The sequence below is a fragment of the Mauremys mutica genome, chromosome 8, assembly GCF_020497125.1.
Source record: "Mauremys mutica isolate MM-2020 ecotype Southern chromosome 8, ASM2049712v1, whole genome shotgun sequence".
NCBI classification, from domain to species: Eukaryota; Metazoa; Chordata; order Testudines; family Geoemydidae; genus Mauremys; species Mauremys mutica.
Window position 1 is genome coordinate 109,492,812 of NC_059079.1, and position 113,088 is coordinate 109,605,899.

The following is a 113,088-nucleotide window of genomic DNA, read 5'->3' on the forward strand; positions in this document are numbered from 1 at the left end:
TCCTGATGACTGGGTTTGCCATTGTCTTCTTGGCTGCTCCACTGATACAGGGTCGGCCTCTTCAATGCCTCACCCTGGCTCAGACAGCCAGCGACATGCCAGCCCATGTCTCTCAGCCTCCCTGAGAGCAAACTGTCCTTTTCCCTCATCCCCGGGGCCATGCACAATATAGGGGAAACTGAGGCACACACAGGCATCATATAAATATTACAGAAAATTCTCACTTCATCACACCCAGCTCTACTCATTGAACTGCCTTAAAAGAAGTGCTCTGGCCACATTCACTGCCAGCTTGGCCCTTTGTGGAGTGACTCTGGAGTGACTCCAGTTCACACACCAATGCTCCAAGTGAGGGGGCTCAGGAAGCTGCCTTGCCAAGCAGCGAACCCAGTGGGTCTGCATCACCTCCCGCTCGCGGCCCAGCTGCCGTCCCGTTGGGGTCAGGGGGGCTATTGCTGGTGTACACCCCTGGGAGAGGAGACACAGTGACCATGCAGTGTCTTAGCAGTACAGGGCGGAGGAACCTGTCGGTCAAGACGACACTTTGGGGCAGTCGCCAGGGCCCAGCATTGACACTGGACCACTGTGGCTATGTCAGTTCAGCCAGAGGTCAGTACGGTGGCTTAGCTAGCCACAAACACCGAGTCCTGGGCCACTTGTGGGGTGCCAGCTCATGGGGAGAGACCCACTCAGCAAGGGGCAAGGCGGCCAGAGCCGACTGATGAGTCCGTGTGAGCCAGTGCTCCCAGGGAGTCTCGTGTGGTGCTTGCCCGGCTGTAGGAGGTGACCCTGGAGAGCCGGGCGGCTGCAGGAGTCGAGGTGGGGGCTTGCCAGGGCTGAGCGTCAGCATTGCTGGGCTCGGCGGTTCAGAGCCCCGGCAGCCTGGCTTGCTGCATCTGTTACGAAAGTAAACCAATGGCTGGAGCCCTGGCCCCTCTCTCCTCACAATTTGGGGGTTGTGAGCTGGAGCAGAGCACAGGCCGTGCCGATGAAGATGGCTGACACGGTAGGAGAAAGAAGCTGTCTGGTTTGATGAGGAAGCTTTGCCACCCTCCCAGCCTGCTGGAGTTAGTTATGGTCCCACAGCCAGTCCATCGTCCATGCTAGACCGAAGGGGCCGTGAAATGACACTGATTCCTGGGAGCAGTGCCACCAGCAGCTCGCTGCCTGCCCACGAGAAGCACGTGCTGACTGTCCCTGGGCTCTGGGAAGGGGAGAGGAGCCGCTGGGCAGCCCAGCTGCAGCACTTCAGCGCAGACACAACCCACACCAATGGGGGGGTTCTCCTGTCGGTGCAGCTAATCCACCTCCCCGAGACTGGCAGAAGAATTCCTCCAGCGACCTAGCCGTGTCTACACCAGGGCTAGGTCGGTGCTTGGGGCCGGGGGGTCACACCTCTGAGCGATGTACCTGGGTCGAGCTAACGTGTTAGTGTAGACCAGGCCTGAGGAGAAGTGGCCTGTTATGCTAACACGGGTACGTATCTCCAGCCCAGAGCTCCCCTGCTTCCCAGCTGGGCCTCCGATATCCCCGGCCCCAAGCCCCCTCTGTCCATTGTCTTCTCTCCCGGTAAACAGGGTGGCCTGGGTCTCCTCTCCTCTCAGCCGTCCTCTGTACCCCTCTGGCTGGAACCGGCTGCTCAGGTCACGGGGTCCTCTCTCCGCAGCCCATTGTCCTCCCACTGGCCAGAACCGGCTGTGACTCCTGAGCTGCGTCTCCAGGTCACCAGGTCACCAGTCGCTGGGATCTCCATTCTCCAGACCATCAGCCGGGGTCTCAAGTTCCCTCTCCGGTCCTGTGTAACAACAAACTCCCTCTCCCCTCACCTCATTAAGCCAGTAACACTCTGGGACACTGAGTCCCACCCCCTCTGCACCTAAACCATTGGAAAAACCAAGACCCTCCCCCCCACACACAGTTTGTCAGACCTGGGCATTAAAAAAATAAAGGAGATGAGCAGCTGCCTCTGCTAACACCTGTGTTCTCCTTTCCCCAGCTGCTTTTGCTTTGCCACAACTCCTCCGGCCCCAGCCCACAGTGATAACTCATCTGTGACATTGATGATGTCGTCCCTCCATGTGGAAGTGACCAGGCCTGCACTTTGCCCAGTGCTAGGCTGTGATAAATCTGTAACCTGCCAGTTCCCACAGCCTTCACCAGTCAGCGGCTGCCATGGCATCCCCTCTGTGGAGCCAGGCCAGCAAACACCAGGAAACAGGCCGCTGGCCCAGATCAAGGTTCCCACGGGACAAGAGAGGCTGTGGATTGTCACTGGCTGTAACTTGACACTTACGTGATTCCGGGGGGAGTGTAAAGGGAAAGGAGGGGACGGAACAGAAAGACCCTAGAAAAACCTTTGTACCCATTGCTGTGGCCTCTAATTGCCCCCTGGTTGGCAGGCCCATTGGAGGGTCCTCGACCAGCCTGCCAGTGGAAGGCCCTGCAGGTCAGATCCAAGACGCAGCAGATCTGCACTGCGGGAGGGGGAAGCTTTCCCTTCCTGCCGCTGTGCCTGCTCTGTGGATAAACAGACTTCAATTTCCGGGACTGAATTCACTGGCCATCCATCCGCAGGAGCCAGGAACCGGAGCAGGCCGGAGATGATGGATTTGACTTGCCCTGCCATCCCTGGAACAGCCGGCTGGGAGCTGCTCTCCGCCGGCCCCAGTGGCGTACAGAAGCAGTTGGCGTATTTCATTCTGCTCTGGCTCCCGTCAGGTTCTTGCTCAAGTCAGCGCAGGACAAACTCGCAGACAGAAAAGCTCTCCGGGCAGCCTGGCTAAGCAGCCTAAGAGAAGCTTCATGGGAGGTATTTTTCTGTTTCATTCCCCTTTGCCTCGGAAACGAACCCGGCCCAATAAATAATTCCCCTTTTGCAGCCCACGGCCTCCCTCTACCCCTCTCCCGGCTTGGAAGCTAAATGCCCAGCAGTCCCGCCTCCTCTTCCATACAGGTGCCGCGTTTCCAGAAGGAGTGACGGTTTTCCAGGGTCCGATCTCCTCTGTGGGTCACGCCAATGGCTTGTGTTGGCTCCATGCTGCTTTATGTTCATTTTGGGTGAGATCCTATCCCGGGCAGACCCAGGCATCGTTCCTGCCCCCCTTCGGGCCGAATGGCACAGGAACGGGCTCGATACGAGTCCCACGGCCCGAGGCCAGCACAGTGAGCAGCAGTCCAGCTTGCCACCTGCCCAGCCACGCTCCCCTGGTGTGCTGTGACTGCTGCTTCCCAGCCTGGGCCTGACACACTGACCTCTCCTACCCCTGCCCTGCGTCACGAGGAGCCGGTGGCTCTAAAGCCCCCGCAGACCAGGGCCACCCAGAGGATTCAGGGGGTCTGGGGTCTTCGGCGGTGGGGGTCCTTCTGCTCTGGGTCTTCGGGGCACTTCGGCGGCAGGTCCCGGAGTGGAAGGACCCCCGCCGCCAAACTGCCAGCAGCGGGTCCTTCACTCTCGTGGGGGCCCCTGTGGAGCCCGGGGCCTGGGGCAAATTGCCCCACTTGCCGCAGACAGCCCCCGTGCGAGGGGTTTGTGCACTGTGCCGAGGATGGAGCGGGAGGTGACTCGCCTCGGAACAGCAAGCGGGAGAGGAAGGGGTTGATGGGCCCTGTGCCTCTGTGTGATTACAGGGGTAGACAGTGCGCAGTGGGTGTCATTCGCTTATAGCTATCGCTTCCAGGGCCTGTGTCCTGCTCCTGCGCCCCCCGGGGTAGGGAGGGATCCTTCTAACTCTTGGCTAATGCAGCCCTTTATTAGGGGGCTGGTTTCCCCTCAGTCCCGCCAGCCACTGCCTGTACCGTGTCAATGTCGCTCGCCTTCCCTGAGAGAGCCTGAGCTCCATTTCGTCAGCCAGCACCAAGCCCACACAGCCCCTGGCACGGGGAGCCGAGGCGCGCGTTTGCTCAGCTTGGCTAGCCTGCTTGATGACTAGCTCAGCAGGGCACTGCGGGAAGGAGCAACGCTCTTCCCAGGAGATCAGGCCAAGATGTTTGTTCCCTCTGCCGGGCTGGCTCCCTCCCACCAACCGACACAACAGCGAAGTCGCTCTGGCTGGGCGGGGAGGCGCCGGCGTTTGGTTTCCTCTGTTCCACGTATAAAGCCCGTCACGCGCACACACAAACAGCCTCCGGCTGCACAGACAATACTGAATTACTAATCGTGTATCTCCTTGACCCAGGGTGCTACCCTGGCAAGGCAGAGCCAAGATCCAGCTAGCCCAGTGTCCGGGCTCTGAGACTGGCTACCACCAGGCGAAGGTGCTGGAGCCCCACAGGAGCAGCCATGGAATAATCTGCCCCCTACATTGGACTCTTCCTGCATAGCATAGCCCTGAAGCAGGAGGCTGAATATCCTCGATTCCCTGCCAATAGCCCATCCCCTGGGACACCCAGGCCCCTCACTATGGGGCAATTTGTGCAGCAACTAGGGACAAGCAAATGTGAGATCCCTGGAACCTCGTCCCATCTTCTGCATTGACCCTAAAGCAGAGGGTTCGGCACCCCTGGGGCAGGGTCTCCGGCCTGAGCTGTGCAGGAGGTGGGGCTGGATGCTCAGGCTGGTCCCTTCTGGCCTGGAGTCTATGAATCCGTGCAGCGTTTGGGGGCAGGTTTCCTCCCTGCACTGTGTGAGTTCACACTCGTCTCCACTTCCAGGTTCCAGGTGGAACAGGGTCTGACATGCCTGGGTCTGCCCTTTGGGGGATTCACAGGGCACCAGCACGCCAAGCCAGGGGGAGCGCTCTGCCGGTCACTGCGAGAGTGGCAGGCAGGTTGCCTTTGGCTGCATGCCTGTGGAGGGTCCGCTGGTCCCGCGGCTTCGGCAGACCTCCCGCAGGCATGCTGCCAAATCTGCGGGACCAGGGACCTCCCGCAGGCAAGCCGCCGAAGGCAGCCTGCCTGCTGTGCTTAGGGTGGCAAAATACCTAGAGCCGCCCCTGCAGGGTGCCAGAGGGAGCACGGTGCTCATCCAGTCAGAGCCTCCACCAGGGAACCTCCCGGCCTGCTCAGGATCCCACGGCTGAACGAGAGCATCTCCTGGACAGAGACCTCCAGGTGCCAATGGAGGGAGACGTCACCACAGCCCCGGGTGAGCTGCTCCAAGGGCTAGTTCCCCTCCCTGCACCTTCTTTCCAGTTCGTACTGATCTCTCTTCACCTCCCAGCCACTGGCTCTTGGTCTGCCCTTGCGAGGGATCGTTGTTATTGATCTGTATTCTTGTAGCTCCCTGGGAGCCCAGCCATGGACAGGGCCCCCCGGCGCTAGGCTCTGTACAAACACAGAGCAAAAAGACAGACCCTGCCCCAATGAGCTTCCAATCCAAGCATGTGGGGAGAGGGAACAGATCGGCGCAGCCAGACAGAGCATGCAGGGAACCAGTGCGACGTCACGTGTTGGTTTTCTTCTCGCTTGGCAGATGCGCGTAGCGGGAGAAGGTGTCCGACACTCAGGGTTGTTCAGTCTGGCATGCACATGCACAACCGTTGCCTGACCCTTGTCCATGACTCGGTGGATAGGAAGGATGGCTTGGTGATTAGCCTAGAAGCCGGGTCACCTGGCTTGGAGTCCTGGCTCTGCCACAGACTCCCTTTGTGACTTTGGGTCAGTCACTTAGCCATTGTGTGGCTCAGGTCCCCATCTGTGCCATGGCAGGACCTCTGCCTCCCAGGGGTGCTGTGAGGCCAAACGCATTAGAGAGCGTGTGGTGCTCAGGTACCAGGGTAACGGGAAGCCATGGCCAGACCGCCAGCTAGAACAAGGCTGCTGCTGGGAATGATCTCAGCACTCCAGAAACTGTTTCATCAAAACGTCTCCAACGGTCTCCCCTGGGAAGGGAAGGTTGGAACCGGGGGGACACATTGGTGAGAGGAGGTGTTAATATTGTCCATCTGCAGCAGCCAGCTGAGGGACTAGTGCCCTTCTCCTGAGCTGGAGAAGCGGTGCTCCAGCAACCATGCACAGCAGGGTTCAGGATGGGCCGTGACTGCCCATTCTCGAGGGCAGGACAAACAGAGGGAGGCAGAATGCAACTACCTGAGCTGAAATTTGGCCAGGACACCAAAGTTAAGCCCCTGGTGCTGGCCTGTCTGTGGAGGCTCAGCTTGAACTTACAACAAACATGAGAAGCCTGCTGTCGCTGTGACTCTGCAGGTGTTGCTCCTGAGCTCGCTGAATTCATCACACATCAGATCCCGTTAGCCAGGAAGGGAGCCTGATTTTTCCCCACAACACTCGTGTTCTTTCTGAGCAGCAAAGTTCTTGTGCTGGTTTTTTTCACCTGGCGCTGCAAGCAGCTGCAGCATAGGGCTGGGAAAGGGAAGGAGAGAAGCCACTTGGCCAATCCAAGTGGAAACTCATGGTGTTTCACGGAGGTTTAGCTATGCAACTGGCAGCTGCCTCCTCTCTGAGATGTAGTGGGAAGCCGTCTTGTCCCTGCCAAGAAGGCTGGTTTTCTGGAACGTGGCTCTGAAAAAGCACATTATGTATCTAAGCTGAAATCCAAATCCCTGCTTCTCTCTTGGAACATGTTTATGAGCCTTAAGACATTTAGTGCATCTTTGTTTATGGCAAACCCCCAGCCTGACTGCACCTTCCCTCTAACACTGTGCACAGCCTGGGGGGCTCCCGACCTGCAGTGTTATTCTCCTTGGGAGTCGAAGGGTTCCTGTGTGTGCGAGGGACCTGGCCCTGGGGGAGGCTGTTCAAACAGGCCAGCGAGCAAGCTCAGGAGAAGACTGGACTTAGGAAGGGCTCTGCTCCACGCAGCTGTGAAAACACCGGCACCGAGAGGGATTGTTTTCCTCTCTGAGGAGGGTCTTTTTGATAAAGCAGGTTGAGAAGCTGCTCCTCCACTGCTTCTGCTACCGGTGGGGAACAGACACGCTGGCTCCTTGGGGTCTCGCTCCCATCCCCTGCCCCCTTCCCCTCCCAGCTCCGGCTCCTTCCAGGAAGGAGTTTCCCTTGCTTTTCCTGCCTGTGACTGTAAGTGACTGTTGTGCTGTGGGACAGACAGCCTGCACCCTCTGTTCACAGGGCAAGTGCAGCGTGAGCTCCCCAGGCTGCTCGGGCTAGAAAGGGAGCTCCGGCTCTGCCTCATGCAGAGTCTGGCTCTTTGCTGAGCGAGCCAGCAGAGGGGTCAGTGCCCAGTGTCACAAGGACTTTCTCCGCTAGGAACTCTGCGGAGACCCCACTCACTCCACCGGGCTCCCAAAGGCAACTGGGAGATACTGACTTTCCTTTGCTACCAGCTGGGGCTGGATTCAAACCAGCGTCCTAGAGAAAAAAGCACCCGTAGCCCTGAGCCAGCCAATCCTAGCAACTTTCCCACTGTATTTACCCCATCTCTTCCCTCTGTTCTGCCCCCCAGGCTGGGTGGGCTCAGGAGGGGGCACAAGGTCTGGACAGGTTTGAGGAACGGCTCCATGGGGTTTGTCCTGACCGTGGTTTTCGCTGGAGCCTGCCGAACTGGTCCAGAGGCCTGATGGCATCTTCTAGGAGGCATCCCACCATCCCTGTAAGCCACGGGCTAATGCAGCATCCCAGAGCCAGGCTGCCTCACGCCCTTGGCTGCCCTGGGCACCGACCGGCTGGCTGTAACCTCAAGCAGTGATCCAGCCGAGAGGGATGACGGGGGGACGTTCTCAGTAACAAAGGGCCACAAAGCAGCCAGGCCTCTGTATCGGCGTCAGAAGCCAAGGACGCTCCGGGGCCAATGGGCTGGAGCTGCCCTCAAGCTCCATGATCCGCTCTGTCAGCCCCTCTCGCCAGGCCTCCTGCTGCTGCGAGCAGAGACCCGAGCCCGTTGCTGGCAGGCTGAGAAGCCAGCCGGTGCGACCTTCCCGCCAGCTCCGGCCTGTCCCTGCCTGACAGCAGAGTGAGTTCCCCCTGGACACTCAGCTCCTGCCAGCTGTTCGGCCTAGACCCAGCGATGGCAGCCCAGGCACCTGCTCTGAAGTGTACGTCTGCATTCACGCTGGGCATGGCGAAGAGCTCTAGCAAGGTGGCTTTTGCCTGCCAGCGTCACAGCCAGGCTACGGCACTGGCGGCCAAGCTTTCTCCTTGGCTGACAAGGACCTTTCTGCTGCCACTTCGATTGGCTTTGTGTTTCCTTGTGGGCCACTTTCCTCGCTGGCATCAGTCAATGAAGCTCCATCTACATTACTGGCTGCAGCGGAGCTGAACGAATTGGCTGCCAGTCCAGCCCTACGTAGCAGCCTCCACCCCAGTGCTTGCAAAGTCCTGATTCTGAGCCCAGCTCCGGAGTGCATGGGTCCAGTGCTCTGCATGGCGCAGACGGACAGCTGGGCGGGAGGGAGCAGCGCACGGGCCCCCTTTCATTCTCACTTGACTGCAAGTCTCAGTAAGGCAGGAGCAGTGCTGCTGCCTGGAGGGGTGCAGTCCTGGGCGGCGGGGCCATCATGGCCCGGTTCCCAAAGGGAAAGCAAAGTCCAAGTCTAGCTGCGCTAGCTCCGAAGTGGGACTGGCTCCCTGCAGCTGTGCTTAATGTATAGAGCTGCGACAGCCGCCAGCAAAGCACCCGGCAACCAGCTTGTAGAGAAAGAGAACCACCAGCCCTCCTGATTTCCCCTTTCCCGTCCAGAACCCAGAAATAGTGCGATTCCCCCACGCTCCTGCTGCAACTGCCGCCCTCGTGCTCCCGCTTTGCCGCCTGCCGATTAGCCAGAGCTTGATGCCTACTTTCCATTAGGATGATGATTATGATTATCCTTGGGACTGTTTGCACAGCAGCATTGGGTGCCTGCGGAAGGAGCATGGTTAGAACGTGAGTGCGGCATTCCTCCCCCCCCCCCAATCCAGTATATTTTGCATTCCAAACATGCCGTCCGAGCACTCCCTGGAGCTTGCCCCATCCGGGAGGAGGGGAGGGGGAGATTTGCATTTTAAATAACACAGCTCCAAATGTCACCCGGTTTGATCCCCTAAGCTGGATAAATGGAATTGATCCGGATCACTGGAAAGGGAAAAATCACGGATAAACACCTGCTTGGGTGTGTTTAATCTGGGATTAGCCAGGATGTGAGTAAATATTCCAGTGACCTTCTGCCTGGCCCACCCTGAGCCATGTGGGGTGCAGGGGAATAGGTGTCTGGGGCTCAAACATGAGGGATTAGGGCTTTAATGAATTTCATGTGTCAAGATTTTGTTTACGCTGTAAGACTGGAAGCTGTTGCTGTCCAAAATGTCGGTGATTCCTGCAGCTTGCGGAGGGATTAGTCCCTCGACAGCAGCTAGAAGGAGCTCAAATTGAAGAGATCCAAGTGCAGTGTGGGGGAATCCTGTGTTATTAATGAGGCAAAAGGAGAGGAACTCTGAGGATCAAACACCCTAAAGGTCTCAATGGGTGGCCCTGCCAGACCCCACAGGAGCGCATGCAAAAGGGCTATTCACACTTGCAGTCTGCCAAGAGGTGGGGTTCCCTCGCACACCTGGAATGCATGTGAGCATGCAGAAAACACCTTCACCTACCTGGGCCTTACTGTGTGTGTCTCTGGAGACCAGTGAAACGAGTATCTAGGCTCATTGGGGCTGTGCAAAAATTACTCACCCTTGGCCAGAAATTCCCATTCTGGCAGAATATTTTTGTCAGTTCCTCCACTGTGGGGTTTTTGTTTGTTGGAGGTTTTTTTGCTACTTTTCACACAAATTAACCACAGGCTCTGCAGATGAAAACAGCTTCCATTACACTGTGACAAATGCTGTTTTGCTGTGAGCCAGGCAAAATTGTGCCGTTGAGGATTTTTCCCCCTTCGGTAGAATTTTACCAGAGGAATGGATTGAATTCTCATGAGTGCTTCCAAAACCCATGCCCAGAAGTGAGACATTATAACCCCTCTCCTTCCCCTTCCCCACCTGTTCACACTACGGCAGCGACATCTTGCCTGTCAGCTGCATGGCAAGGACATACTGCAGCACCACGACTAGAAAGTTTGCTAAGGAAGAGTCCTTACTTGTTAATAACTCCAGATTAGCTCATTGTCTTCCAGGGACTTTGAGGGCATTTCACTTGGTGGTAGAGCAGTTTCCTCCAGGGAGCGAGTGACCCCAATCCTAGTTAATGGATGCCTTTTTGATATCTCTACAGCGCAAGTGAGCTGTATGAATCACCCCCTTTGTTCTAGCTGGAGGTGTGTGCGTTCCGGGAACGCATGCCCCCAGGCGCCCGTCAGCGAAGAGTTTCAGCTGTCACACAGATGACGCTTGCAGTGTCAAGCCAGACAAAGTGGCAGGTGACTTTGCTAGTCATGGGATGGGGTGAGTCTGCAAAGCTCCGGTGCAGGGACAGACCCACCCTAGGCTCTGCAGGGCCTGGGCTAGACCTGTCGCCTGCTCCAGTCAAACCCTCTTGTCTACAAATGGGTTTACCGGTGGTGAAAGCAAATCAGCATTTTCCTCTCGACCTCAATAGAGCCCCCGTCAGGCTGCCAGGAGCTGATTGGCCTGAAAACGGGGAGCAAAAGGGAAGAGGAGTCTTTAAAGCATTGCGTCTCCTCGCCCTGCTGCAGAACGTTAACTGCTTCCCTGCCTTTCTGTACACAAGACAGCACGTCCCGCTGGGCTCCGTCCCCACACCCTGCCCGGCACCCATCCTCCCTGCGTACCGGCCACTCAACCAGCACGGGTACGGCGAGGGAGGCAAAGGTACCAGACGCCTTTGAGAAGGTTCCCACAACACCGAGCCAGGCTCAGCCAGACAGAGTTCCTTGGAGCTGGCGCATTCAGAGCCACAGACTTGCTCTGTTTGCCAGGGATCACTTACAGTCCACTGCCAAGGCCAGTAACATTGCTACACGCGATTAATAATCATTCCCACCTGAGGAGCCAAATTTGCAAACTTGGCTTCCCCGGTCCGGGCCCCTAAATCTGCAGGTGGGTCTGTTAAAGCAGGGAGAGCTGCTGGCCTCCGTGGGCCGATGGGAGCCAGAGAACGCTGAGGTGGGCGGTCTCAGCTTGGCATCCAAGATTGAAAGCTGGGCCCACTGTCGAAGGCAGGAGTTTTAAGAGCGTGAGAAACAAGACTTGACAGTACAGCTGTACATCTGTGCAAGAGGAATGAGTTGCCATGGAAATCTTAACTTTTGAGCCCCCAACTTTCAGAGTGTATAATTTGCAGGCACGATTACCAGGAGGGCATGAGAAAACACTGGGACTGCACGCGCACATAACCAGCTGGACACCCAACGGCCCGTTTGCACGTGCAGTTGCCATGACTGCGCACATGACGTTGGGCAGACTAGTCAGACGTGTACATTTCTGCATGCACAGCTCTGAGGATCGGGCCCCGCTTTTTTGTGGTGTTGCTTTCTGAGCCTTAACTCTGCGTGAATAACACCAATGTGTGCGTGTTAACAGATCTACAGCGAAACGGCGCTATAGGGACACATGCAAAAAGTGGTTACACGTGCAGTGTCCTGATTTCTCCAGCATCCACGTCTTCCTGCTCTAAGGTGGGTTTTCTGGGAGCAAGATGCACACACACCCCCACATTTCACAGGTGCACCTGATCTCTGGCCTGGAGCATTGCTCCTTTCCAAGCACTGCATGGGCGGGGGCTGTCCCGGGGGCAGAGAAACCCCCGCTTTGCAATCTGAGCACATTGCCTTCAGTGCGAATGGGTTTGAAATCTTTTGGAGAAGGAATAATTCCCCCTTTTAATGCATGGAAGCCTCCATACCAAATCTATACCGACACAATTAGCATTATTCATATTCCATATGCTCAGCTCTCTTGTTATGAATATTAATCTGTGTCTTGCTCCCAGGCACTTTAGATAAGAATGTTGCTCAGCGCTGAGCGGCAATGGCAGGGATTGTCTGAAAGCAGCATTGCTGCAGCCTGCTGGATCATCTCCCCCCATACTCTGGTTTCTCAGTGTGGCCCCAGAGAGGCCTCTCCACCTGGGCTGGATTAAGGTGATACAATGCCCTACCCACACCTCAGAGGAGGCTCCCGATGGCTCCTGCCGCCCCTCTGGACGGCAGCAGGTTTCAGAGTTACAAAGAAGGAGGCTGACCTCACCTCCCAGAGCTATTGTTTCAGGCTGTCTGCTGACTCAGGCAGGCATCAGGCACTCTCGGTTCACGTTTTCGAGTGCTTCTTTGAGCTTGTCTTTACATACAGCCCTGCAGCAGCCCAGCTGCACCACTGAAGTGAAGACACTACTACGCTGATGCAAGAGCTTCTCCCACCTCCCCGAGAGGCAGTAGCTCTGTCGGCGGGAGAAGCTCTCCTGTCGGCACAGCTGAGTCAACCTGTGCCATCTCCTCCCTTGCAGGCCTGGCTGGGAAGCTGTGGGTTTCATTGCACAGTGGAGCGGAACATGCTTTTTAGAACAATCTAATGGCACCTGCTGATGCTGCAAAACGAGAACAAAAGGGAGAGAAGCCGGGCCAGTGTCATGCAGTGTTTGTGTGGCTGCCAGTCGCTCACAGGAGCACGGGGCAGAGTGCAGCTTACAGAGACAGGGGAGATGTTACTGGGAGCTGTGGAGAGAGGAGGCAGCTGAAGGGGACCTGACCCGATTCTGGGCTTGATTCGCTGTGTGGCGAGGGCGAGTCGAGGGAGCTGGTTGTGGGTCCCTAAGTCAGAGCCACCTGGGCACGGGGGCAGCCCTGGCTCACACCCCGGAGAGTGGCTCCTCACGGGCATTGCACCATAGGAGGCTGCTCTAACAGGCCCCTCGCCATCCAGCCCACACTGCCGCCTGGGACACACCCTTCCTTCCCCTGCCATCAGGGTGGGAACATGCGGTGCCACCTCACCAGCTGTCCAGCACTGACTCTCTTTGCTTACACACGGCCAAGTGGTCAGCAGAATCCAGCCCACGAGCCCTTTCCCCCATGCCCATAGTACACCCAGCGCCTCTCCAGCCGCCGCTGAAAAAATAGCGCCAGGAACATCAAGGGAGGCACATGGCCAAGTATTTCAGGCAGGGGGCAGGGGCTCTGCCTGAACCCTGGTGAGCAAGGGGTTAACCACAGCGTAGGGTCCCCCTTGCCTTCCGCGGGGAAGGGTATCAGAGTAGGGGTGAGGGGGAGCCGTCTTCAGGAGGGCAGGGGTCTGTGTCCAGGCTCGCAGGCCGAGGGCCGGGGAGTCTCTTTCTCTGGCTTGTGTTAACTCTTGGGATTTCAGGCTCACAGTGTGATCTGTTTAGGCAGAGAACCCTGCGGACTCTGCCCGCTGAGCCAGTCCACCCCTCCTGGGCTCAGAGCTAGGCTTTCTTGTTATTTAATCTTGATGTTCAACTCCTGCCCAGTCAGGGTTGGGGCCCCATTGTGCTGGCTGTTGACAAATTCCCTGCCCCGAAGAGCCTGCAGCCTCAGACCTCCATCCTGCAAGCCGCTTTGCAAGGGCAAAGCCCTGCCCTGGCAATGACCAGTGCTCGGCGCAGGCACCGGGGCTGCATGCAAGGAGCAGCTTGCAGGTTTGGGGGTTCAGAAATGAAGTGACATACGAAGGGCGGGGGTGGGAGGATACAAGTTGTACATACATTTATTTGCATTTTTAATATATGACTTGTGAGTAAAGCGTCAGTTCCCCCATCTGCTCCGCAGCCTAGCATCATTAGCTGGCTGGTTTCCTGTAAGCGTCTCAGCAGAGGTGGGTGTGGAGCGGAGGAAGAGAGGTGGGCGCCAACCAGTGCAGGGACGCTGGTCTCTGCGGCGTGGAAGAAGATGCAGGCGCATTTTTAGCGGCGTGGAGGTTTTCGTGGCGGATCACCACCTGGTGGACCTGGCAGGGATTGAACAGGAAGCGGGCTAGGGAAAGACCTGGGGACTGACAGAGTTTAGTGTCTCCCTGAGTCCAGCACGAAACGTGGCTTCGTTCAGCATATCGTTGCTGTCACTGTTCAATAAAAGCTTTTCATGGGTCCCCGAGATCCCTGCTTCCTTGGGAACGCTACCAGCTTAGTAGCTGGGACAGGAGGGAGATCACAGGAGCGGGAGGGTTATAATTGCAGTGAAGACAGCGGGGTGCAAAGGGACTGGACCGGGACACCGAAGAGCTGGGTTGGATTGCTGCCTCTGCCACAGATGCCCTGTGCTCCGGCCTTGGGCACTTCACTCCACTAACTTTGCCTTCCTTCCCCGGCTACTCCCGGCTTCACACCGGCCCGGCAGCCACTGGTGGGTGGAACTCAGCTCCGGCAGGGCCATAGGATGTGGTGCGGCTGGCCTAGCCTCTCTGTCCAGCTTGCAAAGACCAGCTCGGTTAGGTGCCCGGGTAGGCACACAGGAAGGGGCACTCCCCGGCAGGACTGCCTGGCAGTGCCTCAGCAGCCCCCCTTTAGCATCCCTGCGCGCCCAAAACAGGCCCAGACACAGAAATCAAACACCAAGGAAGTGTTTTCTTCCCTTCGAAAGCTTGGCTGCCTGCCCGTTCCTCCCAGCGCGTTCCCAGAACGCCCACAGCGCGCCGGCTTGCGGGGGGGCAGCCCTGGCAGAGGAGGGAGGGGAAGAAAGGGGCACATCCAAAGAGCCCCAAAGCCGCTCCTGCCCCAGGCATCGATCATCTCTGAGCTGCAGCATCCTTGTGGCAGGGGGGTCTTGCCTGGCCCCGCTTAGGGGCAGTGTCATCATTGATCTTAGCGATCTTTGTTTGCTTTTTAGCTACCAAGAAAAGAGTTTGTAGCAAACTCCCCCACTCCCCCCCCACCAGCCAGCCTGGAGCTCTGCTTTTATCTGTAACTGCGCTGCACATTAAACACCCCCGCCCCTGTTAGCAGCTGGTCACCCTGCTGGGAACGGGTTAACTGGGGGCTGGTGACTCACTGTGGTGGGCGGCTCAGGACCCCGCACCCCCGGGATCAGAGGAGCTGGGCACGGCTGTGCGGAGGCGGATCTAGGCCTGGGCTGTGAAATCCGGGGTATGGGTGTTGCGTGTTTTGTTGGTGTCCAGTTCGTTGCTAACAAAGCCAAACCCCTGGAAGAGGGAGTTTTGGTCCTGACATGAGGCGGGGGCTTTGGTTTAGAGCAGATTGAGGAACCCGCCGGCTCCCACGCCCACCGAGTCCTGTCCTGCCCCTTAGCACTGGTGACAAGCACAGAGTCGCCCTTCCTGCCTTCGCTCCCTCTCCACCCCCAGAAGGACCCCAGACACTTACGATGGCAGCAGACACACGTCACACTCTGTCCACTTCGTTCCGGGGAGACTGATGGCTTTATTGATCGGAATGATTTCCTGCCTGCGCGCCGGTCTCCTTCGCAGCGGGAATGGGGGGCGGGAGCTGGCCGTCCCCTCCTGGAACACTAGAGACAGAACTCATTGCTGATCACACCCGGACAGTCCCCAGGCTCGCAGAGGAGAGCATGACGTGTCCGTGCACTGTGTATTCAGCCAGGAGCCCTGGACGTTCAGGGCACTTCTCTGCTCTGGCACAGAACTTACCCTCCTGAGGGCTGAAAGGCCTTAGTCTAAGTAAGTCTTCGAGCTCCATCTAGGGATCTCTGGGTGACAGTAACGGCCTGTGATATCCATGGGGTCAGACCAGGGGATCATTCTAATAATCCCTTCTGGCCTTCACCTCTACGCAACCATGAACACAATGTACACAACTGTGCATGTGATCAGTGTGTGTGTGTGTTCACCCTGGTAGTTAGATCTGGCTGCATAGCAAACAAACCAGACCTGAACATAAGCTCCCAACACAACACAATGGCCAAAAGGGCTGATGCGATCCCTGGATGTATGAAGAGGGGAACTCGCCCACAGGAGCTGCATTTGGCACTGGGGTGACTGCTGCTGAACACTGCAGTGCCCGCAATTCAAGAAGGATGGTGCTAAATTGAAGAGGGTTCAGAGAAGAGGCAGGAGAATGATTTTGGTCAACACACTTTATAGTGCGAGACTCAAGGAGCTCCCTCTATTTAGCTTAAGAAAGAGAAGGCTAATGGGTGATTTGATCACAGTTTGATCACAGTTTATAAGTGAGTTTATAAGTGACTTTGGGGGAGACAGGGCCCTGCACCCCCAGCTTCCTGCAATTCACCGTGACTCTCAGCCAGCCAGTAAAACAGGTGGTTTAGTTAGACGACAGGAACACAGTCCAAGACAGGCCTTGCCGGTACAGACAACAGGACCCCTCAGTTAGGTCCATCTTGGGGGGGCCCAGGGAGGCCACAGCCCTGTTGGTCGGGGCGTCCCTCTTTATTTCCCAGGCAGCTCCAAACTGAAATTTCCTTCAGCCGTCTTCTTTCTCGCCTTCCCCCCCGGCTCCTCCCTCAGCCTTTGTGTCTTTTGTCCAGTTTCGGGGGCAGAGGTGTCACCTGGCCTCCAACCCCCCTCCTGGGATCTCAGGTTACATGCTCAGGTATCCTCCCTTCCCCAAGGCAGACAGTCCCCAGGTTAATACTCCCCACTCAGCATTCAAATAACACATCAAGAACATTCCCACTTCCTCACAGGTGGTCACCTGATCCCTTTGTTCTCCACACCTTCAGCTGGCACCTTTGCAGAGGAGGGGCCCAGGCCATCAGTTGCCAGGAGACAGAGTGTCGGCCATTCTCTGTGCAGACAGCATCACACTGGCCCCCTTAGGGCTCTGCAACAATCCCACCCCCTTGACACTGGAGAAAGGCAGAGGGGAAACTGAGGCACCCACACAGCACTCAGGGAAAACATTAAGAACATTCCCACATCGTCACAATAAGTCTCTGCGTGGGCAAGTTGAAGTTAGATAAATTCAGACTAAAATAAGGCTCCGAGTTTTAACACTGAGGGTGACTAACCACTGGAACCGCTGGTGGAGTCTCCAGCCCTGGCAGGTTTTGAATCAAGACTGGATATTGTTCTAGGAGACCTGCTCTCGATCCACCAGGAATTCAGGCAGGGCAGTCCTATGGCCTGTGCTTTGCAGCAGGTCCCGCCCAGAGGCTCACCGTGGCCTTCTGGCCTTAGAAGCTATAAATCTGTAGGTTTGATTGTAAACCTTAAAAAATAGTTCTCTGCAGATGTGTGTGTCCCAGATTTTCCTTCATTGGTCTAGTGTCTGGGGACGGGAGTCAGGAAATCTGGGTGTTTCCCCTCCCATCCAGTGTTTGTCTTGTCTACACAGACAATAAGCGACTTGGTGCAGGGACTGTCTCTCATTGTGTTGGGCCCGTGTCCGGCACAAGGGCTCTCTGGACACTACTTTAATGCTACTGCTAATACCAGTGAAGCAGGTATAGAATGGACCAACCAGGGAGAGGCTGTTTCCGGCATGTCCTAGAAATGGGGCACTGGGCTGCTCCAGGCACCGAGCGTTTCAGAACTGTGTGGAATTATAACCATCATCAGAATTAAGGCTGTGCAAATAGCAGGGGAATCATGTTCTGACTCAGTGGTTGGATTATTTTTTAAAGGACAAAATATTCCAGAGAATAATCCTCCAGCAACGCTTGGTTCCTAACTCCCAAGGGGTCAATGGGCCATGCGCCTGCTGACACCAGGCCTGAGTTTGGCCCTGTGGGAACCTTCCTGGCCCCCACTGAAACCAACAGCAAAACTCCACAGGGTCAAAACCTCCACTGGTGTCCGCGCAGCTGTGCTGACTTACGCCCGCTGAGGATCTGGCTGTCACTGACAAAAATGGGGAGGAACCGGGTCCTAATCCTCTGTCTATTCTCTACCTGGGTTAAGGCCGATGCACTACCAGCCCGTGCCCAGGGCCCCAGCTCCTGGAGTCATGTGGCTACAGCTGCATCTCAGCTTTCATTTAAAAAAAAAGGTTCTAGTCCTCCTGGTTGTGAAGAGAAGCTTGGCACTCTGAACCGAGTGTAGCTGAGGCAGCAACACCTGCCTGTGTCTGCAGAGAGTCTGTGACAATAGCTCTGAAGGGGGAAATGACCCATGTGTCTCAGTGGGTGGGGTGACCTCTGCAGCCCAGGGCTCTGGGGGGCCCACCAACCCTGCCCCAAGCAGGGCGCACTCTGTGTGGCACAAGGGGCAGAGGGCAGCAGAAACAGCCCCTCACCCTAGCAGCTGGGGCAAGTACTGCAGGCCCCCTGCTCCTGCCTCTGCTCTCCGATAGGGGAGACCCTGCTGCACCTGACAGGAGGTGGGCTCTGCTACCAGTCCTGGGAGGAGTGGGAGGGTCCCAGGCCACTGTCATTACCTCTCCAAGAGGGTGGGGCAGGGTCACCATATGTGGGGGGGATCCATGAAGGGCCCCATGTCATGGTATGCCCAGGGCACTGAATTTCCCTACTCCAGCCCCGGTCAACCCCTCCCTCCCATCTGCCCAAGCCAGCGCCAGGGCTGGGCCTGCTTCCCCGGGGACACAGAGCTGCTGGCATTGGCAGGGGTGTCTGTGTGTCCATCTGCACTGCAGTGACTGCAGCCTGTGGAGATGTGCCTGGCTAGCCGGGAATGGGAGGGTGTGACTGGGCTGCGATTCCCCCTCGGGCATCGGGACCCAGAGAGGAGAGGACTGGTCGCCCCCAGTCCACCACACCCCGTCTGTGGCCAGCTGGGGCCAGAGGGGCAGCTCTTGGTCGGCACTGCAGCCTGGCGCGCTGTCATTTTCCACTTCTCCTTCCCTGGTCCAGCCATGTTGGGTTTCTTAGCCAAGCTGTAAATTGTCTCCTCTGGAGTGCACAATTTGTTCCTAATGTGCGTTGTAACAGCCAGATTTTGTTTTCAGGTGTGTAATTAATTTTTTAACACGATTACTCTCCTAGGAAACCACCAACAAAGAGGGTTTGGGCTTGTTGGGAAAACATCGTCAGTGCAGGCAACAAATGAGTCAGCTGAGTTGGGGGGCGACTGAGAGGCTCAGGGGTTCTGTGCTCTCTGTGTCTCCCCCACATGCCTCCCTCCCTCCGAAGTGGTGTCGTTGTGTGACCGGAGGGAAGTGGGACTGTCCGGCCCAGCAGAGCAGGAATGGGTTACGGAGACTCCACCTTCTGTTTGCCTGTTGAAGCCCAGCCGTTTGCTAGCAGCTTGGTGGGCTTAGGCCTGTCTGCCTCCCTGCTGGTAAATCTGAGCCGATGAGCCCAGGAGCCAATGGGAAATCCACTCCCACGCTGCACTGGCCTTTCCCACCAGTGCTGAGCCACGCTGGCAGGGGCAGCATCACTTCCAGCCTGGCTCGGAGCCGGGCGCAGATCTGTCCTCTCCAGGCTAGGAAGGGAGCTGTTCCAGCCCTGCCTCGGGACGACCCAGCACTGAACCAGCCTCAGCAACAGGGCAGGTCTGTAGCATGGAGGGGGCTAGTTCTGCTCCGTGCGCTCGCTCGTCTGCACAGAGACGACTTCGGTTTCCAGGCCTGTGCGTCCAGTGCTCAGATTCAGCCTGTCAATGACTCATCGGCGATGCCTGGAGGGGGCAGCTTTGGCGTTCCAGCGAAGGCTTTTCCAGGCCAGCCTGAGACACGGTTCTGGGCAGGGGGACGATGACGATGATTTAACCCCAGCGGCCCGGCACAGGCTGGTGTCCTGTCTCACCCAGTGCGCGAGCAGGAAACTCTCCGCAGAGTCAGTGCCCTGCACAGCCCAGGGATCTCACTCCGGATTAGTAACTAAATCCCCTCCCTTCCCTTTCATCCCATTACAGTATCGCAAAGCCGGGGGGATTATCAGGGATTCATCAGCTCCAGGCTGAGTGGCCGTGTTCCATGTCTCCGGAGGCAGGCAGGCTGCGCACTCTCTCCTGCTGGCGACTCGGGACAGACGATGAGCCGCTGCAGCGTCTTGGCTGGGCTGGTGCTCCGACTCCCCGAAGGCCTTTGCACACCCCTTTACATGGGACACACGGGTGTGCCTCTTCCTTCCGAGGGGAAGCAGCCGCTTGCTCCTCCACCCAGCACCCTGTGGCAAGCACGCAGGAAGAGAAGGAACTTCCCCTCCAGATACAAGCCGCAATGTCATTGTGATTCTGATGGGCACGTCCCAGCCGCATGCCAGCGGCAGCCGTGTTGCTGCAACCAGACGTCGTCTGTATCACATCACCATGTGGTGGGAGCCTGCCAAGCCCGCAGCCGGCCAACCTGCAGGCCACTGGCACGGTGAGACGGGCCATTGTCTAGTGGGGGCAGAAAAAGCCAGGGTCTGGGAGCCACAACTCCTGGGTTCCTTCTGTTTCTGCCACTGACTTGCTGTGTGACCTCAGGAGAGTTTATTTAGCCTCTCTGTGCCTCCGTTTAACCACCTAATACCTGCCCCCTCGTGGGGGCTTTACCTAGCCCCCATTTGAGAAGGGCTTTCAGACCCTGGAAGGAAGGTGCAGCAGCGGATAGCAGGACGGTATTTCCGGCTGGAAGATGGTTTTACGTCCCCTTCCTCATCCCAGTAAGCCGGGCAGCATCAGCAAAGGGCTCGGGGGCGCTGACTGATTCACACCTTCCATCCCGGGCGGGTGGGCGCGGTCCAGGCCAGATGGGTTTGCAGAGCGTGTCCCAAGGCAAACCGAGGCAGCTGCTTTGTAAGCTACAGGGGAAGGGGGACCAGAACCTTCGCCCTCAGCCAGACCAAAGCACTTGCCCCAGTGCACACGCATGCAGCTGTCGCACGCTAGCCCCATGTGCGGTGGCGTGGGCTCAGCTGGAGTTACGGGGGTGGACTCAGGTGCAGGCCAGTGCCATGTAGCCAGGGAGGTCAGAGCTGGTGTCTGGGCCCAGACCTAGGAGTTCCCGGGTTCTGGTCCCAGTGCTGATGCCTGCTCCCTTGGGTTAGGAACTACCATTGAATCTGCCTCAGTGTCCTCATTTGTGCAATAGACGCACTACTAGTGACATGACCTGTATCCCCAGCGGAGTCGGGCAGACCCTGGAAATACACGGAGCTTCAAAGCCACCAATTTTCATTTCAAAAGGGACCGACCACTATGCTCCTGTTTGCTGACCGCGACAGCCCCTGCCAGAGAATTCGCTGCCTGGCGCCCTGACCTGCTCTCCAAGCGCTCGGCATTATTACTTCGGCATTGTGCACCCTCAGCTGCCGCCTGCGTCCCCTCAAATTCCTTACCAGGGCCGGCCGGGAGTTTCCTACGTAGATGCCTCTGCTGAGACCTGGCCCTGGCTGCTCCAGTCACTGGCAGTTGTTCAGCCATGCTGGGAGCAGCAGGAGGTTCCCCACGGCACGCGGCTGATGAAATAAAGACATTGACTTTGGGAGGGTTGTTTCTGAAGTGCCCCTGCAAATAAGTGTTTCCGTCCAGTTCCCTTTTATTGTCATATTAGTCTCAGGTGCTCTGACTCCCGGTTGGTCGTGGGGGAGGCTGCAGCCACTCTCATGTTACAGATTCAATCGGCAGGGAACTACCGATTTTATTCAGCCTTAACATCGTCCTGGCTGCAGGGGATTCGATTAGCTCCCGGAATGAGCTGATGGAGGCCAGGCAGCGCTGGCAGCAGCAGCAGCGTAAATATTTTGTTTCTCTCTCTCGACAATGCGAGTCCTGGCGCTACCCACGCTTTCGCCTGACCTGAGCTTCCCCCAGCAGCCCGGCTCCTGCTCCCATGGGAGAGGTTGCTGCCAGTGTCTGTCTCTGGGGAACTCCTGACCTCTGAGCCGAGGGGATGGAGCCCTGCAGCAGGAACAGCCCAGCAGGGAGAGACACGACCGGGAACCTCCCACTGAAAAGGCCTCGTTCCTTAGGCTACGTATCCCTCTCCCCTTTGCCGCCCCCGTGGTACCCCAGCTACAGTAGCACTACGGTGCTCAGGGTATTTCAGCACCTTTCTTCCCCTTCCCTAAATCCCCTCGGCCCCTTTGAGGCTCCAGCCATGGTGGCTAAGAGAGACTCAGGCCCCTGTCAGCAGGCTGGGGGGACGAGGGGGCCTGGCCCCACGTGAAAGGCACCGAGGAATTCTCAGAAGAGATGACCGTGCGCAGTAATCTCCAGGCAGCACGACGTGCCTCTGCCCAGAATCTCTGCCCCTGCACCGCCCGGGCTCCCCACCCGCTGGGGCTGGGGAAGGCAGCAGACTCTTCCTAGATAGTGAAGAGATGGAAAAATGTATCTCTGATGAGCAGGGAAAAGCATCACCCGCCGGGATGGGCAATTCCCGTCCCTGCACCTGTCCTCCCGCCAGCGGAGACAGCCTGGGAGTTTGCTGGTGGTTTTCCAGGGGAAAATCACTTCCATGAGCTGGGCAGAGACAGGCCAGAGAATCTGCTGTGAGAGTTTCATGACTCTGCGGCCTGACCCACCAGCCCTCCCTGCCCAGCTCCAAAGAGCCGTGAGTCGCATCCACAGGGGAGAAGTCGGGGGGAAATGCTGACTGGGAGTCCTGCTTGGCCCCTTCTGAAGGGTCAGGTCTCTGGGGGAGAGGGCATGAGCACCAGGATGTAACCCCCACCCCCCGATTGCTGGGGGTCCTGACCCAAGCCGTGGGAGCTCCCGGGGAAAGTCGCCCCAGCAGAGAGACACCATTTGGCTACCGGGAGCTGATGTTGCTTTTGGGGAGCGCAGGGCGCGGGATCCTTGGTACGGGCGCGCGTATCAGGAATGTGCTGGTGCCCAGAGGCCCTGGCCAGGGTCAGGTGCTGTACAAATACAGCACCCGGCTTGGCTGCCCTTCCCCACACCTCGTGGAAGGTTCCTCCCTGCGCCGTCCCACTGAACTCTGGGGGGCTCCTCGTGGAGTGAGACACTGCTCAGCAAACGTATCTGTCCAGGCCTGACCCCAGTGGAAGGGTGAATTACTGAGGTGCTCCAGGCTCAGCCCTAAGGAGACAAGCAGTGGGGGTGCACTGACACCCACCCTCCGCCCCTTGGGCGCTGGCCAAGCCTTCTTCCCAGGAGCTGGAACCGAGCCAGGTGACCTAACCAACCAGGAGCCATGAGCAACAGCAAGTCCTGGGCCGGCACCTCAGGGGCCTGGAGAGGAGACTTCCTCAGGGCACTGCAAACCCGATGTGGGGAGCTGGGCGAGGGGCTGGATAGTGCTTCAGAAGAACAGCAGGGTTCCCGGCAGCTGTCCCGCTCCAAACATGGCCAAGGGATGCGATGGCACGAACGCTGCAGGCAGGCGGCGCTTCCCAGGCGACACCAGTGACCATCATCTCCCAGCCTCCTGGGTCAGTCCACCTGCCTGCAGCGTCTCAGCCTGCCGCTCCCCATCCACAGCGTCGGCCATTCTCTGAGCGTGCCGGTCGGCTGCAGCCAGGCTTCCCGGGGCTCAGCACCCAGGACCAGGTCCCAGCGTGTGCTGTGAGCTGCTGCAGGGGGGTGCTGAAGGATCCTGGAGCTGTCCCATCCTCCCTTTGCATATTGTCCATTTCATGCCTGGCAAGTCGGATGTTTATTATCTCAACTCACAGAACATTGCAGAGAGTATCTGCAGGGCAGGGGTCAGGCTCCTGACCCAAAGAAGTCAGAAAGCCAGTGGATCCAACCCTCCATGGAGGAACCCTGAGGTGGCATCCCGTAGCTGTAGCAGCACCCACACCACCTCCCTCCTACTGTAGGCTATGTGGTCAAGGCATCTGGATGTCCCAGCAGTCGCCCACGGCCAGACTGGGGGTTAGGGATTTTTGGCAGATGGTGCAGCATAGAGCAGCCCCAAGGCTGCTCCACTTTGTACTGGGGACCAGCCCAGCAGCCAGCCAGTTGCAAGATCGGGAGTGATATAAAGGTAGTTAAACCCCACTTTGTTCCCAGCACCACCACACGCACATGCACCACTGAGTGCAGTCTAGGTGCCGCCCTGCAGCTGGCCATTATGTGCCATCAATAATACAGGGCATGGTGAATTCCACTGAGGCGATGCAGTGACACCAGTGAGAGCACTGCTGACGCAGCTACCGAGAACACACTGCGGGCTTGCTACTGAGATCAGCCTCCCACTCAGGGCAGCCTCCCAGCAGACTTCTCCGTCCCCTCAGCCCATGCACCCTCCATGGCTTTCAAATCCATCCATGGCGTTTGCTCCAGGCTTGCTGGGCCCCCAACCCGGCAGGTGCCAGCTGCACATCTGCTCAGCCTCAGCCACCTCTGCTCCCCAGCCTGCTGATAGACAGAGCGCGCTGCAGGCAATTACAGGCTGGAGACAGGATGTCACACTGCTGCTCTGTTAGTGGCTGCTGCGCCCGGTGCAGCCCCAAAGGGCAGATGCGCTGGAAGAAGCGGAGACTCGGCTCCCAGCCCTGCACCTCGTGCTGTCAAACTTCAAGGAAAGGGCTGCTCCTGATCAGCTTCAGGGCCAAAATGTAGGTTTGGTTCAAAAGACTAAAATCCGGTTTTCAGTCTGGCTGGCAGGGAGAAGCCCCTGGGACAGGCTGGGAGAGCCCAGGGGAAGCTGCTCGCGGGATGGTGGCTGTTTAACTCTCCCCATGGCAAGGCACTGAGCCCAGAGGGACAGAGAAGGAAAGGGACCAGCCTGCTGTCTCTGGACGTACACAGCCAGCCTCAGGAGCCAGCGTGGTTTGTACCCTGCTTTCCGCTGTGATGATCTAACGTGTAATTAGTGACAAATTAAAATGAAAGCGGCCCTGATTGCTCCCCTCCGCTGCCAGGTGTGGGCAGGGGCAGCGTCTCGTCAGCAGGGTAGGAAGGCTCTTGAACGGGCGCCAAGCGGGAGGGAGGTGCCATGGGGTTATGCTGCTAGGCCAGGCTGCCAGCGATCCAGGTTGTGTTCCCTGCTCTGCTGCAGACTTGCTGGGGGATCTCGGACAAGTCACTGAGTCCCCCCTCCGGCTCCGCTCCCAGGTGGTGGGGGGCACGAGACTGAATCCCTAACTGCTGGGAAGTGTGTATGGGAGCTGTGTCTGGGTAGGTCCCACAGGCAGCCTGCCTCAGGACCCTGAAAGCTCCTTCATTCAGCCCCTGGCTAGTGGGGGGATGTGCTCCCACATGAAACGGCAACGTTTCCACCTGCGTTACATGTGCCCTGCTGCCCATTCCCCATGGCGGGGGCAATGAGACGGCTTTGCTGTTAATGCTTCGCAAGCCCAGCCCTGTCTGACCCCGCACAGGAACCTCCCTGACGGCACCGGGCCAGCAGCTGGAGTCACTTCCCCAGGGTGAGATTTGTAATGATCATTCTTGAAGCCCCCAGGCGCCTCCCATCAGCGCTGCTGGAGGAGCCTCCCAAGGACGCGCCTCGAACCAAACCGCCAGACTGGCTCAGGGCCCCTCGGCTTTTCAGCCCAACTGAGAAGGAGCCCCCCAAGCTCTGTCTCCGGCCCAGGGGCATCCCACAGTACTGGGCCAGCAGGGCAGAGGTAGCAGCACTGTCCCTTCTGCTTCTGAACAGGCTTCCCCGGGGCAGCTGAGCTCCAAGGGGGCCAGTTTGCAGGCAGCTGTTCCTGCTCCGCTTGGTGCCTTTGTGACATTCTGGGCTTGCCCCGTCCAGGTGTCCCACTCCGGACGGGCAAACGCTGCCCCTCATGGGCCAGCCGGACATCCTGGGGTCAGGCTGCAGGAGCTCCGCCATTAGCTGAGGATCTGGCCCCTCGTCTAGCAGGCAGCTGCTAGGTTGCTTACACATGGTGAGAGCCATTGTCAGGCAGCGGGAGAAGTGTCTCTTTCCCCCTCCTGCTCTGAGTAACCCTGCCTTCTCCTCCAGCGCCAGCTGCTCGCCGGGGTGGGGATAATTAACCGCAGAGCCTGCCCGAACCCACAGTGCAGAGCCAGCCTTTGGCAAGAGAAATGAGTTCCCAGGCCGGGCAGCATGCCCCCTTCCACTGCCCCACGCCTGCAGGGCCTCGGGCAGACTACACTGCCCGGCTGCATGGCGCTGCCCTGCTCTTTGAAGCACCGCTGGCAGAGGGCACTGCTGAGCACTCTCCTCTCCCACCCCGCCCTCTCCTAGGGCCCACTGCTCAAGTGGTGGGAGCTGTCGCATCATTTGTGATTGGTCAGACTCGTGACAAACACGGTGACCTCACTGGTTCGTTTCTGAGACAGGGCGGAGTCTTGGGCCACCTTCCGGCAGGTGCTCACAGTGGCTCGGTCGTAATAACGTCGCGACTCAGTAATAATCCTAGCAGCTAATGACACTTAGCCCTACTCACGTACTGAGCTCCCCAAAGCACTTTGCAAACATCCATTAACGCAGCCTCACAAACACACCTGTGGCAGCTGGGAAAACAGGTGCACTGAGCGGTGGAGTGACCTGTCTGAGGCTACCTGACAGATCAGGAGAGCCAGGAACAGAACCCAGGAGTCCTGACTGCCAGCCCCCTCCTGGGTGCACTGGGCTCTCTCCCTTCCATCCTGGACAGAGCCGCTTGCACTGCGGGTCCCTGTGCTGCATTAGCCAAGAACTGACCCTGCCGTACTGCCTGTCTCACCGAAGCCACAAATTAAAAACATGAAAATCAAAACCCTCATTGCTTTGATTTGCTTTTTTTCTCCTCCAGAGAAGTTAAACTCCACAGGTGCCGACTGCAGCGCTGGGTGCTAGGCTGCCAAGAATAAATGAGCGTCCGTACGCCGTCCCTTGGCATTTCCTGATTAGCTGGCTGAGGCAGCCGAACTGCAAGGGGCATGATAGCGAGGCAGGGAGCCTGGCTAATGCTGCAGGACCGGTGGCGGTTCTGGCTCCGAGTAGGATAGGATAATGTGAGCTGGCCGAGGAAGGATTGCAGGCTGGGTTTGTAGGACGCAGACAAGGTCTGAGCACAGCAGCTCTGAGAAGCAAAGGGCAAATAAGTAAAAAACATTTTGGTGTTACCCAGATGGGTCTCTTAGGCAGCGTTTGCATGCAGCAGAGTCACATGCATCAGCCTGCATTTTATATGCTGCAGCAGGGTCACGCTCAGTGTTGGCAGGCTAAGTTACTTGCCATGAGGTCAGGCTGTGGTGACCGCAGTGGGATTACATGCAGCTAGGGGAGTAATTCTGCAGGCTGCAAACGCAGGCTGATCTGCTGTGACTCCATGAGCTGGGGATACAGCCAGGGGCTTGGTGTGTCATGCCAGCGTGGAAGGAGGAGGCCAGGCCCCTGCACTAAGGGATGCTCCGATCTCAGGCTTCACCTTAGCCCTGGGGTTAGACTGGCCGCTCTAATTCTCGGCATGTCAGTGCTGGCGAAGGGAGCGTGCTGCAGCCGGGCTGGGAGCGCGGAGCCAGTCTCATCTGTCAGGGGTAATAATGATCTGTAAGTCCCATACAGCGAGGTGACACTTTACTGCAGCCGACCTTTGGCTAATACTATTAGGGGCCTAACTGAAACCGAATACATTACAGCCCTGTTGGGCCCATTGAAATTCCATGCCATGCCCGGCGCCCTTCACTCCGGTATCTGCAGCCAGGACAGATGCTCCGGACCAGACGCTTTAGTGAGCCACAGAGCTCTAAGGGAGACGCCGCCGAGTTCTTCTGGCCCTCCAGCTCCCAACCTTTCAGTCCTCCTCATCCTTCTGCCCTTTCACACCACTGTTCTAGTCATTCTTCACAGTGGCTTGATTAACTGGGTAATAATTAGCACTTATTTAGCACTTTTCACCCAGACATCTCGCCCCAAGTCACAGAAGGGGAAACTGAGGCAGGGGCGGGGGCAGGGCTCAGCTGCGGTCTCACGGTGTGTCGCTGGGACCTTTGAGCACAGAGAAGGCTCTTGGAGCCCCGCCGGCTCTGCGGTGACAGTGCCAGCACACACCTGTCTGCAGCGTGTCGGGTGGCACGCTCCTGCCGTTGCACAGGTGCTCATGCAGCTGCCCGGTGGATGGCAATGCCAGGAGTACCCGGGCAGTGCAGCCGGCAGCGCTTTTACCACCACGTCATCTGGAGCTCTTTGTGGTGGGGGAAGCCCCAGCACCTCCCTGCTCTGGCGCCCTCGCCTCTGCGGCCAGCCCTGGAGCTGCTGTACTGCGAAAAGCAGCGGGAGATTTTAGCCAAAGACCCCTCCAGTGTACACAGGCCCTTGGGCCCCCGTGCGCCGGCTAGAGCCCACCCGCTGGTGCTGTGCTCCCAGTGGCAGGCGGGGCGGGGGCTTCGGCTACCATGGAGCAGCAGGAGGTGAGCTTTGAGCCCTTCCCAGCAGGCCAGCCCTGAGCCCATGCCCCAGCGTGCTGCGGGGGGCGCTGTGCAGGTGCAGTCTAAGAGGAGAGGCGCTGAGCAGCTGTGCTCACTCATGGCCAATCTCCTCCGCGCCGGGCTGCTGGCCACACCATCCACATTCTGCCTCCCTAAAATTCCCCAGTTCCAGCTGGGGACGTGGGCTTTGCTGCCAGATGTTGAGCAGTGCCGGGCTCCGTTCAGCAGCTGCTGCATTTCAGGGTGACTTCAGCGATCCAGACATGTCCCCGGGAGCATGGTGAGGTTTAATTAGCTAATGATATAGCCAGCTTGGAGAGCCTCCAATGAGAGCTGCGAGAGAAAGGCACGGCAGGATTATTGCTAGGAGTGGGGAGCTGCCTGGTTCAGACCTGGTGCATGCTGGAAGGGCATAACGAGTGGGGTCCCGCAGGGATCAGCTCTGGGTCCGGTTCTGTTCAGTGTCTTCATCAATGATTTAGCTAATGGCATAAAGAGCACACGCATAAAGTTTGCAGACGATACCAAGCTGGGAGGGGTTGCAAGTGCTTTGGAGGATAGGATTAAAATTCAAAATGATCTGGACAAACTGGAGAAATGGTCTGAGGTAAATAGGATGAAATTCAATAAGGACAAATGCAAAGTGCTTCACTTAGGAAGGAACAATCAGTTGCACACACACAAAATGGGCAATGAGTGCCTAGGAAGGAGCACTGCGGGAAGAGATCGGGGGGTCATAGTGGACCACAAGCTAAATATGAGTCAGTGTAACACTGTTGTAAAAAAGCGAACATCCTTCTGGGATGTATTAGCAGGAGTGTTGTAAGCAAGACACGAGAAGTAATTCTTCCGCTCTACTCCACGCTGATTAGGCCTCAACTGGAGTATTGTGTCCAGTTCTGGGCGTCACATTTCAGGAAAGATGTGGACAAATTGGAGAAAGTCCAGAGAAGAGCAACAAAAATGATGAAAGGTCTAGAGAACATGACCTCTGGGGGAAGATTGGAAAAACTGGGTTTGTTTAGTCTGGAGAAGAGAAGACTGAGAGGGGACGTGGTAACAGTCTTCAAGTATGTAAAAGGTTGTTACAAGGAGGAGGGAGAAAAAAATTTCTTCTTAACCTCTGAGGAGAGGACAAGCAGCAATGGGCTTAACTTGCAGCAAGGGAGGTTTAGGTTGGACATTAGGAAAAACTTCCTAACTGTCAGGGTGGTTAAGCACTGGAATAAATTGCCCAGGGAGGCTGTGGAATCTCCATCACTGGAGGTTTTTAAGAGCAGGTTGGACAAACACCTGTCAGGGATGGTCTAGATAATACTTAGTCCTGCCAGGAGTGCAGGGGACTGGACTAGATGACCTCTCGCAGTCCCTGCAGGTCCTGTGATTCTATGAAACCCCAGTCCCAAGGGCAGCATGGCCGATTCAGGCTGGGCAGCGCTAGGAGCTTTGCCAAGGCTCCAGGAGGTTAGTGCGACTGGCAAGGAGCCACATGAGGCCGGGACAGCCAAGGGCAGAGACCCCCAGAGAAGCAGTTTGTCATTCGCTGGGGGCTCGGGGTAACGCTTGCATGGAGCGCTCACAGCGCCGCACTGCAGAAGAGCCTGGCACCCCTGCATGGCAAATCTCAGGAAACCCCAGCGGAGCTGTGGGTGGGGCCGGGGGAATTTTCTGCACTGGGGGAGGGCCCCGGGGGGCTTGAGAAGTTGCTGGTTTCCATGGAGCAGCATGGCTGCGAGCGGCGCCGTTTAAGGCACCCGCGTCTCTGGCAGGGAGGCCACATTGTCTTCCCAAGGAGCCAGGCGTTGCAATCGAAGGGATTCAAAGAGTTGCTCCTCCAGTCCCAGTCCGGGGAGGGCGAGGCTGCTGCCCAGCGGCACAGGGAGATTTCGCCAAAGCCTTGGAAGAAGAGGAGTTCAGAGAACTGCTCAGCAGAATCCGCCCTCCCCGGTCCGGATCCCCAGCCCGGAGCCCAGATCCCGCCAGCTTCCCCCACTCACCTCCATTCCCGCAGTGCCCAGAGGGAAGAGCCGGCTCCCCGGGGGCTGAGTGCAGTGCTGGGACGGGGAAGAAATGTCTGTGTCTCTCCCTGCTCTCAACTTAGGTCAGGGCAGCCCTGTTCTAGGGCTCCTGGCCCCCCGGGCCTGCGCCCGGCCCAGCCTGCTGCCCTGAGCCTCGGGGTGGCCGTTCCAATGGCCGGGGTTTTACTGATCGCTGGGATTACTGCCAGGTCTTCCCCCTAAAGCCAGGCTCTTCCTCCCACCCACCCCCTGGGAATAGCCCAGGAGAGCGGACACTGGGACCGGCTTCCTCAGCAGCTCCTGAGCCGAGAACACTCTTCTCCAGCCCCCTCCTGTTTAACCCAGGCGAGCTCCACTGCTGCGCTGTCCCACGAGGAGGCAGGGCTCAGCCGGAGCTGGGTCCCAACCACCCAGAGCTCTCTAGGATAAAGCCAGGCACTTGGCCATGAACCAGAAGCCATTGCCCACGTGATGTTCATGGGTCCAGTTTCTTCGGTACTGTGCAAAGGACTAGAAAACGTCCAAACCATGAAAGCTCCTGGCCTAGGAACAGTCTCCCAAGGCAGGCAGTGGGGGGACGTGGACTGAGGATACATGGTAAGACCCCTGCCTGGGTCCCCTGGGATATGTAGCTGCTTCTCCCCACCCCAAACTCCCATCCGCATGCCGGTATGGACAATATGGCCCAGTCACCTGCATGTCTGCCCAGAAAGGCCCAAGGGGGGTGGAGGGGGGTTGAATTGATTCTGGCAGGGCAGGTTGTGCTAATGGAGAGCTGGCCCATTTCCCTGCAGAGCCAATGTGTGCATGTGACCCTTCCCTCGCTTTTGGCCTTTGATCGCATCCCAAGCCACATTGCATGAACATTTCCTCTCCTCGGCGTGATTGTTTTCTAGCTGGGATCTTGGCTCTGCTCTTCTGCTAGCACTTTACCCAAGCACTGCTGGGCAGGCCAGTCCCCAGACTACCTCACTTGTCTGCAGTGTTGTAGCCACATCGGACCCAGGACATTAGCAAGACAAGGTATATGAGGTAATATCTGTTATTGGATCAAGTTCTGCAGGTCTGGGTTTAGTAGGTTGCAGCTTGTTGTAATAAACCATAAATCCACTGTCTCTGTTAAGCCCGTGCGTGTTATTGTCTAGCAAAAGTTATTACTTTAAACTCCAGCTCGACTTTTGACCACGGTGTGCAGGTTTCCTTTGAGGACGAGGACTGAAAGGTCAGACGTGGAATAATCGCTTTGTGAGAAGTGTTCGCCCACAGGTGATGGGGTGTTTTGTCTTTTATCATTTTTCTGTGAGTTAATTTGAGAGTGTGGTGACTGTCTGGTTTCACACACATGGTTGTGGATGAGTGCATTTAGTGCACTGGATGAGTAAAGCACATGCTGTGATAGGCATGCACAGGACCCGTGTGCGACCCGCTGTGCCTGGAAATGCCAAGGGCAGGGCAGGCTGCAAAAGGGAAAGCAGGGGCTCCCAAGCCTGGTGGGTAACACTGAAGTTAAACTCCCCAGCCAGTCACAAACTGTGCTCCTGATCCCCCACACTGGTTATCAAGAAGCAGAAAAGAAATCACCCAGCCCCCTTGATTGCATTCCAGTCTCTGGCTCCCAATCAGCAAATAGGTCCAGTAAAGTGAGAAGTTATTTAAAACTCTATTCACTATACAAAATGTTCTTCTGATCCCCAGAGGGTTAGCCACATTCCCAGATCAATATTAGTTTGGATCTGACCCAAAATACCACGCTGCCAGCCAATCCCTTAGTGTCTAAAACGAAAGGTTTATTATAAAGAAAAAAGAAAGAAGAAGAGAGATATTAAATGGTAAAGCACTCAGATACATACCAAGATACAAAGTCCATGTATCAGGTTCTTAGCAGTATTAGTGAGTTTGCTGGCTTCAAAGTCCCTCTGCAATCATCCCCAGCTTGGATGGGTCATTAAGTTCTTTGTTCAGAGCGTCGTTTGTGGAGAAGTTGCTCCAAAGTTGAGACTCAGGAATGAAGATAAAATGGAGATGATGCAGTTGCCTTTTATAGTCTTTTGTCATGTGGCTTGTACTTCCTGTGTCCCAAACACAAGCTTCACAGCACATGGTATGTGAAAGCCTTCGAGTTCTGTCCATAGACAGCCCCCACGTGGCTTGCTGACTCATCAGGTGCAGTCCCTGGTCTCTCAATGGGTTCATTGTACCGCTAATGTCCCTTGATGGGCCATCAAGCAGGCTAGGCAGTGCTGATGCCAATCTGTCTGGGGGTGTCACCCAGATGCACAGCACAAGTTTGGAAATATAGACATACCTACATCTCTATAACTCACCATACAAAGATATACAAACATAGAAACAAGATTATCGTACTTGGGAAATTATAACATTTTTGCAGATACCTCACATCTGCAGCATATCTGGCACAACTCTTTGCAATTTTACAATATTTGCATTCATAATATCCTAAAGTGTCCCCCAGATTCCATACAGCATCTCATCCTGTATGTTGCATGTTGCGGAGGGAGAGGGGGGTGTTATTGATATAATAGCAGTAGAGATATGGCTGCAGGTTTTCCATCTGTTGTTGTGGCCGGGTCTGGTGCCATTTTGAGCTGGTGGGTCCTGGTCTGTAGGGAGCTGGCTTCTGATGATGAGTTTGGAGAGGTTTGGGGGTTGTTTGAACCAGAAGAGGGGGTTTGGGAAAGATTTCTTTCAGGATACAGTCCTTGTCAAGCAGGTGTGATGGGGTGTACATACCCCACACTGAGCAACAAGGGCCAAAGGGCTCCTTTGGGGCTCAGCCAGCCCCCCACACACACACACCTGCAGCTGATGCTCCATCTGCTGGAGGAATTAAAAGGCCATGAATTAGCTCAGCTGGGGAGCAGCGCTGAAGGTGAGCAGACCTGCAGCCCACAGCTCCAGCAGAGCAGAGCAAAACCGAAAGGCTCTGACGTGAGGAAAGGGAGGACCCTCCGCAGAGAGACAAGCAGAGAGGGAAGTGTCCTGGGGCCCTGGACAGTGGCGACTCTCTCTTGCTTCCTTGGGATTTGGATTTTCCCATCAGGCGAAGGCCTTGGACTGAGGTGACCCCAGGAAGGCAGACGAGAGGAGGAGGCTCAGGGAGGACAGTCTTAGTTGCCAGGTTACTGGTAGCTAAAAGGGCCCTGGGAACCCAGTGGAGTGGGAGGATCCGGGCTCCCTTCCCCACAATGCTCTTGGCAATCCGGGGTTGTAGCCATGACCAGTAGGTCACGCTTCCCAACCAGACCCTGTGTGGAGACCATTACATATGGGTTTGAGTTGTTTGATGCCCCATATGGGTTCCAGTGGAGGGTGGTAGGTGACAACTCAGGGTGTGTGGTCGGAGGGGCTATTTTTTCTGTGTTGAAGCAGGTTCTCTGGGGCTTCTCTGGTGGTGTGTCCTTGTTTGGTGAAGGCAGTTTTACAGGTGTTAAAGTGTGTATCCTGGTCTTTCAAAGAGCAAAACCTTCAGACATACTGGGATCTGCAACCCACTACACCCCCCTTTTTGTCCTAGGACTTCAGAGGTGTTAATGGGGCACTTTACCTTGAATGGTCCCTTAGAGTAGGTGCTAACTACTTATGTTAAACAATCTGTTCCACCTTGTATCCAGCTGTGACACTGAGCACCATTCCCAGACCTGCAGGAGAACTCTGTGTAGCTTTCTCGCCAGCAGAAGTTAGCCCAGTAAGAGAATATTTGAAAATAAATGATACAAAGTGTTTGAAGCGTCAGTTATTGTGTCATCGGGGGTAACATACAGATTATAGGGAGATATTAGTGTTTTGGTATTGGACAGCATATACATATACACAGTCTGTCATGTCCCCAATGCGGGGTGTACGGTGGGTGAGATCAAGATACAGTCAGGAGGCAGTGGGGGTACATCACTCATACAAACAAGTTATAGACAGTCGTGGGCATAAATAAGCGGGCTGGATAATGGAGATAGGGCGACCCTCAGATGGTAAGTTCGGTTTGGTGGGTTCAGGGCTCAGGGGATAGAGTCCAACGGGGGGGTGGTCCACAAGTCTCCTCCCCCCTGCAGGTGCACAAAGCCATGCCCGCTCACTCCTGGTATTGGCGGTGGCCAGTGATGTGCTCCGTGTACCTCACCCACCTTGTCCCTGGACTACCACAGTTACTTTCCAGTCTAAGGATAGCACTTAGAGCTGTGCTGTGAGTCTGAGCAGCAGCACCAGCCTGGAAATCGGATCAACGCATCCTGTTAACAGCAATTGGATCCTGTTTCTGATCCCAGCCCAGGGCATGAAAAGCAGAGCTGATGGGATCCCAAGGGGGCTTTGCCCACGTATTCCCTGCCACCTCCTCCTTTCTCTTCCTTTTTTCTGCATACCAGTGCATGGAGGGCTGGATACATGGATCCACCCCCTTAATCCACCATGTTATGAATCTTCATGTCCTGCCCAGTACCACTTGCATGGGCAGAGGCTCTCCTGCCCGTTTCTCCAGGGACTGCAATCTGCATGGCAGAGCCAACAGGCCTGAGAAAGGAGCTACTTCAATATTATCACTGCAGCACCCAGCAGACCAGCGATGCCCCCTGGGCTCCTGCTTTGTCTTCGTAGATGTTCCCCCCCACCGTTCTTCCACTCTGAGCAAGTCTTTTTCTCCTGCAAGGTTTTCGTGCCATGTGATTATTATAAGCTCATCTGCCTAAAGGGACTGGCTGGTTTATCTGCCTTCCCTCTTCTGATAAAGGCCCCACTGCACAAGCTCCAGGCTGCAGAGATAACATTTAAATAGCTTCTTTCTTACACTCCACTGGGAGAAGTTTGTTCCTTTGCTTCTTTCTCACTTTTCCCAGCTGCTGCTGCTGCTGCTGGAGAAATCCGGGAGCAGGATCAATCACAAGCCATTTTAACTGACAGGGCAGTCGCACCTCCCTGTGTCCTGGGCCACACCCCACAGCCCGGCCTTGCTGCATTGAGCACATGGGGGAGCTTGTCCTCGGCGAGGTAGCTCTGCTCAGAGGGGCCAGCGAGGCTGGGCCAGGCCTGAGGTCCGTCCCAAGCCCCAGAGCGGAGGTCAGACATGAGAGCTGGCTGCTCTGAGTGTCTAGGTGAATTTATTGCTGCTACTAGCCCAGCTACGGTTGTAGCAACCAAAGTCTGAGCCTTATCCACAACATAGATACGGCACAGGCAACAGCAGAGCAAGCTGCCCCGTGCCGCCCAGCCGTGCCCGGGCAAAGCAGAACTCAGTCTCCATGGCCCACTCCTTCCTCGACTTTCTGCCCAGACTGCCCATGAGGAGCCAGGGGTTTTCAGGGATGTGGGTGCCCGTCCTGGGGCGCTAGGCTGGGACCCACCAGACACTGCTCACACTCACTGTCCACCTGGGCTCGCGTGGATTCAACAGGGCGAAACGCTCCACATCCCGATCCCCTGAGCTGCCCAGCCCGCTCCTGCCCCAGAACCTTCGCCTTGGAATTGGCTCTCAGCGCGAGAGAGCCTGCGTCCAAGTCGCGCGCGCCCTGCCCCCGGAGCATTTAGCCTACAATGAAGAAGCCATTCAAGCCCTCCACAGGCCAGTCTATTGCAGAGGCACTTGGATGGGGAGCATGTCATCTGCAAAGCCACCAGTCATCTCCCAGCCAGTCCCCTGGGGCCCTGCTCTCAGATCCAGTGCTACCAATTCAAAGTTACACAGGGAAACTTTGCCAGAAACAGACACCCTGGGCTTCCCTCTCAGTTCACGTGGGGAAAGCTAAGTTCACATCGTGACACTCAGGTAGGCCAAGCCAGGGTGTCTAGACTTGCAACGAGCTTCTTTGTGCAACTGATTGACAGACGATCAATCGCCCTGTTCTGTTCATTCCCTCTGGGGCACCTGGCACTGGCCACTGTCAGGCGACAGGACCCTGGGCAGCTGATTAACAAATTTCCCATAAGCCACAAACCCCACAACCTTTGCTCCCAGTCCAAGGTATTTCTTTACAAACACCCACAGCTGTTCTAGTCCTGGGCCTCTGCTGAGCGGAGTCTGCCAGCCACCTTGCACTGAGCCAGAGAGTCCCGCTCAGGGTGTTTCCATGCCGGGGGGACTAGAATATGAGCCCCACAGTCCCTTCCACTGCTGCCCGAAACGGGTCAGGAAAAATTCTCCTGCCTTCTGTCCCGCAGGTTGTCAATGTATATCTGGAACCCACCCGCTATTGCAGATAATAACCTTGAGAACGAACAAGAGAGTGAGACGCAGAAACCTCTCCAGACAATGAACCCGACTGACTGTTCCTGCTAATTCCACTCCACAAAGAGAAATGAAAGGGCCAGTGGCTCCCATTAGCAGGGTAAAGACTACGAAGAAAGATGATTATCGATCGCCCTTCACAGGTCATCAGCAATTTGTACACAGCTCACTGCTGAGATTGGTAGCTGCAGGAGAGGCATTTTGTCTTGCTGGATTTCTCTCTGTTGCTGCCGTTTCTACCTGAGCTCCCAGGAGAAACCCCAGCCCCGGGGAGACCAAGCCCCAATTCAGATATTCACTCCAGCACCTGTTTTAGACCCCACAGTTAAAGCTAAGCACATGCTTAAGAGTCTTTGCTGGGTTGGGACCCAAATATGGATGTTTCAGTTGAAGAATCAGCCGGTATTTCTATGGCTTTAAAACGACTGCTGTCAAGGTGACATGACTGCATTTGTTTGTGCCGGGGCAGAGTAGAGGCAAGAGGGGAAGGGGCAGAAATGCATCTGTCCCCACTGAAGGCAAGAGGAGACATTGATTAGTTCATAGAGTGGGGAGTTAGGTTAAGGCCTGAACCTTACCCCCAGCTCTGGCTCCAGCTCCAGCTCCAGCTGGGGCAAATCATCCAGCATGTGTGCCTAAAGCAAAAATACCCTTGAGTTAGTCCAGTCCTCTGCTGTAGTTAGAGAGGCCTGTATGCTTTGTTATGGCCAGTGCAGTGGCTCTGTACCATGCTAGGGAATAGCGATATAGCCTAGGTTAGAACACGGACTTCCTGCAGTGAGGAGACACCCTCAAACTCTCTGTGCCTCAACTGCTTCATCTGTAAAATGGAGCTAAGAAAACTCCCTTCCTTTGTATAGATGAGCTCCTTGGATGAAAGAGGCTCTAGAAATGTGTATTGTTATGCTTCTCATTGCTTTCACACCAGTTACAATGGAGAAGCTTTTGTGATATCCGTGACGTTGCACTCCATATGTTTTATGGAAGTATGCTTATGAGTGAGAATATGATGTAACTGGAATATGGTATCAGAACAAAAGTTATAACCTGCTGAATATATTCCTCCTATTTGTATATATGGATCATTCTTGTATCTGCAGCTAGAAATATAAAGTATAATTCTGAGGTCCTACTGTAATTATGCAAAGTGTGGGCCATTAATGGTGGTTTAAAATCTTGAGGGCTCCCATTGACTAGGACAATTGGTTATAAATGGTTTATTTACCTGCAAGCCTTCCTGTGGACTGTGGCCAGCTCAGGAAGAATGGAGACTAGGGGTCTTACAGTGACATGTGACCATGTCACAGGATATTGGAATCCATCTTAATCCTGGTACTTTTCCATTGATGAGGCGGGGGTGGGGACAAGCGCAGGCAAAAGATTCCAGCCTTGTGCCAAAGCTATAAAAGGGGGTGGAGCAGGACAAAAGGGGCTGCCAGTCATGAGAAACCCCCGCCTACCACCTGAGATGTCTGCTGGCACTAACAAGGACTGTACCAGGGGAAAGGATTGGGCCCAGACTAAGAAGGAGCCTAATCTGTGAAAGACGCTTATTGGAACATCTCAGAGGGTGAAATATTACCTGTAATCAGTTTCTTAATGTATTAGGCTTAGACTTGCATGTTTTGCTTTATTTTGCTTAGTGACTTACTTTGGTCTGTCTGTTATTACTTGAAACCACTTAAATCCTACTTTTTATTCTTAATAAAAATCACTTTTATTTATTAATAAACCCAGAGTAAGTGATTCATACCTGGAGGAGCAAACAGCTGTGCATATCTCTCTAGCAGTGTTAGCGAGGGTGGACAATTTATGAATTCACCCTGTACTAGCTTTATACAGAGTAAAACGGATTTATTTGGGGTTCGGATCCCATTGGGAACTGGATGTCTGGGTGCTGGAGACAGGTAACCTGCTGAGCTGTTTTCAGTTTAATCTGCAGCTTTGGGGGCATGAACCAAACCCTGTGTCTGGGTTGCAGCAGGCTGGTGTGTCTGGCTCAACAAGGCAGGGTTCTGGAAGTCCCAAGCTGGCAGGGGAAATGGACTCAGAGGTAATTTCAGCACATCAGGTGACAGTCCCAAGGGGGACTCTGTGACCAATCCCGTCAAAATATCATAAAGCAAGAGAGCAGAATCTCCCCAAAGGAGCAAAAAGAAAAGAAAAGCTGCCCCATTTTGCCACCCTAGAATATCCTGTCTCCCATTCCTGCACAGGCAGGCAGCAGGGTGTGGTAATTACCTTTACGTTGGGTTCCCTATTTATTTTGTTAGTTGTTTATTCACAGTATGGATGAGTCCATTTAAATTTAAAAAAATCCCCTGAAACGTTTCATTTGCACGCTGGAGTTGATCAGAGACTGGTTAGACCCAACACCAAGGGTCACGGTCATTCTTAGTGGGGCCTGGCCTCTGTTTGCCACATATGCTTAACATCCCACTGATTGGATCAACATTATGGACTGCTCCTGCCAATGGCAACCTGGGGGCGTGGGGGTGAAAGGTCACATGCCCTCTCCAAAACACCTGGGGGGGTAAGGGGGACAGCTGGGGAGATGAACGGGCAGGGCCAGAGCGTCTCCTCTTCCAGCCACACTGTCTGGTGCGGCACACAGCGGCTGCACTCTCCCAGGCAGCCTCCGGCCACGCTACCTGCCTGGGACAGCCCAAAGAGAGCAGCCCCCATGTGCCGCAGCATCCCAGGCAGGCAGCGTGGCCAGAGGGTGTCTGGGATGTGCATTAGTGGCTCCACATGCCAGGGGGACTGGAGCAGAGCCCCCTCCCCCTCGCCAGGTGTGACGTTATGAGTGATATAATATCTCATTGGAAGGTGACAGGGCCAGAAAGAGTTAATCAACTGACAGACCGACCTGAGTCAGGGCCGAACTTTAGAGACTGGTTAAGAAGATCTGTAAATGAACAGAGCTTTGAAATGCAAGTCTGCATTGTTAGAAACAGAAGGGGAGGTGTTTGCTCAGATCTTGTGATGTAAGCAAACAAGTCTTGTCTATTGCTAGAGCTTTAATTCAAAGATCAAAAAGGGAACATTAACATTTAGGAAGATACTTGAGTAAAATAGTATTATTGTCTCTATGTCTCTTTGAAGCTTGTGGTAACCTGTATCTAAACTGTTTAATGGATAAATTACACTGCTAATTGCCAGGATATTTGGGAGAAGGAGAGTTAAGCTTATTGTTTTCTCAGGCCAAAAGGCTGCTGGAAATGTATAAGAACCCTGGGACGCGATCCTGCTTCATCGCAGATCTGCTCTGGGTTTCAAGAGGGGGAAACCTTAAACCACAAGGATTAAGATCCCCAGTCACTGACTGGAGCCACCTGAATATGGACACTGGACTATAACCTGTGGACTATTTCTAAAAGGACTTTTGGCAACTACAAACTGATCTCTGCTATGTACCTGAACCTCGAGAATTGAATGCAAGTCTGTATATATATTGATCTTTTAACCAACACTCTCTCTCTTTTCTTTTTAAATACATTTTAGTTTAGTTAATAAAAATTGGCTATTAGCGTGTATTTTGGGTAAAATCTAAGTTATCATTTGACCTGGGTCTGGCGCTTGGTCCTTTGGAATCAGGAAAACCTTTTCTTTTATATGATGAGATAAGATTTTCAGGAATCATCATCATATCTAACGTGTGTCTGGATGGAGGCCTGAGGCTGGGCACTTTAAGGGAACTGCGGTGTTTGAACTTCTGAGTAACCAGGGAGGTGCTGTAGAAGCTGTTCTGTGCTGGTTGGTAAATCTAAGTATTGGAATAACCACCAGCGTTTGGGGTTTGTCTGCCCCGTTCTGTTTGCAGTTCACCCTGATTGAGTGACCTCAGCTGGCTCCCATGAGCAGCACCGTCACACCGGTAACGTGGAATGGGGCGGGGACGGGGAGAGTGCGGGGCCTGGGCTGGGGGCAGGACAGAGATGAGTCACATGGGGGAGGTCACATGGGGAGCGTGGCGGAGTCACGTGAGGGGGTCACGTGGGGGGTGGGGACAAACCACGTGGGGAGGTCACGTGTCCCCCTTTAGCTGGTGCCCCTTGTGTCCCTCCCACTAGTCACCTGCCGAAGGACCAGGTGCTCCAGTAGCACAGTGGAAGCCCAGTAGAAATACTGAGAGGCGGATTGGTATTGATCAGTGTTAAAAGGGCCAGAATCTGATTCCACAGCTTTCTGTGATGTAACCGTCTTCTTCCACTTCCAGAGAAAAAGGGAAAATAGTCCCTCCAGTATACTCTGCCTTGGCAGGCATAGGGACAGCTGCTAACTCTGGTACATTGAGTGAATACTGTATTAAAAGAGCACCAAAGAGTTCCAAGACAGCATTTCAGCGGAGGTGACGGGCAGTTACCTACACAACCTAAAAGGAAACTAGGCAACACTCTCCGTCCTTCCAGCAAAGCTTCTGTTCCCGTTTCCAGGCTGGTGAGCCCCTAAGAGCAGAGAAAGTCAATCTGCATATTGAATGTCATAAATAAAACATGGCGTTAAAGAAATCAGTGCTGCCCGCTTGGCTCTGCGCTGCTCTCGATGCTCGGGCTGCGCCTGCACTGGGGAAATTTACCAATAACCGTTCCAAGGCCCAGGCCCCTCTTGCACTGATTAGAATGTGCCTCCATTTGCATCCAGGTTTTGCTGCCTCAGCGCTGGTGGGGATTCATTTATTCAGCCGCCCGTCCATCGTGCTTCGTCACTGCAGGGCTCCGAGAGCAGCTGGATGAGATGTTAGCGGGAGATCCGCAGAATGCAGGGGAATCAGACCGGGTGACCCCGCTGCCAGTTGTTTACCTGGCCCCATTAGCTAGGATCCTCTGATGACAGTACAGTTTTGCAAGGCCCTCCCGATGGCTGTGAAATCTGAGTAGTAAATTCTCCCGTTGATAGTGTCTGGCCTCAGTCCCCATCTGGCTCCCAGCACCCCAGTAACGGAGCACCCTCCCCCCCAACATTAATGAATTCATCCTCACCACACCCCAGTGAGGCAGGGGTAGGTTACTAGCCTGGTGTTCCAGAGCGGGAGCTGACACAGAGAGATCAGATGACTTTCCAAGGAGTCTGCAGCAAAGCTAGGAATTCTGAGTCCCAGGGCAGGGCCTTCACCAGAAGCTCAGCATTTCTACATGACTAGTCGTGCAGGAAACCTGCAGCTAAACCCGGGCAGGCAGCAGTGACGCTACATGTGTGATGAGGAAACATCAGCAAATCCCTGTCACCAAAGAGGCACTGGACAGTAGAAAGTCACCTTGCCGGCTGGGGAGTAGTGTTGGGAAGGGAAAATGGCTGGTTTCTGAAAGACCGGCTCCAGGAGGCAGCCTGGCATACACTGTCTATTACGTATCAGAGGGGTAGCCGTGTTAGTCTGGTTCTGCACTGGATGCACTGCTTGCATCCGAAGAAGTGGGGATTCACCCACGAAAGCTCATGCTGCAAAACGTCTGTTAGTCTATAAGGTGCCACAGGATTCTTTGCTACTGTCTGTTACCCGACCAGTGGCCTGATTTGATTAAGGAGCTTCCCCCATTAGGACGAAGGCACCAAATGTGCCTTCATCTATTGGATGAATCTAGAGCATGGTCTCTGGGAGGACCCAGAGCAGGTCTCATGCCAACTGGGTAACAAAGATTAGTTCCATTCGTACCGTTATTGCTTTATAATAGATGGCACAAGCACAGCCGCCTCCTAAACTCTGATGTTGTTGCCATTGAAGAGATGCCAGTTCCGCAGTGTAATAGCCAACAGGTCACAGACATCTCCAGTATGATGAGGCATCATCTTCCTGCAGAGTGAGCGATGCCACCAACCAGCCCTTGGGCTGGAATAACGGAGGCAACCCTGGGGAGACGAAACAAGGCAGCCTCCATGTGTTGGCCTCAAGCTGCTCTGTGCTCCACAGGGCTGTCCTCCTGCTGTGACTCACCTTAGGGATGCCCGATGCCAGGCTGGGCATTTTCAGCGAAGGGCCCTTTCCTGTGGCAGGATTTACGTGCTGCCTAGGCCTGGGACTCACACACTGAATGTTACGGCTGCTGGTTACTTGTTCCCTGCAGCCAGCAGCGTGCCAGGTGCTGGCCAGTCTCAGGTTAGAAGAACGTGTGCATGCCCCAAAGAGTTTATGGTCTAATCACCGATGTGATGAGTGAGCAGCTTCTTTCCCTAAAGCACAGTGCCAGCTCCCTGCTTAGAGCAGGCCCTTCCGCAGAGGGGGAGCCCACAGCGTGTCTGGCACCATTCCCTCTCCCCCCACTGGGATATCTTCCTCTAAAGATCACCTATAGGGAGGAAGGCTGGCCCCATGCTAAGGCACTGGACTGGGGCTCAGGAGACCTGGCCTTCATTCCTAGCTCTGCCACTGATGCCTTGGGTGAGTCACTTAAGCTATGAAAATGCTAGAGGGCTCACAGCAGCGCAGTGACACCAGTGCAGCCGCTCTGAGCTGTCCCATCAACTTCATTAATCCATCCCCAGCGAGCGCTGGCCACACTGGCACCCAGGTCAGTGTAACTTACGTCACTCGGGGTGGGGGGAGCCTATTCACACGCCTGAGCGGCGTACATTATACCGCCATAAGCAGGAGTGTAGACGTAGTCTTCATCACACTAAACTAGATTTTGAATTTCTTCCTCCCAGGGGTGCGCAGTTAACATAAGAACATAAGAACGGCCATGCTGGGTCAGACCAATGGTCCATCTCGCCCAGTCTCCTGTCTGCCGACAGTGGCCAATGCCAGGGGCCCCAGAGGGAATGAACAGAACAGGGAATCATCAAGTGATCCATCCCCTGTCGCCCATTCCCAGCTTCTGGTAAACAGAGGCCAGGGACACCATTCCTGCCCATCCTGGCTAATAGCCATTGATGGACCTAGTCTCCATGAATTTATCTAGTTCTTTTTTGAACCCTGCTGTAGTCTTGGCCTTCACAACATCTCCTGGCAAGGAGTTCCATGGGTTAACTGTGCGTTTTGTGAAGAAATACTTCCTTTTGTTTGTTTTAAATCTCCTGCCTATTAATTTAATTTGATGGCCCCTAGTTCTTGTGTTATGAGAAGAAATAAACACTTCCTTATTTACTTTCTCCACACCACTCATGATTTTATAGACCTCTATCGTATCCCCCCCTTAGCTGTCTCTTTTCCAACCTGAAAAGCCTCAATATTAGTAATCTCTCCTCATATGGAAGCCATTCCATACCTCTAATCATTTTTGTGGCCCTTTTCTGAACCTTTTCCAATTCCAATATATCTTTTTTGAGGTGGGGTGACCACATCTGCACACAGTATTCAAGGGGTGGGCATCCCATGTCTGTGCAGCGTCTAGCCCAAAGGGGCTCTGATTTACTGTAACAGCGATAATAAACGAAATCAGAATTGCAGCCAGTGACAGTGCACAGGTCTAGAGAATAGTCTGACACTGCACAGCAGTGCATTGGTTTTGATTCATTGTCACCAAGGAGCTGCAGCAATAACCTAGAGAAGATCGGGTGGAATCGGACACCATCCCAGGCTGGGACCATTGTCCTTATTTCATGTGTTTATAACATTGGTTCCCAACACCCAACTTTGACCAGTCCTTGGTGTCACACTGGATTCCAGCAGACTAAGTAGCTAATGCAGGTCTTCTTTAAGCATCTACACGCTGCTTTGGCCCTGGGGTGACACGTGCGGGTCATTGTCCTTCCTGCTCTTCCTCGAGTAAAGCGAAAGGCTGTTGAGCTGTATTGTGTTACCTGAAGCCACGCCGGGAGCTTTGCTCCTTCCTCTGATTTAGACATTAGCAAGATCATAACCTGTAGCAAGGGAAAGGCTGACTCCAAACTCCAGCCTTGACAGGTACAGAAAAGAGGATTTTGTTTCTGAATATATTTCTGACTTTTAAATCTCTGCATGTAATCGCATAGAGTCGGATTCTGCCACTCCTACTCACCGTGAGTTGGGCCTTGCTCCATGAGTAGCCCCATCCAGTTCAGTGGGACCACTTGCCTAGTCCAGTGCTACTCTGCATGAGTAAAGGTGGCAGCAGCTGGCTCTTATGCAGTTTTGAAGAAAGAGCCTTTGAGCTCCCTTCTGAAGGAAGCTCAGAACCCATCAATTCTTGAAGTCAGATGCTCTCGCCTCCTCCCTCCCTCCCTGATAGCAGTGGCCCTTTGAAGTCTTGCCAAGGGGATCTCAGCTGTTTGCTGGGGTTGAGAGTTGTATGCACAGCCAGTTCCTCAGATGCCATGGAAGGGAGACCTTAGGCCAGTAGTGAAGTCCGAGTTAACAGGGCCTAGTTTAACTCAAGAGTCACTGTATTGCTAGAGACAGGGTGGGCGAGGTCGTCTCTTTTACTGGCCCAGCTTCTGTTGGTGGAAGGGACACGCTTCCAAGCTACACCGAGCTCTGCTTCCGGTCTGGGGAAGGAAGCAGAGCTAGATACAAGTAGGGACAGATTGTCCACCAGAAGGGGAACTGCATGTTGGAGGTGGTCATTTGAAAGGAAGTGGGCAATGGTGGGTTAGATTGTGATGCATAAAGGGTCTGAAGTGGGCGATTAAGGGTAGCAGGCAGCGAGTTGTGTTACAAATGAGCCAGAAAGCCAGTGTCCCTGTTAAGTCCGTGGTGCCCAGCAGGGTCAGGAATGGAAGTTGGCGAGCCTGCCTTTTGAAGAGGTTTTGCAGGTTTCCAGGACAAGTATTGAAAGATCAGCTAGACAGTGATTGCCTGTGAAAAGTGCTCACTCCTGGTGTGATTTTGTCTTTCATCATTTTCTGTTTGGGTTCATTTGAAAGCGTCGCTATTGTCTGGTTTCACCCACAGAGTTATTGGGCCATCTGATGCACCGGGTGAGGTACAGTGTGTTGTCAGAGGCACGGGTAGGCCCAGGGATCTCGAAAGGTGTGTGGTGGGGGGTGTTGATAACCATAGCAGTGGAGACATGGCTGCAGGTTTTGCATCTGTTGTTCTGGCTGGGTCTAGTGCTGCTTTGAGCTGGTGGGTCCTGCTCTGTGGGGAGCTGGCTTCTGAGGATGAGCTTGGCAAGGCTGATGGCTTGAAGGCCAGAGGAAGGGGGTTCAGGAAACATTTTTTTCAGGCTGTGATCCCCACTGGCAACAGCACTGCAAACAGCTGTACTGCCAGTCAGGCACCCTGGAGAGAGGCCTTTGGACACAGCTATCAACAGGCCAAAAACAACTCACCAGCAACCGATAAAGGTCAGGGGCGGCTCTAGGAATTTTGCCGCCCCAAGCAGGGCGGCACGCCGCAGGGGGCGCTCTGGCAGTCGCCGGTCTCGCGGCTCCGGTGGACCTCCTGCAGACGTGCCTGCGGAGGGTCCGCTGGTCCCGCGGCTCCGGTGGACCTCCCGCAGGCGTGCCTGCAGATGCTCCACTGGAGCCGTGGGACCAGCGGACCCTCCACAGGCACGCCTGCGGGAGGTCCACCGGAGCCGCCTGCCGCCCTCCCAGCGACCAGCAGAGCGCCCCCCGCGGCATGCCGCCCCAAGCACGCGCTTGGCACGCTGGCGTCTGGAGCTGGCCCTGATAAAGGTGCCAGTAATTAACCACTGGAAGGACTTACCCAGGGTCCTGGTGGATTCCCCATCACTGGCCATTTTCAAACGGGGCTGGGCTGGTTTGCTAAAAGCTCTGCTCTAGGGGGGTCTCTGGCCTGTGCTCTGAAGGGGGTCGGACCAGATGATCACCAGGGTCCCTGCTGCCTTGGGGAGCCAGGAACCTCTTCCCAAGCTGCTCCCCCGGCCGTTCCCTTTCAGAGCCTGGACAAACTTCCTGCTTGTCTGTTGAGTAGGGTGCCCGGAACAAGACGGGCTTAGGCGCCCCCCAAAGGGGGCTGTGGAGAGACCGGCAGGGGAAGGTCCCTGCTCCCCGCCCGGGGCGGGACAGTGACACCCCCGCCGGCTCTGGAGGGGGGGGCAGGAGAGACTCTGGGCTGAGCCCCCCCCCGCCCCCGTGCGCTCCGCAGGTCCCAGGGAGGGGGCGGGTCTCCCGGCAGCTCCGCGCTGAACCCGTCGCGGGCCAAACTTCCCCCAGCCCCGCGCCCCGCCCTCGGGGCTCCCGGCGCCGCCGCCCCCGCCGCGTCCAGCCGCCTCCGCTCCGCTCCCGCGCCCGGGCCGCGCTGCCCCGCGGAGGGCGGCGGTTCCCAGCGCCCCCCCTTCGCCGGGCGGGGCGCGGGTGGCACCGACTCCGGCAGCGCGCACTCCGCCCGGCGCCGCCCGCCTCCAGCGCAGCCCCCGCGCCCGGCTTCCAGGTTCGTACCGCTCTTTGTCTGCCGCCTTCCTTCCCCGCCTTCCCCGGCCCGGCCTCCTGCCGCCTAGGCCCGGCTCCGCGCCCCGGCCCCGGCCCCGGCTGCAGCACCGCGGGCGCGGACAGCTCCCTGCGCCCCGGGCGCGCCGGCCAACCCGAGCCCGGCTCCCGGCCTCTTCCGCCGCCGCAGCGGGCGCCGGGAACCGGCCTGGGGGGTCGGGTTTGGGGCCCGGCTCGGGGCTAACCCGGGGCGCAGCGGGGCGGGTTGTTCGGGGGGGGGAGCCTGGCATTCTCCCCAGGGCTCCCGGGGCGGGGGAGCTGAAACAATGGAGACGCGGGGCTCCCTTCCCCCGCCCTCTTATGTAAGCGGGGTGAAGAATAGCAACGGGAGGAGGACGGGCTGCATCCTGGGTGTGGGGGAGGTGATGCGGGATTCCCCCAGGAACCCCCCCTCCAGCCGCAGGGCAGCACCGCTGCTTCGCTCCCTCTGCAGCCAGGGCAGGGCTTGCTGACGGGCCTGCTTCCAGCGGGATGCTGAACGGGGAAAGGAGGGGAAATCCTTCTCTCTCCCTGCAGAGAGGCCTGGGGCACTGCAGAGCTGCCAGGGGACGCTCCCCCCAAAAAACCCTCCTGAAACTGCGTGCGGGCTTTGGAGGGGTGGCTCCTGCTCCCGGCAATCAAGGCAGGTGCCTGCACTGCAAGGGGGAAGGGGCCCTGGGGCTGCCCCATGGCTAAGGAGAGGAAAGTGCCTATTGCAGTTAGAAGGGGTTGCTGGCAAAGACCCTCTGACGAATGGCTCTTGCCAGGCCGAGAACAGGCAGGCCAGGATGCTCATGTCTCGCCAGCGGTGATGAGACTGTGGCCTGATCGAAAGCCGGTTGGGCTGAATGGACAGAGTCCCGCCAAAGTCAGCGTGTTTTGCACTAGGCCCTTGCACACTGGGGAAGTGCGGCTGGGGGCTCTGTACACACCTCCTGCCTTTCTACAAAGCAGGGCCCCAGTGAGCAGAGCAGTCAGTGGGAAGCGAGTCGTCCGTCCCCTGCTCCATCACACTTCTCCCATCGTTGCTTGTGTTCTTGGCACGGGCAGCTACAGCTCCTTGGCCCAGGCAGTCAGTCCTAACCACCCCCGCTGACGGACCTCGCACCTCTTACTGTAAGAGCCATCTCCACTGGCCTCGTTCTTAGGCGGTTCCCTGGTGTGCAGCCTATATTCTCCTTTCCCTCTTAGCGATTTCTCACTGACCCCGTACGCCCCCCATGGAATTCCTCTCCCTCCTTATTCAACATCTCCAGATACTACCAGACACTCCTCCTGCCCCTCTACTGTCTGCCTCCTAGCCAGGCTGCACCTGCACCTCATGAACCAGTCCATCCAAACCCCCAATCATTTCCACTGCACTTCCCCCAGTCCTCTCTGGGGAGTGAGGAGCGGGGTGCAGAGCTGGGGAGCACATTGGGAGCCATCTGCTCTTACAAGCAGGTTGTGTGAACACAAAGTGCTTTATGCAGGGTGAGCTGCCCGCCTAACGCACATGAGCAGGCCCATCGGTATCGGTGGGCTGACTTGCAAGCAGGATTCGGCTCTGGGTTTCAGAATGGGTGGCCTGGCTGGGAAGGGCATCTGAGCCTGGGTTTTTCAGAGCTATCTGCTGGAGCTTACGAGGTAGGGTGCAGGCTGTTAACTCAGGTTAAAAGAAGGAGCCACTTGCCCATCCTCCAGGACAGAGGTGCAAGTTCTCTAGGTTGGTGGGGCATCAGCCCATTCCTGCTTGCAGAACAGTGTGTGTCTGCAGAGACCAGCCCCCGAACGGTACGCCAGCAGCTGTGTCAGTGCTAAGCCCTGGCGGAATTACGTGAAGTAGTGTGTGTTGAAAGCGTGCTCAGAGTGCTGGTGCTCTGTCCATTTCTATCACCAGTAGAGCTGGGTTTGCGATGGAATCCAGGGGCTCATTTTCCTGTGTAGCAGAGGCCGGAGAAAGCTCATTGAAGACAGATTGACGCATAACAACATGTTTCAAAATCGTCGTTGGCTGGGGCTGAGTGTTTGTTTCTTCGATTGCCTTGCGCGGCAGCATTAGTATTGAAATGATCCCAACTAGACACAGCTATTAACACCTCCCAGAGGTGGATGAGAAATGCAGTTTGCACCTTAACTACGCCCCTGGTGTTGATTTGGAGCCCTTGGCAGCCACGCTGATGGAGCAGACCCAATGCTCTTTGTCAAGGATCTCTACACGGGAAAGGAAAAGAAAATGTCATCACAGTTTCAAATCATGAGAAGGCTCCGGGGAGATCAGGGCTCCCGTGTGTTAGGAAGGGTGTGCAGAGTAAGAGACAGTCCAAAGAGCGCACAGTTTAAACAGACAAAGGCAGGAGACAAATAGAGTGAAGGGACCTGACATAGCAGGTCAGTGGCAGGAGTAGAGGCCAAGTCCTCTGATCCCCCGGCCAGTGCCCAGCCAGGAGGCCAGACTGCCTCCAGGGAAGTTTATATTCTTTAGAAAGCAGCAAAAGGTTCAGGAGGAACCAGCCCCTTCAGTTCCTTGTTGCGATGTGTTATGTTGTGTTACCACTGTGAGCGCCTCAAGGCAGGGCGTGTGTCTAGCTTGATGGTTGTACAGCATCTAGCGCAGGGGTTCTCAAACTGGGGGGCGGGACCCCTCAGGGGGTCGCAAGGTTATTACATGGGAGGTTGCGAGCTGTCAGCCTCCACCCCAAATCCTGCTTTGCCGCCAGCATTTATAATGGTGTTAAATATATAAAAAAGTGTTTTTAATTTATAAGGGGGATCGCTATGTGAAAGGGGTCACCAGTACAAACGTTTGAGAACTGCTGATCTAGCGCATCTGGGCCTTTGTCCTCAGCAGGCCTCTTGGGTGCTACCATGTTGTCAGTATGAAATAAGAATGAAGGTAACCAGGAGTCCGCTGGCACCTTAAAGACTAACATCTGAAAAAATGGGTTTTTTACCCACGAAAGCTTATGTCCAAATACATTTGTTAGTCTTTAAGGTGCCCCCAGACTCCTCATTGTTTTTGCGGATTCAGACTAACATGGCTACCCCTCTGATACTTGGTAGGAATGAAGGTGTGACTCGGGATTCTTATCAGCCAGACGGATCACTTGGCTTCCTCCACTCATTTCCTAGTGTATCAGCAACACAAACCTTTTTAGGAAGAAGAAAAAAACCTCTGAGAACTTCAGGTACAAGCTGGTGTTTAAACTCAGAGTTTTCAGCACAGATGAGACGTCAGGCAAACGGAATGACTTCTCCTGGAAGTATCCTTGGGAGCAGGGTGACCAGACAGCAAAAGTGAAAAATCAGGACAAGGGGTGGGGGGTAATAGGAGCCTATATAAGAAAAAGACCCACAAATCAGGACTGTCCCTATAAAATCGGGACATCTGGTCACCCTACTTGGGAGAGACGCAGGGAGCTGAAAGGACATTTGTCCCTGCTGCTTCATGTCTCTTTTATTGGCTTTTCAAAAGTGCCCAGCGTTGGCTAACCTCTGTTCCCATTGAACACAGAGGAGCTGCACCGTTGTAGTGAGTGCCAGCAGCCGGGCCGTTGTTCAGAACATCTGCACAGTTTGGAACTTTCATTAGCCAATGGAAGCTGCCTCTGTGCTGCCCCCTTTCCTTGCTCTGTATATTCCACAACACCCTAGAGAGACTAAATCCTAGCCTGAATACCAGGCAATTCATTGCCTGGGAGTCTCTCAGATGAGACCTTAGCCCGTAGCTTTTGTCTGCTGTATGTGGCCGTTCATGATCCCAGGGCACTTTTGCATAAGACTTGCTGCTTGCCCATTGTCTTTGTCCAAATTTCATCTCCCTGACATCATTGCACCGTGAGTTTTATGGTCACTGCTCGGCCCCAGAGGTGGCTGCATTTAAGTGGTGTTGAATGTACAAAGTTTATAAAGTGCTTTGAGATCCCTCCAGACGAAAGGGGCTAGAGAAATGTGGTAGGTTCATATAAACATGCACCCTATCACAAATGCCTGTGAGAACTATTTGACACTCTCTCTGACACTCTCCATTCCAGTGGTTCTCAAACGTTTGTATTGGTGACCCCTTTCACATAGCAAGCCACTGAGTATGAACCCACTGATAAATTCAAAACACATTTTTATATATTTAACACCATTATAAATGCTGGAGGCAAAGTGGGGTTTGGGGTGGAGGCTGACAGCTCGTGACCCCCCATGTAATAACCTTGTGACCCCCTGAGGGGTCCCAACCCCCAGTTTGAGAACCCCTGCTCCATTCAGTCCCTTGACATCAATGCACGGCTGTAAATGGGGGAAGATTTCAGGCCAAGGATGGGCTGGATACAGGGCGGGCAGATGCCGTGTTTTAATTGGAAGCCGTTTCCCCAGAACTTAGCTGATCTGGGACCCTCTTTCCCACACCCGAACGCTCCAGCTGTTGTGGACCTCACAGCTGATGCCGCCACACTGGAAGAGCTTTGTTCTGCCCCCAGGGGAAGTGTTTTGTGGAGATGACTGGCATGAAAGACCCTGTGCAAAGTTTTCCTCCCTGTGTGGTTCGTTCGCCCCTTTTCCTCGCTCACATCTCCCTGAGCTGAATTTTTTTAAATGCAGAGGTTTTAAAAGACAAACACGCCCTGCTTTAAAGAGCGGTTCCCCGGGGGCGGGAAGAGGCAGCAGCCGGCAGGTCCCTAGGGACAATGAAAGGAACCTGGGAGGTAGGTAGCATCTTCTGTAGCGCTGCTACATGCACAGTAATTTGACCTCCTACAGATGAAAGTGGCGGAAGCTGCAATGGAGTCTTCTTTCCGTAACCAAATCCGTGGCTGTGCCCAGCTCGTTACCGGTGTCTCCTGCCTGTGGGAGCGGAACACCTCTTCCCTGTTCTTTAGTGCCTTTCACAGTGCGGCCGCCTAGCCATTAGAGCCATTGCTCCTCCGAAGTAGCTTTTGAAACATGGTTTCCCTCCGCTCCCTTGGGCCATTTGTTTATCTACAATTTGCTGAATCTCCCCCCTTCCCCCCTTTGGAGAGAAGACTTGGTGGCTGCATTACAGATGAATATTTCACTTCCCGGGGAACCTGGCTAACCCTGTGGAAACATCGGCCTGGCCTCCCACTCTGGGCATTTGCTGTTTCTCTGCCCTCTTTCGGCTGCTTGGAGTTGCTAAAAGCCAGTGTTTTGCCCTGGGAGATTTCTCCATAGCATTCAGGGAACCAGTTGGCGGGTGATGTCACAGTGCGTTGCCGCGGTAATGGCCGTGATGTTGCTAGGACACGGTGATGATGCGCTCTTGCAACAAAGCGATGAAGGAAGAGAGGAGCCAGCTCCGGACTGGTCCTGGAGACCCCCAAACTCCTCCCCTTTCCTTAAAGGTGACTTAAGTCCTGGCTGAAGGTGGCGGATTGCCAACCCTGGAGCCTGAGTCCCTTTGCTTGTCCCCAGTCCAGGCAGCACCAGGGCGAGGTTCACCCCCCCCCCCCATGTCCCCGGAATCTACCTCGGCTCTGCCCCGGAAGGGCCACTTCCGGGGTGAGAGGGGCAATGGGGAGAAGGGGCCAGTCAGTGGCTCCTGCAGTGATACCACTTCCATCTCGGCGTCCCCATCAGCCCCCCTCCCTCGTCCCATTCAGGGCTCCCTTCCCGGCCAAGGCCTCCCCTGTGAATGGACTCCCTGCGCTCCCCCTGTCCACACCCCTCACCATGTACCCTGACAGGCCACAGCCTCTCTTATCATCAGCTGAGGGCGACTCATTTCCATTCGCATCAGCACCTGCTGCCCCTCCCCGTCCTTTCCCCCAACAGCCAGAGTCCCACCTGGATAACCTGAGATGCTGTCTCCTCTTAAGGGACTGAGCACCATAGCTGCGGTGCCTCCAGCCCTGCCACCCCAGGGAGCATGTGAACGCAACAGCCCATAGACACCTTGGGGCTGAAAACTCTGCTCCAGGAACCACAATCCCATTTCCACTTTCCCGGTGCTAAAAAGCCCATCAGCTCTGGCAGGTGTTTCATGTGGCTCTGTCACCGTGCAGAGCAAAGGCTGCTGTGACAGTGCAGGTCCCTGGGGCCATGCAGCCCCGCTGCTCTGACCGCTCGTGGGCTGCCGCTCGGTGCTTGTGCATATTGTCACTCAGCAGAAAAGGTGCCAGTTGCTTCTGGGTCACTTACACTCCAGGGCCTAGTTCCTAGTGATCTAAGGTGCCTCCATTTTGGGGGCCCAGCCTGGGACACCACAAAGGGGCTGAGCATCTGCCCTTGGGAAATCAAGGCCCCCCCGAGGAGTCTCACATTGGGGCTGAACCATGGAGCCACCCAAATCACTGGCCACCTGTGAATGCGTAGGCCGAGGCTCCTCGCTTATCTTCCACGACTGGCTGCTGCAGACGGCCCCTTTGGTGTCTTGAGTCGCTCCACCCCCCACACCAGGGAGCCTCCCTGCAGAGAGCTCGGCCTTGCGTCATGTCACAACAAATGTCACACTGATAGGAGGAGACACAAAATGATTGCTCCAGATACCCGTGCTGAGCTGCAGTGGCTGTGCAAGCAGGAGAAATTGTCAACACCCTGATTTCAGCCTTGTGTCAACACAGCTTCCCCCCCGCACAGCCCCGGCCTATCCTCGGAGCCCCAGCTTTTAAACAGTCCCTTGGAAGAGCCTTGCTGTGTAGCAAGGGGTCCCACTCGTCCTTCGGGGTATGCCCCGTGGCCTCACCAGCTCAGGCTGAGCCGCCTCCGGCTTCACCCCATGAGCTCTGACCGGCAAGCCCAAGTGAGACAGACCCCAGTCAGAGACTGTTACACTCTTCAGGGACCTCAACAAGTATCAGCAGTGACAACAGGCAGTGGCTTCAAAGCAGAGAAGGGTTTATGAGTCAGCTGGAAGGCAGCACTGGGAGTGTAGGTTAGCTCAGAAAAATAAAGGTGAGGACAGAGTCCAGCTGGCCAAATCAGAGCAACCCGCTGCAGTCCACTTGAATGCAGGCTCCATCTTGTTGTCAGACCAAGGTGAGAGCTGCTCAGCCTCTTCCAAAAGCCCACTCTGATCCCGGTGCCCTGACACCTCCCCAGTCTGGCATCCACTCACCTTCCCTCCTGAGAGGTGGGGAAACCTCCTTCCTCTTGGTGGTTGGTTGCTAGGCATCAGCATTTGGCCCCTCATGGGTTTCATTGTCTTCTCAGATTTTCCACTGCTCTGGGTGGGCCTCCGCCAGTCCTGTAATGACCCATTCGGTCCTCCCCAGACCATCAGTGACACCCCCACGTCTCTTGCACTTCCCCACAAACAAACTCAGGCCAGGTCTACACTCAAAAGTTATTGCTCCGGGGTGTGAAAAATCCCCACCACTGAGCGCTGTAGCTGTGGACAGGCCCGTCGCCATAGCTACCGCCTCTCGGGGGGCGGGGGGGTGGCTTAGCTACCCCGACAGGAGAGCTCTCTCCACCTAGCCGCGGCAGTGTTTTAAGTGGAGACTTGCCCCGTAGCACACACAGGATTCATAAAAAGTAGTACCAAAACATTCCCATTTTGTCGCACCTGTCTCCCACTGCTTGTCACAAACTCCTCTTCTTCTTCAGCTGTCCCTCGATGCGAGGGTGATGTCTGCCAAGGGGGTTCCTTGCTGGTTTTTAATTGGCTGAGGAGGCCAATTCGTGCCCTGCAGATTTTCCCACAGAAGTGACAGGTGTGTTCTTGGAGGAGACGTAGTTGTTGGCTGGAGCGTTGTGCCCTTTCTTTCCTCCTTTGTCGCATCTCTGTCTCATGAGCATGTCTGTTGTCAAAGTGAGCTGTGGCTTGGTGTTTGGTGTGGTGCCACCGTGTTCTGTTCCACGCCGAGTCCTCCCAGTTTGTTGGGTTGATATCTCCCTTGGTACGATGTACTTTCAGTACGTCTTTGAAATGCTTCCACTGCCCTCCGCGAGCCCTTCTTCCCTGACTTAACGGAGAGAAGAGCACTTGCTTCGGGAGGCGAGTGTCAGGCCTACGTACACAGTGACCAGCCCAGCGGAGTTGGTGTTTCATGACCAGCGCTTCTACACTGCTGATGTTGGCTGCAGAGAGAATGCTGGTGTTAGTGTGTCACTCTTCCCAGCTGATCCTGAGAATCCTCCCAAGGCAGCGCTGCTGGAACCACTCCAGCCACTTGAGATGGCATCTGTAGGTTACCAGGTCTCACTCCCATAGAGAAGGGTGGGGATGACAACTGCCTTGTAAACCAGGATCTTGGTACCTGTTTGTAGACCCCTATCACTGAAGACTCGTTTGAGTGTCTTCCCATCACAAACACTGAAAGCCCTAAGGCAGTTCCCAGACAAAGAACCTCATGAAGTTGGCATTAGAGTTGGAAGGACCTATCAGGGGGTGTTTTTATTTGTTAAAAAGCAACAACATTCTTGGTATTTTTTTTAAACTAAGAGGAATGTTATTATTTAAAAAATGATGTTTAGAAAGCCAGGAAAGTCAGAGTTAATATTAAATGTCAAAGAAGCCCAAGTATTTAAAAGTCTGCAAATACATGGTTAAAACACCCAAACTGATTTAACTCTGCCCTGGGGGGACTGGGGTGAAACCCAAGGCCATCACTAAAGATTGTTTCTCTTCATCACTGAGAGAAAAGCCAGGCAGCTTTCTGGTTTTACAAATCCCTGCTCAGCCGTGTCGCCTCCTGACAGCCATCATTCCTTACACATCAGTGAGGTCCCAGGTGCCACCAGTTAGACGAGTGTAATTGAACACTGAACTAGTAATAACAGCACCTGCAATTCTCCTAGGTCCAGGCCATTAAATTAGAGCATTTAACCAGAAAAGCGCAAAGTCCATGCAGTGATGCAGCACGATTCCCAGTGCTCGCCGTGGGGGACATTTGGGCCAGGGCAGGGAGATCCCCAGTTGAGATGGGCTGCAGTAGGAGACAGTGGGACTTACAGCCAGGCAACTTAACCTAGCTTGAAACTGGTGAAGCGAACCCAGTGCCAAGCTCCCGTAGTGCAGGCACCCTTCGTAAGCGGAAGGCATGAGTCTGGAGGCGCTCTGAGAGCTGTGCTGGGGGTGCCCCTTCTCAGTGTCCTGCCCACAAGCTGTGCGAGGCGGCATCTCTTGTAACATGCAGGGTGGGGCCCGTTCCCGGAGAAAGCAGAGGGTGGGCAGAGGTGAGGTTGGTGGTGCTCTCGCTGCAAGAGCAGCCACCCTGCCACGCTGAGGACGCGCTGTCCCTTCTTCAAGGCCTCAGAGAAAGACCTTGATCCAAAACTCACCCGTTCTCCCAAGGAGTCTGAAGGGGAGCAGTGCGGGGAGGGGCTGCAGCTGTTACCGCCGGGGCCGAGACGGGAGGGCAGCCATCTGAACACAGCAGCTCCACACGTCAAAGGTTCTGCTTTCCTTTGAATGGAATCTGGACTCCGGCTTTCCCAGCTTCCTTCTATTTTGTAGACCTGCCAGGCTCTTGTCAGGGCCTTTCCCTGGCTGTAAGCTTTAACTCCAGCTTAGCAGAGTGCTCTGGGGCTCGGGACTTTCCCTCTGACAGAGGGAGAGAGAGTGGGGTGGGGGCGGGAGCTCCTGGTAGTAGATCCCTGGCATGGGGAGAGCCCAGTTCTCCATCTCCAGGAAGGCACCAATATTGACCTAGGAGAAGGAGGGGGCTCAGTATAAATGTGGGGGCCCACCCAATGCCGGGGACCTGTGCCTCGTAGCCTGAAGCAGAGAGGCTGTGGGGGGGAGCTTTGGGAAATAATGAGATGCCATCCTGAGAGAGACAGCACAAAGACGTGGGAGCCACATGTGCTCTGCAGCCTGCTGCTGCACCTGGGCTGCTTTGCACACAGGGTGAGTTATGCTCCTGCCATGGTACGGAGCTGACGGATCTGTCTCGGGGATGGGGGGTTGGGAGAAGTTGCCCAGCGCCCCTTACCCTGTCGTCCCCTTCTCTCCTCTCTAGGGCGCAGGCTGCCCCTGACATGCTCTGCCCCAGTCAGGAGGAGCCGTCGTGTTAGTGCCCCGAAGGCAAACGGACGCCTGGCTGGAGAGACAAGGAAAGGTAGGTGCAGCAGCTTCCCCAATCCCCTGTGTGATCCTCTGCGCTGCATGCACCTCTCCGGCCTGTCGCTGGCCCCTCGCTCACCCTCCCTCACCCAGCCAGCTCCTGAGCCATCCTTCTCCCTGCAAACATCTTTCCCAGCAATGAACCAACAAGCACAAATGCCAGGAAGCGAGGTGCAGTCAGCTGCCAGGGTAAGCGCAGTGCCCCGGGGGCTGGCAGGAACCGCAGAAGTGTTGCCTGCATGCAGAGCTCAGCAAGAAAACTACAAAGCGGGTGCCCCGGCTGAAATCAGTGCTGGGCCTCTGGGCTCCTAGGAAACCTGGGCTCCCTTCTCCTTCTCTCCTGGTGATGGGCAGCGGGTCTGGAACTTCACCCCAAGGCTTTACAGCAGAAGAATTAGGGTGTTTTCTATGCACACAGCACAAGGGCTGGGCAGAAACGGGGGGTTCCCCTGGACATTTTTGACTTTTCATTGAAAATCCCCAAACTGAAATATTTGGGGTCCAAAACTGCTGAAAACCAAAAATGAAACAAAAAGAAAGGGGGGAAGGGCAGTTTTCTGATACAGTCAGTGATTTGCAAGGAAAGTGACACTTGGGGGAAAAAAGATTGAATGGGAAATTTCAGGCCAGCCGTAGTGGTGGGCAGCAGTGAGGGACTGAGGGATGGCCGGATTGGATCAGACCCTGGGCTTGTCTAGCCCAGCATCCCAGCTCCCACAATGCCCAGCACTGAGAGCTGCAGAAGGTCTAAGAACCCACCCCAGCAGCGGGAAAACCTGCCCTCATTCAGGTCTCCAAGAGTTGGAGATTGACACCCCCTGAAGCAGGTGATCTAGTCACCCTGCCAGGATGTTTGTCCTGCGTTATGATACCCAAAGAACCAGCCAATCCCTTTTGGGATCTTGTTAAGTTCTTGGCCTCCAGTGAGCTCGACATTTACCTGCCTACCTCCCCCTTCCCTTGTACGTGGGTCTCCCTTTCTCCATCTAGGTATGGTACTGTGCCCATCATTGTAGTATCTGACCATCCCTCCCACGGTCCTGCTACTGCCTTTGCAAACTGTGCCATTCCTCCCGCACCATTCTGCTCCCCCATCCCCCTATACCTGGTACTTACCAGCCCCATTCCCCTGGTATGTGAGAGCACAACCCGTAGGGTATTTCCCCCTGCACCCCCAAGGGCTCTGGCCCTGCTAGCATCCCCATTTCTACAGAAGCTGAGAAGACTAAGGGCCGGGTGTTGTGTAGGCTCCTAACTTCCACTGATTCCCATAGCAGTTAGCTCCGGGCCGAGCATTGGGCCAGCCTTCCTCTCCGTGCAGCTGGCAGCCTGGCGCCAGTCCTCCTGGCAGAATTGCCACGTCTTGGCATGTGGTGGAAGCCATCCTGAGGGGGCTCTGTGCTACCTGCACTGTCCCTGGGGGACAACACTGGCAGGACATGACTTCTGGTGGCATCAAAACCAAAGTGTGTCCCAGCCCAAAGCTCAGCTCCCAGCGTCCAGCTCAGATGGTCACTCAGATTCAGAGACAGTTCTCCGATGGGGCAGGGGGGTTGGCCGGGGTAAGAGAAGCAGGGCCTGGCAGTGACCACTCCTGGCTCTGCTGGCAGTTTGCCATATGGTCCTGGGCAAGGCACTGCCTGACTTTCTGCGCCTCAGTTTCCTCACCTGCAAAAGGGGGATAATTGCAGCAGCCCTGTGAGGTTCCCGTGAGGGTGAGGCGGAAGCTGGCCAGGGCATGTGGTGGCCCCATTCCCATTTGGGTGCCCACTGGCAACCAAAATCGAGCAGGAACTGTGCATCCACCTCCCAGCAGGCAGCTTGGACAATCTCAGCCTGAGTCATTGGTAATGTTTGCAAAGCCCTTGGAGACCCTCTTGTGCAAAGCAAGGTACAGACACAAAAAGGGGTGTCAAGCAACCGAGCTGCAGGCCAGGGTGGGCCAGGTGAACCAGGCGCTTTATCCCCACCCTTCCCGAGGAGCCGTCTGGATTGTTGCTTTTCCACAAAAGCAGATCTCAAAGCCTGGCTGTTGATGTCGGTGGGTGTTTGAAGTGTCTCAGGGCTGTTTGGAGACCAGAGGGGTGGGCCGGGGGGTGGGAGAGGAGCTCTGCAGTGCGAGGTCTCCAGAGAGACCCTTTGTCTTATGCGGAGAAATAAGTAAGTGGCTCCTGGTATTCTGCTCACAGCTCCTTCCCCGACTTCTCTGCAAGGCATTGTGCATGTGTGTATGCGCCTGCCATAAATATTGATGGGCTGGCCGCGGGGCAAGTGTGCATTTCTGTACCGCATTAGGGATGTGAATGCCATAAGAACCTGCTGTGTGGGTAAGGCCAGGAGAAGCCAGGGCACTGGGGCTGAAAGCATTACGGCTCTTTAATGGAAAACGGAATTTATACCATGAGGGGGAGGGATAAGGAAAGAACCTAGAAGAAACCTGTAAAGTCAGAAGCCCATTAAGAGAATCATCTGTACCTGCAGCAATTCCAGATCCACAGCCTGAGCTTTGCAGGGAATTTCAGAGAGAAATATCTGCTCAAAGAACCCACTTCCTGTGCAGCAAAGGCCAGGCAGGAAAAATACAGAGGGGCTGCAGTCTTATCTGTTTAATAATGCATGGCACAGACAGGCAAGGCGCATGCTGCTCTGTAAAAGCCATGAGGACAAGAAGTCTCCCCCCCTCCAATAGATTCCAGCCACGCACATCACAGGGCAATCTAGGTGTGTGTGCCAGTCAAACCGAGGTCACATCCTAGGGTTGGCACCGATATGGCTGATCCCCCTGGAGCAGTGTGCAGAGGTCCCTGGTGACACTCGCCTTTACCCCGCAAGGAAGGAGTTTGCAAAGGGGTGATGCCAGGCAGGCAGAAATCTCCCATTTCTATGGTGTGGGGACAGCCCAGAGCATATGCAGCAAATCCAAGGGAATCAATTACACAGCGATTACAGGTGACGGAGCAATGACAGGGTTTGCTTCACTGATCACCATGGAACCTGCCCATGGGTTTCAAGGAGAAAAAGTATTAATAATACAGAGTATTAATGAGAATAATGATTCTTAATTTCATGTGTATATGACAGCAGCACTCAGCTACTCCAGTCAGGTCAGAGCCGTATTGTGCTGGGTGCTGTGCAAAGGGAGATAGAGACCCGGGCTCTGCCCCAGCGAGTTACAGTGTAAGGATAACACCACTACCTTCCACCTGGGGTCAGTGACAGGTGGTGTTAATGAGCAGCACTATTGTGGTAGGGCCCAGCAGCCCCAGTCAGGGAGCAGGGTCTCACGGTGCCGGGCGCTGCACATCCACAGATCCAGGAGCCCCTGCCCCAAGGAGCTTCCACCTAAGGATCAAAGGAGAGACAACAGGTCGATCTAGGATTGGAGGCGCGTAAGGGAATAGTGAGACGACGAGCAGCAGGCACAGTGCACCAGCTGCCAAACCACTGACCGTGGTTTGCAGGCATCACAACAGAAGAGCGTGTGATAGGGTTGCCAATCCTCCAGGATTGGGCTGGAGTCTCCAGGAATTAATCTAATTAAAGATTATGTCATGTGATTAAATCTCCAGGAATATGTCCAACCAAAATTGGCAACCCTAGTGTGTGATTGCCCATGGCCGGGTATTATTGTATACATGGGGAATCAAAGGCATAGAGGTCATGTGACTCACTCCAGGTCGCAGGCGTGAAAGGGAGAGCTGGGAATAGAACCCAGGAGTCCTGACTTCCACTTCTCTGTTCTAATGGTGTCATGGAACAAAGCCTGATCTAAAAAGCAAACGAGTGTTTGTGTCTGATCAACCCTTCAGGGCCTCACTGCAGATAGATGGTGTCGCTGGTGACCCCAGACACCAAATATCCCAGAGGCCAAAGCAGCTTCCTCCTGCTGCTATCGGTGTCGCAACCCGAGGAGGCATAGTCAGGGGAGCAGAACTGAGTGGCTCTGAAAAGGGGAATGAAATATGGACCCCTCCAAGGGCTGTAAATCTACACCCCGTGCCTGGGCTTCCCAGGAGATGTTTGGTGCTTCCTGCTTCCAGTTGGGCTGTGACTCCCCGAAGGGCAGGCCTGGGTATGTCAGACCTTCTGACGAACCTGAACTCACACAGTGCAGGGAGGAAACCTGCCCCCAAACGCTGCACGGATTCATAGACTCCAGGCCAGAAGGGACCAGCCTGAGCATCCAGCCCCACCTCCTGCACAGCTCAGGCCGGAGACCCTGCCCCAGGGGTGGCGAGCCCTCTGCTTTAGCATCAGTTCAGAAAATGGGCCAGCAGCAGCAGCAGGGTGGCAAGGTTCTCCCGAAAGGAAGGACCTGCATGCCCATTTCGGCTGCGGCAGGATTGTCCGAATCGCCCGTGTTGACCAGTTCTTTTCCCCGCTACCCAGGATGCGCAGGTTCTGGAGCTGAAGAAGTATGTGGTTTAAGGATCAGTTGACTGAAACAGGTGCTCGCCTTAACTACATTGTAACCAAGCTATTCATTGTTTATTGTGTAAACACTTTCCTGCCTAGCACTAAGATTCATTTGCTAACCCAGTTGTTTACCTGGTTGGAGGGTTGACCAGGTTGTTCACCTGATCAGGTCGCTGGCTCAGCTTTTCACCTGGCTGTTCGCTTTCCTTTCCAGGCAAATCAGGCATCTTTTCACGTGTCCCAACACCTGAAATATCCATTCTACACAGTACAGCCCAGGCTGGCCGAGTCTGACAAATGGCCTCTACAGGTGTCTGACATGCCCAGCACCGTGTGCAAACACAACTCGGCTCTGGCTCCGGCTGGGATGTCACTCCACAAAATCTCTATTAGAGTCAATTACGTTGCTGCTGCTGCCACGTCTCTGTCTCTCACTGACAAATCACCGGCTCAGACTGAAACAGAGCAGCTGGGTGATTCTTTATTACCCCTAACCAGGAATTAAGCTGGTGATCTCCCATGCCTGCTCACCCCTCGCAAGGGTGCCCCTCCCTTCCCGCAGCAGCTTCTCCTATGTCTCAGAAACGGAAACACACAGACCCGGAATCAGCCAAACAATCGTCCAGGCTGTTCCGACAACGATTTACAAACAGTGCCTGCGAACAGCATCTCAGGAAACACACACCAATAATGGCACAGGGTGCCATATGGTGCCGCTGCTCTCCCTGTGGCCTGATCTTCTTATGCCATAGCCCAGCAGCAATGAGCCGTGCAGCAGAAAACCCGAGCCGACTGCCAGCACAGGCACCTGGGGCGAGAGAAACATGACTCCAGGGAAGGGGGAGCCCAGCCCAGCGCCCAGGAGCACTTTGGGAAACAGGCACTGGCAGCAAAGCAAAGGCGGAGGGTGGGTTGTGTCTTTCCACGGTGACAGACATTTGCTATTGCTGATAATTGGGGGCAGGTCTCTGGCCGGTGCCGTCCGGGAGGTCAGATGCAGCACAATGCTCCCCTCTGGCCTTGGAATCTATGAAGTGGGCAACGGCCAAGTTAAAAACCAGCAGCCAGTTCCTGCCACCAGCCTGAGCAGCACCCAGCAGAAAGCAGCTAGCGGGGCCGGGCCTGGCTCCGTATATTACACTGCTGTCCCTGCCAAACCCCGGTCCTAAAGTGGGACCTGCAGGAATGCAGGAATCTGCCCAGGTGGCTAGATGGCAGGATGGGGCTCTCTGTACTGAGATCAGTGAGATCTTTGCCTGGGAGGAAGGGCCCTCGGGGTTCGGCCTGGCTGGCAGAGAGACCTGGGTTGAGCCGTTTTAAACAGTGAAGTGAGGTCCCAGTCCAAGCTCTGTGCTCTTGCCGCTGGCACAGCGGGTCTCCCCCAGCAGCACCATTTTGCTTTCACCTCTCATCAACCCTCTCTGCGTACTCACACGCAGGGCCCAGCCAGAGCGTAATTTGTGCCAGAGCTTGGCAGGGCTGAGCTCCGGAGCTTCTAAACTCAGCAGTTCAGAGGCCCAGCACCTCCGAGCCTGGCGGTTCAGAGACCCGGAACCTCCAGGCCTGGCGGTTCAGAGCCCCGGCACCTCCGGGCCTGGCGGTTCAGAGCCTTGGCACCTCCGGGCCTGGCGGTTCAGAGCCCCGGCACCTCCGGGCCTGGCGGTTCAGAGCCCCGGCACCTCCGGGCCTGGCGGTTCAGAGCCCCGGCACCTCCGGGCCTGGCGGTTCAGAGCCCCGTTACCTCCGGGCCTGGCCGTTCAGAGCCCTGGCACCTCCGGGCCTGGCGGTTCAGAGCCCCGGTACCTCTGAGCCTGGCGGTTCAGAGCCCCGTTACCTCCGGGCCTGGCCGTTCAGAGCCCTGGCACCTCCGGGCCTGGCGGTTCAGAGCCCCGTTACCTCCGGGCCTGGCCGTTCAGAGCCCGGCACCTCCGGGCCTGGCGGTTCAGAGCCCCGGCACCTCCGGGCCTGGCGGTTCAGAGCCCCGGCACCTCCGGGCCTGGCCGTTCAGAGCCCCGGCACCTCCGGGCCTGGCCGTTCAGAGCCCCGTTACCTCCGGGCCTGGCCGTTCAGAGCCCTGGCACCTCCGGGCCTGGCGGTTCAGAGCCCCGTTACCTCCGGGCCTGGCCGTTCAGAGCCCCGGCACCTCCGGGCCTGGCGGTTCAGAGCCCCGTTACCTCCGGGCCTGGCCGTTCAGAGCCCGGCACCTCCGGGCCTGGCGGTTCAGAGCCCCGACACCTCCGGGCCTGGCGGTTCAGAGCCCCGGTACCTCTGAGCCTGGCGGTTCAGAGCCCCGTTACCTCCGGGCCTGGCCGTTCAGAGCCCCGGCACCTCCGGGCCTGGCGGTTCAGAGCCCCGTTACCTCCGGGCCTGGCGGTTCAGAGCCCGGCACCTCCGGGCCTGGCGGTTCAGAGCCCCGGCACCTCCAGGCCTGGCCGTTCAGAGCCCCATTACCTCCGGGCCTGGCCATTCAGAGCCCCGTTACCTCCGGGCCTGGCGGTTCAGAGCCCGGCACCTCCGGGCCTGGCGGTTCAGAGCCCCGGCACCTCCGGGCCTGGCGGTTCAGAGCCCCGGCACCTCCGGGCCTGGCCGTTCAGAGCCCGGCACCTCCGGGCCTGGCCGTTCAGAGCCCCGGCACCTCCGGGCCTGGCGGTTCAGAGCCCGGCACCTCCGGGCCTGGCGGTTCAGAGACCCGGCACCTCTGGCCCTGGCCGTTCAGAGTCCCGGCACCTCCAGGCCTGGCGGTTCAGAGCCTCGGCACCTCCGGGCCTGGCGGTTCAGAGCCCCGGCACCTCCGGGCCTGGCGGTTCAGAGCCCCGGCACCTCCGGGCCTGGCGGTTCAGAGCCCCGGTACCTCCGGGCCTGGCGGTTCAGAGCCCCGGTACCTCCGGGCCTGGCCGTTCAGAGCCCTGGCACCTCCGGGCCTGGCGGTTCAGAGCCCCGGCACCTCCGGGCCTGGCGGTTCAGAGCCCCGGTACCTCCGAGCCTGGCGGTTCAGAGCCCCGTTACCTCCGGGCCTGGCCGTTCAGAGCCCCGGCACCTCCGGGCCTGGCCGTTCAGAGCCCCGGCACCTCCGGGCCTGGCCGTTCAGAGCCCCGGCACCTCTGGCCTTGCTGCATCAGTTATGAATGTAAAAACATTGCTTGAGCCCCGGCACGTAAATGTTTGGGCCCCGGCACCTGTTTCATTACAAATGAAGGCCTGGGCCCTGCACTGGCACACCTGCGGGGAAGGGCCGTGCCTGCGTCGAACAGTCTGTTCCCATTCGAAACCGGAGAATAACCAAGCCTGGGGAAACGTTTTCTCTTGGGGACGCGTTAGCGATTCCAGGGATTAGCATCACATGACTAGTGCCCGCTGCATTCTAGGTTGGCTGTGAGCGTTTCCTGTCTACCCAGGCCCAGCAGGAGGGACTGTAGGGAATGGGTTGGGGCGCTCCCTGTCCCATCCTTTCCCAGCAGGAGGTGCTGTGCAGGCAACATGGGACCATGGCCAAGCGGGATGCCCTGAGCCTGCCTGTTGGTTATGCTGATTCACTCTGATCTGACTGGGCACTCAAATGGGTGGAGATCCTGTGGGTCAGGCTCACTGAGGGGTTAAACCTCCTCCACCCCCAAGGCCCCACGCTCCTTCCCAGCTCTTCTGGAGGGAGGAGGTTCTTGCAGCTAGGGGAGGCGGGGAGCTGCCCTTGCTACAAGGGAGCAGGCCAGTGAGAGGCGCCCAGGCTGTGCCCTGCAGCCATTGAGCTGTGTTTATTAAAGCCAAGCTCTGCCCACCCCTTCGAGCCGGGGATGCCTGCTCAGAAAATCACCCTCATGGGAAGGGGCTGCCACCAGGGAGCCTGCTGCTTCCATCACTGAACCCCCAAATCACCCCCCGCCCGCCCAGCTCTGCTTCTGGGACTCGCATCCCACAGCTGCCCTGGGGCTAACTGGGGCACCTTCCTCGTTGCCCAGGCGTCAGGGTCACGAGGGAGTCCTTCTCCTGGGTCATGGAGCAGTCCCGGAACGGGGGGAGCAGCCAGGCACTCCCCAGAGCCATGGGGCATAGGGACCTGGCCTCCTGGAGGTGAGACGCAACCCAGAGGGGCTTGCTTGTAGGATTTCACACTACGTCTGCCCACGGAGTCCCGCACGGAGACCAGGGCCTGCTGCTGCCCCAGGTAACAGGTCAGGCCCATGGGTCTGTCAGGGAAACAGGTCCCTGGTTTACTGGGTCAGTTAGAAAACAAGGAAACTGCTCCTTTGGGCCCAACGGGGACCGGCCCCATGGCGGGCAGGGGGTGGTGGGAGGAGGCAGGGAGCACTTCCCTCAGGGGCTGCCCTCAAGAACACGGGGGCTGGCGGGGCTGGCGGCAGGCGGGGTGCAGCTTGACCCATCGCTCCTGGAACGTCCCTAGCACTGGAACGGGAGTGTGGGTGGCACCTCGTTAAGGTGCAGAGACGTGCTCCCCAGCAGTGCCAGGGCACTAGCTAGCCAGGCTCCCATCACCCCTCTCGCCCCTGGTGATGGCCCCTCTATTCACATGAGCAGGGCCTGCCCTGGCACCGCCCAGGCTGCACCTGCCCAGTGCCGTTCACTCGGCTTGTCAGTCCGGCCCCTCTCCCCAGCACCAGAGTCACCCGAGGAATCTGAAGAACCCCGGTGTCCTGCTGCCTATCCCGCTTTTCTCTTTTCCCCCATGTCCAGGGGCTCTTCTCCCACCTAGTCCACCTTGGGGCTGCCTTGAGGGGAACCTGGGGACCAATGGCCAGCTCCCCCTCCGTTGCCTTTGGCATCACCCCATACCCCTGCCCTGTTCCCCTCAGCAGGATCTGGATCCCGTCAGTGGCACTGCAGAGGTACAGCATTCAGGAAGTAATTTGAACTCATTTGTGTGCAGAGCCAGAGAATGACAGAGGGAGGGGAGGGGAGCTTCTGCACTGGGAAATTGGCCAATCAGTCTTCTGCTGGTAACAATGGTGGAGACAGGGGTGTAGAAAGAGCTCTTGTAACTGGAGCCAACAACAGGGAAGTGAAACTCCCTGCACCCTGTCTACACTACAGCCTCCCCCACCGCTGCCACTGGGAAGCTGTTCACAGTTCAGAGTTACTGGGGAGACCGGTCCATGCAGTGTCTCCTCCAGCAAGCCAAGGAGAGTCAAGCAGCAGGTTGGTATTGGCTAGTGACGCACCTCATTATACAGAGGACTGCAATTCCTGGTGGCCAATGGACAATTTGTGCATAAAATAATTTACACATGTGCCCTAGTGTATTCTGGGTAATAATAGCCACATACTTGGGAAATCTGGTTGCCCTGGTTGCCTGTGTTTACTTTGCAAGCCGGCAAACATCCTTGGGAAGGAAAAGCATGTGCTGGAACAGCTGTGGTTGGCTGGAAGGCAGTTAGGTGCTGACAACTTGTGAATTGCTGTTCCCTCTGCATGGGGAGAGCGCTGCTCCCTGCAGCCAGCTGTCTGTAGGTTTGGGGGCTGTGTGGAGGTGGTGAGTAGCTACAGCAAGTTCTGGATAACAAGATTCTTGGTTTCTGTGCCCAGCTCAGCCCAGGAGTTGTGTGTGAATTGGGATACGCCACTTATACTTTCTGAATTTGTTTCCCTATCTGCAATGTGGGGGACAGAAATCCCTTGGCTGCCTTTGGGAAGCTACTTCATGTCATTACTGCTGCTCTTTTAATTGCTCACACGCTGCAGCTTTGTCGTGCACTCAGCTGCTGTTGTCGGAGCTTCCAGTCCACTAGGTTTGGGTTAATCTCAAGCATTGCAGTGGATTTGGTTTGTGCTAAGAACAGGAGAGTAAAACTTTGAATGGGGACTCGTGGGGCAAAGCAAAGAGGAATAAAACGGGCCCATCTGAGATGAGGTAATGATTGCTGCGAGTGCTGGCCTTCCTGGGGCCGGGTGCACGCTGCAGAGCGGGCTGGAGTGGGAAAGCCGCAGGCATCCGCACAGGTGTGGGCCAGGGGGCAGTCCTAGCACTGGGATGGGGGGAGGCTGCACGTTGGGACCTAGGGGTGTGGGCAGAGTTGGGTTTGGGATGCCCAGTACTGGAATAGCGGGGAGCTGTGGGCCAGGAGGGCATCAGCCGAGCTGTATGTTGGGAACCCAGGGCTGGAACAGCAGGGGGCTGCGGCTTGGGATTGAGAGGCCCCAACCGGGCTGTATGTTGGGAACCCAGGGCTGGAATAGCAGGGGGTCAGGGTCCAGTGGAGGCAGCTTGCATGGGGTGCTAGTTTGTGACTCAGCCACCTCAGTCCTCTGCATGTTCCAGGAACAGTAAAATCCCTTCCCTGCCTCCCATCCCCCTCTTGTAAAGGCTGTGCAGTGTTGCTTTTAGCAGCACTCATGGGCATTGCAAGCCCTGCTGAGCTCCCCCAGACCAAGGCCTTTCCCCCAGTCTTCAGGGTGTGCAGGCCCCCCTCTCCCTGCGGCCTGCGCTGCAAAGGAGTTTGTGTTAGAAGACAGGCTCTTCTGCATGCTAAGTCTGGAGTTTGCTCTCTTTACGGCCCCATGGAGTGCTTTGGTGTTCCAAAACCGATGCTGCTGTCTGATGCGTGTGTGTTTGTGTGTGCGCGCACAAGAGGGTAGCTGTTTGTTTCCCTGAAGATGAGCACGCTCAGATGGGCAGTGCGTGCATGAACACCTGTTCATAGGAGGGTGCTTGTGTGGTCTACGCTTTTGTGCAGTTGGAAGCTTGGGCAGGTGCCCTGGTGGCTGAGTGCCAGGCTGGAGGGGTGGCAGAGGTGCCCTGCGGGTGTTCCCCAGATTCACCCGCTGGGGAATGAAACTCGCCTTTCCCTGTTTGTGCTGGCAGGAGAATGGGCTGCACTGGAGACGGGTGGGGGCCAAGCCTGAGCACCAGCCTCCAGGAGAATAAAAGCAGATCGGCCTCCGGGGAGAGGGGGGGCAGTTAACCTCCAGGGGGCTGCACTGGGTTTGCAGCGTGTGTTCTGGTGCATCGGGGGCATGCTGGGTTTCCTCCCCAGCTGGATGAGGGGACAGTACAACGATGGCTTCTCTAGTGCCTGGGCTCAGAACAGGTGACCAGTTGCTCGCTCCGAGTGCAAGGAAAGGCTCCGACGCCCCATGAAGAGGGCCGGGGGTTGGAGGTCAGGTGGGAGCTCTGGGCGATCCCCTGCACAGCTGCACACCTCACCCAAGGAGCTCGAGAGCCTCCTTGAAGAAGGAACCGGTGTCACACCTAGGTGTCCGCAGCCACAGCTGTGGCGTTCCCTGGTGGCTACCAGAGGCCCAGGCCATACGGGGGGGCGGGGAGGGGAGGCTGAGGTTGATGCAGAGCAGCTGGGGGTGGGCAGGCAGCCTGTCCTAGCAACGCTGTTCCAGTTTGCAGACAGAAGTCACCGCAGTCCCCAGGCCGCCAGCTTGCACCGGCACTCAGACCCAGGCACTGATCAGTGAAGCCCCCACACACCCCCTCACCCAGTGGGGTGCTGGGGCCAGGCTAACACCCAGCAGCTGCTCACCCACCGAGCCTGGCAAATGCTCTGAAAGCTGTCGGGCCAGGCTCTGCTCCCAGCCGCTCCAGCGTCACTCCACTCCCACTCCCCAGACACCAGGGGAGTGACGTGGGGTTTCCAAGACTTGTCCCCTGGCATTTCCCAGGACACGGGTGAGGTGCCTCCAGGCTTGGTGGCAAACCTCCAGGCTTGGTGGCAAAACCCCTGATGCTCTCAATGGCCCAGACCCACCCATCTGCCAAGGGGTCAGCATGGCCCTCGTCACTGGGCTTGCTAGCCACGGCGCTCCCTGCCGCTGCGTGCTGAGGATGCCTGGGCTGCCGCATCTCTCCAGCAGCAGGATGGGGGAATCCTCCTTTGATGGAGCCGGTGTTTGCTCTGCTCAGCAGGTGCTGGCTTGGTTTTGTTTACAAGGCGGGTTACGCATTTTAAACAGCCTCATCCAAAACCCAGTTACCTCCAGAAGACAAGCTGCTAAAAGTGGCGTCAGTGGCTGTGTGGAAATCTCCTTGCACCGCGGCCTGGGGAAAACCGACACAACAAAGCCTCTGTAAATGGAGTTACCCGCTTTTAAGCCTCTTACAGCTGAGGAGGGCTGATCGGTACTTTCTGCAGCGGCTGGCAGGGCGGTGGGGGGATAACTAACTGCCCTGCGCTAATGCTGCGGCAGGCCTGGAGTTCAGCTGCAGCGTAGCCAGGTTGAATTGTTCTCTGTTACATGCTGCCTCCTGCTGCCCCCCCCCCCCAGCACTCCGCTCTCTGGGGAGGGCCGGTTTGGGCAGTTTGTGGCTCTTGCTGGCCTTGGTGATGCCAGACCATTCCCCTGTTCCTCCACCGCAATCCTAGGTCAAGCCGCACCTGCCTGCTCCCTGGACCGTCCTGGGCCGCCTCGCTCTGCGCCGTCTGGACGGCTGGGCCCCCCGGCTCCTCTGTTGCTGTGAGCAAAGCTCGGGGTGCGGGGAGGTGGGGGGCTAGGGGCAGGACAGGGGCTGGCTGCTGACCTCATCCTCGCGGGGCTCCCCAGAGTGCTGCTGGTGCTCAGCTCCTCAGTGCTGCGGTGGGGTGTTTTCCCCAGAGGCTGCTCTGAGACCGTCTCCCGCAGGCCGCTCAGACAAGCGCTGGCTGTTACCACCCTGCACCGGTTCCTGCCGAGGGGACCTGAAGTGCACGTCTGCTGCCCGTGAGCGGGGGGGCAGCCAGGCAGTGAGCGGGGACTCACTGCTGCGTTTGCAGAGGTCTCTTTGGACGCTGCTGACTAGCAACCTCTGAACATGGTGTCCTGGGGCCAGATTCTCCAGGGTCGTTCGGTGCCTAAAAAATCAGGTAGGCGCCTAGCTACATCTTCAGGTGCCTAAAGCTCTTGGGCACTGATCAGTTGAGCTCTCCCAGGCCAAAGGGGGCCAAGCCTGCTCCTGACTTGCAGGGCAATCCAGGGGCTGCAGGAAAGGGCCTTGGCGTCTGGTAGGCTGCGCTCGTCCCTCTTCGGGCGTATTAAACGCAGAAGGCTCTGCACCCCAGCCAGTATTCAAAGAACACCTCAAGAACATTCCCAGTTCGTCACAGGGGGAACTGACGGGGTTGGTCACTGAGGACTTGTCAGGCCGTTACGTTGGGAAGGGGAGTAGCCAGTCAGCTGGATTGTCAGCATCAGGGCAGCCTTCCAGGGCCTGGCCCTGCTCCCTAGTGACCCTGTTTGTCACTGAGCTGGGACCGTGCTCACTCCTAGGGCCGTGACACTGGTTTCCCCCAGCTCCTTCTGCCTGCTGGTGCTGGAGGAGTCGCTGTGCTGGTTGGCCTGAGAGACCATGTCCCTGTGGAAGCCAGGAGCGGGGGGGGGCAGGGCGAGGGGGTGTCTCTCATCCTCCAGAACAGGGCTGAGGAAAATGTAAGAGGAAGCTCATGAATATGCATGAGAAAGTTTACATCCGCTTGCTCTTCTAAGCTGTTCTGGGTCGGGCCCATCCCCTGGGTATCTGAGCCCCCTGGTACAGTCACTTTCCCTGAACTCTCCTGCCATTGAGCTTCACAGGTCGTCTGAGAGCCAGTCTCTAACCACTGGGGGTTGGGAGGAGACCTGCTTGGGGGCAGATCCCCCATCTTCCCCCGCAGGGTCCCTACACCTTCCTCTGGGATACTCAGGCAGGCGGCCCTCGGGTCTGTGATCCCAACACCTAGGAGCCCCCTTCCCCCTCCTGAGCACGGCTTGTCTTTGGATTGTCACACTCGTCTCTGTTCTCTCCCCAGGCTCTGCCGCCCGGCCCCAGCCCCAGCCCCAGCCCCAGGGTGGAGATCAAGGTAAGCACCAAACCTCCCCTTCCGGCTTCACTTCCCAGAGGCTGCGCTGGCCCACTACGGCCCATATCCCCCCTTCCACCCAGGAACTCCCAGGGAAAGCCTCAGGCCCTGGTTATTACCGTATCACCGGGAACAAACTCGGTGTGCTGTGATCGACCGGCCCACCCTGACCCCAGGTATTCTCGTGGGATTGGTTGGACCCCGCGATATTGCCCTGGGCCTCCCCTCGGCCTGAGAGGTCCTGTGAGCTGGTGGTGCTGAGCTGAACTCCTGTGGAGGGCTCTGGCCCGGTGCGTGTTGCGGAGCGTTTCGGGTCTGGACAGAGGGCCCAGGCGGGGTGGCTTTGCTGACGTGTCACTGGGGGTGGGGGGAGCTGGGGCCGGACGCCTGGGGCGCTTTGTCTCACGCTGGCCCCATGTGGATAAAATGGGGCAAGGCAGCTAGACGGTGGTGGTGCATTCGAGCTTCTGTTAGAAGAGCTGTAGTGCCGTGTCCTGCAGGGAGCTGCAAAGAAACTGAAATCAGTCAATAAACCCGACTTTCTCCTGGGCTCTGCCCGCCTAGATCCATTCTGCCGCCAGCGGCTGGGGAGGTTCGGCTCAGCGTGCTTTGACTTCTGACCTCGTTGCTCATTTGATAGCAGCAGCTAAAGCACTGGGGCCTTTTCTAAGCCGTTGCTATATTGACCGGGCATTAATGTGCCTCTTCACTCAGCTCTAGTGCTTTGGGGGCGTTGCTGAAAGGGTGGGGGCAGCACACAGGGGCTCAGTCTGTCCCCTCTTCCCCCGCTCTTGTTCCATGTGCAGAATTTCGTGCGATGAGCCCCCAGGTGTGCAAGGGAGACGCCCCCTTCGGAAGAGGCTCCCCGAGGCGGGTGGTGGAGCGCTGGGGCTGTTGATCTGTCCTCAGAACAACTTCCCCCTCCCCCTTGCAACGTGCTGCAAAGCCCAGATGGAAGATCTGGCTGGGGAAACCCTTTCCTCCCCTGCCGAAGGGTTCCCCACACGCCATCGGCTGCTCTCGGCTGGCCCTGGCTCGCCGCAGGCCGTGATGGGACTTGTGCAGCAGGCGCAGGGTTGGTGTATCAGGGCAGGTTCCTAACACACTCGTCGTCTCCTGGCGTTCGTGAGTGGTGCTTTGGGCAGCGAGTTCTGGAGCCGAGCCTACCGGGCACTGCGGGTACCACGAGCCGAGGGAACTCAGCCTTCCTGCACTGAGTAGGTGGCCGCTGACCCAGCCAGCCAAGAGGTGGCACATGGGGATGGCACTGCCCGGGCCTGAGTCTGGTTCGACGGGCCCCAGCACCTGGCCAGGCTGGGAGGTGCTGTAGTGCCTCGGGGTGTGAAAGCACCTAATGAGCTCAGAGGTTTCTGAGCCGCAAAGGCTTAAGGACCCAGCCCAGGAACAAAGGAGGCGCTTGTCAGGCGCTGATAGATGGGCTCTTTCATCCCCCCGGCTGTCACACTTATCTGTAATGAATTTCCACTCGGCTGGATTATTTTTAATACAATAGGCAGCAATGTCTCTCTCCCGCCCACCGCCCAGCTGCTGGGGGAGCCGGATCGGAGCCTGCAGCAGTGCCGGCAGTGAGGTCACGGAGAGAGGTCCCCGCACGCACCGCAGCGGCACCGTTGAACCGCACAGCCAGGGCGGCTGGGAGAGCTGGGGGCCGGGGATGGTTGGAACGGTTGGTCTCTGAGGCTGTCGGGGAGGGTGGTGACTGTGCCGGGGACCTGGAGAAGCCGTGCCAGGGCCAGCAAGGAGACAGGGGACTAGCTCAGCCTGGGGAGCGAGTGCGCGGGGACCTGGGCTCCAGTCCTCATTTGCTTACCACCATCCCAGGCAGCGGCAGCTGGAACGGGATCAAACCAGAGCTCGTCCCGACAGGGCATCCCCGGCTCCAGCATGCCGGGTGCGAGGCTCTTGTCCGGCAGGGAAAGGAGACAAGGGCCGTGGGCTTCGGCCTGCAGTGACAGAGAACTGGATCTTCGGCAGACAAAGCCTGTTCTGCTGGGGCAGAATAGAGCCATTTCCTGGGGTCCCTGCTAACCCGCAGCCCCTGCAGGGAGTGAGGGGCTTGTTCCTTGCAATGGGGTCACCCTGCATCTCTCCAGGGTGGATTCACTTGTTGCCGGGTTGCCCACACACTCGGAGTTGATGAGTCCATGCGCCTAGTGCTGGCTGCAGCCCCTTCGCCTGGCTGGCGAATAGCTCTGCGGCGCGGGGCTGATCTCCGCTCTGGCAGGACTGGATCGCGCTGCCTTGCCAGGAGACCCCGGGCTCAGCTCCCGCCAGGCCACACGGCCAGTCTCCGTGTTGGCAGGGCCTGGGATTCGCTCTCCCCGGCTGGGGAACGCGCTCCAAGGAGCGAATCCGTCAGGACAGACCCCGGGGAGGCTCCCGCCAGGCCACACGGCCAGTCTCCGTGCCGGGGAGGCTCCCGCCAGGCCACACGGCCAGTCTCCGTATCGGCAGGGCCTGGGATTCGCTCTCCCCGGCTGGGGAACGTGCTCCAAGGAGCGAATCCATCAGGACAGACCCCGGGGAGGCTCCCGCCAGGCCACACGGCTGGTCTCCGTGTTGGCAGGGCCTGGGATTCGCTCTCCCCGGCTGGGGAACGTGCTCCAAGGAGCGAATCCGTCAGGACAGAACCCGGGGAGGTGGCTGCCGGATCTGCCTGGATCCCAGGACAGAGGCTCCACAAGCGCTGTGAGGGAGGGCAGGGAGGGTGTCTCAGCGAACCCGCAAAGCCCTGCACCCGGCCGCCTCCACAGCAAGGAGATGCTCAGCCCCCTGCCCCAGCAGGCTGGGTGATGGCCGGAGAAGGACCTGGCTGGGGAGGTTATTCCCCCATGGCCTGTACCCGGCCGGCACTAAGCAAATGCCCCTCCGGCAGGCAGGTGAGCCCCTGGGTACTAGCCACTCACCACGGCCTTCAGAGGCAGGAGGCCCAGCCACTTCCCCTGGCTGGACCAACCCCTCGACACTCATTACGGACCCTCCGTGCAGGGGGCTGCGTCCCCCCTGCCCTCACCCTAGGCAGGTACCCAGGGCAGGTGAGAGCCTTCTCCCCGTGTCACCCACAGGGTGTCCTGTGACCATCCAGCCGCACCACCGTGCAAAGAGCACGGCCCTGTCCCCTGTGTGTTGAGAACTCCAGAGGGGCCCTGCGGGGTGGCCGCTGGGGATCACCTTCTCCCCTGCAGCGGGCCGCGGGCGAGGGGGTGAAACCCTACCCCTGACAGTGCTCCTCTGGCAGCACGTCCCCTTCACCTCCCGGAGGGCGGGGGGCTGCAGGACGGGATCGAGGGGCAGTTCTGGTCCCTGACATCCCTCTCGGCCCTTTGCCTGCGGGGCAGCTCGGTGATCACGCCCCGCCCTGCCATAGGAACCGCCCTGATCCTGGTACCCTGCCAGGGCTGCCCAGGCTTCTGTGCTTGTCTCCAGCACCCCCACCCCTCCCTCTGCCCGTCTCGGCTCTCCCCACCCTGCCCCCCAGCGCTGGTTACAAGCTGCTGCTAATAGCTCGCGTCTCCTCCGCCGTGTTCGTCTGCTTCCCCTGACACTTCACAATCCGTCATTTGGACACACACACTCCTGTACCTCTCGAGGTCCCGTGGCCCAGGGCCTGCAAGTACGTCAACGCCAGCCACGGTGTAACACGCACGCCCCATCCCTCCTCGTCCCAGGCTCCCCTTCTGCAGGAACCTGCTCCTGGCCAGCTTCCCGAATCGCTGGGCTCCCGGAGGAGGATTACATTTCCCAGCACCTCTCGGCCAGACTCGCAAACAGCCAAATATCTGACTGGGAGTTGGGTCCAAATAACCCTTTATAAGCTAGGCTGCCGGCCGGGGATTGCTGACAGCACTGGGTGGTGGTTCACGCAGCGTACGGCAGCTGAGCGCCAGCCCTTCAACTCGGGGGCTTAAATGGCCCTGAAAGCGGCCTGCCCTTCAGCTGTTGTAGGATTGCTGGTGAGCGCTGGGTTGTCGTCGTCGTGGTGGGGTGGCCGGTGAGCGCTGGCTTGTCGTCGTGGTGGGGTGGCCGGTGAGCGCTGGGTTGTCGACGTGGTGGGGTGGCCGGTGAGCGCTGGGTTGTCGACGTGGTGGGGTGGCCGGTGAGCGCTGGGTTGTCGTCGTCGTGGTGGGGTGGCTGGTGAGCGCTGGGTTGTCGTCGTCGTGGTGGGGTGGCCGGTGAGCGCTGGGTTGTCGTCGTGGTGGTGGGGTGGCCGGTGAGCGCTGGCTTGTCGTCGTGGTGGGGTGGCCGGTGAGCGCTGGGTTGTCGTCGTGGTGGGGTGGCCGGTGAGCGCTGGGTTGTCGACGTGGTGGGGTGGCTGGTGAGCGCTGGCTTGTCGACGTGGTGGGGTGGCCGGTGAGCGCTGGGTTGTCGACGTGGTGGGGTGGCCGGTGAGCGCTGGGTTGTCGACGTGGTGGGGTGGCCGGTGAGCGCTGCACTGCACTGCATGGCTAGTACATCAAATGACTCTGGAAAGCTGAGCCCTCCCCGCTCCCTGAGCAGAGGCTCCCCCCGGCGTGTGCCAGCGCCCGTCTCCAGTGGGCAAGTGAAGCAGATCTGCCCCCTCTCCCTGAGCCCATCCCCATTTCTCCGGGCTGCAGCCCAGGGCTGGCCCTGCTGTGTAAAGCAGCGCGCACCCGGAGCCCCCTGGCCCTGCGTGGTCTCGGCCGTTTCAGCGCCATGTCGCGGGGCGTGTCCCCTGCGGGGCGTGTTCCCCACCGAGCTGGTAAGAGCTTTGCTGGGTGCTAAAGATGCAGCTAAAGCAGGTGAGCTTAGCAAGAGCCCGGCCTTCCTAGTCTGCTCTGCATGGGCATCCCTGATGCTGCCCACCTCCCCTAGGGCCTGATCCACAGCCCCGCGGGACTCTCCTTGATCCTTCTCTGTGGCCTCCAGTGTCTGAGCACCTGGCACCACCCCTGGGAGACAGGGAAGCATCATTTGCCCCACTTTACAAATGGGGAAACTGAGGCACAGAGGGTGAAGTGACTAGTCTAAGGTCACAGAGGGAGTCTGTGGCACCAGCTGGCTCCAGATCTGCTGAGTCCCAGCCCAGTGCCTCAGCCACTCAGGCTGGGGTGTAACCTGCCTGCTGATCAGCAGAAGTCCGCTGGCAGGATCCCCGTCGCTGCCAGCAGAGTGGGGGCCCTTGTTTCCCCCCATGCAGCACAGGGGGGTAGCTGTGCTGCAGGAAGGCGTGTTGGTGGGTTGTGGGACCCTCCTGCCCAGTTTACACCCAAAGGAAGGAGATTTATTTCGCCTTCCGATCTCCAGTGATATTAGCAACGACCCCCACGTGGCTCTGGGACGGGTATCAGCTCCGCACTCGCATGTTCCTGCCGCGGCGCTCTCTGGGCGCCACTCCCTTTGCGACAGGCTTGGAGAATGGGGAAGGGGGGAACAGCCCTTTGATCTGCCGACAGAACCTTTGTTTTTCTTCCTGATGCTTTTGCTGAAATAAAAGGGATCCGGTGTCTGAGCTGCCCACCCCACGCTAATGGTTTGCACTTAGAAACGGGCTCCCTTCAAAGCAACACTGTCAAGATGAAAAACCTACTTGAAAATAACTCCCATGGCTGTGTTATTAATAACCCCTCAGCTCGTCCGCGCCGAGCAGCTCGCAGCCTCCCCTGCTTTTCCCTGCCTCGCTGTGGGTTTGCGTCCTGCAGTTTGATCAGTTTCGTGGGCAAAGCCCGTGAGTCAGTTTCGCTCCCTGGCTCTTGTGCAGGAGGACACGGAGCCGCAGGGGCAGCGCTGGGGCTGGTTCGAAAACAGGCCATTTTCTCATGACTCATGTCTCCAGGCGCAGGGTAGGGCACGGGGCTGGCAGGAGACGTGGCCTAGTCCTGGCTGTCCCACAAACTGGCTGCGTGAGCTGGGGAAATCAGTCCCCTCTGCCTCTGTTTTCCCCCCAGCCTCCGCCTGCCATGTCTGTTTGGGGCAAGGATTGTCTCTCGCTAGCTGTCTGTGCGGCGCCAGGGCCTGAACGCTGATGCTAGCAGGCAGAGGCAGTGGCAGTTGTAATGTAATTGACACTGTCTCTTTCAAGATCCGTTACTCCAGGAAACTGCCGCTGAAGGCAATTGTTGTCCCAAATGAGGAAAGGTTTGGGGTCAAATTCCCTGCTGCTGTGAACTCCAGTGGCACCAATTGACAGCCGGTGGGGATTGGGCCCCTTGTAACCTGTATATTTCTGTCGCGGACGCCCCATCGCACCGGGCACTCTGCAGACAGAGAATCCAAGGAGAGGCCAGAATTCCCTGCCCCACACCCTTACAGTGGAGAGCAGGGAGAGGATCCGCAGGAGGGGGCAGAACGTGGGGCAGCTGAGTGTGCCCCGGGCTCCCCCCACCACATGCAGAGTGGGAACTAGAACTCTGGAGGGATAGACGGACAGCAGGGCTAGGTAGCCAGGAAAGTCCCCCCAAGGTGTTTGGGCTGGTCCCGCTCCTGCCTTTGTCATCAGCAGAAGAGAGTCCCTGCAGGATGCCAGGTCGCCCTGGCTCAGATACTCTGGAGGCGATTCCAGAGGCTTTTAATGATGATCACCCACCCCAGAAGCTGAGCAGCTCCCGAAGGCCCCCTCCCGGGAATGCATTTTCAGCCCCATGAACTCCTCTCCATGCTCTTGAAAGGGTGACTCAGCAGATCCCAGAGATGATTGAATTCCAGGCCAGGCGGGGGCTGGGGGGGGGGGCACATCCATCTTCTCCTGCCATCGCCTCAGCTCAGCACTAGTGTCTGCAGGTATCAGCCCAGCCTTTCTAAACCTCCTCCCTCCTGATCCAGGGCTGAGCTCTGCCCCGTTCCTTGCAGTCCCCAGTAAACAGCAGCTTTTAGAGCTTTCAGCTGGTAAAAGGCAGCCGGATCTCGCCGTCGGCGGGACCTTGGGAGGAGAGCTGTGCTCAGAATCCTGCGTGAAATGGACTCGCGCCAGGCCGAGGCGTGATGTGCATTCCTGCGGCAGGGCTCAGCCGCAGAGCAGAGACCGGGAAATGGCTTTCAAAGGGCCCCTTGTTCTGGGACAATTCTCGCTGTTCCCCAGCGACTCAGCGTGGGGGAGGGGGCAGTTTGATGTCGGGTTTTGTTGTTTGTTTTGTTTTGTTTAGTGCTGTTGGGTTCCCTCCAAAACTCACCAGATTGTTCCCTGGTTTAGCCTGTTCCATGTGCCTTGTCGGCACCACTTGAGTCTATTAAAAAATACCCCTAGGAACCAGCACACTGGAAAACAAATCAGTTGCCAAGGGAGGACGCCAAGGCTAAATCTGGCTTGTCCGGGCCCAGCTGGGCTCTGGAGTAGCTTTGAAATTCACTATTCTACTGTCATGAAATCTGCCTAACACCACAGCGGGGACGAGTGCCAGGCAGAGAGTCTGCGTCTCCCTCCCGCTGCTGACCAGCCCCAGCTGGAGTGAAGGCAGAGCCCATGCTCTGGCTCCGGGACGCCTTCGCTTTATGGCAGCTCTAACAAACCACTGCCCACCAGCATCGAAGTGGCCTGAAGAACCAGGGCGAGTTCAGGGGCTCGGGATTCTCCCTGCGGGGTTTGAGGTGGGGGGAATAGTGAGGTGGCATGGGAGCTTGGGGAAGGCAGAGACCTCCTGGCCATGGAGCTACCTGGAGCGGAACCAGCAAGCTGCTTGTATTTAAGAGTTACAGGGGAGATTTTCCAAAGGTCCTAGGTGAGTTAGGACCACAGGAATTTCCCACTGACTTTCCATGGGGTTTGAGCTCCTAACCTGGGTGCTTTTGAAAATCCCTCCTGCCATCAGCATAAGGGGTGAAACTGAATTCAGCATCTGAGTGGCCCTCCAGCCTGTCTGTCTCTCTCACTGGCTTCGCAGGAGATACCTGCCATGTGGCACAGGGTAAAAATTCAGGTCCTGAGGGCAGGCAAGTCTGTGTGGCTGCTCGGAGCCTGGATTGCTCTCAACCTGCAGCTGGGTCCTAAGCCGCCACCCCCACCCTGGCCAGAGCTGAACAGCCTCCCGGCGGGAGGGGGGATTAGAGTCCAGATGCAGAGTTTGCAAACAGCCCCTGCCCTGTCGTTGGCCCCGTACCCTGGATCTGAACCAGCAAAGCCTCTCATCAGCGTCAGCCCCTCCCCTGGGAAGGCAGGAGCCAGCCTGGAGCAAGGGGCTGCCCAGCTGAGGTGAGAGCAGCGCCGTTGTCCCTGGGCCCAGCTTGGCAAGAACCCAGGAAAGGGCCGACCCCCTTTTGGGGGGGTGCACAGGGACCCTGTTCCTGGGAGCTTGTGCTTGAAGCAGGCCTGGGGATTCTTCAGGGAGCCCTTTGCATCAGCTCTCCTCTGCGTCCTGCCGGGTCTGGGCGTGCTGGGGAAAGCGCCTTCCCCACACCCTCGGGAGAGGCCGTCCCTGGCAGGGACGTTCGTCTTGGGCCCCATAAGAGTGGCCAGACTGGGTCAGACCAAAGGTCCATCCAGCCCAGTGTCCTGTCTACCGACAGTGGCCAATGCCAGGTGCCCCAGAGGGAATGAACAGAACAGAATCACCAGGTGATCCATCCCTGTCGCCCATTCCCAGCGTCTGGCAAACAGAGGCCAGGGACACCATCCCTGCCCAGCCTGGCTAATAGCCATTGCTGGACCGATCCTCCAGGAACTTATCTAGTTCTAGGAGCTGCCCTGGGGCATGATGCCTGGGCCCTGGACAAGTGCACAAGGGCTGGGCACACTCCCCGTGCCCCTCTCCCCCCCATGGCACGCTGGAGCTGGCTAGGCACCCTCTTGCCTGTGGTCACCCAGAGTCAGCGGCAAAGCCAGGGCACTCAGGAGTTCGCAGCCTCTCATGCTCCGCCCTTTAGGCAGCACTGCCCCTTGCTTTCCCTCTCACCTCAGCCCTGCAGTAATTGAACCTCCTCTGAAAGCTCCTCGACATGGCTGCTGTCAGAAGGTGCCACGGTGGAGAGGGGGGAGCAGCTGCTGTTGTCAAAGCCCAGCAGAACCCTAATTGTGTGCGCTGCAAGCAATCACTTTAATACCTTCTGAGACCACTGCTTGAGCCTTAAAACGCTCCGATAAGCTCAGGAAAGGCATAAAAGGCTGCTGAGCACTCCGCAGAGCCTTGAGTTTAATTTGTAGTCAGCAGGACTGTTTGTGTCTCGTGGTTTCTCCCTCCTGCGTCCACACACGCTCATGTGAGGGGAACAAGCGTAACATGAGCCAGGGAGGTCAAGGGCTGTTCTCTCGGCTGGCCCAGCCCAGTCTGTGCTGGGCGATGCTAGCTTTGGGCCCCACCCTGCTGCTCCACCCAGGAGAGGAGCGTCTGGATTTCAGGGCCTGAACGGCACTTGCATTAAAGTCACGGCAGGCTGATCAGGAAGGTCCTCCAAGTTCCATGTTTGAAAAGCCACTCGCCCCTGGCCCAAAAATGTTAAGATGTTTGACCTTAACCTTGAGCCCCAATTTAGTCAATTTAATTTCATTTTGTAGGCCCTATATAAACACATAGGGACAAAGGTATCCCTTGTGTAACGCCATTAGCTTCACTGGAATTGTTACACCAGGCCAAATTTGGCCCAAGATTCCCCCTCTCCACCTGGCTCTGACATAGGAGTGAACTAGCAAGCGCGGCGCTGGCTCCTACTGTATCGCCACGGCCCCCCTCGGCTTTGATGGGTTTGATGCACATTCTCGCCCCTGGGCTTTCTCTGACTCCTCAGCAACGCTGGTGGCAGGGACAAATATTTTGGCAAAACATAAAAGTTAAAGGGACAATATCAAGAGAGAAATCCTCAATCCCCTCAGTTCCTCCTCTGGCTTTCTGACGACCCCTCAGCTCGTTAAATGAGCAAGAAGATTAAAATCCATTCATACTTTTCACCACTGGGCAGTTAGTGCTTTACACTTCACTTGTCTTAGGAAAATGGAACTTGGACTGGTCAGTTTCACATCTTGTCTATAGTCAATTTCACTTCCCATTCCTGGTGCCCTAGTTCAGTGCTGCTGGGTTTGGGTCCCTAGCCATGCAGGTAGGGCTGAATTAAAGCAATCTGGGGCTCCCGTTTGGCCTGACCCACACTGTTTCCCTTCCCCCATTTGGGTGGTGGTTTGTTTCAGAGTTAAGATGAATGTAGCTTTTCCCACGTTCTGGAGCTGTTGGTTCAGGCCATGGTAAGCATCAGTTACCCTTGGGTCACCTTTTCAAGCTTTTCTTTGCATCCATGAGGGCTAGAATCTCTAACATTTTGTGTAAAACATTCAAAAAACTACATTAAAAGACCAAGTTTACAAAGTCAAGCACTCAGAAGTTAGGAAATGCCAGCATTAAAGTTCCCTGTGCAACCTTAACACACACACACACACACACAGAGCCCTGGTGCATCTGCATTGTGAGTCTTTCATTACACAGTCACCTCGTGGTTTTTCCCATGGGACGGGCCCCATTTGAAGCTCTCAGTGTTTGCCAAATGGGAAAAGGGCAAAGCAGCCTGGCGCGCGTTACAGCGAGTGGCTAGAACAGACCTTGAAGCTGTTTCTCTAGCAATAGATTGTGGGAATCATTTCATTCCCATTAGTGAGCTGGTGGGTGATTGCTGCTCGGGGAGCAGTTACTGGGTCACTGGGCGGATTCACACTACTTTGTAGAAGTAGGGTAGAGCGGCTAGTCAATGAATCTGCTTCTTAGTTCTGGGGACCTGATCCAGAGCCCAGTGACGTCAATAGAAAAACCCAGTGGCTGCAATGGCTTTGGATCTGGCCCTGTGTCTCTACGGAGAACACAGTAACGTACGTACGTGCTGACCCCATGTGCACACAGAGTGGAAGATGTACGTATGTCAGTGCTTGACATGTTTCCTAAAGCTGGACGGCCAGGAAAGGTCTCCAGGGACTCTGCGATGTCACACCTGGGATGCACCGATGACCGGAGCTGGAGGCCGACTGTGAGAAAATCACTGTCGCTCCACTTAACGGAACTGCCCGGGTTACGCCGGCTGAGGATCTGGCCCAACGAGTGTTGCGATGGCAGAAAGAAGCTCTTTGCTTCCAAGTGAAAGGCTGAGACCGACGCTGGGAGTGGTTAAGGCAGGGCGCAGCCCAGTTACCAGGCGGGGGACCGGCCGGCCGCCCAGGCAGAGCGCCACGGGACCCCCTGGGCACGGTTTGGCCTCCCATCCAAACGGATGAAGCACTTTGTGGTTTGTGCTGGGGGGACCCGGGGGGGAGGGGGCGTAATGTTCTGAGCAAAAAAGAGGGGGGATCAAAGGCAGGAAAACCCTCCTGGCTCCGTCACCCGGTTTTGAGCCCACCCGTTCCTGTCCTTTGAGCCGTTCAGCTGTGACACCCACTCAGCCCTAGGATGAAATGAGGGGCCTGTGCCCTGGGGGCATCACAGTTCACTCACCAGCCCCTGCCTTCCCCAGAGGGCACCGGGATGAGATATTAGAGACCTGGGGGTTTGTCTCTTCTCTCTTTTCTGATCTGGTGTCCGCAAAGCAAACTAGGCTCTTGCTCCAAATTGGGAGCTCTGATGAGGCCTGGCAAGCTCAGCTTTCTGCCTGGCTGTCACATTGGATGTCTCTCTCCTGGCTCCTGCTCAGACAGGGAAGTGTCTTCACACCAGGGCTCCGCTCCGCTCGCTGGAGGCGGGTTGAGGACGAAGTTCCGGACAGTCGTGCCGCTCTGTGGAGGATCTACAGGGTGTGTGCAATGCCCTGGCCTTTAAACAGCCCCCAGGAGTAACCCCTTGAGTGTGCCAGATCCCAAAGGACCCCCCCAACCCGCTCCAAGACTGGACCCTCAGGCTCCAGCACCTGCGGGGCTGGGGAGCGGAGTCCCCGGCAGAGGCCCAGGAGCAGGGACCTGGGTGCAGAGCCAGCAGCTGGGGCGTGGGTCCGGCCTTTGGGACCCAAGCCAGGGACTGGAGCCCTGGGCGTGGGGCCGGCTGCCCCATATAAAAGCTGGGGGTGCTGCAGCACCCCCCACCCCCTTACTTCCTGCACCTACGCGGAGCGGCTGAGACGCAGCCTCGTGTTCCCAGAGAAGCTGGTACTGAAGAGAGGGAAAACGGGAGGAAGCACATTGCGGGCGACTCTCCAGTGCCCCTGAGCGCCTGCGCGTGGGAGGGTCAGCTGCTCAGCCCAGTAACTGCCCGGCACCGTTAACCAGGCCCTCAGCCCTACGTGCCAGCCGAGGCAGCGGCACCCTGGAGCATGCAGCCTCCTTCATGCCCGTTAGCTCTTTCTCTGGGAAAGGCCAGGCGAGCCGTGCTGGTGAGTCAATGAAGCAGCAGTGCGTGGGGCATGCAGGCCAGAGACTAGGCAGAGGCTGCTGGTGCAGCCAGGGTCTAGGCTGCCAGAGGCATGGTGCATCCGGGCATGCTACAGTGGCACGGGACACAGTCACTGGGCACCAGCAGCAGTGGGGGACTTGGTTCTGAGTCCATTGCAGACACCCCTGGAGCCAGCTCAGCCCCGTTCCCAGCGGTGTCAGGGAAGGCTCTCCAGGGAGGTGTGTGCTGGGTCCGGCGCCAGGAGGAGTGAGCTGTGCTGTGCTGTGCTGTGCAGAGGATGTGGGATTGGCGCGTGCTCCTTGGGGCAGAACAGTCCAGGGGATCCTAAGGGATCCAGTGATCACACCGGCCTGGGCCGTGCTGCTGTTCATCCCGGCTGGGTCCTGAGCCTGGGGTCCGGCCAGGCCTGTCCCAGGGGCACACGTTGCCTTCCTGGGCAAGTTCTGCCCCATGCTGGGCAGGGGTTGTGGGGAGCTGGGACCAGGAGTCATCCCCATGCTGATCTCCTGGTCAGGGCATTTCCCCGAGGCAGCAGGATGCCCTGGGGGGAGGTCCCCCGATGCACTGGGTATCGGAGCTCAGCCTGGTCCTGCAGATCCATGCTCCAAAGCATTGCCCAAAAGAAAGCACATGGAAAACAGTGCATGATGCTGGGAGAGGCCAAAGCAAGGGAGCTGACAGGCAGATGTGTGCCAGGCGGAGGAAGGGGAGCTGGCAGACAGGTATATGCCAGGCAGGGGAAAGGGGGCTGGCAGGCAGGTGTGTGCCAGGAAGGGGCTGGCAGGCAGGTGTGTGCCAGTCAGGGGAAGAGGGGCTGGCAGGCAGGTGTGTACCAGGCAGGGGAAAGGGGGCTGACAGGCAGGTGTATTCCAGGAAGGGGCTGGCAGGCAGGCGTGTGCCAGGCAGGGGAAAGGGGGCTGACAGGCAGGTGTGTGCCAGGCAGGGGCTGGCATTCACGCATATACCAGGGAAAGGGAGGCAGCAGGCAGGTGTATCCCAGGTGAGGGGGGGAATGGAAAAACCAAAATGCTTGACTCTTCCTTCCTCCAGCCACTGCACCTGCCTTGCCGCTCTCCTTACCCAGTGCCAGGACGGGGAGCTCCCGTCCATCCTCCTCAGCCAGCGACGACTCGGAGCTGAGCCCAGGGCGATGAATGGCAAAGCCTCAGCCTCAGCTAGCCGAGGGCCCCTGCCACACCCTGCACCCCCACTCACCCCAGCCACTCCTGGAACACTGCCTGCCGGAGCTCCGCTCCCCCCGGAGCGCTCGCACCTCGGCTCCCTGCCTCTGCAGCCCCATAAGTGCTGGGACAGGATCAGCATCGACCTACCCAGCTGTCCGCTCCCCGTGTCCCAGTGGCTATGGGGCAGGAAGGGCTGGGCAGGGGCCGAGCTCGCGGCAGGAGGGGGAGCCGCTGGGGAGCAGCAGAGCGCAGTGCAAGGGGCGGGGGGTGGCCGGGGTAGGAGGCTCTGAGCAGGGGGCCGGGAGCATGCCGGTGTGTGCACATAGGTGGGAGTGCTCAGGCCATGGGCGAGTGGCCGAGCGTCTGCCTGGAATAACCCAGCTGCTCTTGGGGCAGCTGAAGGCCGGGCCGTGATTCCCCTGGTCTGGCTGGCCCCTGAGGGGTCCACCTGGGGCTCTCTGGGGGCACAGCCGGTCCCTCCTAGGGGGTCATTAGCTCTGCAGCCTGCGCCCCAGCGTAGCTCCCTGGGCACCGCGTGGATGAAACGCCCCAGCAGGCGGCACTGCGGGGGGCCAGGCAGGGCTGGCAAGCGGATACCTCATTCCGCTGCTAATTGTCAGTGCGGTGAATGGTGAGCAGCGGGGGGAGGGGGGAGGGGCCCCCAGGACCAGGGAGGGGGCCGGAGATGGAGCTGTTTGAGATGAAATGTCAGGCAGCGGGTGGGGCTGTGATAATCCAGCCCCAGGGGCTCAGGAAGAGCCGGGCTGTGGAGCCGTGTAGGTTGCCAGGGGCTGGACGCTGGGGGGGGCTCCCACTGTGCAGCCAGGTGAGGGGGAGCCACAGAACACCCCACTGCCCCAGAACTGCCCCATCCTCCGTCTCGCAGGCTGAGTGGCCTTCCCCCACCCCACTACGAAACCTCCCGAATTTCACAGGGCCTGAATTCCAGCTTCCTCCAGCCACCCCATGTTAGTTGGCTGTAGCCTTGTCACACACACACATGCAAGGAGAGGTGTGAGCATTGGTGGGAGAGGCATGTGCACACAAACCCAGGGAGAGGCGTGCACATGTGGGAGAGGCATGCACACACTCAGGAAGAAGCGTGTGCACACATGCATGGGAGAGGCATGTGCACACAAACCCAGGGAGAGGCGTGTGCACACACATGTGGAAGAGGCATGCACACACCCCCAGGGAGAGATGTGCACACACTCATGGTAGAGGTGTGCACACACCCCTAGGGAGAGATGTGCGCACACATGTGGGAGAGATGTGCACACACACCCAGGGAGAGACGTGCGCACACACAAAGCCCTCGACACAGCCGCACAAAGGCAGCCCCTCACACACCTGCCCGGCAAAGGCAGGTGGCTTTCAGGAACAAACTGCCTGCGTTGTGGAGGCCCCTCTCCAGCTGGCGCGCACGCAGCTGCTACATGCCGATTAAATGGCCCCTTCTTTTAAATCCATTCCTCCTGCTGATGAGAATGAAAACAGGAACGGACCATTGGCTGCAGCAGGGACTGGGGATGGCAATCAGTGGCGGCTGCAATCGGAGCCATTGTCTAGGTAACTTGTAGCCAGGCACCGTTCAGCCCCGGACAGGCTCTGTGCCAAGACCAGACTGGACACTTTTCTCCGTCCAGCCCTGAGGAATCAGGAGGGGTCTGAAGCAAACCCCACCTAGACTAACCAGAGCCTGGCCAAATGCTGAGCGTGCTGAGAGGAAGTGGGGGGGCGGGGTCACCTGGAGACAGCGGCGCTCCCCCACCCTGTGCTTCCAAAGGGACTTAGCCGTACCCCCGTCCGACTGCCCAACCCCTTGGGCCATGGAGAGCCACCTCCTGCATTAGGCCCTTCCCCGTGGCAGCACTGGCTCCCTGATCCGCTCTGATCCCATGTGGGTGCACAGGGGTAGGGGGTTCCTTGATCTCTTTTCCTGCCATTCTCCCACTCACAACAGACCTGAATTTCACCCCTCCTCCAGCAGGGCTGCCACTGCTGAGAACAATACATTTGTGTAGGCCCTACACCAAAACAGCGTGTGGCACTCATGAGCTCCCTCTACTGGCAGTGCTGTGTAAAGGACGCACACAAGCTGGTTCCAGGAAGGTGTTGGGGGTGGCTACCGGTGTCTGGCAACCAGAAACAGAGGGAATCGAGGGGAACGCCGGAGAGGGGACCCTGTAGCCATCTTGTCTTGTGGCTTTATGCTGCCGCCCATCACCATGGTATCTGGGGGCCTTCCGTGTACAGTCAGGAACCTAGTGGACTTCCTGGAGTCTCTGGCACGTCTCCCTTGCCAGCTTGGGGTAGGGTGGTTGGGTTTTCAGTTGGCTGGTTGGTGTTTTGTTTGGGGGGGTGAGCGGGGTGCAGGACTCAAAGCGGGGGTCCTAGTGGCCGTGTTATCCATGGTAGAAGCGTTTCCAAAGGGGAAGGGTTTGCAACATTTCCTGAAGCTGGCCAGCTTCTGGGTTCCCCTGACCTGGGCTGGAAGCTTGTCCCCCAGCCGGCTCCCCTGGTAGAGGCAGCTTTGTCCCCGGCTCTCGTGCGCCATCCTGGGTGTGGGCTCTGCCCCCTCTCAGAGGAGCGCAGGGATCCCTGTGGCCACGTGCTCACCCAGGAGGAAGGGACGACCCTCCCTGGCCAGCTAGAGGCGAGCTGATGCTGCCTGGTCACCCAAGCTTAGCGAGGAGGCCAGTGGGCCCCGCGGCTTAGTGGCACCTGATGAATGGGGCCATGAGCCCTGATGGAAGGCAGAGACAAGCATTTCCCCTCTCTGACCAGCACTGCTCTGGGCTGGCCTGGGTTCCGCGGGCGCCAGCTGCTCTCCCTCCCTCCAGGAGCTGCTCTCCTGGCGGCCGCCTGGCCATTTGGTAGTGCCGGCGGTTGTGTCGGGTGAGACTGAGATGGTTGCGTGCCATGGCAGCCAAGCCAGTGGTATCTCCCTCCGGGTAGCTCCTGAAAGGAAGCGAGGAGAGTCTGGATCCCCGCGGGACCCCGCCGGCAAGAGCCTTCGGGGGGGGGAGCCCTCACCCATCACCAGAGAGTGTGGGATCAGGACTCCCCAGCTCTAGGCCTGGCCCTGGAAGGAGGCTCAACCTACTGCTCAGGGCTCCTGGGTCCTGTTCCCTGCCCTACCACTGACTCATTGCATGGCCTTGAGAAAAAATCCCTCTTCCCTCGTGCCTCAGTTTCTTCATTTGTAAAACAGGGATGGTGATATCTGTCCACGTCTGGGGGGAGCGGACAGGGAGGTGCCCGGGCCTGTCTGCCCATCACTGAGATCCCTGCCTGCGTGGAGGGGTGAGGGGGAAGCAGGGGGAGCACAGCGCATTTTGCAGCAGAAAGGCAGGTAGCCGGGAGCGGTGCCAGCACCAGCACCAGCAGCCCTGGCGGGTGGAGGGGACTGTGCTGCACGGGGCTGGCCCTGCACCATTGCACAGCCTGCAAGTTAGGGGGTGCCCCCCCCGCTCTTTGGCCCACAGGAGAAGGGGAAGGCAGCGATTAGTGCGGGTGCGGGCAGGGCGCACCAGACAAGAAGAGGCCTGTAATTTCCCACCCAACAAGCAGCCGAGTGGGGAGAACAACAATAATTATCATAATCAGAAAGCCCGGCCGCCGGCGCAGCCCTTGGCAGCACGGCTGTGACACCGGGGCCCCTGCTGGGGAGACGGGCTGCCTGCCCCGGGGGGTGGGGATGGAGCTGCTGCCCTGGGGGAAGCCACAGGCCCCTCTGCACAGAGGAAGGCGCCAGAATCCCCTGGGGGCCGTTTGGAATCACTGGGCAGAGGGGAGGGCGGCTCCGGCCCTGAAACCAGCGAGTTCAGGTTCCACATGGTACGACCCTGTTAGCCCCAGCCAGGCAAAGCTGCCAGCTTCCCCCTGCCCAGCGGTGCTCCCGTCCCCGCCCGAGCCCTGGCAGGCTGCACCGGCGCGGGCCATGTCGCTCACGCTGGTGCGCAGAAGGGAACCTGGGCACAGAGTGAGGCACGGCCCAGCGTTTAGCACCTTTCTGGACACGTGAACATGCTGTATAGCTCCCATACGCCAAGGGGGAGAGGGAAACCCCCATCTGACTGCAGGGCACAGCCCGGGGGCGGGGCGGGGCAGAGCTGGGGGGTAGGATGTAGAGGCAGAGGGATGGGGGGCAGGGCAGAGGCAGGGCGCATAGGGCAGGGGGCAGAGGCATGGGGGGCTGCTGTTCCGCTGAGCGTGTGTGGGGAGGAGGCTGCAGCCCTGGCACCGGACACTGGAAGCCCTGGGGCATCTCTCCTGCGGAGCTAGTCCATTCTGCCGGCTGCTGCATCCTTCTCTTCTCCTCAGACTCCTCTGGGCGGAAGCAGCCGAACTCCACCCCTGGGGCTGCCCCCCAGGCTCAGGCTGTGTCCTTCCAGCCACAGTCACTGTGGAGCACAGCCGTCCAAGGGGTGCTCTCTGGGCGCCCGTCCCACTAGCATCTCCCTGCCTTTCCTGCGCAGGCAGAGAAATGCCCTACGCCCATTGCCTGTTCCTGCCAGGCAGCGGGACAGCGAGAAGACAGCAGAGCGGGAGGAGGAGATAGACGCGTAGCTGAGTCAGCCTTGGGGCACTGGGGCCCCGGCACCTTGCGATCTCTCTGGGCAGCCTCCTGTGACAGTGAGAAGCTGCTACTGGCTCAGCGGCATGGGCTGTACCTGGCATAGGGCCGACCGGGCTCAGCTGCCTCCCAGGCTGACTCGCACCTTGGATGTTCGGAGCTGGATTATTCATTGTGTGTATCCCAGTCTTGCCTTGGAACCAGCCAGAGCCCACGGTGCCATTGGGCTGGGTGCGCTGCGACGTGGGTGGATAAATGGCATTAACTCTGCGGTGCCAGGCCCTGACATCTCCCTAGGCAGGACAGATCCCGGGTTGGAGGACGGGCGAGGTCACCCAAGCACAGTGGTCGGAGGGCTGGCTTACAAGCATCGGGTTGAGTTGGTTATTGTTGCAGTGGGTCGCTCTTGAGGGGTTTTCCGCCATGTGTTAGGAAAAGATTTTTAACCTTAAACTCCGCGCTCCCTCTGAAACCCCCACATGGGGGGTGCTGGGGGGAGCATCTCTCCTCATTCAATTTCACGCTTTGCTTCCCTGGCTTTGCACCGCCTGCGTCGGAGACACCATGTTACGGCGCCCGGACAGGAATAAAGCGATAGCATTCTCTCTTGGCAGTGCCAGGGTGCCTCACTAAAGCAGGCAGCTGGCACCCTATGGCGTGCCCATGACCCGCTAGTAATGGGGTTAGCCCCAGGAGCACCCCCCAGCTGGGCTTGAGTGCTGTACCGCTGCCTGGCGAGCACCACGCACTGCACGGGGCAGAGTGGATCCACCCTCCGCCAGTGTGCTGCTTTTTAGCAATTAGCCGTTATGCACCTCAGGAGGCCTGGCAGCTGGAATTAATTCAGCACCTGAATTTACTTAATAGTATTTATTCTGTGTGTTTCTAATGAAACTGCTGCCTGTGGCAGGTGCTGCTGGCCCCCAAGGGGCCGTTACCCCAGCACAGGGCACTGAACCCAGAAAAAGCGACAGGCAGCGTCTCTGCTGGCATGCAGCTCTCTGCCCTGCTGCAGCACAGGGCCCGACAAGCTAGGGGCACCGGAGCCCTCGCTGGCTCCATTCTGGGCACCGCAGGGATGAGTGCGGCCCACTAGCTTTGAGTTTAGGGATCCGCGGCAGAGCAGGCAGGCTGTCTGCAGCACAGCTCAGCAAGCGGCCAGGAAACTCACCCTCAAAAGCTGTCCTGGCCTGATGCTCCAGCCCGGAGACCTTCAGACTTTGGGCCTTGCACTAGCCCGAGCCCTAAAGGGCTGGAGCTGGGTGTGAAGGACTCAGACACCGGAATGAAAAACACACTTGGAACCAACCCAGGCCGTTTGCTGAAGAGAGCCCTAGGCATGCCAAGCCCCCCATGCGCATGTACTGGGGGGAGGGGTGTGTGCCAATGCACACAGCTGTCTGTGCACCAGGGCCGGCTCCAGCGTTTTGCTGTCCCAAGCGGAAGGGGAAAAAAAGCCACGATCGGCGGTAGCTCCACCGCGCTGCTTTATTCTTCGGCGGCAATTCGGCGGCGGATCCTTCCCTCCGAGAGGGACTGAGGGACCTGCCGCCAAATTGCCGCCGAAGAGCCGGAAGTGCCGCCCCTTCCCCTTGGCCGCCCCAAGCACCTGCTTGCTGAGCTGGTACCTGGAGCCGGCCCTGCTGTGCACGCACACACACACACAGCCTCTGATACTCGCCAGCACAGTGCACTTCCTCAGCATGGCAGCACCTATCTTACCAGGGCCGGGTGCGCTACCAATCTGCAGCTGGTTTCGATGTCTTAGTGCCTCTCCAGTCATTGCTTCTAGCGAGATGGGTAAATCCACGATTTCGTCACATCTCTCTGTGTGCGTTAGTGGCTCTGGCTGGCTGAGCACCGCTTAGAAATGTTCCCTCCAGTGGGTGCTCTGTCCATCCTCTGGGGTTAAAACTGTACCACCTCGAGCCTTCACAATGGCGCAAGCAGATCAGAGGCAAACTGGCCTTTGTCCAGTCAAGGGCTCTGTTCGCAGCCAGCTGGCAGGAACTACAGGTCCCAGCATGCCGTGCGCTGTCTTGACTTGAACCACCTGGCCATACTGCGTGATGGGGCCTGAAAGTCCCCACCGGCAGCACGGCTCTGTGCACAAGAGGCTGGTGGGTCGGGGCCCATTGTCCTGGGTGCTGGGCAGACAGCCCCTGCCCTGGAGAGCTCCATGGGCTGCACTTCAGCAACAGGCAACGTCATACCCCCTGCCTCTTTCCTCTGAGCACCACCTGCCTTCCCTGCTCCCGCCTGCCCCGGGCAACAGGCCTCCAGCTCGCCCCGGCAAAGCAAATGGGCAGGAGGCGCCCGGGGCTGGGGCAGAGGAGGGAGGGAGAGCAGAAAAAGCCGGGGACCCTCCCTGCATTGAGGGTGCCACTTCTGCCAAGCCCCCAAAGTGCCTGGGAATCTGCACGGAGGTCCTTGTAAAGTCAGCGCCCACGCGGACCAGCGACTAGCACCTGCTCTTGCGATTCCTGGTCCCCTCAGTGTCTGCAGAATGGATGCACCCTCCCCCTCCTCTAGCTCCAAGCGGCTCCCGTTCCCTTTGCGCACTCGCTGTTCTGACCCCGGTTCAGCAGGACCGGAGCCTTCATTAGGCTGACGCGTTCCGACAGGTCAGCTGGGCCGTGCAGGGAGCCCAGGTAGTTAGCCCCGGCTCAGTGACTCTCTGAGACGGCACCTCATGAAGTCCCTCCCCTGCTGTAACGATCCTCTCTTTTCAAATAGCTCCGGAGGGTACAGCTGCAGCCCCCTCCTGGGAAGCCAGGGCTTTCCCGAGTGCCCATTGGGGAGACGCTGCCGCTCGGGTGACTGTGCTGTGTGCATCAGGCACTGAGCAAAAGGCTGGGCAGACTGAACCGCCGGCTCTGGTACAGAACCGAGTAGCGAGCAGGCCTGAGCGTACAACGGCTAACAGGACAGCTTGCCAGCCTCCGGCACCCACTGGGTACTGGGTAACCTCGACAGCCGTTCCTCCCTGCTCTGGGGCAGCGCACCTCTGTTCCTCACGCTGGCTGCTGGCACGTGCATGCTGCCACACCTGGCCCACAGGGCGAAGTAGTGGGCTGTGCGGAGTGTGCCTAGACAAGCATGGCAGCATGTTTTGCAGGGAGGGAGGGGGATTGGCTTGGCTTGGCTTGGCTTGGCTTGCTGGGAGCAATAGGGCCACTGCACCAGAGCAGGTGCAGTTTCGATCCCTACAATGAACTGGGACCTGCTGCACGGACAGATGCACTGCTGCTGCACCAGCCATACCCAATGGCGGGGGTGGGGGTATCCACACATCTGTTTGCCGCCTCCTAAGAAATGAAGGGATGAGTATCAGGTGCCCACTGTCTCATTCAGACGTAAGCTGCCTCAGCCGGCACTCTGAGCTGCAAGGGCCAAGTGCAGCCTGGGAAAAGGGGCAGCAGTCCCAGTGGCGTCTCTGGGCTAAATTTTATCGGTGATGTAACAGGGGGAGGAAACCAGGTGTACATGGCAGTATGGTGTAACTGGCCTCGATCTGGGGGTGCTCTGGGGGTGTCAGCGTGTGACAGGCCACTGAAGGAAGCTCCCCTGGGATGGAATTCTCTCCTTACGGCGTGTATGACAGGACCCTGGTCTGATCATAATTACTAATGGGGGGGCTCTGCGGGTCAGTGAGGCAGGTGGCTCAGAAAGAGGATGTTGGGTGTGGGCTGAGCAGTGCTGAGAGAGGAGCTCCAGCGAGAACCAAGCAGGGGAAGAGTTCCGAGGTGAACTCTGCTCTGTCCTTCACATCTGTGTTATTAAAGCTGAACAAAGACAGGGGTTCGGACTGTGCGTTGTGTGTAGATTCTAGAGCAAGCATGGGCAGGTAACTTACACCCGGGGGGCCAAAGGGAATGTCCCAGAAGTAACACTTCACAAGAGGGTATCAAAGAGGGGACACCTCCGGCCCTTATTTTAATTCCTGCTAGCTCAGTCTTCAGCACTCCTAGGGCCAAATTTGTCCATGGTGTAGGAAACCACAACTCCCAGTGATGTCACCCAATGACACCCTCCTTTACTGTCTCATGTACACTCAAGGCACCACCATCTCTCTGCCACGGAGAAATCCCTGGAAATCTCTGTCTCACACACACACCCCAACATGAGTGTAGTGACACCTACACAGCACACAGATTGATGGGCACACCTAGCACTCAGTACCCGTTAACATTCATCCACCCCTAACACAGACGCATCCACCCCTAACATTCATCCACCCCTAACATTCATCCACCCCTAACACAGACGCATTGCCACACTGTCTGCAAAGGGGCCATATATTATGGCAAAGCAATCAGCTCCACAGTGAAAGCTGCAGCCCGCTCTCCCGTGTAAGCCCTTTGCTAAACCTCCCTTCCCCGGAAAGGTTCCTGCCGCGTTCTATTCACCCACTTGCTGAGTCAAGACATTTTTTCATGGGGGAGTGAAATATCTATTTTTCCCCATTATCCTCAGTCATGACAAAGGGCGGGTGAGTAGATGTGGTGCTTGGGCTGGTACATTTTCATGACAGTTTTGCAAGGCTGGGTTACTGGTGTTTGAAAAAAGCTTGTGAAGTTATGATAGTAGCCGGGAATATACACACACACACACACACAAACGTGCCTTCACACACACATACAGATGCCTGCCAATATGCACAAATGCACACCCAGAGACATGCATTATAAACACGCGCATACGTACACACACAGAGACGTGCCCGCACCCATGAGTACACACGTTCACAGAGGGATGCACCCTCAAGTACAGGCATCTCTGCACAAATGCAGAGCCACACACGCCTGGTGATGGAAATGCAAACACAGATACAGCCTCTGCCAGGCCTTCCACCACCAGTCACCTGGTTTGTGGGTGGGCAAAGGTCGCCCCTTGGCCGCAGTCACGGAGTCTTTGCTCTCTGTCAGTGACAGGGCAGTGAATTGGCCTCTGGTGACACAGCAGGGGGGGGGGCAAGGAAATCCCCACTTGGCAACACATTTGCTGCCTTTGACATGTTAATTCTTTCCAGGTTGGGATGCTGTTTTTTAAGTCCGGGACACAAGCCCCTGTGGTTACTTCACGGCTTAGCCTCAGCCTCAGCAGCAGCCAGGCTCGCTCCAGGCGCTGAAGGCTCCAGCCAGCCCGGTTCCACTGGTCAATAACAGTGCCCGGGGGGGGGTTGGCTATAGATCATTTGTAAGCACAGAGCACTGAGCCGCCACTGCCCTGGCTCTGGTCTGAGGCCGGTTTGCAGTGTGAACTCCCGGGTGTGCAAACGGGGAAAGGCAAAGTGCGGGGCGGGGGGGGGGGGTTAATTCCCGGGCTGGGGGGTGTTTTGTCCGCTTCGCTTTGGAGGGAAGAGAGGGAGTCGGAGCCACGCGCACAGGATGATTATCCAGCGGGTCCGTGTTTCTCTCCAGCGTGTTTGCACGGGGCTGCGCTGGGATCGGAAATAAAACGCGGAGACCGGCTGGTCCCCACCCCGCTGTCACCTCCCCGGTGACTCCCCTGGAGTCACTCCCGATTCCCCCCGTGTCCGTGTGAACTCGAGCAGCCGGAGCCCTCCCCTCCCCCCTGCATCCTGCAAACCCTGCAGCCGCCCCGGCCGGACGCCGCGCGTGATCCAGCCCCGGCGCGGCCGCAGCCCTGGGGCCGGTGACCACGGGCAGGGGGAGGCGGCGGAACAGCCCGGCGGGCGGGGCGCTGGGGCGCAGCCCCGTAGGCTCCATCTCCGCCCCGGGCTGGCGGGGGAGCCGGGAGCTGCCCACTCGCGAGGCGAGGCAGGCGCGTCAGGGGCTGGGGGGAGGCTCCGGCAGGCTGCGGAGCGGAGCGGGGCGGGCTCTGCGCGCAGGGCTGGGGAGCGCTCACTCCCCGCCGGCCACGGGCTGCTGGAGCGTCCCGGTGAGTGGGTCCCGCGGGCAGCCCCGGGGCGGGAGGGGACGGGGCTTGGCGCACCCGCCCCGGGCCATGGGGACGGGCCCCGCCGCAGGGCTCCGGGGCCGGGAGGGAGGGAGGAGCCCGGCGCGTCCCGCAGCGCCTCGCACCCGCCCGCCGCTCGCTGCTGGCCGGGGAAGGAACTTTTGCGCGGAGGAAACGCGGCCCCCGGCGCGGGGGGAGCAAACCTGGGCGCCCCGATCCTCCCTCCCCTCCTGCCCCAGCGCAAAGCCAGAGGCTGCCCGGGGCCCGTCCGTCCGCGCTCGGGCTCAGGCAGGAGCCGAGCGGCCGGTGCGGGGCTCCTCGGCGCGGCGGTGGGGGGCAGGGATCGGGGTCCCCGCGTGTCCCGCTGGGCTGTGCACGGCGCTGGGCGCTGCCTCCGAGCGCCCCGGGCTACTGGCAAAGCGAGCCCCGATCCTACTGATCCCCCCGAGCCGCTCGGCCGCCCGGGGCAGCTCGGGGCCGCGATGCGCCGGTGCAAGTCCCGCTGTGTGTCCCTTCGGCGCTGTCCCGGCGCCGGCCCCTGCCCGCTGCAGCAGGGAAGCGACGCCGGCCCCTCACCGTCTCCTCGCGGCTGCGGCCAGCGGCCGGGACACACGCGAGGCGGGGGCCGAGCCGGGGAACGCCTCTCCTGCGGGTGCGGGGCTGGCACAGGGCACGCGGGGCTCAGCCAGGACTAGGGAGCCGCAGAGCCCCCCGGGGAGCCCCCGTCCTGGGCTGGCGACCTGCTCCCTCTCCAGTGCCGGCCCGCGGGCCCGTGGGGGAGGGAGACAGATCCGGGCACGTTCCCCGGGGGCTCCCCGCTCGGGGGCAGCGGGGCAGAGCCTGTCCTGGGCTGGGCTCGGCTGCGGCCCTCACACACACCCGTGTTTGCCCAGCCCGGGGCTCGGCCCGTCTCCCCGGCGCCGCGACGGGGGCTGGGGCTCCGGCCGCGCTGCAGACCCGCGGCTCGCTGCGCTCAGCCAGTATTTGCCTTGGGCGGCTCGTCTCGCTTGCATGTGCCTGGGGGCTGCCTCAGCCTGCCGGACCCTCTGCCCCCGGGGGCTACAGGCTCCCGCCGCTGCCTGCCGCTTGGCTTCCCCTGGCCATGGCCCGGCTCTGCTCGGATCCCCTGTCAGCACCAGCGCCCCCCGCACCCCACACCCGGACCTTAGCTGGTATCCCCACATGGGATTCACATTCACATTCCCTGCTAGGGACACCCCCGCGGGGTGTATTCACAGACACACCCTGAATCAGCAAATACCCACAGGGCACCTCGCCCGTCTGCCGACACAGCATGTCCACCCCGCGGCACATTGTACACACGGGGCACCTCGCCCGTCTGCCGACACAGCACGTCCACCCCGCGGCACATTGTACACACGGGGCACCTCGCCCGTCTGCCGACACGGCATGTCCACCCCGCGGCACATTGTACACACGGGGCACCTCGCCCGTCCGCCGACACGACACCTACACCCCATGGCACATTGTACACACGGGCACCTCGCCCGTCCGCTGACATGGCACGTCCACCCCGCGGCACATTGTACACACGGGGCACCTCGCCCGTCCGCCGACACGGCATGTCCACCCCGCGGCACATTGTACACACGGGGCACCTCGCCCGTCCGCCGACACGGCACCTACACCCCACGGCACATTGTACACACGGGGCACCTCGCCCGTCCTCTGACACGGCACCTACACCCTGCGGCACATTGTACACACGGGGCACCTCGCCCGTCCGCTGACACGGCACGTCCACCCTGCGGCACATTGTACACATGGGGCACCTCGCCCGTCCGCCGACACGGCACCTACACCCCACGGCATATTGTACACCCCGGGCACCTCGCCCGTCCTCTGACACGGCACGTCCACCCCGCGGCACATTGTACACACGGGGCACCTCACCCGTCCGCCGACACGGCACCTACACCCCACGGCACATTGTACACACGGGCACCTCGCCCGTCCGCTGACACGGCACGTCCACCCTGCGGCACATTGTACACACGGGGCACCTCGCCCGTCCGCCGACACGGCACGTCCACCCTGCGGCACATTGTACACACGGGGCACCTCGCCCGTCCGCCGACACGGCACGTCCACCCCGCGGCACATTGTACACACGGGGCACCTCACCCATCCGCCGACACGGCACATCCACCCCGCGGCATATTGTACACCCCGGGCACCTCGCCCGTCCGCCGACACGGCACGTCCACCCTGCAGCACATTGTACACACGGGCACCTCGCCCGTCCGCCGACACGGCACGTCCACCCCGCGGCACATTGTACACACGGGGCACCTCGCCCATCCGCCAACATGGCACCTACACCCCGCGGCACATTGTACACACGGGGCACCTCGCCCGTCCGCCGACACGGCACGTCCACCCTGCAGCACATTGTACACACGGGCACCTCGCCCGTCCGCCGACACGGCACGTCCACCCCGCAGCACATTGTACACACGGGGCACCTCGCCCATCCGCCAACATGGCACCTACACCCCGCGGCACATTGTACACACGGGGCACCTCGCCCGTCCGCTGACACGGCACCTACACCCCATGGCACATTGTACACACGGGGCACCTCGCCCATCCGTCGACACGGCACGTCCACCCCGCGGTACATTGTACACCCCAGGCACCTCGCCCGTCTGCCGACACGGCACATCCACCCCACGGCACATTGTACACCCCAGGCACCTCGCCTGTCTGCCGACACGGCACGTCCACCCCGCGGCACATTGTACACATGGGGCACCTCGCCCGTCTGCCGACACGGCACGTCCACCCCGCGGCACATTGTACACAGCAGATACCTCGCCCCTCCCTGTGTACAGACCCACACACCCCCTGCAATCACAGCCACACCCCACGTCCTCAGACACCCCCCATCTCACACCCCTATGCAGACATCTGCACACACGAACACTGCACGCACACAAGTGTGTACATACTGACCCACCACTGCGCACACCCTGCAAGCCCCACACATGCCGCCCTTGACACACAGACACCAGCCAGAATCGGAGCGAGACCTTTTCCTGGAGCAGTGCTGGGACGGGGCCCTCAGGGGGCTGGACTCTCCAGCTCTGGCCATCCGGGTGGGCTCACAGCTCCACACCCTCAGCATCTGATAACAAGGGAGTCAGTCTGCCCTGTCACTGGGGACCGGGCGGGGGGGGGAGGCTCTACCAGACCAGCATGAGCCTGTTACACTGGGGCTGTCTGTGGCTCAGGGCTCAGTACCCACCCCTGTGCTCTAAGCCCCAGGCTCTCCTCCCCCACTGCCCCAGGGGAAGTCCCTGTGTCCCACTCCAGCCGGGCACTGGCCATGGGGAGAGCATGGCCATGCCCATCCCCACCATCTCGGGCCTGGTGCAGTGATGCAGAGGCTGGCTAGGCTGAGCAGGCTTCTTCTTTGCTGCAGGAGCAATGGGGGGACAGGGGCTCCCCAAGGGGCCCAGGGCTGGAGGGGGCAGCCCTGAGGCTGTGGGTCCTCCCTGCAATCCAGCTCCTGCCCCGCACCCTGTTCCCCTTGTGATCCACTGGGTCTCCAGGGCCAGGATCCCTCCAAGCCCCAAGGTGCTGCAGCAGCTGGGCCAGGCGCAAGGTGACTCTGTGAGCCCAGGGAGCGGGCAGAGCCGCAGGGCTAGGGGAGGGTCGAGCACACAGACCAGGCTGAGTGCATGGGTGTGCTTGCTGAGACTCATCTGACCCCGGCCTAGGGGGTGCATGCACCAGACTGGAAATCTGGTGTCACTTTGTAACCATGAGGGTGATTAACCAGTGGAAGAACTTCCCCGGGGGTCCTGGTGGATTCTCCATCACTTAACGGAGGTTTTTCTAGGACTTAGCCTGGGGCAGGTCTCTGGCCTGTGTTGCGCAGGAGGTCAGACTAGACAATCACAGTGATCCCTTCTGGCCTTGCAATCGGTGCGGAGCTGCAGCTTGTGTGCAAGAAACCCGTGTTTGTCTAAACCCTCTTCCCTGGCCGGCCCCCTGGCGCGGTGATGACGGGGGGCAGGGGCAGGGCTGGCTGAGCTCACAGCACTGTGTAAATACGGCCACTGTCCTCATCCTCCCCAGCACCGGCGCGGTAACCGACAGCGCTGGGTTAGGCCACAGAACTGTTTCCTGGGGGACGTGGCAGACGTCCGATTGCCTGGGGGTTCTCCACCTAGATTGGACCCTATTCCAGGAACTGGCCAGCTGAGATCAATCCTGCATTGGCAGGGAGACCAGCTGGGTGATGTCATGGGTCTTTCCCCTCTCTAGCAGCTGCGATTCTGTTATTTATGATTATTGCTAAGATTTCTCTTCCTTGTGCCTCTATGGCAATTTGCCAACAGCCTCACTTGTCCAAACCTCGTTCGTTCAGAACCTCCTGCTTCCCCCAGGGAGCTGGCGTCCCCCCAATGGGTGGGCTTTACGGAGAACAGCCCTCCCAGGCACCACGTCCCACCCCCAAATTATGCCACTTAATTTTCTGCTCCCCGATTCCACCCCCCGAAGGCCGGGATCACCAGGGGGGTGGGCTGAGATGTGAGAGGGGAGAGCTACTCTCCCACGTGGTGTTTTAGTAACTGCAGCTCTCGCGAAAGGAATCCGGCTTCCTTAGGAGACTGCTGGATCACAGCATTAAATCAAAGATGAGGGGAGGATGCAAAGTGACTACAAATGCTCCATGAGCAGCGGGGCCTGGCCCAGTGGGGAGGAGAAGGCTGGTGCTATGTACTGAGCACAAAGCCTGCTTGCACCTGCTAACGAGCCATTAGCTGCCACGACCTCGACCCGAGCAGTGTTCTCTGCCTTGCAAAAATGAACTTCATTATCAAGAAACTGCAGTGGCTAATTCATATGAGGCAGGGCTAAAATCAATTGAGTGGGGAGGCTGCCTGCTTCCCCGAGAGCAGCAGGAGAACCCTCATCCCCCCGACATGGGGCTTGCTGCGGTTTGCAGGGGCCGTTCTGTGTTTGCGTTTGAAGCAATGGGGTTGAAGGGGTCTCCCCCTCTGCCCTCGGGCAGCGACAGGCCAGGGACTGGCGCTAGTGAATGATGATACAGGTGAGGGGATCTGCCCAGCAGGTGCCTGGCTTGGGAAGCGAGCGCCAATATAAATCCAGGCTGGTCCCCACGAGCGAGGTGAGCCGTTGGTAATTGAACGGGTTTAAGCCGACCATCTGAATCCATTCCATTCGCACGGCCCTCTGGGTACCAATCCCCACCTGCTCTGCTCGGCTCCCTGGAGCAGGGCAGGGCTGAGATCCCGCCGTAGGAGCGGGAAGGTGGATGGAATTGTTTCTGCTTTCAATCTGCTGCGAGGCCAGCAGGACTAAGCAGGGAATTGGTGTGTGTAGACACCACGCGTTCCCCAAACGTTCCAGGGGCCAGGCCCCAGCGCCCAGGCCAGCCATGCTAAGAGTGCGAACGTGTGACTGCAAACTTAACACCCACTCCCACGGCTGTTGGAAGCACCACTCGAGACAAACCTCCCTGGATGCTCCCCAAAGCTGCAGGCTTCATTCCGGCCTCAGATGTTCCCGTGTAGAATAGATACTGGGTGGAATTGCAGTAAAGCCCCACCCCAGAGCAGCAGGGATAATGGGGCCGTGCAGCCCTCTAGTGTTTACTTCAGTGCCAGCCCTCTGTTCCAGGAGCCAGCGTAGGCCCAGGGTTTGAGAACCGACGGGATCCCCTCTATACCAGGAGCCCTCTGCCAGGTTAGCTAGTCGGGTAATTATACCAGCAAAGCACTCCAGCCTGGTTTGTGCTAGCAGAGCTTATATCAGCCCCCAAGCAAAACACGCTGTGGTGGCAAAAGTGCAGTTTTGTAGCTAGAGCTGTGTCTACACAAGGAGCTTTCGCCAGCTGAGCAGCGTCCATCAGGGATCACAGCTCATCACACATCATCCCTGGCCGACACCGCTGAGCTGGCAAAGGCTATCGTGTAGACTTGCCCTTTGTATCCAGGGGCTCACAGGGTGCACCAGGAAATGGAAAATGCCAAGCTGGCTTCCACATTACAATGGAAACAGCCTTCTGAGAACCCTGCTGAATGCAGTCTCCTCTCCCAGCTGTCTGCTGACCGCAGAGCGGGAGGGATGAGCAGGGCTTCGAGTCACACACTGAGGCAAATAAGAAGCTGGGCATAAGCAGGGGCACTTCACTTGCCACTGACTCTGATAGGAGTGGTCTCCTGAATTCGGCTCATTGTCTGGCCCGGGCATGCCATGCTCCACCCCCTTTCAGCCACCCAGCAGGGTTCCCTGGCAGCTGCTCAGCCCTGGGGACAGCGCGCGTGCAGTCCTGTTGGCATGTAGAAGCTGCGAGGGGATGGAGCATGCTCAGTGCAGACGGACTCTGCAGAGAAGTTAGCTGCTGAACTCCAACAAGGTTTTACCCAGCTCGTGTGAACAGCGATTTCCAGCAGTTCAGAACTTGGCCAACTTTGGGCAGATTTTCCTGGGGAAGACAAAAGGCACGTTCCTGACACCAGGGTGTCAAGCATCAGAGGGGGAGCCGTGTTAGTCTGGATCTGTAAAAGTGACAAAGAGTCCTGTGGCACCTTATGAACTAACAGACGTATTGGAGCATGAGCTTTCGTGGGTGAATACCCACTTCATCAGATGTATGTGGTGGAAATTTCCAGAGGCAGGTATAAATATGCAAGCAAGAATCAGTCTAGAATCTGTAGCATCTGCTACCCCTAATCTCCTTATGAGAAGTGGCTGAACCATTTTTGCTGAAACATTCAGAAAAGCAGATCCCCAGCAAGGAAATATTCAGCCCAAATGGTTAAAGTTTGTCAAATTTATAAGCAGCTGAAAACAGGGTCTTATGATGGAACATATCAGGCAACCTTAAGTCTAGGCATTGCTACGGGAACTGCCCATCATCGCTGAATGGAATGGGCTAGAGCTCTTCCAGGGTCTCCTGCATGGTTCTGGAGATACCGCAAAGAGGAGTTAGGAACACAGAGTCCTTTTGAAAGAGAAAGGAAGGCGCTGATCTGCATGTTAGATCTGTCATGCATGAATCATTGGCATCACTGCCGTGCTGCCTGCGCTCACGTCCAATGGTTCTGGGCACATTCAGCTGTCCCATGAGGTATCAGATCACTGCTTGTTTCCAGTCACTTAACCCCACATCCTAGAACCAGGCGCTCCCGGAGGGCGTCTCTCCAGAAGGGCGGAGTGCAATGAGCAAGTGCTGGAAGGAGCTCTAGTCAAGCTCATGCATTTCCCCGTTGTAAAGCCGCATCTGGAAATGCAGCCACTCCAGGAGGCTGCGGCCTGGTGTGCAGGAGCAGAGCCTCAAGAATTGCAGAACTGATCTGTTGGGTTCCATCAGTTCCATCTCCCAGGGACCAGTGCAGCACCGTAGCTGGGGCTCCAGTCAGCCTCGGGGTAAATGTCCCAAGCGACGGGACTTGCACCCGTTCCCTGGGGAGACGGTGCAGCAGCCTCATGCAGTGCTCAATGTCCCCTTTCTCACTTTGGTCCTGTGACTCCTGGCGTGGGGTTTGCACCCGTCCAGTAGTTGCTGACTGTCAGGAGGATTCCGCAGCAGGGAGGTGTCGGAGGTATAGCAACGTTCTGGGGGCTTTGTTTGGTTCAGACAGAGCAGAGACTCTGCGCTTGTACTAGGGCTCCCAGGTGCTACGGCAGAACCACTAGGTTGTAATGATGCAAAGGGCGGTCGATGGAAGGTTGCTACAAGCCGAGGACGGGGGATTGACAGGAAGTGAGGCTGCTCCAATGGAAACGGCATAAGGAGAGGGGAAGCCACCTTCCAATCTGTCCCCAGCTGGGATTTGAGAGGCAGGACGGCCTAGCGGTCAGGGCACTGGCCTAGGACCCAGGAGACCTGGGTTCACTAACCTGCCCTGCCGCAGACTCCCCAGCTGACCCAGGGCAAGCCACTGAGTGCCTCAGGTCCTCACCCATACAGGGGGCTCCCTCTGGTAATGGGGCCGAGGCAGACAGTGTGAAGCAGGAAGGCTGCAGCTTTGCTCCGGGGTAGCTGGGCCTGTAGCTTCTTTCCTGGCATCTAGAGAATCTCTTTAGCAGCACCAGAGCCAGTTCGCAGAGGTGCACGCACAGTCTGGCCAGCTCAGCGCACCATGAACCCCCAGCAGCCAAACACAGGGTCACTCCCAGAGCCCACGTGGATCCCTGAGGTGAACAAACAGCCACACGTCTCTGTACAGCTGCCAGCTGAAAAGAGCTTAGCTCCAGCCGGGGCTCCACGGCTTTTCGACCAGGGACGGCCAGGAGCTGGCTGGGTGGTGGCTACAGTGTGTCACGCAGCTACTCCAGCCAGGATGGGGCGAGCTGCCAGCTGGCCTCGTCCCCTCTGGCTGTCTGGACAGCAGTTGGCAGACAGGAGCTCTGGATCCTTCCCACAAGCTGGAAGCAGGATGGTTGTAAGTCTGTCTGAAGCTGCTGTGGGGTGTGTGTGTGTGTGTGTGTGTGCGATCACACACTGAGTGTGGGGTGAGTGTGTGAGAGGCAGACTAGGTGTGCGGGGGATGCATGAGAGAGAGAAAGAGCCGGCTTGTATTTATCAGGCTAATTATTTCCCTGAGTGGATCCATGTCTAATCCTGCGAAGGCAGCTGGTGAGCGCGGGCCAGGAACACAGCCCTGGGCACCTACTTTTGGTTCTGGATGCCAGGGATTCTGCATGTGTTGGCCTGTATCCATCTGGGTCAAACTGGAACGTCCCGGCGCAATCCCACGCGGCCTGCTGCACCTCATCCCGACAGCCATCTCCCGTTGGCCCCGGAGACAAGCTCACCCCGTCATCATATGCACCACGGGCTTCCGTGGGGATTGTGCCGGGAGATTGGGGCCGGAAAGTGATGTCAGTGGGGTTAATCCTGATTTACACCGCTGCAAGTGAGAGCAGAATCTGGCCCATGATTTGCATCTCAATCGCAATTCCTTTCCCCCGCCCTACACAGCCTCTGGTGAGTGTCGCATGGCCGCCTTTGGGCCTGACCGCGCCAGCGTCTGCAAAGACGAGGGCTGATCACAAGAGCAATGTTACCCCTGCCCTCCTGGCCCGGGCGCTGGGCAGAAAGGTCTCGGCGCTGGCTCTCAGCCCATCTCACTGTGTCTCTCCTTCCTGGCCAGTGGCACCTGATCCTAGCAGCCCAGCCCACAGCACTGGATGAGAATTCGGCTCTTGCCTAGAGCGCACTGATCAGGCCCGGCAGCATGGACTTCGTGATGAAGCAAGCGTTAGGGGGTAAGTCTGCTCTTCGTATTCCCCCCCCACCGCGCCCTCCTGGCTGGGTGTCTGGGAAAGGGCCCCGCCCCGAGGAGAACATGGCCTAGGACGGTCTCTAGGCTGCTGCTGCGTGTGATTGTAAGTCCCTCTCTGTCTACGTGGCACACGAGTGCCAGGAGCCGGGGTGCCAGATGGGGGTAGGGAGTTCTCCCAGGGGAGCCGAGCCGCACCAGCTCCCCAATCTCTCGAACGGCAACTGCCCCCCCTGCCCCCAGCCCCACCCCAACTCCGCCCCCAATCTGCCCCTGTTGGATCCCTCCCCAAATCCCCGTCCCGGCCCCGCCTCTTCCCCGAATGCACCCGGTTCCCCGTCCTCCCTCTTCCCTCCCAGCGCTTGCTGAGCGAAACAGCTGTGTCGCAGCGCAAGCGCTGGGAGGGGAGAGAAGCAGGACGCAGCAGCGCGCTCGCGGAGGTGAGCTGGAGCAGGGGAGCGGGGCAGGGCCACGGGCAGCTGTGGGTGCACCCCCGGAGTTGGCACCTCTGAGTGCTGCTACTCCCGTCCCGTCCCGTGAAAGAGCCAGGAGCAGGACGGATCCTGTACCACGGGCACCAGGCTTGTGGGTCAGGAAGTGCCTGGACTATCTGGGGAGCCACAAAGCTCCAACCCAGCCCGCACCCTGCTGCAGCAATAGCCCCTCTCACTCGCCCGGAGAGTCCGGCAGCTGGACTGCGCTGGAAGTGGAGCCTGCAGCTTTGTAACCCCCGGTACAAGTCACAGGCGAGTCCTAGGCAGGGGTTGGGTGCTAGCCACACGGAATGGCTAGATAACCACAGGCAGGGAACAGCTTTAGCAGCTATTTCATACGCTGAGCTCCGGCGTCACACTCTGAGGGCAGGGAACGCCCAGTGCGGTTTTGATTTTCATGCTGCTAGGTGGGGCCACTAGCCACAAGGATTCCCTGGGCCGCCAGCCTCACTAACTGGCTGGCGTTTTCCCTAGTCACCCTGGCTAGTGGAGCTGGTTTGTGTTGGGGTCCTAGCGAAGGGACTTGCCTGGCCCCTGGGACTCTCGTATCTGAGCCCCTCCCAGCCCTCAGGAGAGACAGGCCAGGGCTTTTATCCCCATTGAACAGATGGGAAACTGAGGCACGGGCTTGCCCACAGTACCTCAGGGTCCAGAGACTTGACCTCAATCCCACTGGGCCGCCCTCCTCTGAGCAGCCCCTGGCTGATCGGGAATCGCTGGCTGCCTGGGGTCACTGTAGCTTTACAGAGATGTGAAGGGTCCTGGGGAGGTGGCTCCCTTCCCCGTGGGGTCCCAGGAGATTAACTAAACTGAGTGGTTTGCAGAGCTCAGGGGCCTGGCATGGTGAGTGATATGGGCAGGGACATGGGGCCAGCCCCCCGGGATTCTCTGGGAGAACAGCAGGGCACCTGGCGCCGAAGGGGGAGAGCAGGACACGGCAGCAGAGAGCAGCCAGTGGGCGAGGGGCAGAGGAGAGCCACGGACACGACGGCGGGTGTCTGAGCAGAGACGGCCACGCTGCTGCCCCGCCCCACGGGGAAAGCCCCCCGCTGGCAGTCCGGAGACCGAGCTCCCTAGGACGGGCAGAACTGGAACTCCCGGAGTCCAGCACCTTCTCCCCACAGCGAGCTCAGCCCCAGCCCAGCCCCCAGGCCGCTGCCCTCCTGGCTCTAAGCTGGGCCACTGGCCTCCTGGCCCCATGAGTGCTGGGAGACCCAGCCCCAGACGCCCTGGGCAGATCCCATTCTCCGACTCTCCCTGCCCCAGCTGCCGTTGTGGGCTAAATGCAGCGCGGCCGGCGAGGCTGCTGGGCCGTGCAGTAACGAGGGACAGCCGGGCGATATGGCCGCCCCGCATGTGACAGCTGACGTTTGCCACTCACTTGCACTGATGTAAATGACTGCACTGGAGTGGGGGGCAGGGCAGCCCCAGGCCTCTCGTTCCCTGCTCGTCTTCCTGCCTCGCCCAGTTCTGCCCCTCCTGGCGGCGGCGGGGGATGGCGCCAGACAGCTGTTGGAGGGGGGGCGTCTGCTTCGGGAGCCCCGAGGCCGCAGCCATGCTCCCCTGCCCATGCTGCCTGGTGTGTCCTGTGCAGGGGCCACCAAGGACATGGGGAAGATGCTGGGTGGAGAGGAAGAGAAGGATCCCGACGCGCAGAAGAAGGAGGAGGAGCGGCAAGAAGCCCTTCGCCAGCAGGAGGAGGAGCGGAAGGCCAAGCACGCCAGGATGGAGGCCGAGAGGGAGAAGGTCCGGCAACAGATCCGGGATAAGGTGAGTGAGGTGGGGCGGAGGGGCTGGAGTGCGCCTGTGTCACACAGACGCCCAGCCACAGCCCGATGGGCCCGTGGCCGAGGGGGGGGAGCCCTGTGCGGAGTGGCTGGGGCCGTGGCAGAGCCGAGTAGAGAGGGACTCCCTGCTCTGGGCAATCACGGGGCCACTCCCTCCCGCCGCTGCAGAAACACCCTGGGGCTGGCTCAGCACCCATCTGCCCCTCCCAGCGACAGTCCCTGGACTGCCCCATGGAGCGGGGCTGGGGTGACTCTGGCTCAGCCAGACACGGCGGTTCTGCAGGAACCTCCTGTCACGGAGTGTGGGGGAGACACGGCCCTGCACCCCCGGCTTCCTGCGATTCACCTGGGCTCCCAGCCAGCCAGTAACACAGAAGCTTTATTAGACGACAGGAACACAGTCCAAAACAGGCCTGGCCAGTACAGACAACAGGACCCCTCAGTCAGGTCCATCTGGGGGGGGCCCCAGGGAGGCCAGAGCCCTGTCTGGGCTCCCCTCCATTTCCCAGCCAGCTCCAAACTGAAACCCCCTCCAGCCTCTCACTCAGCCTCCCCCCGGCTCCTCCCCCAGCCTTTGTCCATTTCCCGGGCAGAGGTGTCACCTGGCCCCCAACCCCCCTCCTGGTTCTCATGTTACGTGCTCAGGTATCCTCCCTTCCCCCATGCAGACAGTCCCAGCAAAACTCCCCTGCCACCTTCCCAGGCCAACACGCCCCTCTCCCTGCTGCATCACAGGCACCCACCCAGAATTCAAAGAAAACATTAAGAACATTCCCAGTTCGTCACACCTCCCATACTACACCCATGAATGCTGGTCGCCTTGTTCGCCCCCTCCTGGCGCTGTGCTGAGCGTGCTCCCCACGCTGCTCCTGGGCGCCCGTCGTGTCCTGTTCTTTCTCCCAGTCCCGCCTGCGGCTCTGAGGCCGGTAGGGTTGTGTTGCAGAGGATGGTTGTTTAGTGCATCTGGGCTCCACCAGTGGATGGAACTGCCTGGAGCTAGGCAGGGAAACTGACCAGGCTAGTTGCAAAGTGCAAAAAGCAAAGGAACTGTGCCCTGAGCTCTGCGGGGTGGAGCAGAACCAGCCCCCAGGCGCCCGATGCTCAGCCCCCCCGGGCGTGGTGGGAGCAATAGGATTTTTCAGTGGGCACAGAGGGGAGGGCTTGTGGCTGCAGGGATTTCACCTGACTGCGTAGCTCCCTCTGCATCCCAAGGGCGGCGGCGTCCACCTGTAACGAGAAGGGTGGCGGGTCCCGTGTCGATAAAGGAGACGGTGTGTCCTGCACATGCTGCGTCGGGGAGGCCGTGGGGAGCAGAGTTCTGTGCGCTGGATCGCTGACTCCTTGCCCGGGGGCCGGCCTGCTCCCGGCTCGTCTCTTTGCCAGTGTGCTGAGCTCCAAGGGAAGGCAGTGTCCTGTGCTGTGCTCGCTGCCACGGATCCCTGTGCCAGGCACGCTGCCCAGGTTTAGGGTTGGGGGTTTCTGTGCCATGGCCAATGCCCAGGCCTAGGGATTCTTGCCTTGATTCTCAGCTGGCTGCAGGGGGCTGGCTGCAGCCAGGGCAGATTGTCAGTGTCTTGCCAGAGAGATTTGCCCTTCAGCTGCACTGGTGACAAGCCGCACGTTCTCCAGCGGTGCTCTGGTCGGGGGACTCTGCCCAGCTCCGCTTCCGGGGAGTCAGCAAGGGGAGGAGGCTGGGGACTCGGGGGCAGCGGGAGGCCAAATGGGTCATTTCCCCTCTATGCTGCGGGTTCCAGCCTGCCCCAGGTGGGCAGGGAGTGTTACTCCCCGGGGCGGCCCATGTATGCAATGAGCTCGGTGGGTCTCAGCCCGGCACTTAGTAGTACAGGCTCCCTCTCGCCAAAGAGCCACACCGTGAGAGACAGCAAGGCCTGGCTGGGGGAAAAGCCGCCCCAGAGATTCTCCCCCTTCACAAGGTCTCTGAAACTCCCCCCGCCCCCGCTGCGCGCCCCTCCTGCCGCCGCAGCAGGGGATTAGCTTGGAATGGGGGTGGGCTGGGGGGATCCTTATCTCCCCCGCCTGCTGCAAGCGGCCGCATGACAGCCTGGCGTTGTCTCTCCCTATCTGCCATCTTTAATAACCCGCCAAGGAGCAGATAACGCAGCCGCATCGCGCCAGGCGCTGCCGCGGCCCCGGCGCTGGGGAAGCCTGAGTCTAATCACAGACGCCTCCAATATCCTGTGAGCCGAGATAGATGGGAACAGGAGATTTCAGGCAGCGGGACCTGTGGGCCCCAGGCAGGCAGGGCTCCGCCAGCCGGTTTCTCCTTTAGCCATGCAAGCTGTGCTGTGCCTTTGCGGGGCCGGAGGCGCCCCAGGGCAGCGGGTGCTGGCGCTGGGGATGGGGAGCCTGGTCGCTTTGCAAGCTGGGCCTGGCTGTCTGCCCCGGACTCGCCTGCATGTTGGAAATGAGGAGAGGACGAGTGGCTGTGATGGGCTTCAGCCCACACCTGCCCCGGGAGCCTGGCAGGCTGCCTGCCCGGCCCGGGCAATGTGCTAGGCACCGCTGCTCACGGGCTGGAGACAGTAGCACCTAGACACCAGGGGGGTGGTGTCCCAGAGTCCCCAGGCGCTGCTCTGGAACTGCTCCCCACCAAGCCAGGCCGGACTCTGGGGAGCCTCCTCTCCCTCGGAGCAGCCTGTCTGCAGGGCAAGAAGCTCCCATGGCTTCACCTCCTGGGTCTCTCCTTGGAGCATTCAGCATCCTCTGCCCCTCCGTGTGCTTCCCACAGCAAGTCTGCCCAGGCGGGGTCCTGGGGGGCCACAGGGTCCTGCCCCCCCACGTCGCAGTCAGACGTGACTCTCAGCCAGCCAGTGACACAGAGGTTTATTCGATGACAGGAACAGGGTCTAAACCAAAGCTTGTAGGTACAGAGAACAGGACCCCTCAGCCGGGTCCATTCTGGGGCCCAACGAGCCAGACACCCCCGTCTGCTCTCACTTCCCGTCCCCAGCCAGCTCCCAACCGAAACCCCCTCCAGCCCCTCCTCCTCTGGGCTTTGTCTCTTTCCCGGGCCAGGAGGTCACCTGATTCCTTTGTTCTCCAACACCTTTAGCATCCCCTTGCAGGGGGGAAGGGCCTGGCCATTAGTTGCCAGTAGACAGAGTGACGGCCATTTATGTGCACTGGCCCTTTGCTCTGCAACAATCTTTCCCCCCTAGAGCCTTAAGAAATGCACAGGGGAAACTGAGGCACCCACACAGTATTCAGAGGAAACATTACAAACAGTTCCACTTTGTCACAGGTGGGCATTAGAAACATGACAGACCAAAGCGCATCCCCCAGCCTGTCCCGGAGAGGCAGGCAGGGCAGTTGGCTGGGTGGTGAAGGAACATGGGCCTGGCCAGACACGTGCCCAAGGCTGGCTCCATGGCAGTGCCAGCCCCCCTTGCTATGCTAGGCTCTGTCCATTACCCACTGTGGGCTCACAGTGAGGGGCTTGCAGAGGGTGTCAGCAGTGGATGGGAAGGCTGGTCTCCCATCGGTCTGGCCCCGCAGAGAGGTGTGCGGGCACTCACAGCACGGCACATGCTGGGGCAGGCCACTGGCTGCAGGCCTGGCCCCAGAGGAGAGGGGGCCCCGCAGCCTGGTCCCCATGTGCTGCCCCCCCAGGCGCTTAGAGGCCCGGTCTGTCTCTGCCCCTGCAGTACGGCCTGAAGAAGAAAGAGGAGAAGGAGGCGGAGGAGAAGGCGGCGATGGAGCAGCCGTGCGAGGGCAGCCTGACGCGCCCCAAGAAAGCCATCCCGGCGGGCTGCGGGGACGACGACGAGGAGGAGGAGGAGAGTATCCTGGACACGGTGCTCAAGTACCTGCCGGGGCCCCTCCAGGACATGTTCAAGAAGTAACAGCCCCACGCCGCCCCCCCCCGGGCCCGTCCCCACACACCGGGGTGCACTGGGCTGGGGGGGGATTTTCATTTCTTTTAGTTCATTTGATTTTTGTTCCAACTGTTTCGAAGGGAAGATCCCAGATGTGTCCCCTGTGCCCAGAACCTCTCGCTGCTCCAGTGGGGCGAACGAGGCAACCAGACCAAAAACCACCCCCTGCCTGCTGAGCTCCGGGCAGCCGGAGCCCCGGGCTCCCCCTTCCTCCCTCGCCCCTCAGCCGTTCGGAGTCAGCGCTGTGTTGTGCCAAAGTGCCGGCCGGCTGCTTGGCAAATCTCCCCGGGCGTGGGGGGCGAACTGGGACCAAATTCACTGCAGTAACCTCACGTCAGGCGGAGGGTGGGGCAGCCGGCAGGGAAAGGCAGGGCTCTGCCCGTGCTCCATGCCCCTTCTCTGCCCTTCACTAACTTCAGACATTCCTCAGGCCCACGCTGCCTGCCTGCTTCCAGGGGCCAGGGACATGGGGGCAGCAGGAGAGCACCCGCAGGCTGGGGGCTGTGCCCCCCGCGCCCTCCGGCCCCGCCTGGAAGCAGCCCAGGGAGCAAAGCAACCCCGGCCTGCTCCAGCTGGCGGGCGCGAGTGTCCTGCCGGGCCAGCTTCCAGGGGCTGGCGCGGAGGGGACATGGTGGGCTACCGGGCTGGCTCCCAGCGGCGGCGCCCCACGGCTCTGCCCCCCGCCGCACTACCCATTTCTGTCACCTTCTGTTTGGGCTTCAGGAAGGGGCTGCTGGGGCCGGCCCCTCCGCTGGTGCTGGGCAGACACAGGCTGCCCCTCGCCTGCCACAGCAAGCGCCGGGGACGGCCCTGGAGCAGGGGCTGCGGGACACAGAGGGACGCGTGGACTCCCCAGCTAACCCTGCCCTGGGGCAGCGGGCAGCTTGGTGGGGCTAGGGGTGGCTGGAAGGAAAGAGAAAGCCTTTTCGCCACTCTGCCCCTGCCCCAAACCCCTCCACAGGCCCGGGCGCGACCCCAGCCGGGCCTGTCCCCTGCACAGCCCAGCCGGGGGGGGGAGGGGGGGGCGTCCCTGGCCGAGCTCGGCCCTGGGGGGGTCAAGCCGGGCACCCTTTGCCATAGTCAAGACCCTGCCCATTAGGGCAAACGGTTGGGGAGGAGATTTCTAAAAAACACAAGGGCCAGAGCTGGGCCCAAGGAACGGGGACGTCCCACCTCCCCTCCCAGCCCTGCAGCATGGGGGGTGGGGGAGGTCTGGGGCTGGGGACAATCCTGGCACGTTGCCAGAGGAGTTTAATGTGGGGCCTGAGCCCAGAGGGCGGATCCAGCACTTAGCCCTCCCGGTGCCCCCTACTGAGCGAATCCCATTATGGCAGGGCCTCCGGGGGGTCCCGCTCAGCCCACTTCCCACCCTGGGGCTCGCCCACATTCCTGCTGTGCCCATCGCTGTGGTATCTGGGCACCAAAGCTCTTCCCCAGCCACCCTCAGGCACCTGTGCCCGCTGGCAGACTCCGAGCCCTGGCTGGAGGCACCCGTCCTTATGCAGCCCTCGGCTGGTATCTCTGTCTCCCCGCTCTGGGCCCTGAGCCCTGCATGGCTCCAGGGACCCCCCCCCCCCGCCAACACCCGGGGAAACCTGCCCTGGCTCGTCCCTCGACTGCAGCCCCAGCCTGCCCAGGGACACAGGCAGCCTCTCCAGCCCGCGCCAGGTGGCTGAGGGCTCCCTGCCCAGGATCCCCCCAGTGCTGGCGCCCCTCAGGCCCTGTTGAGAAGAGGGTGGATTGTCCCCTGAGGCGGGTTCAGAGGCCTGGGGCTTGTCTCCTGTTTCCCAAAGGGGTTTCTTTGCTGGGGGGGGCGGGTCCCGATTGCATCCCAGGGTTCCCATAGGGTTTGTTTTTGCCTGCGGGTTGAGTTTGAGAGAAGCCACAACGTCTCCCTCCGCATCTGTGTCCTTCTCCGATAGTTAAAGCCATATCAGTTAGACTGCAATACTTCCACGCACTCCGGCGAGCCGCCCCGCCACGCTCCCAGCCTGTGCAGAGGAGCAGACCCAGGCGGGAGCCCCCCGGCCCCAGCGTCCGCGTCTCAGGCCACCCAGTGGCCCGTGTGTGTTGCCGCATTAGTGTTTGTGTAACAGGGTAAACACCCCAACCCTCCCATCCTGTCTGCTAGTCACCGCACGATGGTCACCGCATGGCCCGGGGGACCCCAGTGCCAGGCGGGGCGACGGGGGGTGGACGGGCCCCAGGACTGGGACGGGAGGGCACTGCGCAGGGCAGTGGCACTCGCATCCAGGGCTGACAAGAGCAGGGGAACGGGGAACAATTGGGCTGGGGGGGGGGGGGGGGGCTGAGGCCGGGGGGGGGTGACATCTGTGTAAACAAAGTGAACTGGGAGGGGGTGGGGCTGCAGTGACCATGTGGGCCCAGCCCCTCCCCCCATGTCGTGCGATGGGCCCGCCCATCACGCCTTGTGCAGTGAGGCACCGGACATTGCAGCACTTGCTGTGTGTTTTCCCCGCCTGCCCACAAGGAGGGAGGGTGGGGGGGGGGGTCACCTGCTGCGCTGCCCAGGGCTCCCCCCAGCTCATTTCACCTGCTTCCATTAGCTGACGCTCCCATCGCTGAATGGCTGACGGCTGCAAACCGCAATAAACACAAACTACCATGGGGCAAAGGGCTGATAGGCCAGACCCGGCCCCCCTGGGGCGGCCTGCGTTTGGTTTATACTTTTACCACTAGACTGAGAGGTCTGCGCCCCTCGGCAGAGGAGGGTGACAGGAGCCGGCAGCGTCTCTGGCTGCCCATGGGGTCCTGCTGGCCTAAGCAGCTGTGAGGACCCCCCACACACCCCACCCCGCTCCCCAAAGGGGCTGCAGGCCCAGGACCCAGCAGCGGGGTTTCTCCTGGTTGTGCCACAAGGGCATGTCAAAGGGGCTCGATTCGTGTGTTAGGGTTTTCCTCCACACCTGGAAACGGCCAGGAGAGAAGTGCCAATCGTGTGTGTGTGTGTGTGTGTGTGTGTGTGTGTGTGTGTGTGTGCACACAGGTGCAGGTGCAACTGTGTGTACAAATACGGCGGTCTT

The 113,088-nt window shown here is 58.4% G+C and overlaps 1 protein-coding gene across 6 annotated transcripts; it reads left to right on the forward strand.

Annotated features, from left to right (window-relative positions):
- The first annotated feature begins 46,272 nt into the window (after positions 1-46,272).
- Positions 46,273-112,332, forward strand: CPLX2 (complexin 2). 6 transcript variants are annotated; one of them, XM_045028403.1, is made up of 6 exons: positions 46,273-46,417; positions 56,346-56,444; positions 70,585-70,635; positions 103,739-103,853; positions 105,956-106,131; positions 109,814-112,332. In XM_045028403.1, exons 4-6 carry the CDS (start codon positions 103,823-103,825, stop codon positions 110,009-110,011), a joined length of 405 nt encoding a protein of 134 aa, XP_044884338.1. In that variant the 5' UTR covers positions 46,273-46,417; positions 56,346-56,444; positions 70,585-70,635; positions 103,739-103,822; the 3' UTR covers positions 110,012-112,332. The 6 variants fall into 6 exon arrangements, with proteins under 6 accessions (XP_044884338.1, XP_044884341.1, XP_044884340.1 ...); XM_045028406.1 differs by lacking the exon at positions 46,273-46,417 and adding an exon at positions 51,765-51,785; XM_045028405.1 differs by lacking the exon at positions 46,273-46,417 and adding an exon at positions 53,398-53,418.
- Positions 112,333-113,088: the final 756 nt, after the last annotated feature.

Bases quoted from the DNA above. Each gene is read 5' to 3' on its own strand.
- CPLX2 (XM_045028403.1), top strand. From the start codon at position 103,823: ATGGACTTCGTGATGAAGCAAGCGTTAGGGG. The intron at 103,854-105,955 runs GTAAGTCTGCTC...TGTCCTGTGCAG, and splicing joins GATGAAGCAAGCGTTAGGGG to GGGCCACCAAGGACATGGGG. The intron at 106,132-109,813 runs GTGAGTGAGGTG...CTGCCCCTGCAG, and splicing joins GGCAACAGATCCGGGATAAG to TACGGCCTGAAGAAGAAAGA.